The sequence below is a fragment of the Ursus arctos genome, unplaced genomic scaffold (assembly GCF_023065955.2).
Source record: "Ursus arctos isolate Adak ecotype North America unplaced genomic scaffold, UrsArc2.0 scaffold_14, whole genome shotgun sequence".
NCBI lineage: Eukaryota > Metazoa > Chordata > Mammalia > Carnivora > Ursidae > Ursus > Ursus arctos.
In genome coordinates, this window is record NW_026622808.1 from 24,089,752 (window position 1) to 24,209,447 (window position 119,696).

Genomic DNA, 119,696 nt, shown 5'->3' on the forward strand with positions numbered 1-119,696 from the left:
GGATTTATGTGCTTAGAGTCTGGAGTCACAAGGGGGAAATGTGCTAATGAGCAGACACAGGAAGCTGTAAATACCTCCTCGTCCCCAGTCCATCAGCCTGTGCAACCTTGGACGGGAAGAGCCATGCTTCTTGTCTGTTTGTTCCGAGTCCTAATTCTGGCTGGAGGCCAATGCTTCACTCCATCCTGCTGTCTTGGCTGAGGACAGAGCTTTAGTCTGTATCATCTGCTGTCCAGGAAGGAATTCAGACTTCCACAAGGACACCTTCCTGTCACACACCCAGCCAGGTGAGTCCAACACCCCAGTGGAGCATGGATGACAGGGTCAGAGAGAATGGAAGCCAAGAATATTGACCCGTCACCATGTGAGAGCCAATTCAACTTAGCCCAGAGCAAGTGTTCTCTCTGTTGGTTTGCATGATTAAGTATTTAATGAATTTAATCAGTGCTAATGTCAATTTCACAGAGGGACTGCTACTCACACTTCTGAAGGTCTTTCATATTATTTATCATTAAATTGCTATTATTGCAATGCTAGAAAAACTATGTTGAGATTGTTAAATTCAATGTGTGGCTCTAATCGGGTGTGATTTTGTCCCCTGGGCGGGTCACTGATCACACTCTGGAGCCAGCTTCTCCTGCCACAGTGGAGAGGGGTGCCTGGAGGTAATGTCTAAATACCCCACAATGCACAGCACACCCCCCACCCCCAGGCAAGCTCTGGCCAGAATCTCCGCGGTGCAGAGACAGAGAAGCCATGGGATGAAGAACATCAGTATTTGGAGCACAGCTGCCTTCAGCTTCTGCCTTCACCCTTGTAACACTTATTTCCTGCAGCAAATTCATAGTAACCCCTTGGCCACCAGTTTACAAGTTTCCACCACAAACAATGTAACAGCTCTGTAAGGTTTTCCCCAGGCTGCTGGTGAAAGAGACATTTCTTGTTTTCTTTTTTAAAAAAATATTTTATTTTCATTTATTTGAGAGAAAGAGAGAATGAGTGGTGGGGAGGGGTAGAGGGAGAAGGAGAAGCAGACTCCCCACTGGGCAGGGAACCCCATGTGGGACTGGATCCCAGGACCCTGAGATCCTGACTTAAGCTGAAGGCAGATGCTGAACCAACTGAGCAACCCAGACAGCCCTCTTGTTGTTTTCTTAAACTATCCCTCAGTTTCAGCACACATCATATATTTAATGACCATTCTTATCGGCCTTTATTATTATATGCCCATATATTACACCCCTTCTACTGCTTTTTTTTTTTTCTCCAGTTATCAGCATTTCAAATGAGTTCTTCAGATCATTGCTTCTCCGTTGACTTTTGGAACATAATTTGACCCCAAAAAATTAAATTTTCTTTAAATATACCTGTCTTCTTTCTTCTGAGTTTTTTGCTTTATTTAAGTGATGTTGCCCACCTGTAAATTTTATATGTAGTTTTCTTTTTTTTAAGATTTTATTTATTTATTTGACAGAGATAGAGACAGCCAGCGAGAGAGGGAACACAGGCAGGGGAAGTGGGAGAGGAAGAAGCAGGCTCCTAGTGGAGGAGCCTGATGTGGGGCTCGATCCCATAATGCTGGGAACACGCCCTGAGCCGAAGACAGACGCTTAATCGCTGTGCCACCCAGGCGCCCCTATATGTAGTTTTCTTGATGTTCTACTATATTGTATGGTCACACCTACCCTGATGTCATAATACCTCCAAATTTTGTAAAATGTCTGAGGGAGGGAACCGATTTCATATTCTTCCAGAAGGATATCCCATTTGCCACAATTTATTGAGCAATTCAACCTTTTCCAATAAATGGAAATACAACCTTGCCCTGTGATAAACATCCTTATACATTGAGACCTAATTCCTAACTCATTTAACAAATAAAAACTGAATATCTGCCATGGGCCAGAACATTCTAGGAACATTATATGTTATATTATTTCATATCTAGGTCTTCCCCAATTTAATTATTAATCCAGGTTGATATCACTAAACATTGCTATTTTATATCCTATTTCAATTAGTTTTGATTTCTCATACAATTTCGCTTACGACAGTTATTTAGAAACTACTCATTTTAACCTGGTTTTGTGATCCCACCATTCTTTTGATTCTGTAACTTTTCATAGTCTTACACCTTTATGTATGAAACATATTCACATAATTTTGTGGAAAAACAAAAATGAACACAGAAGGTGAATTCCCTGCTCTCTTGGGTGTTGCATTGCCTCAGTGAAGACAGAGCCCAATGAAATAATACATGTGTGTAATCACATAGCATCGTCCAATGAAGCAAGTTATTCAGTATAAAGAGAGAGAATTGTCATGCTATGGGCAGGATTTATAGAGCATGGTCTGGGGAGGCCTTTGCACATGGATGAAATTAAGAATAAGGATTAGAGTTGCCCTTTAGGTTCCTCAAAGGGAGCTCTTTACCCAAAGCCCAAGAGTAACAATGTGAAGATGTCACATAAGACAAGGGAGAAAGGGGCTAACCTCATCCCCTATCAGACCACATAGAAAGGAATCAGTCAAATAATGATGCCGGAGGTACAGGGAAAAATAAGTCTTCTATGCTTGATATAAAAATGCCCAACTTTTGTTGTATTCTGTATACTTCCTTTTGTGAAGTGATGGTATATCCCTTTACTCAAGTGTCTAGGATACATAAAAGAAATATATATATGTTAATATTGACATGTATTTACATTTTTATTGAAAAAATTTTGTGTAAATACACAAGATATCCTTGTCTTTTAAATAAGTTTATTCTGTTCTCTTATCATTTTTGCTGGGCATAGTGGAATGTAATCAGGGGTGGGAAGCTGCCAGAACAAGAGAGATGATCCTTCCACACAGTCTCTCAGGGACCACCTGAGTTTATTAGAGCATTCTTCTCCCTCATTCATTTATCCCCCCTCCCTCTCACTCTCTGTCTCTCTGTTTATTGACTAGACTTTTTTATGTTTGTGTAAATCACAGTAGAACATTGCCATTCCAGTATGGACCCCAAATTTCCTTTGTTCATTTTTTTCCTTCTTTCTTTTTTTTTAATTAAGTTTATTTTTTTAAATTATAATAATATTTTTATTATATTATGTTAGTCACCATACAGTACATCTCTGGTTTTTGATGTAAAGTTCGATGATTCATTAGGTGCATATAACACCCAGTGCACCATGCAGTATGTGCCCTCCTTACTACCCATCACCAGCCTATCCCATTCCCCCACCGCCCTCCCCTCTGAAGCCCTGTTTATTTCATTAACCAACATATAGTACATTATTCATTATTGATGTAATGTTCACTGATTCATTAGTTGCATATAACACCCAGTGCTTGTCAAATCTTGTGCCCTTCTTAATACCCATCACGTGGTTACCCCATCCCTCCATGCTGCTCCTTTCTGTAACCCTCACTTAGTTTCCCACAGTCAGGAGTCTCATATGATTTGTCTCTCTCTCTGATTTCTTCCTATTCAGTTTGCCCTCCCTTCCCCTTTTGGTACTCTGCACTATTCCTTATGTTCCACTTGTGAGTGAAACCATATGATGATTGTTTGATAAACTTATTTCACTTAGCATAATACCCTCCAGGTCCATCCATGTCGATGTAAATGAGAGATGTTCATCCTTTCTGATTGCTGAGTAATATTCCACTGTATATATGAACCACATCTTCTTTCTCCATTCATCCACTGAAGGACATCTCAGCTCCTTCCACAGTTTGGCTATTGTGGACAATGCTGCTATGAACATTGGGGTGCATATGCCCCTTCTTTTCACTACATCTGTATCTTTGGGGTAAATACCCAGTAGTGCAAGTGCTGGGTTGTAATGTAGCTGTATTTTTAAATTCTTGAGGAAACTCCGTATTGTTTTCCAGAGTGGCTTAACCAGCTTGCATTCCCACCAACAGTGTCAGAGGGATCCCCTTTCTCCACATCCTCGCCAACATCTGTTGTTTCCTGTCTTGTTAATTTTTGCCATTCTAACTGGTATAAGGTGGTATTTCACTGTGGTTTTGACTTGTACTTCCCTAACGGCAAGTGATGTGGAGCATGTTTTCATGTGTCTGTGGACCATTTGTATGTCTTCTTTGGAGAAGTGTCTGCTCATGCCCTCATTAGAGGAGAACTTAATGAAATAGAAGCCAGAAGAACAGTAGATCAATGAAGGTAGAAGTTGGTTCTTTGAAAGAATTAATAAGATTGATAAACCTCTGGCCAGTCTTATCCAAAAGAAAAGAGAAAGGACTGAAATTAAAAAAAAAATCATGAATGAAAGGGTGGAGAGATCACAACCCACACCAAGCAAATACAGAAAATTTAAGAACATATTGTGAGCAACTATGTGCCAACAAATCAGGCAATCTGGAAGAAATGGATGCATTCCTGGAAACTAACAAACTACCAAAACTGAAACAGAAAGAGGTAGAAAATCTGAATAGATCCATAATCAGAAAGGCAACTGAAGCAGTAATCAAAAACCTCCCCCCCAAAACAGAATCCAGGGACAGAAGAAGGGGCACATGCACCCCAATTTTCATAACAGCAATGTCCAGAATAGCCAAAGTGTAGAAGGAGCCCAGATGCCCTTCAACAGACGAATGGATAAAGAAGATGTGGTCCATATATACAATGCAATATTACTCAGCCATCAGAAAGGATGATTACCCAAAATTTGCATCTATGTGGATGGAACTGGAGGGGATTATGCTAAGTGAAATAAATCAAGCAGAGAAAGACAATTATCATATGGTTTCACTTACATGTGGAACATAAGGAATTGCAAGGAAGACGTTAGCAGAAGGAAGGAAAACCTGAAGGGGGGGAAATTAGAGGGGGAGATGAACAAAGAGAGACTATGGACTCTGGGAAACAAACTGAGGATTCTGGAAAGGGAGGTGGGTAGATGTGGGGTAACAAGGTGATGGGTATTAAGGAGGGCACAAGATGTGATGAGCACTGAGTGTTACACAACTGATGAATCATTGAGCACTGCATCAAAAACTAATGATGTATTCTACATTGGCTAATTAAATTTAAATAAAATAAAAAACATATAATAAAAAACTAAGTAAATAAATTAAAGTAAAATAAAGAATTCATATTTAAATGTAATGGCACAAGGCACCTGGCTGGCTCAGTCAGTGGAACAAGAACAACTTCATTTTTTTTTTCCATAAAGATTTTATTTTTAAGTGATCTCTACAATGACGTGGGGCTCAAACCCACAATCCTGAGTTCAAGAGTCCCCCGCTCCACCAACGGAGCCAGCCAGGCTGCCAGAGCATGCATTGCTTGAGCCTAGGGTAATGAGTTCAAGCCCTACATTTAGCATAGAGATACATTTAAAAATAAATAAAAGGGGTACTTCAGTGGTTCAGTCAGTTAAGGGTCCGACTCTTGATTTTGGATCCCGGAATGAAATCAGGGCATGGATTCAAGCACCATATCAGCCCCATGCTCAGTGAGGAGTCCTCTTAAGGATTCTCTCTCCCTCTCCCTCTGCCCTTCCCCAGCACTCTCTCTCTCTCTCTTTCCAAAATACATATGTAATTAAGTAAGTAAGTCACATGTGTATTTTAGCAATGGGGAATTCACTTTTTCCATTCCATTCCAGCAATGGAGCAGAAGCTCCAATTTGACTTTATTCTTTCTTTTCTTAAGTTAAGATTGGATTTCAACACAAAATACCCTTACCCAAGAGTAGACAAAGGAATTAATTGAAAACCAAAATTTGCTTTACTCCAAAACAATTTTTTTGGATAAATGTCTGTATTACATTCCTATTTCTGCTATAATAAATTACTAGAGGCTTCAAAGAAACAAATTTATGCTCTTACCGTTTTCAAGGTCAGAAGCAGGGGGCTAAAATCAAGATGTTTGCGGGGACTGGATCCTTCTGGATGCTACAGGAGAGTCTCTTTTCTTTCCTATCACAGTTTCTAATGACAAGCATTCATGGCTCATTGTCCTTTATCCATCTTCAAAGCCAGAGATGTGGAATCTCACATCTCTCTCTGATGCAACTATTCTGCTTCCCTCTCCCACATTCAGAGGAGCATGGTGATTATATTACTTCCGTCTGCATAATCTTGGCCAGTCTTAGTTTAAGGTCACCTCATTAGCAGCCTTAATCCATTTACTACCTAAATCTCTCTCTTCCTATAAAAATAACATATTCAAAATTTCTAGGTACTAGAATGTGGGCCAGTTAAAGCGGCTCTTTTTCTGCATACTAGAAAGTCTTTTCTAAAAGTATTTAATTTGGTGTCACTCAAGGGTAATTATATAAAAGAAATAAACACAGAATTTATCTCAGCCACTAGAATGCCTGGATATACTAGTCATTCAACATTTTATGCAAACATGATGTTTTTTGTAAAGAAGACCTACAACCACCTGCACTTACTCATTAACAGGATGACAGTCCTGCTACTCAAAGAGTGGTCCACAGACCACGACCTGCAGCACTGACATCACTCAAGAGCTTGTTAGAAACGCTGAACTCCTGGGCCCACCAGCACCTGCTAAAGCAGAATCTGCATTTGAGCCAGAATCCTAGGTGATTCACATGCACTTTGAAGTTGGAGAAGTGCTGGTCTAGAGTACATTTTCTCACACTCTCAATATGACCTTTGAGGTGGGGTCATTATCTGTGTTGGGAGCTGTCCTGCCCAGTGGAGGTGTTTAGCAGCGTCCCTCAGACATTGCCAGATGTACCCAGGGGAAGAGAACCACGTCTGGTTGGGACCACTGGCACAGAGATTGAAAACTGGGAGCGTTCTGAGAGAATACAATCAGCAGCCATCCCTTTCTGCAATGATAACTTTGAGAAGCTCACTGAATTCCTCAAGCCCCATTTCTCCATGGGGAATGGGGTTCACACTAGTGCTTCCTCACAGAATGGACTACTATAAAAATTAAACCAGGAGATTCCTATAAGGTGCTAAACACAGATATAGTACACAACTGAGCAAAATATATCTCTTACAATTAGCAAATATTTTATAGTGACATTTTAAGCCATAGCTCTGAACTTGTGATAGAAGTGTGAAATTCCTCATTGTTTTGGCAAAACTGTCATGAATCCAAGGAGTATAGAGTCCAGGGGTTTATATTAAAGGAACAAACTTATCATCTTTGTTGAAAAAGGGAAAAGTAACTTCCTAGAGCTATCAGGGGTTATGTCTCCACCACTAGTCAATGCTGAAGGACCTTAGGGACGTAGTCAGGATCTATTCCTCAGTCTTAAACAAGAGAAAATGTTCCCTCAGGAGTGGGATAAGGGGCTGGGAGTTTAGATCTCTGAAAGGTAGAAGAAGTCACAGAAAAAGAGTAAGAAAAGCTGACTTCATTTGGCTTAACATCCAGTCTCCTGGGTACAGAAATTCAACAGGAAAACTCTCCTTTCTGTCCACACTAGTGTCCTGCAAGGAAATCATGTGCCTACAGGTGGGAGGAACAGAGGGAAATGTGCCTAATGAGCAGACTGAACCAGCTGTAAATACTCCTCTGTTGCAGTCCCGCAGCACAGGCAACCTCGGGCTGGACAAGACCTGGTCGTCTCTTGTGCAGTCCTGAGTCTGGATGGGGCACTGAAGTCTGACCCATTCCTCTCTCTTGTCTGGGGACAGAGCTTCATCCTCCATCAACTACCAACCAGACAGGTATTTTTAAAAATTTTTTATTATGTTATGTTAGTCACCATACAGTACATCATTCGTTTTTGATGTAGTGTATTTTGATTTCCATGTAAGGACCTTCCTCTCAGAGACCCTATCAAGATGAGTTTTACTGCCCAGTAGGGACTGCAGGAGAAGGTCAAGAGAATGAAAGTCAAGAGTGTTTACCTCAGGGCCAGTCCAGCCCAGCCCAGAGCTGAGAGTTTGCTGTGGCTGTTTGCTGGTTTGATTAATAAATTTATTGATTAATTCACTTATGTATTTATGATGCTAAAAATAGAAGTGGATATTGTATTCAGAAATGCAAGGTTCAGCGTTAATAACTATATCATAATAATGGAAACCCTAGTAAAGGGGGCATGGGAAGCCTAAAAGTAGAACCTGAGACCAAGGATCTTGGCAATTAACCAGAGAAGAAAAGTCAAGTATTAGCTTTTGAGAGATATACAGTGAAGTGAGGACATGTCTCTTCATGTTTAAGATGGGACATATTAGACTCCATTTCCATACTGAGCAGAAAATCCAGAGGAAAGAATCCTCGCAAGTACATCTATGCAAGAACAGTTTATGAAGCATACATATCACAGTACCTCCTCTCTCGAATATTCAAATGAAATGTTTTTCATGTATTATATGAAAAGGGTCTGCTAATGAGCTTCCTTTACAATTACCTCATTACCTGTGAGCCTGAATATGGTCTGACTTAGCTCGCCACATATTTTCTCTGTTGAAAATGGTCTGTGGAGTCCTTGCTGTTTGCATAGTGGCATTGGAGTGGTTTTACTCCTGGTTTTTTGTTTGTTTGTTTTTGCGATCTTTCAGCAAAGTATTGCTGTTTATCCCACCAATTTAGCTACTGGCCAAATTGCTTCTTTATGTCTGTGTAGACGTATTTGTGCAGAACGTGTGAGAGTGTATGAATCTTGTGTGGTAAAGTCTGTGAGTTAGTAATAATATATTGCCTCCACTGCTTTTTCTAGGGTTTTTGCTTTGTTTTGTTTTTGTTCAAAGAATTAATCTGTCACCTCAATATTCTTCACTTGTAAATACCTGCTTTCAAAATGAAAGTGCATGTCCTTCTGCATACTTATTGCTCACGAATCATCCTTTATACATATTTCCAACTAGTATTCAAGTTTCTGTATTCCTTATTGTTCCCTTTGTCCTTTTATTATTGTATATCATTCTAAAATAGAAATGCCATCACTTGAACAGAATTCTTCTTTACGTTTGATGGAGAATCACTTTTACCTTCCATAAGCAATCTTGTCCCATATCTCTTTATGTTACATGATACTAAAATTTTAGATACTGTTTTCTCTCCACGTTAAAAGACTTTTTCATGTTCTTTAATTTCCACGTCCATGGCAATCTGTTTTTTATAATAATTTTTTATTATGTTATGTTAGTCACCATACAGTATATCCTTAGTTTCTAATGCAGTGTTCCATGATTCATTATTTAAGTCCATGGCAATCTAATTTAGATTTGTACCATTGTCAATTTCATTTAAGTATAACTCTTTTAAACCTTTTTTTTTTTCAGAAGTTGGTTTTGAGACTTCCTTTTATTTGGTTTCAGACAGTTGTTTTGAGCCATTCTGCTTAATGTAAGTGCATTTCCACTGTTTTCCTGTCTTTCAAAAGTCTTTGCTTTTTAAAACTGTAATGTGCTATGCACACTTACACATTTTCAATTCATATGTATTGAAAGACACCTATGTTTATCGTAAGTACTCTTTATGTTCTGGCAGATGAAGAGATTTATGAGTAAGAGAATAGATTGCCATGGGGTGTGTAGGATCTTACAGAGTCTGGGGAGGCCTTTGCATGTTGGAAAAGAACAGAAGCATTAGATTTAGATGTGCTCCTGGGACTTGTCAAGAAACTGACTGAAACGCAAAGGCTGGAATGACAAATAATCACAAAAAGATGTCACATAGGAAAAGTGATAAAGGAGCTCACTTGATCCACTTTGGACCAAATAAAAACCCACTGGTCAAATAAATATTGGCTAGGCACAGAAAAAGACAGGTCTACTGCTATCTGATAATAAAAACACCTAATTTTGTGAAGTGTTGGTTTATTCTTTTTATTCATTTTTCTTTTGTGATGTTCACTCTGTAAGATGTTTTACACCAGAAAGATGTCACTACCTTTGCTTTTTGGGCAATTTATTTTTGCTCTTTTATTATTTTTGCAGGGTATAAATGGGATGTAACCAGGACTGGATGCCACCAGCACCAAGGAAGCTTTCCTTCCTTACAGTCTCTCAGAACAACTGAGCTCATTAGATCATTTTACTCTTTATGTCCATCTCATTTCTCCCTTCCTCCACCTCCCCGTTTCTCTCTCTCTCTCTCTTTCTGGTTATTGAACACAATTATTTATGTTTCTTTACACACAGGTCAAAAAGTGTCCATTCCAAAATGGAGCCCCAAGATCATTTGACCCTGGGAAGCTATGAATAGGAATTTCTGGGTACTATTTTTACATTCCTTATGGGAAAGGTAATATGATGTGTATGCATTCATATCCTAAACAGTTTTGGGGTGGGGGGGTGAGAAGGACATAGAAAAACACACACCAGGAGGACACGGTGTGCTGTGTTGTGTGTGTGTGTGTGTGTGTGTGTGTGTGTGTGTGCACATGAGTGTATGTACCTAGATGAGTGAGTGCAGTCCTCAGAGCAGGGATACACAGGATCATCTATTTCAAAGTGACCCTTATAATACACAGGCCAAACTCAATCAACAGATGATATTAAGGAGGGATGTACAATGGACAGGACGCTATTCCAACCAGATTGTAAAGTGCAAGAGGTACATAGTGTGGAAGAGGAAGTCGCTGTGTCTTGAAATTTAAGCAGCTATGAGGCCACATGGTTCTAGGAAATTCACTGACATCACCTCTCATCCTCTTCCTCTTGTCCATTCCCCTCAAGACACTGGCTTCCTTCTGAGCCTTGATTTTCTGACAGAAGCACTTCCTCAAGGCCTTTGCACTGGCCGTTCCCTCTGCCAGGAAAACCTCCTATCTTCCACCCTCTCTTCCATGAGGTCTGTGTTCAAATGTCACCTTCTTAGCCAGTCTTGACTGAACACCCAACATAACACCTCATCCACTCTCTCCTTTAAACAGCTTTTGTTTTTTTCATAACATCTGATCCCATCTCATGATTATTCAATTTTTATATGTGCTTCTATCCTATCACCATCATTGAAAGCACCCTCTACTTTATGACTAGAAATTTCTGGAAACATGGTCGACACTCTTGATTTCCTCAAATCCATGAAATAATTTCTTTTTTTTTTTTTTTTAAAGATTTTATTTATTTATTCGACAGAGATAGAGACAGCCAGCGAGAGAAGGAACACAAGCAGGGGGAGTGGGAGAGGAAGAAGCAGGCTCATAGCAGAGGAGCCTGATGTGGGGCTCGATCCCATAACACTAGGATCACGCCCTGAGCCGAAGGCAAACGCTTAACCGCTCTGCCACCCAGGCGCCCCCATGAAATAATTTCTTATTAAAACTGTATAATATCTGAACTGTTGCAGAACATTAGATGCTGTGATGGAAATCCCTAATCAGAGAGGAACTGGGGATCCTCTCAAGGGGTGCAGATCCACTCAACAAAGTATTAAAATTAGTTTCTTGACTGGAAAATGTAAATTCTAACATTTCCACGATGTGAACGATGCCCATTTATGTGAAAATTAATCATATTATTTCCCCTGTGCTGGTAGTCACCTCCACTAATGGACCCAGGAAACAATACAGGAATCTCAAAGTTTCTTCTTCTGGGATTTTCAGAGGAACAAGAACTGCAGCCCCTCATATTTGGGCTTTTCCTCTCCATGTACCTGATCACTGTGTTTGGAAACCTGCTCATCATCCTGGCCGTCAGCTCTGACTCCCACCTCCACACCCCCATGTACTTCTTCCTCGCCAACCTGTCCTTTCTAGACATCTGTTTCACCTCCACCACTGTCCCCAAGATGCTGTGGAACATCCAGACTCAGAGCAAAGTCATAACCTTTGAAGACTGCATCACACAGATGTATTTTTTCATACTCTTTTCAGGATTAGATGTTTTACTCCTGACTGTGATGGCTTATGACCGCTTTGTGGCCATCTGTCACCCCCTGCACTACATGGTCATCATGAACCCCCGGCTGTGTGGACTGCTGGTTCTGGTGTCCTGGATCATAAGTGTCCTGCATTCCTTGTTAGAAAGCTTAATGGTGTCATGGCTGTCCTTCTGTACAAAGGTAGAAATCCCCCACTTTTTCTGTGAACTCAATCAGATGATCCAACTTGCCTGTTCTGATAACTTTCTTAATAACATGGTGATGTATTTTGCAGTTATGTTGCTGGGGGGTGCTCCACTGGCTGGGGTCCTTTATTCTTACTCTAAGATAGTTTCCTCCATCCTTGGGATCTCATCAGCTCAAGGCAAGTATAAAGCATTTTACACCTGTGCATCTCACCTATCCGTTGTCTCCTTATTTTATTTTACGAGCCTAGGAGTGTACCTTAGCTCTGCTGCTCCCCAGAGCTCCCACACAAGTGCAGTAGCCTCGGTGATGTACGCGGTGGTCACACCTATGCTGAACCCCTTCATCTACAGCCTGAGGAACAAAGACATAAAGACGGCTCTTATGAGATTCTCTAGGATGGCAGTTCTAAAAGGGCCAATTGTCTGAGGCCTGAAGAAGTGCCCATGGTCACAGGGCCCAATGCCTTAGGGTCAGAAGTTGTGATTTTTTTATGTATATTGTGGAAGTAGAACTTGCTTCCTTAATTTATTTCCCAGAATTTTTACATTTTCAATTTCAATGTCTTGTACAATATATGTAACTCATTTTATTAAGCTTTGTGATATCTCTGATATCCAAGAAATTTTTCTCTTTGTCATTTTCCTAGGTCTTAATGTCATTCCTAACTTTGGATGTGAACTATTTGGACATTCTCACTTTGTAAAATGACTAAATGAAGCTGTTGAGAATAATTTCTTCTCAGATAAAATATACCATAGTGACTATTTTTTTCTTGTGTTTGACTTAACACTGCTCCTATGGGAAATCTACTCTTGGCCACCGCAGCTATTTATGTAAGTTTATAACAGAGAACAATCTGAGCCCATGTGCTTCACTCTTGTCAACATCATTCCTGTGTATCTCACTACCTTCCCTGCTCTTCCTGGGAATGCAGACTTTGACATACTGAAAGTTATACCTGATCTTGGGGATTTTTCTACACATTAGGATCCTGTCCTGTTACACAGCTTGTGTCCACCATGACTGCCATAGTCACTGGCAAAATATATGATCATAAAATACATGTCTCCAAGTGGAGTCTGCACAGAATGACAAATATGGAAAAAATAGATTGACATAATATGTCCTTAGAGTCAAACCTGGCTTTAAGGATGATGAGGCAAAATATTAAATTATATATTTATTGTTATGCAAAATATTTCTTTCTCAGGGACTTCATCTAGTCATTAAATTATGGAATATCAGGGTCCACTCGTAAGGTGTAATCACTAAGATGAAAGACTGGTGGCATGTTTGGGGTTTTATTAAATTATTTTCTGGTTCTGATTGAATATTTTCAGTGCTTCATACAAATATGATTCCTTTCTGTTCTCTAAATGAAATATCTCCCACCCTTTGAATTTTGGCCATAACTACTAAAGGGGCAGAGAATTAAACATATCAATAACATTCACTATATATGATTCTCATAACCACAGGATGACTCACCAGCGAGCTTGGATTCCTGTCCAGGATGTGATTCAGAGTCACAAGTTGTGGGCACACATATATGTCCTTCCTACTTTTCCATTTTACTTCAAAGGGGCCCCTAAGGAGTCATCTTTTAATATAGTTACATGAAATAAACTCCAAGAACAGTGTAGTCATGAAGGCTACCTTCAATTATCAAAATATTATGTAGAATAAAAAGAATCAGATTATTACAAATGCTGTCAGTTCCTCCTAATTTGATTATTATATCAATTAGCTATTGCTGGGTACAAAGCATCCTAAAATAAAATGGTTTACTATACGGGTGCCTGGGCCACTCAATTGGTTAAGCATCTGCCTTCAGCTCAGGTCATGATTTCAGGGTCCTTAGATAGAGCCCCCCATCAAGCTCCCTGCCCAGTGGGGAGTCTGCTTCTCCCTCTCCTTCTGTCTGCCCCCCAACACTCATACTCTCTCTCTAGCTTACTCTCTCTCTCTTTCTCTCAAGTAAATAAATAAAATCTTAAAAAAATTGCTTAGCATAATGTCCTTATTATGGAAGGGATTGTAGGGTAGGGAGTGGTTATGATCTCTGGAGGGCTCCACATGAGTCTGAAGTCAGGTGGGAAACTCTTTGTGTTCCTAAAGCTCATCCATGAGGTGTGTGGCTGTAGTGCTCTTCTGTCTTGAACCAATTTATGTCATTCCATGCCTTTAATATATGTAGAGAATCTAGTTACAAAATAAGTGAGTTTGTCAAATGTGAATTGTCTTCATTTAATTCCACTTTTTAAATATCCACATGTGAACCTTTGCTTTTCCACAGTTGGAAGAGAGCTCTCCCACCCTGTTTGGTGTGACTCAGCTAACTAGGCTCATTTCTGATTCTGAGTCATGCACTACCAGAATTTTAAAATTCTAATTAATTTATGGAACACTATTACATCCAATAATCTGTACATATTTAAAGTGCACAGCTTTAGGAATTAAAATAGTCATTGAAAACTCATGATTACATACTGCATGTTCCATTTTTTTATTTTGTTATGTTAGGCACCATAAAATACTTCATTAGTTTTTGACATAGTGTTCCATGATTCATTGTTTGCGTATAACACCCAGTGCTCATTGCAATATGTCCCCTCCTTAATACCCATCACTGGGCTAACCCATACCTCCTCCTTCCCTCTGAAACCCTCAGTTTGTTTCCTGGAGTCCATAGTCTCTCAAGGTTCATCTCCACCTATGATTCCCCCCCCCTTCAGTTTTCCCTTCCCTCTCCTAAAGTCCGCCATACTATTCCTTATGTTCCACATATGAGTGAAACCATATAATAGCTGTCTTTCTCTGCTTGAATTATTTCCCTTAGCATAATCCCCTCCAGTTCCATCCATATTGAAGCAAATGGTGGGTATTCATCCTTTCTGATGGCTGAGAAATATTCCATTGTATACATGAACAACATATTCTTTATCTATTCATCTGTTGAAGGGCACCTCAGCTCCTTCCACACTTTGGCTATTGTGGACATTGCTGCTATGAACATTAGGGAGTATGTGCCCCTACTTTTCACTACATCTGTATCTTTGGGGTAAATTCCCGGTAGTGCAATGGCTGGGTCATAGGCTAGCTCTATTTTTAACTTTTTGAGGAACTTCCATACTGTTTTCCAAAGTGACTGTACCGACTTGAATTTCCAGCAATGGGTAAGAGGGTTCCCCTTTCTCCACATCCTCTCCAACACTTGTTGTTTTCTGCCTTATTATTTTTTGTCATTCTAACTGATATAAGGTGGTATCTCAATGTGGTTTTGATTTGGATTTCCCTGACGGCTAATGATGTTGAATATTTTTTCATGTGTCTGTTAGGAATTTGTGTGTCTTCTTTGTAGAAGTGTCTGTTCATGTCTACTGCCCATTTTCTTACTTGATTCTTTGTTTTTTGGGTGTTGAGTTTGAGAAGCTCTTTATTGATCTCTGGTATCAGCCCTTTATCCAAATGTCATTTGCAAATATATTCTCCCATTCTGTGGGATGAATCCTAGTTTTGTTGAATGTTTCCTTTGCTGTACAAAACATTTTTATATCGGTGAAGTCCCAAAAGTTCATTCTTGCTTTTGTTTCCCTTGGCTTTGGAGATATGTCATGAAAGAAGTTACTGTGGCCTATGTCGATGAGGTTACTGCCTATGTTCTCCTCTAGGATTTTGATGGATTCCTGTCTCACATCAAGGTCTTTCATCCATTTTGAGTTTATCTTTGTGTATGGTGTAAGAGAATGGTCGAGTTTCATTCTTCTGTGTATAGCTGTCCAATTTTCCCAGCACCATTTACTGAAGATATTTTTTTTCCATTGGATATTCTTTCCTGCTTTGTTGAAAATTAGTTGACCACCGAGATGAGGGTCCATATCTGGGGTCTCTCTTCTGTTCCATTGATCTATGTATCTATTTTTGTGCCAGTACCATACTGTCTTAGGGATCACAGCTTTGTTATATAGCTTGAAGACAGGCATTGTGATGCCCCCAGCTTTGTTTTTCTTCTTCAACATTTCCTTGGAAAATCAGGGTATTTTCAGATTCCATTAAATTTAGGATTGTTTGTTCTGATTCTTTGAAAAATACCATTGGTATTTTGATAGGGACGGCGTTGAAAGTATAGATTGCTCTGGGCAGCATAAACATTTTAATGATGTTTATTCTTCCAATGAGCATGGAATGTTTTTCCATCTTTTTGTGTCTTCTTCAATTTCTTTCATAAGTGTTCTGTAGTTTCTAGAGTATAGATCCTTTACTTCTTTGGCTTGGTTTATTCCTCTGTATCCTATGGATTTTAGTGCTATTGTAAATGGAATTCATTCCTTAATTTCTCTTTCTATAGTTACAATTTTAGTGTATAGAAAAGCAACTGATTTCTGGGCAATGGTTGTCTATCTTACCACATTACTGAATTGCTGTGTGAGTTCTAGTAATTTGGGTCAAGATTTTGGGTTTTCCACATAATGTATCATGTCATCTATGAAGAGAGAGAGTTTTACTTCTTCTCTGCCAATTTGAATACCTTTTATTTCTTTTTGTTGTCTGATTGCTGATGGTAGGACTTCCAGTACTATGTTGAACAATAGTGGTGAGAGTAGGCATCCTTGTTGTGGTCCCTATCCAAGGGAAAAGCCCTCAGGTTTTCCTCATTGAGAATGATATTCTCTGTGGGCTTTTCATAGATGGTTTTATGAAATTGAGGAGGGTTCCCTCTATCCCTACACTCTGAAGAGTTCTAATCAGGAAAGGATGCTGTATTTTGTCAAATGCTTTTTCCGCATCAATTGAGAAGATCATATGGTTCTTGTCTTTTCTTTTATTAACGTGTTCTATCACATTGATTGATTTGCGAATGTTGAACCACCTTTGTATCCCAGGAATAAATTCCATCTAGTTGTGATGGCTAATCCTTTTTATGTACTGTTGGATCCTATTGGCTAGGATCTTTCTGAGAATTTTGGCATCTATATTCCTCAGGGATATGGGTCTGTAGTTCTCCTTTTTGATGGGGTATTTGCCTGGTTTTGGGATCAAGGTAATGCTGACCTCATAGAATGAGTTTGGAAGTTTTCCTTCTGTTGATATTTTTTGAAACAGCTTCTGGAGAATAGGTACTATTTCTCCTTAAATGCTTGGTAGAATTCCCCTGGAAATCCATCAGGCTCTGGACTCTTGTTTTGGGGGAGGTTTTTGGTCACTGCTTCAATATCATTACTGATTATTGGTCTATCAGATCATCGGTTTCTTCCTGTTTCAGTCTTGGTAGTTTATAAGTTTCCAGGAAGGCATCCATTTCTTCCAAGTTGCTTGATTTGTTGGCATACAGTTGCTGGTAATAACTTCTAATAATTGTTTCTCTTTCCTTGGTGTTAGTCATGATCTCTCCCCTTTCATTCATAATTTTATTAATTTCAGTCCTTTCCCTTTTCTTTTAGGTAAGTCTGGCCAGTGGCTTATCGATCTTATTAATTCTTTCAAGGAACCAGCTTCTACTGCATTTCTGGTTTCTATTTCATTGATCTTTGCTCTAATCTTTATTATTTCTCTTCTTCTTCTTCACTTAGGTTTTATTTATTCTTTCTCCAGTTCCTTAAGGTGTAAAGTTAGTTTGTGTATTCGGGATTTTTCCTTAAATTGAGTGAGGCTTGGTTGGCTATGTATTTCCCCCTTAGGACCTCATTTGCAGTATCCCATAGGTTTTGGACAGATGTGTTTTCATTCTCATTGATTTCCATGAATTGTTTAAGTTCTTTGATTTCCTGGTTGACCCAAACATTCTTAAGTAGGACAGTCCTTAGCTTCCAAGTGTTTGAATTTCTTCCAATTTTTTCTTGTGATTGAGTTCCAGTTTCAATGCATTGTGGTCTGAGAATATGCAGGGAATCATCTCAATCTTTTGGTATCAGTTGAGACCTGCTTTGTGACACAGTATGTGGTCTATTCTGGAGAAAGCTCCATGTGTGTTCGAGATGAATGCGTATTCTGTTGTTTTAGGGTGGAACGTTCTGTATATAGCTATGAGGTCCAGCTGGTACAGGGTGTCATTCAAAACTCTTGTTTCTTTGTTGATTTTCTGCTTGGCTCAGCTGGTTTAATGTCTACCTTCAGCTCAGATTATGACGCCAGGGTCCTGGGATTGAGCCCTGCAGACAGCTCCCTGCTCACTGGGAAAAGTCTACTTCTCCCTTTCCTTTTGCCCCTCCCTCCTCAGTTCTTCCTCTCTTTGTCTCTTTCCCTCTCAAATAAATAAATAAAATCTTTTTTTTAAAAAAACCAAATGTGAGAACACAGCCAGAATTAGAGGAGCACTACCAGCTGACAAACAGTTGATGGCAACCTCATGAGGAGACCAGCAGGGACCAGAAGACTTCCCCAATGTATACCCTCATGTGATTAAAAAAAAAAAGAAAATGAAAAAAGCATTATCTTATATTGTTTCCTTTTGGCATGGCTTGTTATGCAGCAATAGCTGACTGATACAATAATTAATATACACAGAACTGAGAATTTTAAGAATAATCTACCGTTTCTTATTTTTGACAGTTTTTCTGATTTGAAAGGAGTATGCATAATGTCCTGGTGATTCACATTTATTTTAGATAACTGTACTAAAAAGTGACTACCACTGAGATTCCCATCCAGGTAACTGGTAGAGTTTGGAAAGACCTCTATGTTTCTGCAGGAAAACTTATGGACCCCTCAGTCCCAACTTTCCATTCCCAGAACATTACTGGACAGGAATTCAAGCTCTTGCCTGTATCTTCCTTTGATCATAGGATTGAAGAGAGCTTAGAGCATAAAAAAGGCAGAGTTAATGACAGAGTGGATACACTTATTGTTTACTCACATTATAAAGTTTATGACAACTTTTTAAAAGAGGTAGATATTAAGTTTAGGGCAACAAAAGGAGTAATATTTGAAGGCAGCCCTGGAAATTTTCAAATAGAAACAGCCAAATCATCCAATTAAATAACTCAATATCTGTCACTAAATTCTTCACTTGAATAAATAAAACCCTTTACACATGGACACCACACATCCCACACTTTAGTGAGTAGATGCTCATCATCAAAAGCACATATTCCACAATAAAATATTTTATGATTGGAAATTTTACTTTATTATATTTGGTTCTTCTCTGATATGGAGCCCATATTAAGTCATTTGATTTATGCAGATTTGTCTTTCTGTAGATTATGCTTTGAGGGTGTTTTTCATAAGTAATTTCTCCTTATTTTTCTGTGCCAGTGATACTGTGGATGCGGAGCTGCTATGAGAACAGGATCCTAATGAGGATCATAAAACCCCAAGACTAGTTACAAAACAAACTAGTAGGTTAAGTCTATATCACCAGAAAGAGCATTTAAAGCAGTAACACAGAAACGAATGGCAGACACAGAATGTAAACCTGTGATCTAATTTCTTATACAATAAAATCATAAATTTTGGCCTCAGTGGCCAAATGTAGTTTATTTAATAAAATGATTACTGTATGTAATATAGTAATAATCAGTGATAACTATAGTATAATCATTCTATACCATTCATCACTATATGAAGCAAATGGGAATCTCAAAACTGTTTCTGATTCAAGACTGGGACTAACTTTGGAAATTAAAAAAACAAAAGGAGGGACACCTGGGTGACTCAATTGGTTTACCATCTACCTTTGGTCCTGGGATTGAGCCCCGCATCAGGCTCCCTGCTCAGTGGGGAGCCTGCTTCTCATTCTGCCTGCTCTGCCTGCTGCTCCTGTGCTCTGACAATAAAATAAAATAATAAAATAAAATAAAATAAAATAAAATAAAATAAAATAAAATCTTTAAATAAAAGCATAAAGGAAAAATTGTTGGCTATCAGAAGGCACAGAAAGTTCAGCAAAGAGGCTTATTGAAAAGCAATAGCAGTTGAATTTAAGAAAATTGAAACTCCAGGATATAAATAGAGGGATTAAGTTATTTCATGATCCAATCTAAGAATCACAATTTCTGGCTATTAGGCATTAGTCACAGGTAATGTTGAAAAATGGCCCTTTCATGGTTTCCCACTGGAAAAAAAAATTACAACCCGCTTTATGTGCTTGTTCCTCAGGCTGTAGATGAAGGGGTTCAGCATGGGTGTGACCACTGCATACATCAATGAGACCACTGCACTTGTGTGGGAGCTCTGGGTAGCAGCAGAACTAAGGAACACACCAAGCATCATACAATAAAATAAGGAGACAACTGAGAAGTGAGACGCACAGGTGGAAAATGCTTTATACTTTCCCTCAGCTGATGAGATTCTCTGTATGGAGGAAACTATCTCAGAGTAAGAATAAAAGACCCCAGCCAGGGGAGCACCACCTAACTGAGTAGCTGCAAATTACATCACCATGTTAGTATCAGAACAGGCAAGTTGGATCCTCTGATTAATTTCACAAAAAAAGGTGGGGGATTTCCACCTCTGTACAGAAGGACGGCCACAACACCATTAAGGTTTGTAACAAAGAATGCAGCACACTCATAATCTAGGCACCAGAACCAGCAGTCCACAGAGCCAGGGGTTCATGTTGACCATGTAGTGCAGGGGGTGACAGATGGCCACAAAGCAGTCATAAGCCATCACAGTCAGGAGGAAGTTGTCCAAACCTACAAAAAGTAAGAAAAAGTACATCTGTATGATGCAGCTGTCATAAGTCAGAACTTTTCTCTGTGTTAGTATATTCACCAGCATCTTGGGGACACTGGTGGAAGTGATACAGATGTCTACAAAGGACATGTTGGCAAGGAAGAAGTACAAGTATGTACAACACTGACTCAACAATCCCATATTTTGTGTTGAAAGGAAATTTATAAAGAAATGCATCAGGATCAGGTGGGATTTATTCCTGGGATGCAAGGGTGCTTCAACATTTGCAAATAAAAAAACGTGATAGACCACATCAGTAAAGGAAAACACAAAAAACATATTATCCTCTCAATTGATGCAGAAAAAGCATTTGACAAAATGCAGCATCCTTTCCTGATTAAAACTCTTCAAAGTACGGGGATAGAGGGAACATACCTCAATATCTAAATGCCATCTATGAAAAGCCCACAGTGAATATCATTCTCAATGGGGAAAAAAACGAGAGCTTTTCCCTCAATGTCAGGAACACAATGAGGAGGCCCACTATTGCCACTATTGTTCAACATAGTCCTAGAAGTCCTAGCAATTAGAAATCAGACAACAAAAAGAAATATAGGGCATTCAAATTGTCAAAAAAGAAGTTAAACTCTCTCTTTTCACAGATGACATGATACTTTATGTGTAAAACACATAAGACTCCACCCCCAAGTTATTAGAACTCATACAGCAATTCAGCAAAGTGGCAGGATACAAAATCAATGCACAGAAGTCAGTTGTATTTCTATACACTAAAAATGTAACTGAAGAAAGAGAAATTAATGAGTCAATTCCATTTACAATAGCTCCAAAAACCATAAGATACCTAGGAATAAACCTAACCAAAGAGGTAAAGCATCTATACTCTAGAAACTACAGAACACTTAGGAAAAAAATTGAGGAAGACAGAAAGAAATGGAAAAACAGTACATGCTCGTGGATTGGAAGAATAAACATCACTAAAATGCCTATGTTGCCCAGAGCAATTTACACTTTCAATGCAGTCCCTATCAAAATACCATCAACATTTTTCACAGAGCTGGAACAAATAATCTTAAAATTTGTATGGAACCAGAATAGACCCCAAATTGCCAAGGGAATGTTGAAAAAGAAAACCAAAGCTTGGTGGGGGGGCATCACAATGCCTGACTTCAAGCTCTATTACAAAGCCACAGTCATCAAGACAATATGGTATTGGCACAAAAACAGACACATAGATCAATGGAACAGAATAGAGATCTGAGATATGGACCCTCAACTCTATGGTCAACTAATTTTCAACAACACAGGAAAAAACATCCAATGGAAAAAAGACAGTCTCTTCAATAAATGGTGCTGGGAAAATTGGACAGCCACATGCAGAAGAATGGAACTGGACCATTCTCTTACACCAAACACAAAGATAAACTCAAAATGGATAAAAGGCCTTAGTGTGAGACAGGAATCCATCAAAATCCTAGAGGAGAACATAGGTAGTAACCTCATCAACGTAGGCCACAGCAACTTCTTTCAAGACATATCTCTAAAGGCAAGGGAAACAAAAACAAACATGAACTTTTGGGACTTTGAACAGCAAAGGAAACAGTCAACAAAACTAAGAGGCAACCCATGGAATGGGAGAAGATATTTGCAAACGACATTTTGGATAAAGGGCTGATATCCAAAAATCTATAAAGAACTTCTCAACCTCAACACCCAAAAAACAAATAATCCAGTAAAGAAATGGGCAGAAGACATGAAGAGACCCTTCTCCACAGAAGACATACAATTGGCCAAGAGACATGAGGAAATGGTCAGCATCACTAACCACCAGGCAAATACATATCAAAACCACAATGAGACATTATCTTACACCAGTTAGAATGGCAAAAATTAATAAGACAGGAAACGAGTGTTGGCAAGGTTGTGGAGAAAGGGGGAACCCTCTTATACTGTTGGTGGGAAAGCAAGCTGGACAGCACTCTGGAAAACAATATGGAGTTTCCTCAAGGAGTTAAAAACAGAGCTACCCTACAACCCACCAATCGCATTACTAGGTATTTAGCCCACATACAAATGTAGTAAAAGAAGGGGCACATGCACCCCAACATTTATATGAGCAATGTCCACAATAGCTAAACTGTGGGAGGAACCGAGATGCCCTTCAGCAGACGAAGGATAAAGAAGATGTGGTCCATATATACAATATCAGAATATACAATATACAACATCAGAAAGGATGAATACCCACCATTTGCACTGGCACAGGTGGAACTGGAGGGGATTATGCTAAGTGAAATAAGTGAAGCAGAGAAACACAAATATCATATGGTTTCACTCATATGTGGAACATAAGTAATAGAGCAGAGGAACACAGGGAAAGGGAAGGAAAACTGAATAGGAAGAAATCACAGAGGGAGAGAAACCATGAGTGACTCTGGACTCTGCGAAACAAACTGAGGGTTACACAAGTGAGGAGGGTGGGGGATGGGGTGACTGGGTGATGGGTAATAAGGAAGGCACGTGTTGGGATGAGCTGTGGGTGCTATACCCAACTAATGAATTGACCAGTACAAGAAAAACTTATGAGGTACTATATGCTGTCTAACTGAACATAAAAAAATAAATAAATTTTGAGAGAATAGAAATCAAAAGAATGAATGTTTGATAAAGAATCAAATTAAAAGAATATAGATATTTAGATACGAAGATTTAAAGTAGAATGGGCAAACTTAATTTTAGTAATGAATTACTTTTTAAAATCTTAATGCACAAAGGGCTCAAAGTCAGAATTAATTTTTTTTTAAAAAATTTATTTAAATCTGACGTCATGGGGCACATGGCTGTGGAGTCAGTGGAGCAAGCAACTTTTTTTTCTTTTTTTAAAATTTTATTTGTAAGTAATCTCTGCTTCCATCAGGGGGCTCAAACCCACAATCCTGAGATCAAGAGTCATGCTTTCCACCAACTGAGCCAGCCAGGCAGCCTGAGCACGCAACTCTTGATCTCAGGGTTATGAGTTCAAACGCCACATCAGGTGTAGAGATTTCTTAAAACAACAACAACAACAACAACTAACTAACTAAATAACCAGGTCCTTGTTTCGTTGATCTGTTCTACCGTATTTTTTAATTTCTATATCACTGATTTCTGCTCTAAACTTTATTATTTCTCTTCTCAGGCTGGATTTAGTCTTTATTTGCTCTTCTTTTTCCAGCTCTTTTAGTACACCTAAAAGCTTAGATCGTGTCATGGATTGAAAGAAAAACTGGTGTTAAAATGTATATGTTACCCAAAGCAATCTACACATTCAATACAATCCAAATAAATAAATAAATAAAGTAATTCACATTTATATTTTGGAAATATAAATGCATTCCATTCAACAATGGAGCAGAGCTCCAAATTGACTTTAATATTTTTTTACACTTAATATTGGATTTCAACACAAAATGCCCTTACCCAAGAGAAGAGAAATTAATTAATTGAGAGACTAAAATTCACTTTCCTCCAAAACAATTTTATTGGATAAATGTCTATATTATATTCCTATCTCTGTTGTAACAAATTACCACATTAGAGGCTTCGAAGAAACAAATTTATGCTCTTACTGTTTTTGAGGTCAGAAGCCTGAAGTAAGACACAGTGGGCTAAAATCAAGATGTCTGCAGCACCTGGTTCCTTCTGGACGCTCCAGGAGAGACTCTTTTCTTTCCTATTGCTGTTTCTAGTGACAACAAGCATTCTTTGGCTCATTGCAATTTCTCCATGTTCAAATCCATCAACATGGCATCTTCACATCTCTCTCTGATGCAACTATTCTGCTTCCCTCTCCCACATTCAGAGGAGCATGGTGATTATATTACTTCCACCTGCATAATCTTGGTCAATCTTAGTTCAAGGTCAGCTGCTTAGCAGCCTTATTCATTTGCTACCTGAATCTCCCTCTTCCTATAAGAAAATACCATATTCAAAGTTTCCATGAATTAGAATGTGGACCACTTAAAGAGGCTTTTATTCTTCCTACTAGAAAGTCTTTTCCAAAACTAATATATTTGGTGCCACTCAAGGGTCCATATATAAAAGAAACAAACACAGATTTTATCACAGCCCCTAGAATGACTGGATATCATTGTTATTCAAAATTTTATGCATCACGATCATTCGTGTGTGTGTGTGTGTGTGTGTGTGTGTGTGTGTGTGTGATCTACAACCACCTGCACCTTACTCCATCACAGGATGACAGTCCTGCTACTCAAAGAGTGGTCCACAGACCATGACCTGCAGCATCGACATCACTCAGGAGCTTGTTAGAAATGCTGAACTCCTGGGCCCACCAGCACCTGCTAAGGCAGAATCTGCATTTAAGCTGAATCCTAGATTCCTATGCAATGTGAAGTTGGAGAAGTGCTGGTCTGGAGTACATTTTCTCACATTCTCAATTTGACCATTGAGATAGGCTCATTATTTGTGTTGGAAGCTGTTTTGCTCCTTGGAGGTGTTTAGCAGCGTCCCTCAGACATTGCTAGATATACTCAAGCGACAAGAACCACCTCTGGTTGGGACCACTGGCACAGAGATTGAAACCTGGGAGCGTCCTGACAGAATGCAATCAGCACCCATCCTTTTCTGCAATGATAACTTTGAGAAGATCACTAAATTCTTCAAGCCCCGTTTTTTCCATGGGGAATGGAGTTCACACTAGTGCTTCCTCACAGAATGGACTTTTATAAAAATTAAATCAGGCAACTCCTATAGGGTGCTAAACTCAGATTATAGTGCATAAAATACCCCAATATATATCTTACAATTAACAAAATACCCCAATATATATCTTACAATTAACAAACACTTTATAATGATATTTTCATAGCTCTGGACTTGTGATAGAACTGTGAAATTCCTAATTGTTTTGGCAAAATTGTCATTAAGCCAAAGAGTGTAGTGCCCAGGGGTTTATATTAAAAGAACAAACTTAATATCTTTGTTGAAAAAGGGAAAGTAACTTTCTAGATATATCACAGGTATCACACACCCCAAGTCAATGCTTTGAAGGACCCACAGTACCTATTGAGGATTGATTCCTCAGTCTTAAACAGAAGAAAATGTTCACTCAAGATGGGGATAAGGTCCTGAGAATTTAGATCTCTGAAAGGAGAAGAAATCACCGAAAAAGAGTAAGAAAAACTGACTTCACCTGGCTTAACACCCAGTCTCCAGGGAATGGAAATTCAACAGGAAAAGTTTCCTTTCTGCCCACACTAGTGTCCCGCAAGGAAATCATGTGCCTACAGGTGGGAGGAACAGGAGGAAAATTACCCTAATGAGCAGACCGAACCATCTGTAAATACTCCTCTGTTGCAGTCCCGCAGCACAGGCAAACTCGGGCTGGACAAGACCTGATAATTTCTTGTGCAGTCCTGAGTCTGGATGGGGCACTGGAGTCTGACTCTTTCCTGCTCTCTTGTCTGGGGACAGAGCTTCGTCCTCCATCATCTACCAACCAGACAGGTAGTTTGATGTCCATGCAGAGACCTTCCGCTCTGAGACCCTATCAAGATGTGTTTTACTGACCAGTAGGGACCGCAGGGGAAGGTCAAGAGAACGAAAGTCAAGAGCATTTAGCTGAGGTCACCTGAGGGCCAGTCCGGCCCAGCCCAGACCTGAGTGTTTGCTGTGGCTGTTTGCTGCCTTGATTAAGAAATTTATTGGTTGATTCACTTATGTATCTATGATACTAAAAATAGAAGTGAACATGGAACTCAGAAATGCAAGGTTCAATGTTAGCAAGTAATCATAATAAGGGAAACACAATCTGTTTATGTTTTTCAAGCAAATTATTGCTGTTTATTTCACCAATTTAGTTACTTGCCATTTTTCTTTTTTAACTATGTGTAGATATATTTGTGCAGAATGTGGGAGTGTGTATATTTTGGGTGTTAAAGTCTCTGATTTAGTCATAGTATGTTCCCTACACTGATTTTCTACTTTTTTATTTGTGTGTTTGTTTGTTCGTTTTCCTGGAAGAATTGATCTGTCACCTTAATATTCTTCACTGTTCATACTTGTTTTCCAAACTCCGCATACTTATTGCTCACAAGTCACCCTTTATGCATACCTTCCAACTAGTGTTCACGATTTGTATACCTTATTGTTCCTTTTGGCCTTTTATTATTGGATCTATTCCTGAAATAGAAATGCCATCACTTGAAAGGGATTCTTCTTGTTATGTTTGACCGTGAACCACCTTTACCTTCCATAAGCACACCTGTCCCACATCTCTTTATGTGAGATGAATCTGAAACTTTAGATACTGCTTCTCTCCACATTAAAAGAGTCTTTCACATCCTTTTATTCCTGAGTCCTTGGCAGTCTAATTAATATTTGAATAGGCACAGGAAAAACAAGTCTTCTGCTATCCGCTTTCTGGTAATAAAAATGCCCAAATTTTGTGAAATTTTGGTTTATTCTCCTTACTCAGTTTTCTTTTGTGATGTTCAATCTGTAAGGTGTTTCACACCATAAAGATGTCACCACTTTGTGCTGTGGACAAATTTAATTTAGCTCTCATTATTTTTGCTGGGTTCAATGGGATGTAACCAGGACTGGATGCCACTAGCATCAAGGAAGCTTTCCTTCCTCACAGTCAGGACAGCTGAGGTTATTAGATCATTTTACTCTTTATGTCCATCTCATTTCTCCCTCCCTCTGTCTACCTTTCTCTAACTCTTTGTCTATTGAACAGAATTTTTTCTGCTGTTATTTCTGTAATTTCTTATTTTAATTCAATTTAATTAACACATAATGTATTATTAGTTTCAGAGGTAGAAGTTAATTATTCATCAGTTGCATATAACACCCAGGGCTCATTCTGTCAAGTGCCCTCCTTAATGACCATCACCCAATTACCCCATCCCACCACCCACTGTCCTCCAGCAACCCTCAGTTTCTGTCCTATAACCAAGTCTCTTATGGTTTCCCTCCCTTTTCCTTCCTTTCCCCTATATTCATCAGTTTTGTTTCTTAAATTCCACATATAAATGAAATCATATGATATTTGTCTTTCTCTGGCTTATTTTGCTTAGCATAATACACACTAGCTCCCTCCACATCCTTGCAAGTGGCAAGATTTGATCCTTTAATGGCCGAGTAATATTGCACTGTGTATATATACCACATCTTCTTTACCCACTCATCTGTGGATGGACATCTGGGCTCTTTCCATATGTTGCCTATTGTGGACATTGCTGCTATAAACACTGAGGTGCATGTGCCCCTTCAAATCACTAAGTTTGTATCGTTTGGATAAATACCATGCAGTGCAATTGCTGCATGGTACAGTAGCTCTATTTTTAATTTTTTCAGGAACCTCCATACTGTTTTCCAGAGTGTCTGCACCAGTTTGCATTCCCACCAACAGTGTGAGAGTGTTCCCCTCTCTCTGCATCTGGCCTAACATCTGTTGTTAATTTTAGCCATTCAGACCAGTGTGAGGTGGTATCTCATTGTGGTTTTGATTTGTATTTCCTTGATGATGAATGATGTAATCAGGTTTAATGTGTCTCTTAGCTGTTTACAATTGTGCCAAAATCCATAAGATATCTGAGAAGAATCCTAACCAAAGAGGTAGAAGATCTGTACTCTGAAATGTGTAGAGCACTTAGGAAAGAAATTGAGGAAGGCACAAAGAGATGGAAAAACGTTCCATGCTCATGGATTGGAAGAACAAATACTATTAAAATGTCTATGCTTCCTAAAGCAGTCTACACATTCAAAGTAATCCTTATCAAAATACCACAATCATTTTTCACAAAGATGGAACAAATAATCTAAAATGTGTGTGGAACCAGAAAAGAACACAATTTTTTTATGTTTCTTTACACACAGGTCAGAAAGTGTCCATTCTGAAATGGAGCCCCAAGATGATTTCTCCCTGGGAAGCTATGAATAGGAATTTTGGGGTCCTATTTCTACATTCTTGATGGGAAAGGTAATATGATGCATATGCATGCATTCATATGCTAAACACTGTGTTGGAGTTGCTGGGGGGGAGGTGAGGACATAGAAGTAACACACACCAGGAGGACAGAGTGTGCTGGGTTGTGTGTATGTGACACTGTGTGTGTGTTTGTGTGTGTGTGTGTGTGTGTGTGTGTGTGTGTGTGTGCGCATGTATGTGGGCATCTTGATGAGTGAGTGCAGTCCTCAGAGTAGGGATACCCGGGCTCCTCTATTTCAGGGTGACCCTTATAATAAACAGGCCAAACTAATTCGACAGATGATACTAATGAGGGATACTCAATTGACAGGACTCTATTGCAACCATCATAAAGTTCAAGAGGTACATAGTGTGGACAAGGAACTCCCTGTGTCTTGAACTTTAAGCAGTTATGAGGTCACATGATTCTACAAAATTCACTGCCACCACCTCTCATCACTCTTGTCCATTCCCCTCAAGACACTGGCTTCCTTCTGAGCCTTGATTTTCTGAAAGAAGCACTTCCTCAGGGCCATTGCATCAGCCATTCCCTCTGCCAGGAAGACTTCCCTTCTTCCATCCTCTCTTCCATGAGGTCTCCTTTCAAATGTCAACTTCTTAGCCAACCTTGACTGAACACCCAGCATAACACCTGACACATTCCCTCTCTTAATCTGCTTCTGTTCTGTTCATATAATCTGTCCCCATCTCATGATCATTTAACCTTTATGTATGTATGTACCCTATCACTATCACTGAATTGTGGGGACTTTTGCTTTTTCAGCACTCTACTTTACCACTAGAGTTCCAAAACATGGTGAATGATTCCTCAAATGCATGAAATATTTTCTTACTGAAAGTGTAAAGTGCCCAACCTTTTGGGGGAACATTGTTGTGGTTGTGATGTTGTGATGAAAATTCCTAATCAGAGAGGAACTGGGGATCTTCTAAAGGAGCCTGAATCCATTCACAAAATATGACAATTAGTTTCTTAATTGAAAAATAGAAATTGTTGCATTTCCACAACGTGAGCAATGACAATTTGTGTGAAAATTAGTTGTGCTATTTTTCCCGTGTGCTGGTAGTCACGTCCAACACATGCACCCAGGAAACTATATAGGAATTTCAGAGTTCCAGCTTCTGGGATTTTCAGAGAAACCAGAACTGCAGCCCCTGATATTTGGGCTTTTCTTCTCCATGTACCTGATCACCGTGTTTGGAAACCTGCTCATCATCCTGGCCGTCAGCTCTGACTCCCATCTCCACACCCCCATGTACTTCTTCCTGGCCAACCTGTCCTTTGCAGACATCTGTTTCACCTCCACCACTGTCCCCAAGATGCTGTGGAACATCCATACTTAGAGCAAAGTCATAACCTTTGCAGGCTGCATCACACAGATGTATTTTTTCATGCTGTTTACAGGGCTAGACATCTTTCTCCTAACTGTGATGGCCTATGATCGCTTTGTGGCCATCTGTCACCCCCTGCACTATATGGTCATCATGAGCCCCTGGCTTTGTAGACTGCTGGCTCTGGTATGCTGGATCCTGAGTGTCTTGCATTCCTTGTTACACACCTCCATGGTGTTGCAGCTGTCCTTCTGTACAGAGGTGGAAATCCCCCACTTTTTCTGTGAACTCAATCAGATGATAAAACTTGCCTGTTCTGATACCTTTCTTAATAATATGGTGATTTATTTTGCAGCTGTGTTGCTGGCTGTTGGTCCCTTCATTGGGATCCTTTACTCTTATTCTAAGATTGTTTCCTCCATACGTGGAATATCATCAGCTCAAGGTAAGTATAAAGCATTTTCCACCTGTGCATCTCACCTCTCAGTTGTCTCCTTATTTTATTGTACAAGTCTAGGAGTGTACCTTAGTTCTGCTGCTCCCCAGAGCTCCCACTCCAGTGCATTAGCCTCGGTCATGTACACAGTGGTCACCCCCATGCTGAACCCCTTCATCTATAGCCTGAGGAACAGAGACATAAAGGAGGCTCTGATGAAATTCTCTGGGATGCAGCTCTAGAAGGGACAATCGTACTGGAGCTGAAGAAGTGTCCACAGTTGCAGGGTCCAATGCCTGAGCCAAATGTTAAGACATTTTGATCAGATTGTGGAAGTGTAACATACCTCCTCTATTTTTTTCCTGTAATTTCTATTTTTTTTACCTCTCTGCATAAGTTATGAAACTCACTTTTTAAAAACTTTGTGATAACTCTGATATCCAAGAGATTTTCCCTTTGTCATTTTCCCACTCTCTCAATGTCATTTCTAACCTTGGATGTGAAATATTTGGACAGTCTCACTTATACAAAGAACTATATAAATCTGTTAAGAATAATTTCTTCTCAAATAAAACATATCATAGTGACTATTTTTTCTGTTGTTTGACTGAATACTACTCCTACAGAAAATCTACTCTTGGCCACCACAGCTGTTTATGTAAGTTTATAACAGAGAACAATCTGAGACCATGTGCTTCACTCTTGTGAACATGATTCCTTTGTATCTCACTACCTTCACTGCTCTTCCTGAGAATGCAGACTTTGACGTACTAGTGGTTCTAGCTAATCATGGGATTTTTCTAAACATTAGGGTCCTGTCCTCTTACACAGCTTGTCTCTACCATGCCTATCATAGTCAATTGCAAAAAAAAAATGACAATAATATGCACATCTTCCAGTGGAATCTACACAGAAAGACAAATATGAATAGAGTGACATAATATGGTCTTAGAATCAAACTTGTCTTTAAGGATGATAAAGCAAATTATTAAAGCATACATTTATTGCTATGCAAAATATTTCTTTCTCAAGCACTTCATGTATTCATTGAATTACAGTATATCAAAGTTCATTTGTAATGTGTATTCATTAAGTTGAAAGACTGGTGGCATGTTTGGATTTTTATGCAATTATTTTCTGGATTCTGGTTGAAATTTTCCTGTGCTACATACAAATATGATTCCTACCATTTCTCTAAATGAAATATCTCCCACTATTCAAAATATTGCCATAACCTCTAACGGGTCAGTGAATGAACAATATCATTACCATACAGTATATAGCATCCTCATAAACACCAGATGACTCACTAGCAAATTGGATTCCTGTCCATGATGTGATTCAGAGTCACAAGCTTTGTGCACACATGCATGTCCTTCCAACTTTCCATGTCACCTCAAAGGAGCCTCAATGGAGTCATTTTTTTTAATAGTAACATGAGATACAATTGAAGAACAGAGTAATCATGAAAGTGTATTTCAAGTGTCAGGACAAATGCCTAAGATAAAAGAAATCAGATTATTACAAAAGTCATGTGGTCTGCATGATTTGATTATTATATCAGTTAACTATTGCTAGACACAAAGCATCCTAAAATAACATGGCTTAGCATAGGGGTACCTGGGTGGCTCAGTTGGTTAAGCATCTGCCTTCACCTCAGGTCATGATTCCAGGGCCCTGGGATAGAACCCCTCATCAGGCCCCCTGCTCAGCAGGGAGTCTGCTTCTCCCTCTCCTGTCCCCTCTGCACTAGTGCTCTCTCTCTAGCTTGGTCTCTTTCTCTCAAGTAAATAAATATAATCTAAAAAATGGCTTAGTATAATGTCTATCATGGAAGGGAATTGTAGGATAGGGAGTGGTTCTGATCTCTGCAGGGCTCCTTAGGAGTTTTTAGTCAGATGTGACTCTATACATTGTGTTTCTAAGGTCCATTCATGAGGTGTGTGACTGTAGTGCTCTTCTGTCTTGAAACAATTTATGTCACTTTACTCCTTTCATATATGTAGGCAATCTAGTTACCAAATAAATAAGTTTATCAAATGTGAATTGTCTTAATTTGATTCTACTATTATAATATTCACATGTGAACCTTTGCTTTTCCACAGTTGGAAGGGAGCTCTCCCACCCCGATAGGTGTGACTCAGCTACCTGTGCTCCAGATCTGACTCTGAGTCATGCACCACTAGAATTTTTAAATTCTAATGGATTTACTGGAGCATTATTGAATGCAATAAACCGTACATATTTAAAGTATACAACTTTGGGAATTGAAAGAGTCATTGAAAACTCATGGGTATATACTGCATGATTCCACTTCCATAGAGCTCATGAAGGCACACAGTAAGCTCTCACTACTTCATTATGCAATTGTTAGTGTGTAATCCCTCCAGCCTTCATTATCTTCTGAACTCAATGTGGAATCATAAACATAATTTCAAGGGATGTTGTGAGGCAAGATGAAATGTGTGAAAACACTTTGGTGGGTCCAAAGACTATTCAAGACTAAGGGTTGTATGTATGTAAATGGATGCCTATTCATATACATATTTATTTTAAGAAAAGACACTCACATGCATAGATATACAAGGACAAGGCTCATAACCCTCCTTATAACTCATAATACCCTACCTATTTTGTTGAAAGAAAGCTTTAGAGAAAGGTGAAGGGTAAAGAAATGAAAAGAATGAGCACTTACTTTCACGTGGAATGCTGGAAATGTAGAAATTTAGAAAAAAACATTAGAGAACAGGTGGCCTTAATTTTCACAACGGATCCCTTTTCCTACGTAAGTGCCCAGAGGCCTCAAAGACAGAACCTCATTGACATTTATGCAAGGAGCACTCCTCTGTACCAGCTATTAGGGTTGAATATGTCCAAACCAACTTTAGATTTTTCTACTACTTAAGGTAGTGTTTCAAAATGTCCTTACCCATAAAAATCAGTTTTGTGGGTCGCCTGGGTTCCTCAGTTGGTTAAACATCTGCATTTGACTCAGGTTGTGATCCCAGGATTCTAGGATTGAGCCCAGCATCGGGGTCCCTGCTCAGCAGGGAGTCTGCTTCTCCCTCTCCCTGTGCCCCTTTCCTTGCTTGTGTGCTCTCTCTCAAATAAATAAATAAAATCTTGAAAACAAACAAACAAACCAAAAAGAAACAAACAGACAAACAAACAAAAAGACAAAACAAAACAAAATGTTCTTACCCAAAGAAGCTAAATGAATTATTTGAGAAGCTTAAATTCAGTTTCTTCAAAGAAAATTTCACTGGAGAAATGGCTCTGTCACATTCTTATTGGTGCTATCACCATTTACCACACTGAGGCTTAATAGAAACAAATTTATACTCTTCCAGTCCTGGAGGTCAATGCCAAAAATGAGTCTCTTCGGACTAAAATCAGGCAGGACACAGAGAGTGTGAATTCCTGCCTAGTGACATGATTCTGGGTCACAGTTAATTCTCCTTCTGATGAATGTCCTTCTAAACTCTTCTTGGTACCGGAAAAGGATCCTCATTAGAGTCACTCTTTTTCTTTAAGATTTGTTTATGAGAGAGAGAGAGAGAGAGAGAAAGAAAGAGGGACAGGGAAGAAGGAGAGGGAGAGAGAATCTCCAGCAGACTCCTAGCGGAGCATGGAACCCAAAGTTGACCTTCATCCCAGAAGCTGGAGGTCATGACCTAAGCTGAAACCAAGAGTTGGAAGCTCAACCGACTCCACCACTCAGATGCCCTAGTGTCACATTTTAAGTTATCCAAAATAAGCTTGAATAACAGAATAATTATGAATGTTGCTCCATAACAAGCCTTCCTGAAAGCAAATGTGTTGCTATAATGTCTTTAGTATCAAATGGAATTGTATGGTGATAAGTTGTTCTAATCTCTGTTCATTTCCTCAAGAGTCTTGAGTCAGCTGTATGTCAGATGGGGGAGCTCTGCGGATCTCTCCAGGGCATTCTAATATAGTTGTGGCTTGGCTATCTAGTTGTGACTGATCCAGGGTGGCCTTGCCTTGGACAACTGGGCTCTGCTCCACATATCCTCACTTCCTTCACCATGTGGTTAGAGGACTGGAACCTTAGTTTTTACCCCTTGATCTCCTGGAATAGGAGAGAGGCTGGAGATGGAGTCTGATCACCAATGGCTAATGATTTAATCAACTGTGTCTACATCATGAAGCTTTCATGAAACACACACAAAAAATAATCCAGAGAGCTTCCAGGTTGGTGAACACATGGGGACTGTTACAGTGGCATACCTGGAAAAGGCAGGACAGCTCCATTTCCTTTCCCCATACCTTATCTTATGCATCTGTTCCATCTGGCATCATCCCTCCCCTGAGGCAGCAAGGCTCAGAGGGCAATACTCAAGAGGGATGCATAAAACTGAGCATGCACAAGGTCACCTACTGAATCCTCCTTTGAGCACCTAAGGTCAGACCTGAGGTAAGCATGAGGATTCTGGTAGAGAAGGTCTAAAAACAACTCTCCCTGACACAAGCACTGAACCACAGCTTTAGTACTCAAAGATTGGTTCACAGACCAGGATTGTTGGCATCTGCAGCAACAGGGAAACAGTTATAATTACAGGATCTCTGAGTCTCCCCTATGTCCTCCCAAATCAGAATCAGAATTTGAACAGGATTCTTAAGTAAGTGATTCAAACACATGTTAATGTTGGAGAAGTTCTGGTCTAGAAGAGTATTTCACAACCTCTCCACTGTGGACATTTGTGCTGGATAATACATTATGGAGGGGGTCATCCTGTGCGTTATGGGATATGGGGCAGAATTCCTGGGCTCAAGCCAGTAGGTTCCAGCAGCACCACCCTAGTTATGACAGCAAAAGATTTCTCCATATCTTTTCAAGTGCTGTCTGGAGGCAAAATCGCCCTGGTTGAGAATCACTGATCTGGAGCATGAGAACTGGAAATATCATGGTGAAGTTTCAGTCAAAGTTCATCCCTCCCTCAGATCATAACTCTGGGGAGCTCATTTCATACTTCTGAAATCCACTTTTACAAATGTGGATTAAGGTTCATTATAGCACAAACCTTACAGAGTGGACTCTTGTAAAAATGAAATGTGGATTAAGGTTCATTATAGCACAAACCTTACAGAGTGGACTCTTGTAAAAATGAAATAAAATAATCCGTTTAGGATCCTAACTCAGTTTATGATGCATAAAAATGATCCAAATATCTTATAATTAACAAACTTTTTAAAATGGAGCACTAAATGGCAGTTCTGAATTTGTGTCATCAGCATGAATCACATGATTAATTAGTCAAAAGCATCATGAAGACAAGGGCACAATATCCATATGTTTATGGCAAATTAACATACCCTTCTCTCTGTTGAAGAGGGGAATAGCAATTTTCTAGAGATATCCGGAGACCTTCTGTGCCATAAGACAACACTTTGGAAGTCAACAAGACCTGTTTAAGGAGGTTTCTCAGTCTTCAATTCAGAGAAAACATGAACTCAAAATTGAGATAAGAGACAAGGAGGTTAGAGTTCTGGAAGGCAGGCAAGATCGTGGATAAGAAGTAATAAAAACTAGATTCACCTGATTTCTAATCTGTTCTCCTGGGAAAAGAGAATTGGCAGGAAAAAGAATTCCTTCCTGTCCAAACCAGTGGTCCACAGGGAAATAATACACTCAGAGGTCAGAGTAACAGTGGAAACAGCACTTAATGACCAGACACAGGGAGCTATAAATATCTTTTCCATTGCAGTCCCTTACCATGGTGCATCCTTGTGCAGAACAGGACATGGTTGCTGCTTTTGGGTTCCTAAATCTGGCCGGGGACCCATGCTTCACTGCTTCCTGCTGTCCTGCCTGGAAACGGAGCTTCGGTTTCCAGCATCAACCATCCAGGGATGAATTTGGACCTCCATATGGACGCTTTCATCTTACAGACCCCACCCAGGTGAGTCTGAGAGCTCAACAGGTATTTCAGGAAAGTATCAGAGAGAATGGAAACTGAGATCCTTTACCTGAGGTCACCTGAGAGCCCAGACAGGCTATCCCAGAGCCAAGGTCTTACGTGTTTGTTTGCTGGGTTGACTACTAGGATTAAAAATAATTTATTTAACATATTTTATTTTTTGAAGGATTTCTTTAATTGTTTGAGAGAGAGAGAGAGCTTGATGGAGGTGGAGAGGGAGAAGCAGATTACTAACTGAGCAGGGAGCCCAATGCGGGACTCAACCCCAGGACTCTGTGATCATGACCTAAGCTGAAGGCAGGCGCTTAACCGACTGAGCTACCCAAGCGTCCTACTGACTATATTTTAAAAAGAAGTGTTCGTGGGACTCAGCATTACACAGATCATGTTGACAATACATTGTGGAATGGAAATCCAGTTGGATGAGACAGAGGAAGGACTAGGGAGCATAAAGTGCTTCCAGTGAAATTAGAACATAATCAATAAGTTTTTGCTGCTGAGGGAGTAGGAAAACAGAGTATTAGGCTTGGAGGTGTGAGTAGGGAGCAAGAACATTTTTAAAAAAAAATTTTCAGATGGGGTATACTTAGCTTGTTCTATTTCTTAGAAGGATCCAGGCCCAAGGAGGGTAATACTACTTTGTGACAGCTGTTTTTGAGACACAGATTACACAGTATCATGTCTCCCATTTGTATTCACATGGGGAAAAATGTACCTAATATGCATTAAGGGATACGCCAAGGAGGTTCACTTCGCCACTATTTTTTTAAATTTAAATTCAATTAGCCAAGGGATAGTACATCATCAGTTATTTTTTCAATTCTTTTAAAAATTATTATGTTTGATTCATGTTCAATGATTCATTGATTGTTCAATGATTCATTAGTTGCATACAACACCCAGTGCTCATCAACACACGTGCCCTCCTTAATACCCAACAGTGGTTACCCTATCCCTCTATCCGCCTCCCTTCTATAGCCTTCAGTTTGTTTCCCAGAGTCCAGAGTCTGTCATGGTTTGTCTCCGCCTCTGATTTCTTCCATTCAGTTTTCCTTCCCTTCCTGTGTGGTCCTCTGTGCTATTCCTTATGTTCCACATATGAGTGAAACCATACCATACTGGTCTTTATCTGCTTGACTTATTTCACTTAGCATAATCCCCTCCAGGTCCATCCATGTTGATGCAAATGGTGGGTATTCATCCTTTCTGATGGCTGAGTCACATTCCATTGTATATATGGACCACATATTCCTGTTGTTTTTTTTTTCCAATCTTTCAGCAAAGAATTGTTATTTATTTCACCAGTTTTGCTACTTGCCATTTTTCTTTTTTATGTATGTGTAGATGTATTTATGTAGAATGTGTGAGAGTGTGTAAGTTTTGTGTGTCAAAGTCTGTGAGTTAGTCATAAAATATTCCTCCCACTGCTTTTTCTAGGTTTTTTTTCCTGAAAGAATTGATCTCTCACCTTAATATTCTTCAGTTGTGAATACCTGCCTTCCAAAAAACGAAAGTGGATATTCTTTTGCATACTTATTGTTCACAAATCACCCTTTATACATATTTCCAAGTGGTTTTCATGTCTCTATATTCCCTATTATTCCTTGCTGACTTTTATTATTGGATCTATTTCTTTCTTTTTTTAAGATTTTATTTATTTATTAGAGATAGAGACAGCCAGTGAGAGAGGGAACACAAGCAGGGGGAGTGGGAGAGGAAGAAGCAGGCTCCTAGCGGAGGAGCCTGATGCGGGGCTCGATCCCATAACGCCAGGATCACGCCTGAGCCGAAGGCAGACGCTTAATGACTGCATCACCCAGGCGCCCCTATTGGATCTATTTCTAAAATAGAAATGTCATCACTTGGAAGGGATTCTTCTTGTTATGTTTGACCATGAATCACAATTACCTTCCATAAGCACACTTGTCCCATGTCTCCTTATGTGAGATGAAACTAAAACTTTAGATACTGCTTCTCTCCACATTAAAATACATTTTCAAATTCTTTTATTCCTGAGTCCATTATAATGAGACCTAATTCCAGATTCATTCAATATAATGAAAAGAGCATCTACTGTGTGCCAAAAATTTATAAGAACATTATGTGTTATACCCTTTATTTAAGTTCTTGGTAGAATTTTATTATTAATCCATGTTGATTTTGTGGAATTACTGCTCCTACAGTTCGTGTTTCAGTTAGTTCTTTAAACTCCCTTCAATTTTATTGAATATGGTTGTACTGAAACTGCTCTCCTTAACCTTGCTATAGCTCCTCTGTCATTCTTTGTATTTCATAATGTCTCATTTTCTTGAACTTGTTCCGATATAAGTGCATATACAGCCACACCCATAAAGAAAAAGATGAGCAGCTCAGGTGAAGTCCCTGCACCTTTGGTCCTTATGTCAGAGTGACAGACAAGAGCACAATGAGATAAATGTGAGTATGAGATAATGTCCTCAGATATGTCACATGAAGAGTACCCAGAGTTAGAGGATAGATTGCCATGGGGTGTCTAGGATTTTACAGAGTCTGGGGAGGTCTTTGTATGTGGGACAGGGAACAGAACTGTGAGCAGTTGTGCTCCTGGCTCTTGTCAAGAAAGTGACTAAAACTGAAAGCCTAAGAATGACAAATAAACACAAAAAGATGTCACATAAGAAAAGTGATAAATGGACTCCCCTCATTCTCTATTGGACTAAATAAAAACCAGTGGGTCAAATAAATATGGAAAAGGTACAAGAAAAACAAGTCTTCTGCTTTTTGCTATCTGGTAATAAAAACGCCTAAATTTGTGGAGTGTTGATTATTCTCTACTCATTTTTTTTTCTTGTGATGTTCAATCTTTAAGGTGTTTTACCACAAAGATGTCACTCCCGTTTTCTTTTGGTCAATTTACTTTTACTCTTTTAGTAACTTGGCTAGATATAAATGGGATGTAACCAGGACTGGATGCCACCAGCACCAAGGAAGCTTTCCTTCCTTACAGTCTCTCTCAGGACAACTGAGCTCATTAGATCATTTTACTCTTTATGTCCATCTCATTTCTCCCTCCCTCCATCTCTCTCTCTCCCTCTGCTTATTGAACACAATTATTTATGTTTTCTTACACACAGAAAATGTATCCATTTCAAAATGGAGCCTCAAGACAATTTGACCCTGGGAGGCTATGAATAGGAATTTCTGGGTATATTTCTACAGTTCTTATGGGAAAGGCAATATGATGAGTATGCGTTCATATCCTAAACAGTGCATTGGAGCAAGCGTGGGGTGGAAGGTGAGAAGGACATAGAGTAACACATACCAGGAGGAAATAGTGTACTGTGTTGTGTGTATGTGGTATTGTGTGTATGTGTGCATGCGTATGTGTGCTTTCGCACGTGTGCAAGAACACCTTGATGAGTGAGTGCAGTCCTCAGAGCAGGGTTACATGGGTTCCTCTATTCCAAGGTGACCCTTATAATACACAAGCTAAACTCAGTCAAAGATGATACTGGGGGGTTGTCAATGGACAGGACGTTATTGCAACCAGATTCATAAAGTGCAAGACGTACATAGTGTGGATGAGGAAGTCCCTGTGTCTTGACATTTAAGCAGCTATGAGGCCACATGATTCTATGAAATTCACTGCCACAGCCTCTCATCTCTCTCTCTCTTGTCCATTTCCCTCAACACACTGGCTCCCTTCTGACCCTTGATTTTCTGACAGAAGCACTTCCTCAAGACCTTTTTACCAGTTGTTCCCTCTGCCACATAGACCTCCCATCATGTACACTCTCTTCCAGGAGGTCTTTCTTCAAATGTCACCTTCTTAGCCAACCTTGACTGAACACCCAATATAACACCTGACACATTCTCTGCCTTAACCTGCTTCTGATAGGTTCATATCATCTGTCCCCATTTCATGATCATTTAATCTTTATATATGCTTCTATCCTATCACCATCATTGAATTATAGGGACAATTGCTTTTCAGCACTCTCTACTTTATGACTAGGAATTTCTGAAACATGGTTGACATTCTAGATTTCCTCAAATGCATGAAATAATTTCTTATTAAAACTGTTTATATCTGACCTGTTGGGGAACATCTGATGCTGTGATGGAAAATCAGAGAGAAACTGGGGATCCTCTCAAAGGGCCCAGATCCATTCACAAAATATTGAAATTAATTTCCTGACCAGAAGATATACACTGTAGCATTCAGCAATGTGAGCAATGCCCATTTCTGTCAAAATTAATCATGTTATTCCCCCCTGTAGTGGTAGTCACCTCCACCAATGGACCCAGGAAACAATACAGGGATTTCAAAATTTCTTCTTCTGGGATTTTCAGAGGACCCAGAACTGCAGCCCCTCCTATTTGGGCTTTTCCTCTCCATGTACCTGATCACTGTGCTTGGAAACCTACTCATCATCCTGGCTGTCAGCTCTGACTCCCACCTCCACACCCCCATGTACTTCTTCCTGGCCAACCTGTCCTTTGTAGACATCTGTTTCACCTCCACCACCATCCCCAAGATGCTGCTGAACATCCAGACTCAGAGCCAAGACATCACTTACAAAGGCTGCCTCAGCCAGATGTATTTTTTCCTACTTTTTTCAGGATTAGATGTCTTTCTCCTGACTGTGATGGCCTATGACCGGTTTGTGGCCATCTGTCACCCCTTGCACTACATGGTCATCATGAACACCCGGCTGTGTGGACTGCTGGTTCTAGTGACCTGGATCATAAGTCTCCTGCATTCCTTGTTAGAAAGCTTAATGGTGTTGCGGCTGTCCTTCTGTACAGAGGTGCAAATCCCCCACTTTTTCTGCAAACTCAATCAGATGATCCAACTTGCCTGTTCTGATACTTTTCTTAATAACATGGTGATGTATTTTGCAGCTGTGTTGCTGGGTGGTGCTCCCCTGTCTGGGGTCACTTACTCCTACTGTAAGATAGTTTCCTGCATCCTTGGGATCTCATCAGCTCAGGGCAAGTATAAAGCATTTTCCACCTGTGCATCTCACCTCTCGGTTGTCTCCTTATTCTATTGTACGAGCCTAGGAGTGTACTTCAGCTCTGCTGCTACCCAGAGCTCCTACTCAAGTGCAGTGGCCTCGGTGATGTATACAGTTGTCACCCCCATGCTGAACCCCTTCATTTACAGCCTGAGGAACAAAGAAATAAAGAAAGCTCTGATGAGATTCTCTGGGATGACAGTTCCAAAAGGGACAATCCTACTGGAGCTGAAGAAGTCTGCCTTCGGCTCAGCGCGTGATCCCAGCATTCTGGGATCGAACCCTTCATCAGGCTCCTCCACTGGGAGCCTGCTTCTTCCTCTCCCACTTCCCCTGCTGTGTTCCCTCTCTAGCTGGCTGTCTCTCTCTGTGTCAAATAAATAAATAAAATCTTTAAAAAGTAAAATAAATGACATACAAGAAACTCAACAGATATAAAATGTGCAATATTCTGTATTAAAGTAATCATGCAAAAATTAAGAGTACATACTGCATGAGTCCATTTATATATAATCAAAAAAGTGCACAAAAGGTTTAAATATTTGTTATATAATTGTTAAAAAATGTAATCAATCTGAAACTTCTGTCTCCTTATCTCTAATGCTGGTGGATGTTGTTAGAAATAAATACAGTGTTGGAAAAAGTTGGTGAGTCCAAGAAGTCTTTGCAGTACTCCTTAGTATATGAACATGTATGTATGTGTGCATTACTTCCTACAAATAGATTCTTACACATGCATGTACAATGCAGACTCAATAATCCCATCTCTTATGTCGAAAGGAAATCTGAAAGAAATTTGGAGAGGATACAAATAAAAGAATGAATGTTTGAAATAGCACGAAATTAAAAGAATATAGATATTTAGACTCAAAGACTTAAAGTGGGATGGGCAAACTTAATTTTAGTTATGAATTCCCTTTTTAATCTCAAAACAAAGGGCACGAAGTCAGAATTTATATTTTAAAAAAGAGAATTTCGGGGCACCTGGGTGGCTCAGATGGTTAAGCATCTGCCTTTGTTCAGGTCATGATCCCAGGGTCCTGGGATCAAGCCCCATTGGGCTCCCTGCTCAGCGGGGAGTCTGCTCCTCCCTTTCCCTCTGCCTGTTGCTCCCCCTGCTTGTACTCTCTCTGTGTCAAATAAATAAATAAAATCTTTAAAAAAATTAAAAAATAAAGAAAGAGAATTTATATTTAAATCTAAAGTCACAGGTCATCTGGCTGGCTCGGTCAGTGGATCAAGCAACTCTTCTTTTTTTCTTTCAATATTTTATTCTTAAGGGATCTCTACAACAGTGTGGGGCTGAAACCCCCAATCCTGAGATCAAAAGTCACCCACTCCACCAAGGAGCCAGCCAGACAGCCAGACAGCCAGAGCAGGCAACTCTTGATCTTTGGGCCATGAGTTCAAGCCCTTCGTTGGGTGTACACATTACCTTATTTTTTTAATAATAATTTTTTATTGTGTTATGTTAGTCACCAAACAGTATATCTTTAGTTTTTGATGTAGTGTTCCATGATTCATTGTTTGCGTATAACACCCAGTGCACCATGCAATATGTGCCCTCCTTAATACCCATCACCAGCCTATCCCATTCCCCCACATCCCTCCCCTCTGAAGCCCTCAGTTTGTTTCCCAGAGTCCATAGTCTCTCATGGTTCAATTTACTTTAAAAATAAATAAAAGGGGCACTTGGTTAGCTCAGTCAGTTAAGGGTCCGACCCTTGATTTTGTCCTAGCATGAACTCAGGGCATGGATTCAAGCACCATGTCAGCTCCATGCTCAGTGGGGAGTCTGCTTAAGTATTCTCTCTCCCTCTCCCTCTGCCCTTCCCCTGGCTCACCCATGAGTGCACTCTCTTTCTTTCCTAAGTAAATAAATAAACAAACAAACATTTAATTACATAAGTAAATAAGTAAGTAAGTCACATTTACATTTTAGCAATGGAGAATTCACTTTCCCCATTCCATTTCAGCAATTGAGCAGAAGCTTCGAATTGACCTTTTTTTTTTTTCTTTTTTTCCAGTTAAGGAGACATTTCAACACAAAATGCCCTTGCCCAAGAGGAAAGAAATGAATTGAGAAATCAAATTCATTTTCCTCCAAAACAATTATATTGGATAGATGTCTCTATTACACTCCTAATTCTGCATTAACAAATTACCACACGAGAGGCTTGAAAGAAACAAATTTAGGCTCTTACTGTTTAAGAGGTCAGAAGCCTGAAATAAGTCTCAGTGGGCTAAAATCAAGATGTCTACAGCACCTGGTTGCTTCTGGATGCTCCAGGAGAAAATGTTTTCTTTCTTATTGCAGTTTCTAGTGACAACAAGCATTCTTTGGCTCATTGTCCTTTCTCCATCTTGAAAGCCAGAGACTTGGTATCTTCACATCTCTCTGATCCAACTATTCTGCCCTCCTCTCCCACATTCAGAGGATGATGGTGATTATGTTAGTTCCACTTGCATAATCTTGGCCAATCTTAGTTTAACATTAGCTGATTAGCAGCCTTATTCTATTTGCTACCTTAATCTCCCTCTTCCTATAAAAAAATAATGTAGTCAAATTTTCTATGTATTATCATGTGAACGACTTGAAGAGGCTCTTATTCTGCCTACTAGAAAGTCTTTTCCAAAAGCATTTTTTGTGCAACTCAAGGGTCCTTATATAAAAGAAACAGGCACAGAATTTATCACAGCCCTTAGAATGTCTCTATACACTAGTCATTCAAAATGTTACGCAAATGTGACCTTTGTGTGTGTGTGTGAAGAAAACCTAAAACCACCTGTACCTTACTCGATAGCAGAATGACAGTCTTGCTACTCAAAGAGTGGTCCACAGACCACAACCTGCAGCACTGACATCACTCAGGAACTTGTTAGAAATGCTGAACTCCTGGGCCCACCAGCATCTTCAAAAGCAGAATCTGCATTTGAGCTAGAATCCTAGGTGATTCACATGCACTTTGAAGTTGGAGAAGTGCTGGTCTAGAGTACATTTTCTCACACTCTCAATATGACCTTTGAGGCAGGGTCATTATCTGTGTTGGGAGCTGTCCTGCTCAGTGGAGGTGTTTAGCAGCATTACTCAAACATTGGCAGATGTGCCCAGGGGAAAAGAACCACCTCTGGTTCTGAGCACTGGCAGAAAGTTTGAAAACTGGGAGCAACCTGAGAGAATGCAATCAACACCCATCCCCTTCCGCAATGTTAATTTTGAGAAGCTCACTAAATTCTTCAAGTCCCCATTTCTCCATAGGGAATGGAGTTCACAGCAGTGCTTCCTTGCAGAATGGACTTCTTGAAAAATTAAATCAGGCAATTCGTATAAGGTGCTAACCTTCAATCATAGTGCATAAAAACTAATCATATCTCTTACATTTAACAAATATTTTATAGTGACATTTTAGATCATATTCCTGAACTTGTGATAGAAGTGTGAGATTCCTAACTGTTTTGGCAAAACTGTCATGAAGCCAAGGAGTGCAGGGCCCACTGTTTTACATTAAAAGAACGAACTTTTCATTTTTGTTGAAAAAAGGAAAAGTAACTTTCTAGAGATATCAGGGGTATCATCCACAAGTCAATGCTTTGAAGGACCCAAGGGACCTAGTCAAGATTGATTCCTCAGTCTTAAACAGAAAAAAAAACATTCACTCAAGTGTGAGATAAGGGGCTGGGAGGTGAGATCTCTGAAAGGCAGAAGAAGATATAGAAAAGGGGTAAGAAAAATTGACTACTGGGTTATCACTTGTCTTCTGGTAACAGAAATTCAAGAGGGAAAATGTCCTTTCTGTCCACACAAGTGTCCCACAGGGAAATCATGTGCCTACAGGTGGGAGGAACAGAGGGAAATGATCCTAATGAGCAGAATGAACCAGCTGTAAATACTCCTCTGTTGCAGTCCCGCAGCACAGGCAACCTCGGGCTGGACAAAACCGACCTGGTCGTCTTTTGCACAGTCCTCAGTCTGGATGGGGCACTGGAGTCTGACCCATTCCTGCTCTCTTGTCTGGGGACAGAGCTTCATCCTCCATCATCTACCAACCAGACAGGTACTTTGATTTCCAAGTAGAGACCTTCCTTTCAGAGACCCAATCTAGATGAGTTTTACTGCCCAGTAGGGACTGCAGGAGAAGGTCAAGAGAATCAAAGTCAAGAGCATTTACCTGAGGTCACCAGAGGACCAATCCAGCCCAATCCAGAGCTGAGAGTTTGCTGTGGCTGTTTGCTGGCTTCATTAAGAAATTTATGATTTCTCGTTTATGTATTTATGATTCTAAATGTAGAAGTGAATATTGCACTCATAAATGCAAGGTTCAGTGTTAACAACTAAATTGTAACAGTGGAAACCCAATTAAAGGGGACATGGGAAGCATAAAAGTAGAACATGAGACCAAGGATCTTTGCAATTGACCAGAGTAGAAATGTCAAGTATTAGCTTTTGAGGGATATACAGTGAAGTGAGGACCTGTCTTTTTATGTTTAAGATGGGACATATTAGACTACATTTCCATACTGAGGAGTAAAATCCAGACAAAAGAATTCTCCCAGGTGCATCCCTGCAAGAGCAGTACATGAAACCTACATATCACAGTACCTCCTCTCTCTTCAGTATTCAAATGAAATTTTTTACATGCATTATGTGAAAAAAGATATGCTAATGAACTTCCTTTATAATTACCTCAGTACCTGTGAGCCTGAACATGGTCTGGGTTAGCTCGCCACCCACTTTCTCTGTTGAAAATTGTCTGTGGGAGTCCTTGGTGTTTGCATAGTGGGATCAGAGTGGTTTTATTCCTGGTTTTGTTTGTTTGTTTGTTTTTTCTTTTTTTAACAATAATTTTTTATTATGTTATGTTAGTCACCATACAGTACATCATTAGCTTTTGATGTAATGTTCCATGATTAATTGTTTGCGTGTAACACCCAGTGCACCATGCAATTAACACCCATCACCGGCCTATCCCATCCCCCCACCCCCCTTCCCTCTGAAGCCCTCAGTTTGTTTCCCAGAGTCCATAGTCTCTCATAGTTCATTCCCCCTTCTGTTTAACCCCCCTTCATTCTTCCCTTCCTTCTCCTACCCATCTTCCTGCTATTTCTTATCTTCCATAAATGAGTGAAACCATATGATAATTGTCTTTCTCTGCTTGCCTTATTTCACTCAGCATAATCTCCTCCAGTCCCGTCCATGTTGCTGCAAATGTTGGGTAATCATTCTTTCTGATGGCTGAATAATCCATTTTATATATATATATATATATATATATATATATATATATATATATATATATATATATTCTTTGCAATCTTTCAGCAAAGCATTGCTGTTTATTCCTCCAATTTAGCTACTTGCTATTTTGCTTTTTTATGTATATGTAGACATATTTGTATAGAATGTGTGAGAGTTTATAAATTTTGTTTGGAAAAGTCTCTGAAAAAAATGAAAGTCTATGTAGTTTTGCATACTTATTGCTCACAAATCACCTTTCATACATATTTCCAAATAGTGTTCATGTCTCTGTAGTCCTTATCATTCCTTGTGGCCTTTTATTATTGGATCTGTTTCTAAAATAGAAATGCCATCACTTGGAAAGCATTCTTTTTATGTTTGACCAAGAATCACCTTTACCTTCCATAAGCATACCTGTCCCATATCTCTTTATGTGACATGGAACTAAAACTTTAGATACTGCTTCTCCCCACATTAAAAGACATTTTTAAATTATTTTCTTTTTGAGTCCATATATAATGAGACCTAATTCCTGATTCATTCAACACAGCTAAAAAAGCATCTGCTCTGTGCCCAAAATTTCTTTTTTTTTAATAGGAAAACATGTTTATTATATTGAAGATTGCTACAATGAATCCAGTACCTAAGGGTAGACAAATTTATTCTATAAATACATATATAAAGATACATAGACATGAGTGTCTAAGAACTTTATGTGTTATACTCTTGTATATAAGGTCTTGGGGAATTTTTCTTATTCATCCATATTAATATTGTGGAATTACCGCTCCTGTAGATCCCATTTCAGTTAGTTCTCTAAACTGCCTTCAATTTTATTGAATATAGTTGTACTGAAACTTCTCTCTTTAAAACTGTTTTTATCTCCTCTGTCATTCTATGCATTTCATAATGTCTAATTTTCTAGAATTCGTTCCTATATAAGTGCATATACAGCCACACCCATAAAGAAAAAGATGAACAGCACAGGTGAAGTCCTTGCTCCTTTGATCCTTACATCAGAGTGACAGCCAAAAGAGCAGTGAGATAATGTGAGTCCGAGATAATGTCCTCAGATAAGTCACATGAAGAGTATTCAGAGTAAGAGAATAGACAGCCATGGGGTGTCTAGGATTTTACAGAGTCTGGGGAGGCCTTTGCATGGTGGACAAGAAACAGAACTGTGAGCAGTTGTGCTCCTGGCTCTTGTCAAGAAAGTGACTAAAACCCAAAGCCTAAGAATGACAAACAAACACAAAAAGATGTCACATAAGAAAAGTGGTAAAGGGACCCACCTCATTCTCTATTGGACTAAATAAAGACCAGTGGGTCAAATAGATATGGAAAAAGGCACAGGAAAAACAAGTCTTCTGCTTTTTGCAATCTGGTAATAAAAATGCCTAATTTTGTGAAGTGTTGGTTTATTCTCTTTACTCATTTTTCTCTTGTGATGTTCAATCTTTAAGGTGTTTCAAAACAAAGATTTCACTACTGTTGTTTTTTGGACAATTTATGTTTGCTCTTTTATTAATTTTGCTAGATATAAATGGGATATAACCAGGACTGGATGCCACCAGCACCAAGGAAGATTTCCTTCCTTACAGTCTCTCAGGACAACTGAGCTTATTAGATCATTTTACTCTTTATGTCCATCTCATTTCTCCCTCCCTCCATCTCTCTCTTTCTGTTTATTGAACAAAAATATTTATGATTCTTTACACACAGGTCAAAAAGTGTCCATTCCCAAATGGAGCCCGAAGATTATTTGACCCTGAGAGGCTAGAAATAGGAATTTCTGGGTACTATTTCTACATTCCTCATAGGAAATGTAATATAATGTGTAAGCATTCATATCCTAAGCAGTGTATTAGGGCAGGTGGGGGGTGGGGCAAGAAAGACATAGAGTAACACACACTGGGTGGACATGGTGTGCTGTTTTCTGTGTATGTGACAGTGTGCATGTGTGTGTGCACATGTGTGCATGTGTGTGTGGGGACCATGAAGAGTGAGAGCATTCCTCAGAGCAGGGATACCTAGGCTCCTCTATTACAAGTTTACCCTTATAATACACAAGCCGAACTAAGTCAACAGATGGTACTAAGGAGGGATGTTCAATTGACAGATTCATAAAGTGCAAGAGGTACATAGTGTGGACGAGGAAGTCTCTGTGTCTTAAACTTGAAGCAGCTATGAGGCCACATGGTTCTACAAAATTCACTGCCACCACCTGTCGTCACTGTCTTATGACCAATCCGCTCACCACACTGGCTTCCTCCTGAGCCTTGATTTTCTGAACAGAAACAGGTCCTTGGGTCCTTTGCACTGACTATTCACTCTGACAGGAAAACCTCCTGTCTTCCACCCTCTCTTCCATGAGTTCCCTGTTCAAATGTCACCTTCTTAGCCAGTCTTGACTGAACACCCAACATAACACCCCACCCCCCTACTGTCTCCTTTAACCTGCTTCTGTTTTGTTTTTTTTTTTCATGACATCTATCTCCATCTCACGATTATTTAATCTTTACATTTGCTTCTATCCTATCACCATCATTGCATTTTAGGGACTATTGCTTTTCAGCACCTTCTACTTTATGACTAGAAATTTCTGAAACACGGTTGACACTCTAGATTTCCTCAAAGACATGATATAATTTCTTATTAAAACTGTATAATCCTGGACCTGTTGGAGAACATCTTATGTTTGGATGAAAATTCCCAATCAGAAAGGAACTGGGGATCCTCTCAAGAAGCCCAGATCCATTCACAAAATATTGAAATTAATTTCCTGACTGGAAAATATACATTGTAGCATTCCACAATGTGAGCAATGCACATTTCTGTCAAAATTAATCATGTTATTTCCCCTGTAGTGGTAGTCACCTCCACCAATGGAAACAAGAAACAATACAGGAATTTCAAAGTTTCTTCTTCTGGGATTTTCAGAGGACCCAGAACTGCAGGCCCTCATATTTGGGCTTTTCCTCTCCGTGTACCTGATCACTGTGCTTGGAAACCTGCTCCTCATCCTGGCTGTCAGCTCTGACTCCCACCTCCACACCCCCATGTACTTCTTCCTGGCCAACCTGTCCTTTGTAGACATCTGTTTCACCTCCACCACCATCCCCAAGATGCTGGTGAGCATCCAGACACAGAACAAAGTGATCACTTATGAAGGGTGCCTCAGCCAGATGTATTTTTTCCTACTCTTTTCAGGATTAGACATCTTTCTCCTGGCTGTGATGGCCTATGACCGCTTTGTGGCCATCTGTCACCCCCTGCACTACAAAGTCATCATGAATCCCCAGCTCTGTGGACTGCTAGTTCTAGTGACCTGGATCATAAGTCTCCTGCATTCCTTGTTAGAAAGCTTAATGGTGTTGCGGCTATTCTTCTGTACAGAGTTGGAAATCCCCCACTTTTTCTGTGAACTCAATAAGATGATCCAACTTGCCTGTTCTGATACTTTTCTTAATAACATGGTGATGTATTTTGCAGCTGTGTTGTTGGGTGGTGCTTCCCTGTCTGGGATCCTTTACTCTTATGCTAAAATAGTTTCCTCCATCCTTGGGATCTCATCAGCTCAGGGTAAGTATAAAGCATTTTCCACCTGTACCTCACACTTGTCGGTTGTCTCCTTATTTTATTGTACGGGCCTAGGAGTGTACCTTAGCTCTGCTGCTACCCAGAGCTCCCATTCAAGTGCAGTGGCCTCGGTGATGTATACAGTTGTCACACCTATGCTGAACCCCTTCATCTACAGCCTTAGGAACAAAGAAATAAAGAGGGCTCTGATGAGATTCTCTGGGATGGCAGCTCTAAAAGGGTGAATCATCCTGGGGCTGAAGAACTGCCCTTGATTGCATGGTCCAAAACCTTTGAGTCAGAAGTTGAGAATTTTTATGCAGAGTGTGGAAGTAGAACTTGTTTCCTTAATTTATTTCCTGCTATTTCTATGTTTTTTATTTTGATGTCTCATACAAAATATGTAACTCATTTTATTAAGCTCTGTGTTAACTCTGATATCCAAGATATTTTCCCTTTGTCATTTTCTTATGTCTCAATATCATTCCTGACTTTGGATGTGAAATATTTGGACATTTTCACTTATTCAAAGGACTACATGAATTTGATAAGAATAATTTCTTCTCAAATAAAATATGTCATAGTGAGTATTTTTTCTTTTGATTGACTGAATACTACTCCTATGGAAAATCTACTCTTGGGCACCACAGCTGTTTATGTGAGTTTATAACAGAGAAAAATCTGAGACCATGTGCTTCACTCTGGTGAACATCATTCCTTTGTATCTCACTACCTTCCCTGCTCTTCCTGAGAATGCATACTTTGACATCTGGTGGTTTTAGCTGATCATGCAGATTTTTCTACACATTAGGATCTTGTTATTACACAGCTTGTGTCCATCATGCCTCCCACTGGCAAAAAAAAAATGATAATAAAATACATGCCTCCAAGTGGAATCTATACAGAAAGACAAATAAGGGGGAAAAATATTGACATAATATGCCCAAACTTGGCCTAAGGATGATGAAACAAAATATTAAATTGTATATTTATTGCTATGCAAAATATTTCCCTCTCAGGCACTTCATCTATTCATTGAATGATGGAATATCAGGTCCATTTGTAATGTGTATTCATTAAGATGAAAGACTGGTGGCATGTTTAGGGTTTTATTAGATTATGTTCTTTTTTAAATAATAAGTTTTATTATATTATGTTAATCTCCATACAGTACATCCCTAGTTTTTGATGTAAAGTTCCATGATTCATTACTTGCATATAACACCTTATGTTCTGGTGCTATTGTAAATGCAATCAATTCCTTAATTTCTCTTTCGTCAGTCTCATTGTTAGTGTGTAGAAATGCAACTGGTTTTTGTGCATTGATTTTGTATCCTGCCACATTACTGAATTACTGTATGAGTTCTAATAATTTGGGGGTGGAGTCTTTTGGGTTTTCCACATAAATCGGCGAAGAGAGAGTTTCACTTCTTTGCTAATTTAAATACTTCTTATTTCTTTCTGTTGTCTGATTGCTGTTGCTAGGACTTCTAGGACTATGTTGAACAATAGTGGTGAGAGTGGGCATCCTTGTTGTGTTCCTGATAAGGGAAAGGTTCTCAGCTTTTCCCCATTGAGAATGATATTAGCTGTGGGCTTTTCATGAATGGTTTTTATGAAATTGAGGAATGTACCCTCTTACCCTACACTCTGATGGGTTTAAATCAGGAAGGAATGCTGTATTTTGTGAAATGTTTTTTTTCTGCATCATTTGAGAGGACCTTATGATTCTTGTTTCTTCTCTAATTAACGTGTTCTATCATACTGATTGATTTGAGAATGTTGAACCACCCTTGCATTCCAGGGATATATACCACCTGGTCATAATGAATAATCCTTTTAATGTACTATTGGATCTTATTAGCTAGGATCTTGTTGAGAATTTTGGCATCCATATTCACCAGGGTTATTGGTCTGTAATTCTTTTTGATGGCGTCTTTGCCTGGTTTGGGGATCAAGGTAATGCTGGCCTCATAGAAGGAGTTTGGAAGTTTTCCTTCTGTTTCTATTTTTTGAAACAGCTTCGGGAAAATAGGTATTATTACTTCTTTGAATGTTTGGTAGAATTCCCCAGGGAACCCATCAGGCCCTGGACTGTTGTTTTTGGGGAGGTTTTCGATCACGGCTTCAATCTTGTTACTAGATATTGGCCTATTTAGGTTGTCAGTCTCCTCCTGTTTCAGTCTTGGTAGTTTATAGGTTTCCAGGAAGGCATCCATTTCTTCCAGGTTGCTTAATTTATTGGCATATGGTTGTTGATAGTTTTTAATGATTGTTCCTATTTCCTTGGTGTTAGTCATGATCTCTCCCCTCTCATTCATAATTTTATTAATATGGGTCCTTTCCCTTTTCTTTTGGATAAGTCTGGCTAGCGGTTTATCAATCTTATTAATTATTTCAAGGAACCAGCTTCTAGTTTGGTTGATCTGCTCTACTGTATTTCTGGTTTCTAATTCATTGATCTCTGCTCTAATCTTAATTAGTTCACATTTTGTGTGTGGCTTAGGCCTGTCTTCTGCTCCATTTCCAGTTATTTAAAGTGTGAGTATAAGGTCTGTATTTTAGATTTTTCTGTTCTTTTGAGTGAGGCTTGGATGGCTATGTATTTCCCCTTTAAGACTGCATTTGCAGTATCCCATAGGTTTTGGACCAATGTGTTTTCATTCTCATTGGTTTTCATAAATTGCTTAGTTCTTATTTGATTTCCTGGTTTATTCAAACATTCCTAAGCAGGATGGTCTTTAACTTCTGATTTTTCTCCATTTGTTTTTCTTATCATTGAGTTCCAGTTTCAAAGCATTGTGGTTTCAGAATATGCAGAAAATAATCTGTCTTTTGGTATTGGTTGAGATCTGTTTTATGACCCAGAATGTGGTCTGATCTGGAGAAAGTTCCATGTGCATTCAAAAAGAATGAGTATTCTGTTGTTTTAGGGTAGAATGTTCTTTGAGGTCCATCTAGTCCAGTGTGTCCTTCTAAGCTCTTATTTCTTTGTTGATTTTCTGCTTGGATGATCTGTCTATTGGTTTCTGGTTGAACATTTCCAGTGCTACATACAAATATTATTCCTTCCATGTCTCTAAACAAAATATCTCCCACCCTTCAAAATTTTGCCATAACCTCTAAAGGGGCAGCGAATGAACAATATCAGTATCATCCACCATATACGATCCTTATTATAACAGGATGACTCACCAGCAAGCTTGGATTCCTGTCCGGGTTGTTATTCAGGTCACAAGTTTTGGGCACACATACGTGCCATTCCCACCTTTCTATGTTACCTCAAAGGGGCCACAATTGAGTCATTTTTAATACATTTACATGAATTAAACTTAAAGAACAGAGTAATCACAAATGCTACCCTCAATGATCAGAATACATGCCTAGATAAAAAGAATTAGATTATTACAAATGCTGTCAGTTCTGCCTGATTTGATTATTATATCAGTTAGTTATCGCTGCATACAAAACCCCCTAAAATAAAATGGCTTGTACAATGTGTTTATTATGGAAGGGGATTGCAGGGTAGAGAGTTGTTCTGATCTCTGCAGGGCTCCTCAAGAGTCCTTAGTCAGGTGTGAATCCATAAATTGTGTTTCTAAGGCTCATCCATAAGGCGTGTGGTTGTAGTGCTCTTCTGTCTTCAAACAATATATGATATTTAACTCCTTTTACGTATGTAGGTTGATCTTCAAGTTTATGAGAAAAGAAGTTTTATCAAATGTGAATTATCTTAATTTAATTCCATTATTTTAATACCCACATGTGAACCCTCGCTTTTTCACAGTTGGACGAGAGCGCTCCCACCATGATAGATGTGACCCAGCTACCTGAGCTCCAGATCTGACCCTGAGTCATGCACCATAGAATTTTTAAATTCTATTTATTTTATTGGAGCATTATCACATGCAATACTCTACATATTTAAAGTGTACAACATTAGGAATTGAAAGGGTCATTGAAAAATCACTGCATGATTCCATTTCTATAGAATGCCTGAGGTGCACAATAAGTTCTAACTGCTTTGTTATGCAATTGTTAGGGTGTAATCCCTCCAGCCTTCATTTCCTTTTAAACACAATATGGAATCATAAATATAACTTCATGGAATGTTGAAAGGAAAAATGAAAGATGAGGAAATACTCTGTGGGATGAAGAATATTCAAGAGTGAAGGTTTGGGATGTAAGTGTATTTGTATTCATGTACATCTTTGTTTCAAGGAAACACACTCACATGCATGGGTGTACGTGCACAAGGCTCAGAACCATCAGTATAACTCGTTACAATATACCTATTTGGTTGAAAGAAAGCTTGAGAGAAACTTAGAGGGTAAAGAAATGAATAGAATTAACATTTGCATTCACATGGAATCCTAGGAATGTAGACATTTAGACAAAAAAAATTAGAGTAGAACAGATAGGTTTAATGTTCACAATGAATTTATTACCTCTCTTAACCCCAGAGGCCTCAAAGAGAGAACCACATTGACATTTATACAAGGAGAACTTCTCTGTACCAGCTCCTAGGGCTGAATATCTCCAAACTGACTTTAGATTCTTCTTCTTAAGGAAGGGTTTCAACACAAAATGCCCTCACCCAAGGAAGCTAAGTGAATGAATTGAGAGGCTTAAATTAGATTCTTCAAAGAAAATTTTATTGGCAAAATGTCTTTGTCACTTTCTTGTTGCTGCTACGACAAATTACCACACTGAGGGTTTAAAAAAAAAAAAATTATACTCTTCCAGTGCTGGAAGTCAAAGCTGAAAATGGGGCTTATTGGTCTAAAATCAAGATGTCTCTGCAGGACACAGAGAGCATAAATTCCTGCCTAGTTACATGACTCTGGGTCACACTTTAATCTCCACCAAAATTCATGCCTTTCCAAACTCTAGTTGGCACCTGACACAGATACTCATTTGAGTTACTTTTTTTTTTAATTTAAGATTTATTTATTTATTTATTTATTTATTTATTTATTTATTTACCTGAGAGAGAGAGAGAAATAAAGACATACAGAGAGAGAGAGACCAAAGGCAGGTGTGGAGGGGCAGAGGGAGAGAGAGAAAGAGAATCTCAAACAGACTCCCTGTTGAGTGTGGACCCCACCCCCACAAGGTGGGGCTTGATCCAACAACCCTGAGATCATGACCTGAGCTGAATCAAAGAGTTGGATGCTCAACTGACTGAACCACCCAGGCACCCCTAGAGTCACTTTGTTAGAGTTATCCAAAATAAGCCTGAATAACAGAATGATCATGAATGTTGCTGCGTAGCAAGTTATCCTGAAAGCAAATGGTTTGGTATAATGACTTTAGTAGAAAGTGGAATGCATGATAATGAGTTGTTCTAGTATCTGTTGAACTCTTCAACATTTTTGAGTCAGCTGTGGGTCAGCTTGGGGAGCTCTGCTGATCTCAACAGGGCATTCTAATATAATTGGCTTTGGCTCGCAGTTGTGGCCGACCTAGGTGGCCTTGGCTTGGACAAATGGTCTCTGTTCCACATGTCCTCACTTCCTCTGGCAGCCCACCCAGCTTAATTCACTTTTTGCAGACAGAGTTCCAAGACAAAGCAGCAGAAATGCACCAAGGCTCTAAGGTCCACTGTCACTCCCATCATATCCTACTGGCCACAGCACATAAAATACCCTAATCTAGCCCATATCCAAGATAGAAGAATATTCTCCACCATCTGATGGAGGGTGCTGCACGCACTGCCAAAGACATGGCTACAGAGAAAGAGAGGGATGTGGGACCATCACTGCAAACAGTCTACCACTGGTGTAAATTTCAGTTTGAAAGTTTTCATGTCCATGTCTACCTTCACCAGTGGAATGATCTCAGAGAAGACAGTGAGACTGAATTATGTGTATGGGGCAGTTATGGAAATTCTACTCCAGAGAGTTAGGCTTTCCTCCAATGGTAAATATTTCCTCCCCACCCCTTGCCTATAGATCACCATTCTTAGTCTAAGAAAAGATGAAAGAGGATTGTTTAATCAGACTCAGGTGAGTGTGAACAGGTAGCTAGATGGTGAACATATTTTGAGGGGAATTCAATGCCAACATCTGAAGTATTTGCTATGTTGGATTATGAGCAACTTTGGAGTTAGGAGTAGGGGACCCTTTTCAACCGGTCCCCTGAATTTAGCTGGATATCTACAAAACCATTCTTACATCTCATCCTGAGATGTAAGAATATACATCTGGATCTCTATAAGCAGAAAAACACTGCCTGTTGTGAGGTAGGAAGGGTGGAGTTGTTAATCTGCCAGGAGATAACAGAAGATAAACAGAAGGGGGAGGGAGCCTCCATAAGCTGGCTCCTGGAAAGTGATATAACATCAGAGCACAAAAGCGTCCTACGCAGGGGACTGGGCAAAAACTCTCAGAGCAGTAGCAGTGGAGAAAGGGCTTTAGAGTAGCACACAGACAGGATCTAGGTGCTGTGGGTGCGTGAGCCCACAGCCACTTGTGGCTTTAGAACCACAAAGAGCAGGGACATGCCTGGGCACCTGGGACGACCTCTATGAGAGTCCCTGTGGGCACGCACCATGGGAAGCTGCAGTTTTCAGTGGCATATACAGAAATGGAGACTTTTTGTCCAGGAGGGTTTAGTGAAGAGAACAGACTGTGAATTCTCTGCTCTGGTTTGGGTGCAGCCATTTTTGCTCAGACCCACGGAAGAAGTGCTAAAAGCCATCAGAGAACAAAACCTCAAAAAACTGGTTTCCCATGAGGCCATCCCCTGATTGGGGCAGGGTAACTCCGCCCAAACAGGGTTGCCTGAGAAACAGAATGGATGGAGAGATAAAGAGCTTCCAGAATCTGCAGAAACTGAAAGAATATGTGACCACTAAGCCAGCCCTGCAAGAAATATTAAAGGGGATTCTGTAAGCGAAGAGAGACCCCAAGAGTCACATAGACCAGAAATTTACAGAGACAATCTATAGAAACAGGGACTTTACAGGCAATATGATGGCACTAAATGCATATCTTTCAATAGTTACTCTCAAAGTGAATGGCCTAAATGCTCCCATGAAATGGCACAGGGTTGCAGATAGGACACAAAGACATGACTCATTAATATACTGTCTACAAGAGACTAATTTTGAATCTAAAGACACCTACAGGTTGAAAGTGAGGGGATGAAGGACCATTTATCATCCCAACAGACCTCAAAAGAAAGCTGGGATAGCAATTCTCACATCAGACAAATTAGATTTTAAGGCAAAGACTATAGTAAGAGATGTAGAGGGACACTATATCATACTTAAAGGGTCTATCCAACAAGAACATCTAACAATTGTAAATATCTGTGCCCCCAACATGGGAGCAGCCAACTACATAATCCACCTGTTAACCAAAATAAAGAATCATATTGAAAATAATACATTAATAGTAATAGATCTTAACACCCCACTCTCAGCAAAGGACAAATCATCTAAGCAAAAGATCAAGAAACAAGAGCTTAGAATGACACATTGGACCAGATGGACTTTGTAGATATTTACAGAACATTCCAACCTAAAACAACAGAATACTATTTTTTCTCAAGTCCACATGGAACTTCCTCCCGAATAGACCACATACTGAGTCAAAAATCAGGTCTCAACTGATATCAAAAGACTGAAATTATTCCCTGCATGTTATCAGCCCACAATGTTTTGAAACTGGAACTCAACCACAAGAAAAAAAAAATTGTAAGGAATTCAAACACTTGCAGGCTAAAAACCATCCTGCTAAAGAATGATTGGATCAACCAGGAAATTAAAGATGAACTTAAACAATTCATATAAACTAATGAGAATGAAAATACATCTGTCCAAATCCTATGGGATACTGCAAAGGAGGTTCTAAGGGGGAAATACATAGCCATCCAAGCCTCACTCAAAAAAGTAGAAAAATTCCAAATAAATAAGCTAATCTTACACCTAAAGGAGCTGGCGAAAGAAAAGGAAATAAAACCTGAACCAAGCAGGAGAAGAGAAATAATAAAGATTAGAGCAGAGATCAATGAAACAGAAACCAGAAATTAAAAATCAGATCAATGAAATTAAAAATTGGTTCTTTGAAAGAATAAAAAAGATCAATAAACCTCTGGCCAGACTTATCCAAAAGAAAAGAGAAAGGCTTGAAATCAATAAAATCATGAATGAAAGGGAAGAGAAAATGACTAACACAAAGAAGATAGAAACAATTAGAAATTATTACCACTAATATATGCCAACAAATTTAGCAACCTGGAAAAAATGGATGTCTTCCTGGAAACTTATAAACTACCAAGACTGAAGTAGGAAGAAAAAGACAATCTGAATAGACCAATAACCAGCAAGGAAATTGAAGCAGTAATCAAAAACCTCCCAAAAAAAACAAGAGTCCAGGGCCAGATGGCTTCCCAGGGGAATTCTACCAAACGTTTATTTTTTTTAAATTTTTTATTATGTTATGTTAATCACCATACAGTACATCATTAGTTTTTGATGTAGTGTTCCATGAGTCATTGTTTGTGTATAACACCCAGTGCTCCATGCAATATGTGCACTCCTTAATACCCATCACCGATGTATCCCAATCCCCCACCCCTTTCCCCTCTGAAGCCCTCAGTTTGTTTCCCAGAGTCTATGGTCTTTCATGGTTCATCTCCCTTCTGTTTAACCCCCCTTCATTCTACCCTTCCTTCTCCTACCGATCTCCCTGCTATTTCTTATGTTCTATAAATGAGTGAAACCATACGATAATTGTCTTTCTCTGCTTGACTTATTTCACTTAGCATAATCTCCTCCAGTCCCATCCATGTTGCTGCAAATGTTGGGTAATTGTTCTTTCTGATGGCTGAGTAACATTCCATTGTATATACAGACTACATCTTCTTAATCCATTCATCTGTTGAAGGGCATCTCAGCTCCTTCCACAAATTAGCTATTGTGGACAATGCTGCTATGAACATTGGGGTGAATATGGCCCTTCTCTTCACTACGTCTGTATCTTTGGGGTAAATATCCAGTACTGCAATTGCTTCTACCAAACATTTAAAGAAGAAATAATACCTGTTCTACTGAAACTGTTTCAAAAAATAGAAACAGAAGGAAGACTTCCAACCTCGTTCTATGAGGCCAGCATTACTCTGATCCCAAAACCAGATAAAGACTCCATCAAAAAGGAGAATTACAAACTGATATCCCTATGAATACAGATGTCAAAATACTCATGAGGATCCTAGCCAATAGGATCCAACAGTACATTAAAAGGATTATCCATCATGACCAGGTGGGATTTATTCCTGGGATGCAAGGTGGTTCAACATTTACAAATCAATGTAATAGAGCATATTAACAAAAGAAAAGACAAGAACTGTATGATCCTCTCAATTGGTGCAGAAAAAACTTTTGACAAAATACAACATCCTTTCCTGATTAAAACTCTTCAGAGTGTAGGAATAGAGGGAACATACCTCAATATCATAAAAGCTATCTATGAAAAGCTCACAGAGAATATCATTATCAATGGGGGAAAGCTGAGAGTTTTTCTCTTAAGGTCGGAACACAACAGGGATGTCCACTCTCACTATAATTGTTCAACATATTATTAGAAGCTCTGGCCTCAGGAATCAGACAACAAAAGAAATAAAAGCATTCAAATTGGCAAAGAAATATTCAAACGCTCTCTCTCTTCACAGATGACATGATTCTTTATGTGGAAATCCCAAAAGACTCCACCCCCAAATTAGTAGAACTCATAGAGTAATTCAGCAATGTGGCAGGATAAAAAAAAAAAAATCAACGAACAGAAATCAGTTGCTTTTCTATACGTTAGCAATGTAACTGTAGAAAGAGAATTTAAGGAATCAATTCCATTTACAATAGCACCAAAATCCATAAGATACCTAGGAATAAACCTAACCAAAGAAGTAAAGGATCTGTACTTAGAAACTACACAACACTTATGAAAGAATTTGAAGAAGACAAGAAGAGTTGGAAAAATATTTCATGCCCATGGATTAGAAGAATAAACATTGTTAAAATATCAGTGCTGGCCAGAGCATTCTACACTTCCAATGCTATCCTTATAACAGTACCATTGGCATTTTTCCAAGAGTTGGAACAAACAATCCTAAACTTTGTATGGATCCAGAAATGACCCCAAATCACCAAAAGAATGTTAAAAAAGAAAAACAAAGCTAAGGACATCATGTTGCCTCATTTCAAGCTATATTACAAAGCTATAATCAGGAGGACACATGGTTTTGAAACAAAAACAGACACATAGACCCACACAGATCAATCGAACAGAATAGAGAGCCCAGAATGGACCCTCAACTCTATGGCCAACTAATCTTTGACAAAGAAGGAAAAAATATCCAATGGAAAAAAAGACAGTCTTTTCAATAAATGGTGCTGGGAAAATGGACAGCCACAAGCAGAAGAATGAAAGTGGACCATTCTCTAATACCATACACAAAGATAAACTCAAAATGGATGAAAGACCTCATTGTAAGACAAGAATCCATCAAAATCCTAGAGGAGAACACAGGCAGTGACCTCTTTGACCTTGACTGCAGCAACTTCCTGCAAGACACGTATCCAAAGGCAAAAGCAACAGAACTTTTGGAACTTCATCAAGATAAAAAGCGTCTGCACAGCAAAGGAAACAGTCAACAAAACTAAGCAGCAACCCACAGAATGGGAGATTTTTGCAAATGACATTACAGATTAGGGCTGGTATCCAAGAACTATAAAGAACATATCGAATTCAACACCCAAAAAACAAATAATCCAGTCAAAAAATGGACAGAAGACGTGAAAAGACACTTCTCCAAAGAAGACAAATGAAAAAATGATCAATATCACTAGCTATCAGGGAAATTCAAAACAAATCCACAATAAGATACCACCTCATACCAGTTAGAATGGAAAAATTAACAAGGCAGGAATCAACAAATGTTGGGGATAATGTAGAGAAAGGGGAAACTTTGTGCCACACTCTTGGTGGGAATGAAAGCTGGTACAGCCACTTTGAAAAACCATATGGAGTTTCCTCAAAAAGTTAAAAATAGAGCTACCCTATGACCCAGAAATTGCACTATGAGGTATGTATCTCAAAGATACAGATGTGGTGAAAAGAAGAGGCACGTGCACCCCAATGTTCATTCAGCAATGTCCACAGTAGCCAGACTGTGGAAGGAGTCAAGATGCCCTTCAACAGGCAAATGGATAAAAAGATGTAGTGTATATATACAATGGAATATGACTCAGCCATCAGAAAGGATGAATACCTACCATTTGCATCGACATGGATGGAACTAGATGGGATTATGGTGAGTGAAATAAGTCAAGCAGAGAAAGACAATTATCATATGGTTTCACTCATATGTGAAACATAAGGAATAGTGTGGAGGATGACAGGGGAAGGGAGGGAAAACTGAAGGGGGAGAGATCAGAGAGAGAGACAAACCATGAGACACTATGGACTCTAAGAAACAAACCGAGGGCTTTAGAAGGGAGGGATGTGGGGGGATGGGGTAGCCAGGTGATGGGTATTAAGGAAGGCACGTGTGGTGATGAGCGCTGGGTGTTAAGGAACTAATTAATCATTAAACGCTATGTCAAAAACTAATGGTGTAGTATATTGTGGCTAACTGAATGTACTAAAAATGAAAAGAAAAGATCAAAGAAATAAATTTTTTTTTCCAGATGCCTCAGAGACACCAGGGACCTTGTATGTAACTTACTGATTGATGGAGCTAAGAACTGTTGTATCACAGCTGCCGTCTTCATGGCATCCTTAATGTAGATACTGTTTTCCTATTGATTGACTTTCCCAATGACATATTCAAAATAGTTTTCATCCTGGTAGTTTTTTAAAATTTTTATATGGGGAGGGTTCTGCTGGAAGGAGGCATTATTTGAAATGCAAGTAGAAGAAGAGACATAGGAACATTTTCCCTCAGTTTTACAGCTTTATTGAAAGGTAATGATATATAAAATTGTGATTGGTGATTTCATGTGCATATACATTGTGAAGTGATCATCACAATAGTTTAGTGAATACGTCCATCTTTTCACATAGTTACCATTTCTTTCTGTTCTAAGAACATTTACTATGTACTCCGTTAGTAACATTCAATATATAACACAATAGATTTAAGCATAATGACCATGTTGTACATTAAGTTCCCAGAACTCATTTATCATATAACTGAAGGCTAGTATGTTTGTAGGTTTTCACCAGCATCTTCTCATTTCCCCAAACCCCAGCCACCAGGAAATATCAACCTACTCTCTGTTTCTATGAGTTCAGATTTTTGTATTTAACATATAAGTCAGATCATAAAGTATTTGACTTTTTCTGTCTGTCTGTTTCACTTTGCATAACGCCATTGCAGTCCATACATTTTAGCAAAGGAAAAGATGTCCTCATTTTTTAATGCTGAATTCCATTGTATTGTTATGCCATCATCATCAATTCGTCTGTTGATGGATACTGGGCTATTTCCATGTCTTGGCTATTGTGAATAATGCTGCAATGAAAGAAAGGGCACAGATATGTGAGATATTCAAATATGTGGGAATTAAACCATGCCTGCCATGAACGGCTGATGCATGAAAGAACAAACCAAAAAGGAAATTTAAAAATCTTGAGCCAAAAGAAAATGGAAACACAGCCTATCAAAACATATGGGATGTTGCAAAAACAGCTCTAAGAGGGAAGTTTATAACAATGAATGTCAACATTAAGAAAAAATTTAAAAACCTTAAGTAAATAACTTAATTTTATGATTTAAAGACCTAGAAAAACAAGAACAAATTAAGTCCAAAGCAGCAGAAGAAAAGAAATACCAAATATTAGAGCATACAAAATTTATACATAGACCAGAAAGCCAACAGAAAACATTAACAAAGCTAAGAGTCAATAATTTGAAAAGCTTAGCAAAATTGACAAACCTTTAGTTAGACCAAAAAGGGGGGGCACTGCAGAAGATGGAAATAAATAAAATCATCAGCAAAAGATGGTAACTTACAACCAATACAATAGAAATACAAAGAATCATAGAAGACCACTATGAACAATTTCACTCCAACATACTGGACAACCTAGAAGAAATGGATAAAACCTAGAAAGGGGGTGCCTATGTGGCTCAGTGTGCTAACCATCTGCCTTTGCTTCAGATCATGATCCCAGGGTCCTGCGATCAAGCCCCAATTCTCACTCCCTCCTCAGTGGGGAGCCTGGTTTCTTCTCCCTTGTGCCTCTCTCCCTCTGATACTCATGCTGGCGTGCTGTCTCTCTGCACTCTCTCACTCAAATAAATAAATAAAATCTTTAAAAATACACCCGAAATGTGAGAACACAGCCAAGATTAGCATAGTACTTCCAGCTGACCCACAGTTGACAGCAACCTCATGGGAGACCAGCTGAGACAAGAAGAATTCTCCATCATAGACTCCAATGTAATAATAAAAAAAAGCATTCTCTTATATTGTTTCCTTTTGGCATGGCTTGTTATGCAGCAATAGCTGACTGATACAATAATTAATGTAAACAGAACTGAGAATATTAAGAATAATCTCCTGCTTCTTATTTTTGACATTTCTTCTGATATTTGAAAGGAGTATTCATAGTGGTCTGGTTATTCACATTTATTTTAGACAACTGTACTAAAAAGTGACTACCATTGAGATTCCCATCCAGGTAACTGGTGGAGGTTGGAAAAAAATCTATGTTTTTGCAGGAGTAACTTGTGGGACCCTCAGTCACAAGTTTCCATTCTCAGAGCATTACTGTACAGGAATTCCAGCTCCTGTCTGAGTCATCCTTTGATCATAGGATTGAAGAGAGTTTAGAGTATAAGAATAAAGAATAAAGAATTAATGACAGAGTGAATACACTTATTGTTCACTCCTTCACATTATAATATTTTTAAAGGAGGATATTACATTACAGCATTTTTAAAGGAGGATATATTAAGTTTTGGGCAACGGAAGGGGTAATATTTAGGCAGGGCTTGAACTTTTCAAAAAGAAACGCAAAATCATCCAATTAAATAACCCAAAATCTGCCATTAAATTCTCCATTCGAATTAATAAAACCCTTTACACATGGACACCACACATCCCACACTTTAGTGAGTAGATGTACATCATTGAAAACACATATTCCACAATAAAATATTGTATGATTGGAACGTTTACTTCATCATATTTTGATTCTTCTCTGATACTGAGCCCCTATTAAGTCATTTGGTTTATGCAAATTTGTCTTTTTGTAGATTATGCTTGGAGGGTGTTTTTATAAGCAATTTTCTTCTTACTGTTCTGTGCCAGGGATACTGTGGATGCTGAGCTGATGAGAACAGGACCCTAAGGAGGATCATAAAACCCCATGACTAGCTACAAGACAAACTAGTACACTAAAATCTGTATCACCAAGAAGAGGGTTTAAAGTAGTAACATGGAAATGAATAGCAGGCACAGAGTGAAAACCTGTGATCTCAGAATTTCTTATACAATAAAATTATAAATTTTGGCCTCAGTGGCCAAATACAGTTTATTTAATAAAATGATAACTATACATATTATAGGAATAATCAGTTAATAACTATAGGATAATCATTATATACCATTCATCAGTATATGAAGCAAATGTGAATCTCCAAACTGTTTCTGATTCAAGGTTGGGACTAACTTTGAAAATTAAAAAAAAATAAAATAAGAAGGAAAAACTGTTGGCTATCCGGAGCAGAAAGTTTAACAAAGGGACATATTTGAAATCAATGAAGCAGTTGAACTTTAGAAAATTGAAACTCCAGGATATAAATAAAGGGATTAAGTGCTTCTTTCATGATAGAGTCAAAGAATTATAATTTCTTGCTGTTAGGCACTAAGCCTGAAATCACAGTTACTTGTTGAAAAATGGCCCTTTTATGGTTTCCCTCTGAAAAATACATTTACAGTCCCCTTTATGTCCTTGTTCCTCAGGCTTTAGATGAAGGGGTTCAGCATGGGGGTGACCACTGCATACATCACTGAGGCCACTGCACTTGCGTGGGAGCTCTGGGTAGTAGGAGAGCTAAGGTACACTCCTAGGCTCGTACAATAAAATAAGGAGACAACTGAGAGGTGAGATGCACAGGTGGAAAATGCTTTGTACTTCCCCTCTGATGAGATTCTGCATTTGGAGGAAACTATCTTAGAGTAAGAGTAAAGGACCCCAGACAAGGGAGCACCACCCAGAATCAAAGCTGCAAAATATACCACCATGTCATTAAGAAAGGTATCAGAACAGGCAAGCTGGATCATCTGATTAATTTCACAGAAAAAGTGGGGGATTTCCACCTTTGTACAGAAGGACAGCCGCAACACCATTAAGGTTTGTAACAAAGAATGCAAGATGCTCATGAACCAGGATACCAGAACCAGCAGTCCACAGAGCTGGGGGTTCATGATGACTGTGTAGTGCAGGGGGTGACAGATGGCCACAAAGCGGTCATAAGCCATCACAGTCAGGAGGAAGTTGTCCAAACCTATAAAAAGTAAGAAAAAGTAGATCTGTATGATGCAGCTTTCATAAGTTATGACTTTTCTCTGTGTTTGTGTATTCACCAGCATCTTGGGGACGGTGGTGGAGGTGATGCAGATGTCTACAAAGGACAGGTTGGCCAGGAAGAAGTACATGGGAGTGTGGAGGTGGGAGTCTGAGCTGATGGCCAGGATGATGAGCTGGTTCCCAAGTACAGTGACCAGGTACATGGACAGGAACAGCCCAAAGAGGAAGGGTTCCAATTCTGGTTCCTCAGAAAATCCCAGAAGAAGAAATTCTGAAATCTGTGTATCATTCTCTAGTTCCATGTCATCGATGTGACTACCAAAATAAGAGAAAGAGCAGGACACAATCATGCATTACTAACCTGGCAGGTGCATTATTGTTTATATTCTGCACTCAAGGGATTAATGTTTATATTTGTGTGTGGAATATGTGATAAAAACACTGAAAACTAGGAATAGAGGAAAACTATCTCAACATAAAGCCATTTATGAAAAACCCACAGCAAACATGGTGCTCGCTGGGGATACAAGGAACATTTTCCTGTATGATCAGGAACAAGGCAAGGATGCCCGGTTTCCTGACTTCTACTCAACATAACACTGGAAGTTCTACCCGGAGCAATTAAAGAAAGAAAAAGAAATAAAAGGCATCCGAACTGGAAAGGAAGAAATAAATTTATATCTGCAGACAGTGTGATCTTATATGTAGATAATCCTAATGAAACCACAAAAACAGTAATAGAACTAGTAGATTATTCCAGAAAAATCATTGAGTAGGAAGCCAGTCCTCAAAAATCAGTTGCATTTCTGCGTGCAGTGAATGATCTGAGAAGGAAATAAAATAATTCCATTTATGTGACTTCCAAATGAATAAAACTATCACCTCACAACAGTCAGAATGGCTAGTATAAAAAGACAAGAAATGACAAGTGTTGGTCAGGATGTGGAGAGGAGGGAATCCTTGTGCACCTGCTGGTGGGAATGCAAACTGGGGCAGCCTCTGGGATACAGTACAGAGGTTCCTCAAAAATTAAAAAGAGAAATACGACATGATCAAGTAATTCCACTACTGGGTACTTACACAAAGAAGACAAAAACACTGATTAGAAAATTTATACGTACCCCTTATCTATTGCAGCATTGTTTACAATGGCCAAGATACAGAAGCAGGGCAAATTTCCATCGATAGGGGAATGAGTAAAGAAGAGCTGGTATATAGAGATAGATATAGATTTTGATAGAGATATAAATAAAGATATATGCAACAGAATATTACTGTGCTATAAAAAGAATGCGATCTTGCCATCTGCAACAACATGGATGGAACTGGTGGGTATTGTACTAAGCGAAATAAATCAAAGAAAAATACCATATGATCTCACATATATGTGCAATCTAAAATACAACAAATGAACAAACAGACAAATACAGAGAACAAACGGGTAGTTGGCAGAGGGTGGGTGGGGATGGAGTAGATAAATGGGATTAAGGGTACACTTATCATGATGAACACTGAGTAATGCATACAATTGTCAAATCATTATATTGTACACCAGAAGCTGATCTAACACCACATGTCAATTATACAGAAATTAAGGGGCACCTGGGTGGCACAGCAGTTAAGCCTCTGCCTTCGGCTCAGGGCATGATCCCAGTGTTATGGGATCGAGCCCCATATCAGGCTCCTATGTTATGGGCCTGCTTCTTCCTCTCCCACTCCCCCTGCTTGTGTTCCCTCTCTCGCTGGCTGTCTCTATCTCTGTTAAATAAATAAATAAAATCTTTAAAAAAAAAAAAGAAATTAAAAAATAAATTAAAAACAAAAAAACAAAAAAAAACAAAAAATCCCCCAAACTCCTTAAAATTACAAAAAAAAAATCCCCAAAATTAAAAAAAAAAAAAAAACCCACATAAATCTACAAGCAGAACAATCTGAATTAAGGCAAGAAACTGAGAAGGAAGAAGTTCTTCATTAAGTAATAGACTTTAAAACATCTTATGGCCATAGTATCTCCACAGAATTCAATAGAGAAACAATAATCTGTAGGGGTGGCTGCATGGATCAGTTGGTCAAGCATCTGACTCTTTATTTTGGCTCAGGTCATGATCTTGGGGTCATGAGATCAAGCCCCAGTGCTGGGCTTGGAATCTGCTTAAGATTCTCTCTCTCCCTCTTCTTCTGCTCCTCCCTGCTAGAACTCTCTCTCTCTCTCTCAAAAAAAAAAAAAGGAAAATAAAAGAGAGAGAGAGAAACAATAATCTGTAAAAATCATTTGAAATGCTGACAGTTATAGAAAATCAGCATATAATATATGGTATATGATAATAATGGGCAAATCATAATGGTGTCAGAATATATGAATTTTGCTCCAACTCACTAATCATTTACGAAAACAACAAGAAATCTCTTCCACACCCAGCAGCCTGTAGAAATTTTAAAGTGTTGTCACATCGATTAGGATTGGAATTTTTAAACAGATAGTAAAGTGGTACTGTCTAATTTTCATTGCAGAAATGTGACCGGCATCAACATGGATAGAATGGGAGGGTATTATGCTAAGTGAAATAACTCAATCAGAGAGACAATTATCATATGGTGTCACTCATATGTGGAACATAAGGAATAGTGCAGAGGACATTAAGGGTGGGGGGGGGGAAACCCAAATGGGAAGAAATCACAGAGGGAGACAAATAGAGGGTTGTGGAAAGGGAGGTGGGTGGGGGGATGGGGTAACTGGGTGATGGGCATTAAGGAGCGCACGTGATGTGATGAGCACAAGGTGTTATACTGAACTGATTAATCATTGGACATTTTATCAAAAACAATGATATACTATACCTTGGCTAATTGAATTTAAATTTTAAAAAAAAGGAAAAAAAAATAAATGTGACCTGCTATAATGTTTGGAGAAAATAATTGGAAAACAACTATAAGTATTAAAAATATAGATATGCATTATTTCCTCAGGGTTCCTCATCTCAGCACTATTGATATTGTGGCCCAGGTAATTCTCTGAGGTGGGGTTTGTCCTGGGCCTTGTCGGATGTTTAGAGCATCTCTGGTCTCTAGCGACACCTCCCCAGTCTGACAGCCTAAAATGTCTCGACATCGCTCAATGTCCCCTAAAGGACAAAATTGACCCTGGTGGAGAATCAGCATTTTAACTCAGTCTCAAAATATTTTTGTATAATTGATAACATAGCAACTTAGTGAGAAGGAATATGAAAAATCCTCCAAGTATAAATGACACAGCCACATCCTGAAATATTCTGCAATCACTGAAATAATGAATTAGCATTATACCGGTTGATGCAGACAAGATTGTCAGGTGCTATTGAGTAACACAAGCTATTAAAAAAAAAAAAAAGACTGCACCTGAGCATGTTAAAGACCATTTACAATGAGCATAGGATTCTATTCATGAATTTGTATAAAAGTGTGTTAATATTTGTGTGTGCATAATATAGAAATGTAAATTTTAAAAGAAGCTAAGAGCTTATGGAACAAAGGATAGCAGTGAGAGTAGGAATAGGTTAGGCATGGAGCTATCTCAAACAACTGTTTGAAACACAATGACAACTTAAAACTAACTTTATAGAGGTTTAAATGGTATTAAAGTCATGACATCAAGGTGGGTCACTGATTCAAGAATTAAAGTGCTAAAGACTTGGGAACAGGGGAGCTTGGCTGGCTCAGTTGGTAGACTCGATCTTGGGGCTGCGAGCGTGAGTCTCACATTGGGGTAGAGATTACCTTAAAAAAACATAAAAATTGGGGTGCCTGGGTGGCTCTATCAGTTAAGTGTGACTTCAACTCAGGTCACTATCCCAGGGTCCTAGGATTGAGTCCTGCATTGGGCTCCCTGCTCAGCAGGGAGTCTGCTTCTCCCTCGGCCCCTCCCCCCAGGCTTGTGCTCTCTTGCTCTCTGAATCTCTCTCAAAAATAAATAAATAAAATCAATTAAAAAAACACACATACAAATTGGAAATAAAAGAATATAACCAAAAAAGTGGGTAGGAAGCATTATCTAAAGTGATGCTTTCATCTCATATAGAGATATATTAATTCATATTTGTTTAGGAAGAAAAGGTGAACATTAGTCAAATAATAAAGAATGCTTCCACATGATGGCTGCAGATGAGGTGACTTTGAGAAATAGATCTAATCACAAAAGGCCAAAAGGTATAATAAGGAATAACAGAAATGTGAAGACAGCTTGAAAATATGTATAAAAGGTCATTTATCAATTCAAACGATGCAGAAGAACTTTCTACACTTAAGCAAGAAGGGGGAAGATAATATGACTGACAGATAGGTTTGAACACACAATGCATTGACTTTCTTACTCCCCTCTAACTCATCTATACATACATAAAGGAACTGAAGGTCAAACAGCAAAGTTGGTGGAAAAACTCCAATTCTTATGTTTGGAAAAATGGAATCCAAAACAGGAATATAAACACTTCCAACCCACCAGACAAAAGCACAGAACTGGCACAGACAATTTGCAATAAAGAAAGCAAATGTCTAAGAAACCACATCCTTGCCAGTAAGGAAATAATTGCAGCGTAAAGCTTTTTTAGTATATCCCCTTTCACCTATTATTTTTTTTTAATTGATTGGAATGCCCAGCCTGAAAAAGGACACTGTGAAATGTATGTCTCATGATCCATTGGTGTGGATCTTTCTCACCAATATGAGAATATACTCAAATTATCTCTGGCTTAAAAGAATAAAAAGAATGCCCTCACTTGACTGCATATCCCTCATAGCTAAAACCCTGCATCTCTATTCCCCTTAATTGCAAAGATTCTTGGAATTGTGTTCTACTCTTATTGGGACCATTTTATGCTACCCATCACTACTCTTCCATCTGCACTAATTAATCCTCAACAATCTCCCCTGCATGGCTGATTTCAATGTTTACTTTTCTTTTTAGGATCATAAGTAAATTTATTCATTAGTTAAGGAAGCCAACAGCCACAGTGATGTCCCAGGGCTGGGCTAGGCCAGGTTGTCTCTCAGGTGGCTTCAGGTAAATGTTCTCACCCTTCTATGCTCTCTGGCCCTTTCCTGCAGTACCTGCTGGCTTTTCAGACTCACCTGTATGGGGATCTTTACCTGGATGTCTGAATTCCTACCTTGATGGTTGACGATGGAGATTAAAGCTCTGTTCTCAAATGATGCAGCAAGAGTCTCCTAGTCAGACTTAGGACTCCGGAAGAAATACCCGTGTCCCATTCAGCCTAAGGTTACACCTGCTGAGGGACAACAGCAGAAGAGATAATTACAGCTCCCTATCTGCTTCTTAGACATATTCCCCTCCTGTTATTCCAACCACTGGGCATATCATCCCCCATGGGACATTGCACGGATAGGAGTATTTTTCCTGTAGTTCCCTATTTCAAAGAGACCAACTTATGAGTCAGGTGAATCCAGTTATCACTCTTCCCTGAACTCACCTGCCTCCCACAGAGATAGCCTCCTAGCTCCTTATCCCAACCCTGAGTTAAAGATTTCTCCAAATCTAAGAGTGAAGAATTTTTCTTTACTAGGCTCCTTGGGTCTCGCAAAAGTTGACTCATCATGAGACACAGCATTGCTATATCCAGAAGATTGTTATTTCCCCGTTCAGCAAGGTGAATAACTGTATTGCTTTGATATAAAAGCATGAGGACTACAGTCCTTGGCTTCCATGACCCTTTGCTAAAATAGTTAAGAATTCAATGTTTTAGGACAAATTAAGAGCTGTTGTTTTGTCTAAATTTATAACAATGAAGTCATAAATATGTCTTTGTGTGTACACATGTGAGTGAGGTTATTTGAAAGTAAAATGTAATTGGGTGATGGGTATGAAGGAGGGTATGTGATGTGATGAGCACTGGTGTTATAGGCAAGTGATAAATTATTGAACTCTACATCTGAAACTAATGATGTACTATATGTTGGCTAATTGAATTTAAATTAAAAAATGCAGGCACACACACACATATCCAAGACACAACCATTATCCTCAAACGTTTCTTTGAGGTAAAAAAAGGAAGTTCCAACCATTTTATTCATTCCAAACAATGTCCATATGAAGTAATGTATAGTATCCCACATTACCTTTAGAAATAGAGAAAATGATGCTCAGGTTGCTTAAATTTTTAGTAGTTACCTACCAAAGCAGTTAAAACTTATGTGACAGTCTCAAGTTACACACAAATAGAAACTTACACTACATACGCTTCATTTTTGTGGAGGTCCTTTAATTCACCAAAGAGTTATTTCACATAACAATTGAGAAAGTCATAGCAGGCAGCATTGGAAGTTTTCAAGTAGAAACAGGAAGATAATTCAGTGGTAAAACTTAGAAGACAGTAAACAATTCTTCACTGCAAGAAATAAACCCCCTCAGTTGTGGACACCAGTCTTTCATGTTTCCACAAATACATGCACAGCATGAAAAAGAAATATTTTAGATAGTAATAATATGGGTGGTTTGAAATGTTGAATCCTTGTATTTCTAGAAAGCTTTTTTAAATTACTTTAATTTCCATGTAATTATTAGTTTATATATTAGTTATATTAGTTTCAGATGTACAATATAGAGATTCAGCAAGTCTATACATTACTCAGTGCTCCTCATGATAAATGTACTCTTAATCCCCGTCACCTATTTCACCCATCCCCCCACTCACCTCCCCTCTGGCAACCACCACTTTGTTCTCCATATTAAAGAGTGTATTCTTTTATTGGTCTCTTTTATTCTGTTTGTTTTGTTTCTTTGATTTCACATATAAGAAAATCATAGGGTATTTGTCTTTCTCTGATTGACTGATTCACTTAGCATCATAGCCTCTAGATCCAACCGTGTTGTAAATGCTTACACAAAAATAAAAAGCTTTTCCACAGCAAAGGAAGAAATCAACAAAACAAAAAGATGACCTTCTGAATGGGAGAAGATATTTGCAAATGATATATCCAATAAGGGGTTAAAATCCAAAATATATAAAGAACTTATACAATTCAACACCAAAATAATAATAATAATAATAATAATAATAATAATAATAATAATATCAATTCAATTAAAAAATGGCCAGAATTCATGAATAGACATTTCACTAAGGCAGGCATACAGATGACCAACAGACACATGAAAAGATGCTCAACCTTACTCATCATCAGGGAATTGCATTCAAAACCACAAGGAAGAGTAAGTGTTGCTGGGGATGTGGAGTAAGAGAAACCCTTGCACACTGTTGGTGGGAATGCAAACTGGGGTAGCCAAAGTGGAAAACGGAATAGAAGTTCCTCAAAAAACTGAAAATAGAAGTATCATATGGTCCAGTAGTTACACTACTGGGCATTAACCCAAATAAAATGCACCCTCATGTTTATGGTCATCTCTGACACTGAGAACATAAGAGGTCACTCTATTCATTCAAATATTTCTTTCCATGTAGACCCTACTGGGAGATACATATTTGTTAACAGGTTTTGCCAGTGGCTATGGTGGGCATTCTGGACACCTAGGTGAATAATAGAATAAAACAAGACTACTTATAAAACACAGAAGCATGTTTGTAGAGTTAAGAGCCTGACGAAGCTTTTCATTTCTGAGGCATCCATTTCAAGGACAACCATGTCGAATAAACACACTGTCAGGTATGGGACACTATTATCAGATAAGCACTCAGACTGTCCCAAGCCATGATGTATCTCTTCAGAAAGCCCTGGGTCACCTCCATACAGACACATGAGTGACCCTGATTTCCATTTCTGTGTCAAAATTTCACTCTTATGTTTTAAAATTTCAATGAAGAGTGAATCTAGTAACCCTTAGCCACTCTGCCCATGGAACCCAATAAAAGCAGGGCCCCCAGTTGTGGACTTCCTCTTTCTCCCTCTGAATCTCGACACCCTCTCCCCAGACTTTTCTGCCTCTGCCCTCCAAGACCTGGGAGGAATAGACCTGGTTTTGTTAGAGTTCTCTGATGGGTCTTGCTGAGGCCTGTCCTGCAGTCACAATGAGAACCCAAGGGCTGGTGCAGCCACAGCAGAGGCTCTGGTCAGGGAAGCATCTGTGGGAATGTCCACAAACACATGGGTACAGGGGAGTGTCCGGGCTTTCCTAGCCTGAGCATCCCTGTCAGGAGCCTAGGATTTAAAGGGAACAATGTTAGAGTCCACATTATCAGGAAGAGGCGTGAAGGTAGTGATGAAAAAGATTGACAGACTCGAGGTGAAAACCGTAGTTTTATATTTTCCTCTGCAATAAATTTATATGAAGGGCTTAGTGGCCAGGTACCGTCTTCCGTAAGAAGAATATAACTCATGATTATTCTTGAGGGAAATCTAGGGAAAATTTACATGGCATGATATAAATCATTTAAAATGAAATTATTTTTAAGAAATCTGACTTGCCCCATGTAAGATATCGAAATTTCCAGGCATTTGTGCCCAAGCTTGGGGAAAATATTGGGATTGTATGAAAATGGACAATGGGGAAATTGTCCATATATCAGAGCAGAAGATTAGTAAATTGAGTTACTTTAATGTATAAAGAAGTGGAATTGAAAGAAATGGAAACGCCATGGAATAGACAGAAGGAGCCAATACTACTTCCACAGCCTGATCAAAGAATAGCAGTTCCTCGCTCTGGTCCTGGCTCACAGCCCTGCAATCCTGGACACTTCTTCAGCCTCAGGATGATTCACCCTTACATCACTGGAACCCCCATGATTCTTTTCAGAGCCCTCTTTATGTCTCTGTTCCTCAGGCTGTAGATGAAGGGGTTCAGCATGGGGGTGACCACCGTGTACATCACCGAGGCTATTATACTTGTGTGGGAGCTCTGGGGAGCAGCAGAGCTAAGGTACACTCCCAAGACCATACAACAAAATTAGGAGACAACTGAAAGGTGAGACGAACAGGTTGAAAATGCTTTATACTTGCTCTGAGCTGATGATACTCCACATACAAAGGAAACTATCTTAGAGTAAATGTAAAGGATCCCAGCTAGAGATGCATGACCCAACAATCCAGCTGCAAAGTGCATCACCATGTCGTTAAGAAAGGTGTCAGAACAGGCAAGCTGGATCACCTGATTAATTTCACAGAAAAAGTGGGAGATTTCTACCATTTCCATTGTCTTTCTCTCGCTTGAATATCTCACTTAGCATAATATCCTCCAGTTAGATGTGGTTCATATATACAACGGAAAAATTACTCAGCCATCAGAAAAGTATTGCCTTAAAATCATTTGGTGAAATAAGTCAATCAGAGAAAGACTATTATCATATGGTTTCACTCGTATGTGGAATATAAGAAACAGCACAGAGGATCATAGGGAAAGGGAAGGAAAACTGAATGGGAAATCAGAGAGGGAAACAAACCATGAGAGACTCTTAATAGTAAACAAACTGAGGGTTGCTGGAGGGGAAGCAGGTGAGGGGGATGGGGTAACTGGGTGATGGGCATTAAGGAGGGCATGTGATGTGATGAGCATTGGGTATCATTTGCAACTGATGAATTATTGAACCCTACATCTGAAACTAATGATGTACTATATGTTGGCTAATTGAATTTAAATAAAAAAATATTTGGAAAAGTTTTTTTATTATTTCATCTTCAAAAATCACCTTCTATTGTCACACATTGTATATTTTCTGTTGTAAATTGCACGTTTATTTCCTCTGCACATTTTTGTAGAGGGATATTCAATCAGTAAACTGTCTTGACATAAAAATATCACCCCTTTCTTGTTTAGATATACTGCTATTTCCTGCTTTGTTAATTATCCTGGGCAGCAAGGGGATGTGGACTGGGGCTGAAATGCTGCCAGTCTCTCAGGGATCCCCTGAGCTTATTAGATCTCTTTTACCCCTTGTGTCCATTTCTTTCTGTGTTCTTGGAACCTCTTTTTTATGTTTATTTAAATATAGGACACAGTGTGATTACATTAAAATGGAGCCCTGTGTTTCCATGTCCATGGGAGGCTTACTAACTAGAGTTTAATTATTATTTACACAGTCTTCAGGGTAGAGGTAATCTGATGCTGAGTTTGCCTTCTATCATTCTTTTCAACATTATTGTGGATGGGGGCAAGAAAAGCATGATAGTAACGCACTGCCAAGAGGCAAGGCACACTTCGTGCACGTGTGTGTGTGTGTGTGTGTGTGTGTGTGTGTTTTGTGGGACATGAGCAGTCCTCAGGGCAATGGTACTGGAGTTCATGTAGTTCAATATATAACCTTTAAATGCCAGAATGTTCACCAACAGATGGAAATAAGGAAGGGATTTATCTCTATTCACAGAATACCTTGGAACAGAATTAATAAGATGCAAAGAACACCATGTGAAGGAAGGACTCCGGGTCTTGAAGTCCCATCAGTGGCAGGAAAGCCACCTCGGTCCTCAACATTCTCTGCCACCACCTCTCATCTCTCCCTCTTGCTCATTCCCTCACCGCACTGACTGAATGTTGAGATCTGCAGATCTGCAGTAAGTGCCTTCTGCAGGGCTTTTGCTCCGCTTTCCCTGAAGGGCACCCACCTCCCCCAGATATCCTCCTGCCTCCTGCTCAGTCTTTCTGGAACCTCTGTTAAAATGTCACCTTCTTTGCAGGTCTCCCTGAACTCATATTAAAACGTAGCACCTCTGCATCCACTACTTTTTATACTGATTTCTTTTTTCCTTCATAGCACCCATCACTGTCTGACATGGTGTATGATTTCTTTTTTTATTTTAAATTCAATTAGCCAACATATAGTACATCATTAGTTTTTGATATAGTGTTCAATGATTCATTAGTTGCACATAACACCCAGTGCTCATCACATCACATGCCCTCCTTAATACTCATCACCCAGACACCATCCCCCACCTATCTCCCCTCCAGAAACCCACAGTTTGTTTCCTATAGTTAAGAGACTCTCACAGTTTGTCTCCCTCTCTGATTTCTTACCATTCAGTTTTCCCTCCCTTCCCCTGTCGTCCTCCATGCTATTTCTTAGCTTCCACATGTGAGTGAAACCGTATAATTGTCTTTCTCTGATTGATCTATAATAATACCTTCCAGCTCCACCCATGTCGATGTAAATGGTAGATATTCATCCTTTCCCATGGCTGAGTAATGTTCCATTGTATATATGAACCAAATCTTCTTTATCCATTCATCTGTTGGTGGGCACCTTGGCTCCTTCCATAGTTTGGCTATTGTGGACATTGCCGCTATGAACATTCTTTCTTCATCATTGGATTGTATGGACTAATTTTTTTTCTCTAAGTTTCTATTTAAATTTCAGTTATTGCATGTGTGTGTGTGTGTGTGTGTGTGTGTGTGTGTGTGTGTGTAATAGATGAACAGATACGGATATAATGGATAAAGCAGATTATAATTGCATATACAATCTGCTTTATCCATTCATCTATCAGTGGACATCTGGGCTCTTTCTGTACTTTGGCTATTGTGGACATTGCTGCTATAATCATTGGGGTGCAGGTGCCCCTTCAGATCACAACATTTGTATCTTTTGGGTAAATACCTAGCAGTGCAATTGCTGGGTCATAGGGTAGCTGTATTTTTAACTTTTTGAGGATCCTCCATGCTGTTTTCCAGATGGCTTTGCCAACTTGCCTTCCCACTAACACTGTAGGAGTGTTCCCCTTCCTCCACATCCTCGCCAACATCTGTTGTTTCCTGTCTTGTTAATTTGGGCCATTCTAACTCGTGTGAGGTGGTATCTCATTGTGGTTTTGATTTGTATTTCCCTGATGGCAAGTGATGTGGAGCATTTTTTCATGTGTCTGTTTGGCCATTTCTATGTCTTCTTTGGAGAAATGTCTGTTCATGTCTCCTGCCCATTTCTTGACTGAGCATCTTTTTATGGACCTTTTGGCCATCTGTATGTCTTCATTGGAAAAATGTCTATTCAGATCCTCTGCCCATTGTTTAATCAGATTATTTGTTCGTTTGTTTGTTTGTTTGTTTGTTTGTTTGTTTGTTTTTTGTTTGTTGCTATTGAGTTGTATGAGTTCTATATATATTTGGGATATTTACCCCTCATCATATATATGATTTGCAAATATTCCCTTCCATTTCGGAAGTTGCCTTTTATTTCGTTGGTGGCTTCCTTTGCCATGTAGAAGTTTTTAGTTTGAAGGAGACACTGTTTATTTTTTGCTTTTGTTCCCTTGCTTTTGGTGTCAATTCCTAAAAATCGTTGTCAATACCAAGATGTTTTCTTCTAGGAGTTTTATGGCTTCAGGTCTTACATTTAAGTATTTAATCCATTTTGAGTTCATTTTTGCCTATGGTGTAAGATAGTCGTCTGGTTGAATTCTGTTGCATGTGGCTCTCCAGTTTACCAAACACCATTTATTGATGAGACTGTTTTTAACTTAATGTGCATCCTTGCCTCCTTTGTTGTAAACTAATTAAACACATATCTGTGCGTTTATTTCTCGGCTCTCTATTCCATCTCATTGATCTGTGTTTTTTATGCCCATATCATGCTGTTTTGGGTACCACAGCTTTGTGATGTAGTTTGAAATCAGGGAGCATGATGCCCAGGTTTTGCTCTTCTCTCTCAATATTGCTTTGGCTACTTGGGGTCTTTGTGACTCCATACAAATTGTAGGAGTGGTGGCACCTATGTGGCTCAGTTGGCTGAGCATCTGCCTTCAGCTCAGGTCCTGATCCCAGGGTCCTGTGATTGAGCCCCACATCAGGCTCCCTGCTCAGTGGGGATTCGGCTTCTCCCTCTCCCCCCACTCATGCTCTCTCTCTCTCTCTCCTCAAATAAATAAAATATTTTTAATTGTGGAAGTGTTTGTTCCATTTCTATAAAATACGTCATTGGTATTTTGACAGGGATTACACTGAATCCACAGATTGCTTTAGATAGTATGGAAATTTTAACAGTATTAATTCTTCCAATCAATGAACACGGAATATCTTTTCATTCTTTGTGTCATCTTCAATTTCTTTAGGCAATGTCTTATAGTTTTCAATGCACAGGTGTTTCACCTCCTTGTTTAAATTTATTCTTAGGTATTTTGTTCTTGCCAATGCAGTTGTAAATAGGATTGTTTTCTTAATTTCTATTTCTGAGAATTTCTTATTAGTGCACAGAGTGGTGACCAATATTTGTATATTAACTTTATATCCTGCTGAGTTCATTGATTAGTTAAAACAGATATTTTTCTTTTAAACAATTGATTGAAATACAAAGACATACAATAAAGTAAACAAATTTAAAATGCAAAATTTTCTGAAGTAAAGTAATCATACAAAAATTAAGAGTACATATTGCATGAGTTGATTTATATATAATTTAAGAAAGTGCACGAAAGCTTTAAAGATTTGTTATATAATTGTAAAACATGTAACCAACCTGAAACGTCCATTTACTTATATTGAATTCAGGTGGATGTTGTTAGGAATAAATACAGTGTTTGGAAATAGTTGGTGAATCCAAGAAGTCTTTTATGTGTAAGGAGCTCAAATATGTATGTGTGGATTTGTACATTACTTCATACGAATACACTCTTACACAAGTATGTACAACACAAACTCAATAATCCCATCTTTTGTGTTGAACGGAAATTTGAAAAAAATTAGGAGAGGATAAAAATCAAAACAGTGAATGTTTGAAAAAGTATGAAATTAAAAGAATATAGACAGTTAGACACAAAGATTTAAAAAAGAATGGGCAAACAATTTTAGTAATGAATACTTTTTAAAATTTAATGCACAAAGGGCTCAAAGTCACAATTTATATATAAAAAAAGAATTTATATTTACATCTTAAATCACGGGGAACCTGACTGTCACAGTCAGTGGACCAAGCAACTCCTTTTTTTTTTTAATTTTATTTTTAAGTAATCTCTACATCCAATGGGGGGCTCAAACCCACAGTCCTGATATCAAGAGACGTGAATTCCACCAACTGAGCCAACCAGGCAGCTTGGGCAAGCAACTCTTGATCTCAGGATCATGACTTCAAGCCCCACATTGGGCGTAGAGATTTCTTTAAAAATAAATAAATATTTCTTCCTGTTTCACTCTTGGTAGTTTATAAGTTTCCAGGAAGGCATCCATTTCTTCCAGGTTGCTTGATTTGTTGGCATATAGTTGCTGGTAAGATTGCTAATAACTATTTCTATTTCCTTGGTGTTAGTCGTGGTCTCTCCCTGTTCATTCGTGATTTTATTAATTTGGGTCCTTTTACTTTTCTTGGATAAGTCTAGCCAGAGGTTTATCAATCCTATTAATTCTTTCAAAGAACCAGCTTCTAGTTTTGTAGATCCATTCTACTGTTTTTCTGGTTTCTATTTCAATGATCTCTGCTCTAATCTTTATCATTTCTCTTGTCCTGCTTAGTTTTGTTTTTATGTGCTGTTTTTTCTCCAGGTCTAAGGTTAGCTTGCATATTTGGGATTTTTCTAATTTTTTGAGAGAGGCTTGGGTGGTTATGCATTTCCCCCTTAGGACCAACTTTACAGTATCCCATAGGTTTTGGACCAATATGTTTTCATTCTCATTGGTTTCATGAATTGTTTAGTTCTTCTTTAATATCCTTGTTGACCCAATGACTCTTTAGCATGATGCTCTTTAACTTCCAAGTGTTTGAATTCCTTGCAAATGTTTTCTTGTAGTTGAGTTTCAGTTTCAAAGCATTGTGGTCTGATAACATGCAAGGAATAATCTCAATCTTTTGGTATCGATTGAGACCTGATTTGTGACCCAGTATGTTGTCTATTCTAGGGAAAGTTCCATGTGCACTCAAGAAGAATGAGTATTCTGTAGTTTTAAGGTGGAATGCTCTGTATATATCTATGAAGTTCATCTGGTCAGGTGTGTACTTCAAAGCTCTTGTTTCTTTGTTGATCTTCCACTTACATGATCTGTCCATTGCTGAGAGTGGAGTGTTGAGGGCTCCTATTATTAATGTGTTATTATCAATATGATTCTTAATTTTGGTGAACAGTTGGCTTATGTAGTTGACTGCTCCCATGTTGGGACCTAGATATTTACAATTGTTAGATGTTCTTGTTGGATAGACCCTTTAAGTATGATATATTATGATATATCTCTTATTACAGTCTTTGCCTTAAAATCTAATTTTTCTGACATGAGAATTGCTACCAGCTTTCTTTTGAGATCTGTTGGCATGGTAAATGGTCCTTCACCCCTCACTTTCAATCTGGATGTCTCTTTAGATTCAAAATGAATCTCTTGTAGACTTGTCTTGCCAACCATTTCTGGCTTGCCAGGTCTCTGTGGACAGGTCTGACTTTATTCTGATGTTCCTGTCTTCATACTTAAGAAATCTCTTCCCTCTAGCTTCTCTCATGATAACTTCCTTGGCCCTAAGTTTAGAAAGTTTTACTATTATATGTTGGGGTGTTGATCCATTTTTATTGACTTTGTGAGGGGGCATCTCTGCCTCTTGGACACACACAGAAGAATGAAACTAGATAATTCTTACACCAAACAAAAAGATACTCAAAATGGTTGAAAGACCTCAATGTGAGACAGGAATCCATCAAAATCCTAAAGGAGAACATAGGCAGCAACCTCTCCGACATCGGCTGCGCTAACTTCTTTCAAGACATGTCTCCAAAGGTGAGGGAAAGAAAAGCAAACATGAACTTTTGGGACTTCAGCAAGATAAAAAGCTTCTTCACAGCAAAGGAAATACTCAACAAAACTGAGAGGCAGCCCACGGAATGGGAGAAGATTTTTGCAAATGACATTACAGATAAAGGGCTGATATCCAAAATCTATAAAGAACTTCTCAAACTCAACACCAAAAAACAAATAACCCAGTCCAAATATGGGAAGAAGACATGAAAAGACACTTATACAAAGATGACATACAAATGGATAGCACACATATGAAAAAAATATTCAACATCACTAGTCATCAGGGAAATACAAATCAAAACCACAATGAGATACCACCATACACCAGTTAGAATGGAAACAATTAAAAAAAAACAGAAAACAAATCTTGACAAGGATATGGAGAAAGGGGAATCCTCTGACTCTGTTGGTGGGAATGCAACCTGCACAGCCATTCTGGAAAACAGTCTGTAGATTCCTCAAGTTGTTAAAAATAGAGCTACACTATGACCCAGCAATTGCACTACTGGGTATTTACCCCAAAGATGCAGATCTAGGGGAAAAAAAGGGACACATTCACCCTCATATTCATAGCAGCAATGTTCACAATAGACAAACTGTGAAGGAGTCAAGATGCCCTTCAACAGATGAATGGATAAAGAAGGTGTGGTTCATATATACAATGGTGAATATTACTCAGCCATAAGAAAGGATGAATACCCACCATTTGCATCCACATGGGTGGAACTGGAGTGGGTTATGTTAAGTGAAATAAGGCAAGCAGAGAAAGACAATTATCATATGGTTTCACTCATATGTGCAACATAAGTAATAGCAGGGTGGGCCACAGGGAAAGGGAAGGAAAACTGAAGGGGAAAAATCAGAAAGGAGATAAACCATGAGAGACTATGGACTCTGGGAAAGAAACTGAGGGTTTCAAAGGGGTGGAGGCTGGTGGGTTGAGGTAGCCAGGTGATGGATATTAAGGGGAGATGGGGTTGTGATGAGCACTGGGTGTTGCACGCAACTAATGAATCATTGAACACTACATCAAAAACTAATGATGTACTATACAGTGGCCAATTGAACATAATAAAAAAAAGAATAAATAAATAAAATAAATAAATAACCAGCTCCTTGTTTCATTGATCTGTTCTACTTTTTAAATTTTATTTCTATATCCTTTATTTCTGCTCTAATCTTTATTATTTCTCTTCTCCTGGTGGATTTAAGCTTTTTTGCTGTTCTTTTTCAAGCTTTTTTAGGATTAAGGTTAGACTGTGTCATGGATTGGGAGAACAAATAGTGTTAAAATATCTATGCTACCTAAAGCAATCTACACATCCAATGCAACCCGTACGAAAGAAAGAAAGAAAGAAAAGAAAGAAAGAAAGAAAGAAAGAAGAAAGAAAGAAAGAAAGAAAGAAAGAAAGAAAGAAAGAAAGAAAAAGAAAGAAAGAAAGAAAGAAAGAAAAAGAGAGGAACATTTTTATTTTAGAAAAGAATTCACTTTTTGCATTCCATTTCAACAATGGGGCAGAAGCTCCAGAGAGATTATAATATTACTATTATTATTACACTTAATATTGTATTTCAACATGAAATACCTTAACCCAAGAGAAGAGAAATTGAGAGATTAAAATTCACTTTCCCAAAAACAATTTTATTGGATAAATGTCTATATTACATTCCTATCTCTGTTATAACAAATTACTACACCAGGGGCTTCAAAGAAACAAATTTATGCTCTTACTGTTTTCGAGGTCAGAAGCCTGAAGTAAGACTCAGGGGGCTAAAATCAAGATGTCTCAGGCCCTGGATCCTTCTGGATGCTCCAGTAGAGTCTCTTTTCTTTTCTAGCACAGTTTCTAATGACAAGCATTCATGGCTCATTGGCCTTTCTCCATCTTCAAAGCTAGTGACATGGCATCTTCACATCTCTCCCTGATCCAACTATTCTGCCTTCCTGAGCCACATTCAGAGGACAAGGGTGATTATGTTAGTTCCACTTGAATGATTTTGGCCTGTCTTAGTTTAAGGTCAGCTGATTAGCAGCCTTATTTCTTTTGCCATCTTAAACTCCCTCTTACTATACAAAATAACATATCCCAAGTGTCCATGAATTGCAACTTGGACCAGTTAAAGAGGTTCTTATTCTGCCTACTAGAAAGTCTTTTCTAAAAGTATTTTATTTGGGGGCGCCTGGGTGGCTCAGTCGTTAAGCATCTGCCTTCACCTCAGGGCCTGATCTCAGGGTCCTGGGATTGAGCCCCGCATCGGGCTCCCTGCTCTGCTGGGAGCCTGCTTCTTCCTCTCCCACTCCCCCTGCTTGTGTTCCCTCTCTCTCTGGCTGTCTCTCTCTATCTCTCTCTGCTGTCTCTCTCTGTCAAATAAATAAATAAAATCTTTTAAAAAATAAAAATAATAAAAGTATTTTATTTGGTTCCCATCAAGGGTCCATATATAAAAGAAATAAACACAGAATTTGTCACAGCCCCTAGAATGACTGGATACATTTGTTACTCAACGTTTTATGCAAACATTTTTTTTAATGAAGAAGACCTAACACCACCTGTCCCTTACTCTATCACAGGATGACAGCCTTGCTATTCAAAGACTGGTCCACAGACCACGACCTATAGCATCAACATCACTCAGAAGCTTGTTAGAAATGCTCAACTCCTGGGCCCACCAGCACCCGCTAAAGCTGAATCTGCATTTCAGCTAGAATCCTAGGTGATTCTTATGCAATTTAGTTGGAAAAGTGCTGGTCTAGATTGTGTTTTCTCACATTCTCAATCTGACCTTTGAGGCAGGGTCATTATCTGTGTTGGGAGCTGTCCTGCTCAGTGGAGGTGTTTAGCAGTGTCCCTCAGACATTGCCAGATGTGCCCAGGGGAAAAGAACCACCTCTGGTTGGGACCACTGGCACAGAGATTGAAAACTGGGAGCAACCTGACAAATGTAATCAGCACCCATCTCTTTCTGCAATGATAACTTTTTGAAGATCACTAAATTCTTCAAACCCCATTTCTCCATGGGGCATGGAGTTCACACTAGTGTTTTACCACAGAATGGACTTTTATAAAAACTAAATCAGGCAATTCCTATATGGTGCTAAACTTGGATTATAGTGTGTAAAATATCTCAATATATGTGTTATAATTAGCAAACATTTTATAATGACATTTTAACCGCTCTGAATTTGTGATAGAATTGTGAAATTCCTAATTGTTTTGGCAAAATTATCATGAAGCCAAGGAGTGTAGTGCCCAAGAATTTATATTAAAGGAACAAACTTTTCATCCTTGTTGAAAAAGGGAAAAGTAACATTCTAGATATATTAGGTGTTGTGTCTCCACCACAATTAAGTCAGTGCATTGAAGGACCCAGTGGACCTAGTCAGGATCTATTCCTCCGTCTTAAACAGGAGAAAATGTTCACTCAGGAGTGGGATAAGGCACTGGCACTTTAGATCTCTGAAAGGCAGAAAAAGTTATAGAAAAAGAGTAAATTACACAAGTAATGAATCATGGAACTTGACATAAAAAACTAGGGATGTACTGTATGGTGACTAACATAATATAATAAAAAAAATATTATTAAAAAATTCCAAATAAAATAAAATTTGACATAGTACTTAAAAAAGAGAAAAGAAAAAGAGTAAAAAAAAAAAAATGACTGCATCTGGCTTATCACTGGTCTCCTGGGAACAGAACTTCAACAGGAATAATGTCTTTTCTGTCCACACTAGTGTCCTGCAGGAAATCATGTGCCTACAGGTGGGAGGAACAGGAGGGAAATTATCCTAATGAGCAGACCGAACCAGCTGTAAATACCTCCTCTGTTGCAGTCCCGCAGCTCAGGCAACCTCGGACTGGACAGGACCTGGTCGTCTCTTGTGCAGTCCTGATTCTGGGTGGGGCACTGAAGTTCAGTCTCTTGCCTGGAGACAGAGTTTCATTCTCCATTATCTACCAACCATACAGGTATTTTGATTTCCATGTAGAGACCTTCCTCCCAGAGACCCCATCTAGATGAGTTTTACTGCCCAGTAGGTACTGCAGTTGGTCTGAGAATTAAAGTCAACTGCATTTACCTGAGGTCACTTGAGGGCCATTCCCACCTAGCCCAGAGCTAAGAGTTTGCTGTGGCTGTTCACTGGCTTGATTAAGAAATTTATGATTGATTCATTTATGTATTTATGATCCTAAAAATAGAAGTGGACATGGAACTCAGAAATTCAAGATTCAGCATTAGCTAGTAAATCATAATCAGGGAAACCCAATCTTTTGAGGGATGGGAAGGGTAAAAGTAGAACATGAGACCAAGGATCTTTGCAATTAACCAGAGCAGAGAAGTCAAGTATTAGCTTTTGAGGGATATACAGTGAAAGTGAAATGAGGACATGTCTTTTCTTGTTTAAGATGGGACATATTAGACTACATTTCTCTACTGTGAAGAAAATCAGGACGAAAAAATTCTCCCAGGTACATCTATGCAAGAGCGGTCCATGAAACAAACATATCACAGTACCTCCTCTTTCTTCAGTATTCAAATGAAAATTTGTATATGGATTATGTGGAAAAGAGTATGCTAATGAGCTTCCTTTACAATTACCTCATTACCTGTGAGCCTGAACATGGTCTGGCTTAGCTCGCCACCCACTTTCTCCTTTGAAAATTGTCTGTGGGAGTCCTTGGTGTTTGCATAGTGGGGTCAGAGTGGTTTTATTCCTGTTTTTTATTGCATTCTTTCAAGCAAAGTATTGCTGGTTTTTTTTCACCAACAGCTACTTGCCATTTTGCTTTATTCTGTATGTGTAGATGTACTTGTGCAGCATGTGTGAGTGTCTGAATTTTGTGTGGTAAAGTCTATGAGTTACTCAATATATTCTCTCCACTGATTTTCTTTTTTTAATTTTTTTTTAATTTTAATATTTTTTTATTATATTATGTTAGTCACCATACAGTACATCCCTGGTTTCTGATGTAAAGTTCCATGATTCATTAGTTGCGTATAACACCCAGTGCACCATGCCATACATGCCCTCCTTACTACCCATCACCGGCCTATCCCATTCCCCCACCCCCCTCCCTTCTGAGGTCCTCAGTTTGTTTCTCAGAGTCCATAGTCTCTCATGGTTCGTTCCCCCTTCTGATTTCCACCCCCCTTTCTTTATCCACTGATTTTCTAATTGTTTGTTTGTTTTTCTGGACAAATTGATCTGTCACCTTAATATTCTTCACTTGTTGAAAACTTTTTTTCCAAACACTGAAAGTGCATGTCCTTCTGCACAGTTATTACTCACATATCACCCTTCATACATATATTCCAAGTAGTGTTCACATCTCTGTATACCTTACTGTTCCTTTTGACCTTTTATTATTGGATCTATTTCTAAAATAGAACTGCTGTCATTTAAAAGGGATTCTTCTTTATGTTTGCCCAAGAATCACCTTTACCTTCCATAAGCACACTTGTCCCATATCTCCTTATGTGAGATGAAACTAAAACTTTAGATACTGCTTCTTTCCACAATAAAAGGCTTTTTCAAATTCATTTATGCCTCAGTCCTTGGCAATCTAATTAAATTTGGACCCATGTCAATTTCATTACTGTATTACTCTTTTAAATCTTTTTCTTCGAAGTTGGTTTGGGGTCTTCCGTCAATTTCATTTCAGACAGTTGTTTTGAGCCACTCTGCTTAAAATAAGTACATTTTTACTGTTCTTTCTTTCAAAAGTCTTCATTTCTTTTAAAACATTCTGTGTTGTGCACACATACACATTCACACCCTTTCAGTTTGAATGTATGAAAAGGCACCTATGCATATCATAAGTACTCTTTATGTTCTGGCACACCCTTTTTTCCTAGCTTTTCTGCCCTAGTCCTTTTGACTCAGGAGTACCTTATACAAGACCCTCTAGTCATCCAGTGTAATCCTGAGTCATTATTTTAGTGCCTGCATAATAATTCACGGTGTGGCTGTGCCATTTACACTTTTGATGATCTTTTGCCTTTTTCCTCATTAAATTGTCATTTAACAAGAAATATTATTAAATATATGTGCCACAAAAATACTTTTTAAGTAGTTAAAACTATTTTTCTCAACCAAAGGTGATTTTGTGCCCAGGGCACATTGAACAATATTCAAAGTCATTTTGGGCTGTCACACTGGGAAGGGGTGTTTGGTGACCAGGGACCCTCTAAACAGCCTACAGTACACAGGACACAAACCCCACCACAGAGAAGAAACTACCCCAAATGCACATAGTGCACAGATCGAGAAACCCTGAGTTGGAAGCATATCTGTATGTTTTTAATATTAATTTTTAAAGTAATCTCTACACCCAACATGGGGCTTGAACTTACAACCCCAAGCTCAAGAGTCCCATGCTCTATTGAATGACCCAGCCAGCCACTCCAAAGAACATCTGATTTTTAATATTTGTGACTGTCTTCAGAGCTTCTCCAAGACATTGTAACACTTCACAATTGTGACAGCAAAGTTAGACAATAGGAATTTGCTACTCAATTTAAAATACCAACCCCAGCCAGTGTGACAGCTCTTTGAATGTTTTCTCAGGTTTCTGGGTGTGTAAGTGATTTCTGTTGATTTTTTAAGCTATTAGGGAGCCCCAGCAAAGATTCATGTATTTGATCACCATGTTCATGTATCTGTTATCATTATATGTCCACATATTATATGCCTATTAATAATTATCAACATTTCAAATAATTGTTGTAAATCACAGTTTCTCTATTGACTTTTAATCAGATATTGTTGGCCATAAAATAGTTTTAAATTTTATGTACTCAAATGTATTTATCTTCTTACTTCTGAGACTTTTGCCTTAATTATGATGCTTTGTCCATCTGTGGATTTTATTGGTATTTTCTAGATGTGCATCTAAAATGGAACGGTTACTGTTCCACTGAGGGTTTACTCCTTCTGATTATTGTGAGATGTGTGAGATGTGGAACCACTGACATTCCTTCTATGTAGGAAGCTGTCTGAGCCAACTTCCGTTCAACACTCCAATCTTTTCCAACTACATCCAAGTGCAGCTTTGTCATGTATTAAATGTCCATATATAAAGAGACCGAATTTCTGATTCATTCAACATATACTAAAAGAACATATGCTATGTTCCAAAAATTTCCAAGAACTTTGTATGTAATATGCTTTTATTTCAAGGTTGTGGGGAATTTTAATTTTTCTCCATGTTGATTTTATACAGTTACTGCTCGTGTAGATCCTGTTTCATTTGGTTCTCAAAAGTCCCTTCAATGTTGTTTAATACAATTGTACATAAAATGCCACCGGGTGTGTAGGATTTCACAGAGTCTGGGGAGGGCATTGCATGTTGGACTATGAACAGAACCTTGGGCAGTTCTTCTCATCGGATTTGTCAAGAAAGTGACTAAAACCCAAAGGCTAAGAAGGGGGCAAATAAAAACAAAAAGATGTCAAATAAAAGTGATAAAGGGGCTCACCTCATCCTCTATTGAACCAAAAAAAAAACCAATGGGCCAAACAAATATGGAATAAGCAGGGGGAAAAAAAGTCTTCTCCTGTCTGCTCTCTGGCAATGAAAATGCCCAAATTCTGTGAAATGTTGATTTTTTTCTCTTGTGATGTTCATCTGCAATGTGATTCACACCATAAAGCTGTCACCACTTTGTGTTGTGAACAAATTTGATTTTGCTCTTATTATCTTTGCTGGGTATAAATGGTGTGTAACCAAGACTGGATGCCACTAGCCCCAAGGAAGCTTTCCTTTCTCACAGTCTATCGGAACAGCTGAGCTTATTAGATCATTTTAGTCTTTTTGTCCATCTCATTTCTCCTTCCTTCTGTCTCTTTGTATTGCTCTGTTTATTGAACCCATTTTTTTGCTGCTGTTTTTTATTTTTTTTAATTTAAATTCAATTTAATTAACATATAGTGTATTGTTAGTTCCAGAGGTAGAATTTAATGATTTGTCAGTTGCATATAACACCCAGGGCTCATCCCATCAAGTGCCCTCCTTAATGATCATCACCCAATTACCCCATTCCCCCACCCAATCCCCTGCAACAACCCTCACTCTCTGTCCTATAAGCAAGGCTCTTATGGTTTCCTCCCTCTCTGTTTTTATCTTATTTATTTTTCCTTCCCTTCCCCTATGTTAATAACTTTGTTTCTTAAATTCCAATTAAGAATGAAATCATATAGTACTTGTCTTTCTCTAACTTATTTTGTTTAGCATAATACATGCTAGCTCCCTACAGATCATTGCAAATGGCAAGATTTGATTCTTTTATGGCAGAGTAATATTGCACTGTGTATACATACCACATCTTCTTTATCCCCTCACCTGTGGATGGACATCTGGGCTCCTTCCATATGTTGCCTATTGTGGACATTGCTGCTATAAACATTGAGGTGCATGTGCCCCTTCGAATCACTGCATTGTATCCTTTGGATAAATACCAACCAGTGCAATCTCTGTGTGGTACAGTAGCTCTGTTTAAAAATTTTTTAAACTCCATACTGCTTTCCAGAGTGTCTGCATCAGTTTGCATTTCCACCAACAGTGTGAGAGGGTTCCCGTCTCTCTGCATCTGGCCTAACATCTGTTGTTTCCTAACTTGTTAATTTTAGCCATTCTGACTGCTGTGAGGTGGTATCTCATTGTGGTTTTGATTTGTTTTTGCCTGATGATGAATGATGTAACCAGTTTTTAATGTGTCTCTTAGCTGTTTACAATTGTGCCAAAACCTATAAGGTATCTAGGAAAAAAACTAACCAAAGAGGTAAAAGATCCATACTCTGAAATGTGTAGAACACTTATGAAAGAAACTGAGGAAGGCACAAAGAGATGGAAAAACATTCCATGTTCATGGATTGGAAGAACAAATATTATTAAAATGTCTATGCTTCCCAAAGCAATCTACACATTCAAATTAGTCCTTATCAAAATACCACCAGCACTTCACACAGAGCTGGAACAAATAATCTAATATGTGTATGGAACCAGAAATGACCCCAAATGTTGAACACAATTTTTTATGTTTCTTTACACACAGGTCAGAAAGTGGCCATTCCAAAATGGAGCCCCAAGATGATTTGTCCCTGAGAAGCTGTGAATAGGAATTTCTGTGTACTATTTCTACATTTTTTATGGGAAAGGTAATATGATGTGTATGCATCCAAATCCTAAACACTGTGTTGGAGGGGGTTGGACAGAGGTGGGAGGCACATAGAGTTAACACACACCAGGAGGACATGGTGTGCTGTGTTGTGTATATGTGACACTGTGTATGTGTGTGTGTGTGTGTGTGTGTGTGTGTGTGTGTGTGTGTGTGTTCGTGTGGGTGAACTTCTTTATGAGTGAGAGCAGTCTTTAGGGCAGGGATATACAGGGTCCTCTATTTCAAGATGACCATTATAATACACAGGCCAAACTCAATCAACAGAAGATACTAAGGAGTGATGTTTAATGGACAATATGCTGATTGCAACCAGATAACAAAATGCAAGAAGTACACAGTGTGGAAAAGGAACTCCCTGTGTCTTGGACTTTAATCAGTTATGAGGTCACATGCTTCTACAAAATTCACTGCCATCACCTCTCTCTCATCACTCTTGTCCATTTCCCTCAACACACAGGCTTCCTTCTGAGCTTTCATTTTTCTGATCAAATCACTTGTTCAGGGCCTTTGCACCAGCCGTTCCCTCTACCAGGAAGACCTCCCTTCTTCCACCCACTCTTCCATGAGGTCTCCTTTCAAATGACACTTTCCTAGCCAACCTTGACTGAAAACCCAACATAACACCTGACACATTCTCTCTTAAGCTGCTTCTGTTCTGTTCATATCATCTGTTCCCATCTCATGATTATTTAATCTTTATATATGCATCTACCCTATCACCATCATTGAATTGTAGGGACATCTGCCTTTCGGCACTCTATGACCAGGGTTTCCAAAACATGGTTGGATCTCTACATATTCCTCACATGCATGAAATATTTTCTTACTAAAACTGTAAAACACCTGACCTTTTGGGGAACATCTGATGTTTCAATGAAAATTCCTAATCAGGGAGGAACTGGAGATCCTCTCAAGGAGCCTGAATCTATTCACAGAAATATTGTAATTCGTTTCTTGACTGGAAAATAAAAATTGTGGCATTTCCACAATGTGAGCAATGACAATTTGTTTGAAAATTAGTTGTGCTATTTCTCCCGGTGCTGCTAGTCACCTCCAACACATGGACCCAGGGAACTATACAGGAATCTCAGAGTTTCAGCTTCTGGGATTTTCAGAGAAACCAGAACTGCAGCCCCTCCTATTTGGGCTTTTCCTCTCCATGTACCTGATTACTGTGTTTGGAAACCTGCTCATCATCCTGGCCGTCAGCTCAGACTCCCACCTCCACACCCCCATGTACTTCTTCCTGGCCAACCTGTCCTTTGTAGATATCTGTTTCACCTCCACCATCATCCCCAAGATGCTGTGGAACATCCAGACTCAGAGCAAAGTCATAACCTTTGCAGGCTGCATCACGCAGATGTATTTTTTCATACTGTTTACAGGATTAGACATGTTCCTCCTGACTGTGATGGCCTATGACCGCTTTGTAGCCATCTGTCAGCCCCTGCACTACATGGTCATCATGAATCCATGGCTCTGTGGACTGCTGGTTCTGGTATGCTGGATCCTGAGTGCCTTGGATTCCTTGTTACACACTTCCATGGTGTTGCGGCTGTCCTTCTGCACAGAAGTGGAAATTCCCCACATTTTCTGTGAACTCATTCAGGTGATAAAACTTGCATGTTCTGACACCTTTCTCAATAATATGATGATGTATTTTGCAGGTATGTTGCTGGCTGTTGGTGCCTTCATTGGGATCCTTTACTCTTACTCTAAGATAGTTTCCTCCATCCTTGGGATCTCATCAGCTCAGGGCAAGTATAAAGCATTTTCCACCTGTACATCTCACCTCTCAGTTGTCTCCTTATTTTATTGTACGAGCCTAGGAGTTTATTTTAGCTCTGCTGCTACCCAGAGCTCCCACGCAAGTGCAGTGGCCTCGGTGATGTACACGGTGGTCACCCCCATGGTGAACCCCTTCATCTACAGCCTGAGGAACAGAGACATAAAGGAGGCTCTGACGAGATTCTCTGGGAGGGCAGCTCTAAAAGGGACAATCCCCCGAAGCTGAAGAAGTGCCCACGATTCCTGGGCCCAAAGCCTGATCCAAAAGTTGAGATGCTTTGATCATTGTGGAAGTGGACATACCTCTTTTATTTTTTCCCAGGAATTTCTATTTTTTCCCCTCTCAGCACAATTTACATAACTCACTTGATGAACCTTTGTGATAACTCTGACATCCAAGAGATTTTCCCTTTGTCATTTTCCTACTCTCTCAGTGTCATTCCTAATCTCAGATGTGAACTATTTGGACAGTCTCACTTATCCAAAGGATTATATGACTCTATTAACAATAATTTCTTCTCAAAGAAAATATTTCATACGGACTATTTTTTTTCTTCTGTGTGACTAAATAACACACCTACTATTTTTTTCTTTTGTGTGACTAAATAACACACCTACTCTTGGCCACCACAGCTATTTATGTAAGTTTATAACAGAGAACAATCTGAGACCATGTGCTTCATTTTGTGAACATCATTCCTTCATATCTCACTACCTTCCCTGCTCCTGCAGAGGATGCAGACTGACGTACTGATGGTCAGAACTAATCATGGGGAATTTTCTACATGTAGGATCTTGTCTTGTTATGCAGCTTGTGTCCAACATGCCTACCATAGTCACTGGCAAAAAATAAATAATAATAATAACAATAATAATAATAATAAAATAGATGTCTCCAAGTGCAATCTACCCAGAAAGACAAATATGAATAAAATAGAGTAACAATATATGGCCTTAGAATCAACCTTTGCTTTAAGTACGATAAGGCAAATATTAACACACACATTTATTGCTATGTAAAATATTTCTTTCTCAGGCACTTCGTGTATTCATTGACTTATGGTATATCAAAGTCCATTTGTAAAGTGTATTCATTAAGATGAAAAACTTTTCATGTTTGGGTGTTTTATTAAATTACTTTCTGGATTCTGGTTGAAATTTTCCTGTGCTACATACAAATATGATTTCTTCCATTTCTCTAAATGAAGTATCTCAAACTATTCAAAAATTTGCCATAACGTTTACAGGGTCATTGAATGAACGTTGTCAGTATCATCCATTATATATGATCCTAATAAACCCAGGATGATTCACCAGCAAGCTTGTATGCTGTCCAGGATGTGATTCAGAGTCACAGGTTCTGTGCACACATGCATGTCCTTCCAACCTTTCCATGTTACCTCAAAGGGGCTTTAATGGAGTCATTTTTATAATACAGTTACATGTGATAAACTTGAAGAACAGAGTCATCTTGAAAGCTAATTTCAAGTGTCAGAACAAATGCCTAATAAAAAGAATGAGATTATTACAAATGTCATGTGCTCTGCCTGATTCGATTACTGTATCACTTAGCTATTGCTGCATACAAAGCATCCTAAAATAAAATGCCTTAGGATTGGGGTGCCTGGGTGTTTTAGTTGGTTAAGCATCTGCCCTTGGCTCAGATCATGATTCAGATGTCCAGGAATCTAGCCTCTTATCAAAATCCTTGCTCAATGGTGACTCTGCTTCTCCCTCTCCTTCTGTCCCCATCCCTGCCACTCATGCTTTCTGTCTCAGTTGCTCTCTCTCTTTCATTCATGTAAATAAATAAAATCTTTAAAAATGGCTAGTATACTGTATTATCAAAGGGGATTGTAGGGTAGGCAGCTGTTCTGATCTCTGCAGGGCTCCTCATGAGTCTGAAGTCAGTTGTGACTCTCTACCTTGTGTTTTAAGGCTGATCCATGAGGTGTGTGTCTGTAGTGCTCTTCTGTTTTGATCCAATTTACGTCCTTTTACTCCTTTCATATATGTAGGACTGTTGTGATTATCTTTGTCAACCAGGACACTCATGGCTAATCTCTTTATCGTAATGACAGTTGATTACCAACCCTGTACAATCTGCTACCTTAACTCGTCTTTGCTATAACAAGTAACACATTAAAGGCCCTGGATATTAGGACCCAGTAATATTTGTGAGGGCCATATCCTGCATACTACAAAGTCTTTTTCATATGTGTATTATTTTAGTCACTTATAAGAGCAATAAACACAGACTTTACACAGCTTGAAGAATGAGTGAATACAGGTTTCCATCATAATTGCATGCAATGGCCATGTCTGGTTCAAAAGACATAAAACTCCCCACACCTATCTCTAACCCAGGCTCACAGCTGTGCTGATAAAGAGTGATCCGCATACCAAGATCCGCACATCAACATCTCCCAGGAAATTGTTGGAAGTACAGATGGTCTGGGCCACCCTGGACCTATGATAAGATCCTGCATTTATAGTGGGATCTGTGTGGATTCACAGGCACACCAAAGTTGGAGAGATACTGGTCAAGATGGGTTTGGCAAGTTTTATGGTTGATACTTGTGGTAGGATAATAATAATGATAATATTTTGGGGGTGCTTTCCTTTGGATTGGAAGTGTTCAGCAGCTTCCCTTCAGACATCACCAGACATCTCCAGGGGCCTGGTTGAGAAGCAATAGCCCAGAGCTTGAGAGCTGGAAGTGTCCTGATAGAATGACACTTAAGGCCCACAACATGTGCATATATTCAATGTGGACAGATCACTACACACCACCAAGCACCATTTCTACAATGAAGATTGGATTTCATAAATGTACTTCACTTACTTGTGGACAAGATTTTTATAAAAATTAAATCAAACTATCCCTGTGAGATACAAGCTCACATTCTAGTACATAAAATGACCTAAACACGTCTGTTAAAATTACAACCATATTATGACAAAGGGCTAAGTGACAGCTCTTTGCTTGTATAAAGTTAGAAATTCCTAACTGTAATGGCAAATGTATCTTGAAGCTGATCTGTGTAGTGGCCAAGATTTATTATCAGAAGACCTCACTCCTCTGCCTTATTGAAAAGAAGAATAGACCTTGTCTAGAGACAGCCGGGCAGGGTCCCCACCACATGTCAATGCTTTGAAGATAAAGAGACTTAATCCTGGTGGCTACAGGGTCATAGACTTGCAGAAAATTATAACTTGGAGCTGAGGTAAGATGCTAGGAGGTTCACATGTCAGGAAGGGGACAAGTTCAGGGGAAAGGACATTAAAAAAAAGAAAAGAAAAGAAAGAAAAGAAAGAAAAAAAGAAAGAAAAGAAAAGAAAAGAAAAAAGAAAAGAAAAGAAAAGAAAAGAAAAGAAAAGAAAAGAAAAGAAAAGAAAAGAAAAGAAAAGAAAAAAGAAAACCTGATTTCACCTGACCTCTAACCTAGTCTTTTGGGAGCTAAGATTCATTAGGAAAATATCCTTTCTGTCCAGAGGACTTCACTTGGGAATCATGTGAATAGAAGCTGGAGTCACAAGAGGGAAATGTGCTAATGAGCAGATACAGGGAGCTGTAAATACTGCCTTGTCACCACTCCATCAGCCTGTGCAACCTTGGATGGGAAGGGCCGTGCATTTTGTCTGTTTTTTCCAAGTCCTGATTTTGGCTCGGGGCTGATGCTTCACTCCATCCTGCTGTCTCGGTTGAGGTCAGAGCTTTAGTCTCTATCATCTGCTGTCCAGGGAGGAATTCAGACTTCCACAGACACCTTCCTGTCACACATCCAGCCAGGTGAGTCCAACACCCCAGTGGACCATGGATGACAGGGTGAGAGAGAATGGAAGCCAAGAACATATACCCATCACCACCTGAGAGCCAATTCAACTTAGCCCAGAGCAAGTGTTCCCTCTGTTTGTTGGTTTGCTTGATTAAATAATTAATGTAATATTAGCACTAATGTCAATTTCACCGAGTGACTGCTACTCACAGTTTTGATGGTCTTTCATATTCTTTATTATTAAACTGCTTTATAGTGATGCTAGAAAAAGTATGTTGAGCTTGTTACACTCATTGTGTGGTTCTGACTGGGTGTGATTTTGTCCCCTGGGGGTTATTGATCACTGTCTGGAGCCAGCTTTGCCTGTCATATTGGAGAGGGGTGCATGGAGAGAGGGATGTCTAAACATCCTACAATGCACAGGACATCCCCTTCCCCAGGGCAGGCTCTGGCCAGAATGTCCGTGGCACAGAGACAGAGAAGCCCTGGGGTGAAGATCATCAGTATTTGGAACACAGCTGCCTTCAGCTTCTGCCTTCACCCTTGTAACACTTACTTCCTGCAGCAAATTCACAGTAACCCCTTGGCTACTTGTTTAAAAGTTTGAACCACAGTGGTACCTGGGTGGCAAAGGTGGTTAAGGATCTGCCTTCAGCTCAGGTCATGATCTCTAGGTGCTGGGATCAAGCCCCACGGAGGGCTTTCAGCTCAGCAGGGAGTCTGTTTCTCCCTTTCCTTCTGCCTCTCTGCCTGCCTGTGCGCTCTCTCTCTCTCTCTCAAGTGAATAAATGAGATCTTGAAAATAAAATAAGTTTCAACCACAAACAATATAACAGCTCTGTAAGGTTACCCCCCCAGGCAGCTGGTGATGGAGATGTTTCTTGTTTTCTTAAAGTGTCCTTGTGGTTCACCAACCTCATATATTTGGTGGCCATAATGATTGGCCTTTATCATTTTATGACTATATGTTATTTTCTCTCTCTCTCTTTTATTTTTAAAACATTATCAGTATTTCAAATGATTTCCTTAGATCATTGTTTTTCAAATGACATTTGAAACATATTTAGACCATATAAACTTTACATTTTATGTAAATGTATCTACCTTCTTTCTTCTGAGTTTCTTGCTTTCTTCAGTGGTTTTGTCCACCTGTAATTTTTATATGTAGTTTTATTGATGTTCTACTGTATTGTCTGGTTACTCTTACCCTGAGGTCATAAGCCCTCTGGATTCTTTGTAAGGTCTGAGGGAGGGGACAGGTTTCATATTCTTGCAGACAGATATCCCTTTATGCCAGCATTTATTGAGAAATTCTACCTTTTCCAAAAAAACTGAAATACAACCTTCCCATGTGTCCTTATACATTGAAACCTATTTTCTAACTCATTTAACAAATAAATACTGAGCATGTGAGGAACATTATATATTATATTTTTTGTGTCTAGGACTTTGACAGTTGAATTATTGATCCATGCTGATATCATTAATGATTGCTATTTTATATCCAATTTTGTTCATTTTGGTTTTTCATGCAATTTTGCCTGTAAAAGGTGTTTTGTTTTGTTTTTTTAAGATTTTATTTATTTATTTGACAGAGAGAGACAGCCAGCAAGAGAGGGAACACAAGCTGGGGGAGTAGGAGAGGAAGAAGCAGGCTCCTAGCAGAGGAGCGTGATGTGGGGCTCGATCCCATAACACCGGGATCACGACCTGAGCCGAAGGCAGATGCTTAACGACTGAGCTACCCAGGCGCCCCTGTAACAGGTGTTTTGAAACCGCTCAATTTACATTCTCACCTGGTTTTGTAACCCCCTCATTCTGTTCAACCTATACCTATCCATATTCTTAGGGCTTTTTTTTATTAAAAACATATATTCACAAAACTGGGTGAAAAAAACAAAAAAGAACACAGGAAGTGAAGTCCCTGCACTTTTAAATCATGAATCATAACAGTGAGGACAGAGCATAATGAAATAAATATGTGAACAAAACAATATCCACAGACAGAATGATACGAACTAATTATTGAGTACAAAAAGATAGAATTGTCATGGTGCAGGCAGGATTATAGAGCATGGCCTGTGGACCCCTTTGCACATTGGGTGAAATCCAGAATGAGGATTAGAGTGTGCCCACTGGGTTTGTAAAAGAGAGATCAATACCCAAAGCTCAAGAATATCAATAAAAGATGCCACATAGAGAAGGGAGAAAGGAACTAACCTCATCCCCTATCAGACCACATAGAATGAATTGGCAAAAAATGACACGGGAGGTACAGAGCAAAATGTCTTCCATGCTTGATATAAAAATGCCCAACTTTTGTTGTTTGTGGACACCTCCTTTTGTGAAGTGTTTCTTTAACCCATTGGTCAATTTTTGGGATATCTATATCTATACCTATATCTATATCCAAATATTTAAATATATTATTTGCCCATGGGAGGCTTAAGAATTGCCAATTCTGCATTTTGCAGAGGAAAGGTCACTGATCTGACCTACATGTGTTGGATCCATTCCTGGTATAATCAAGATGTAGGGGAGAGAAAGACAGGGGAATAACAACCCAGGAGAGGATGGTGTCTTGCATGTGGGTGACTGTGGAGTGTAAGCAGTCCCCACAACAGGGTGCCAGGACTCATAAATCCCAAGGTGACACAACACAGGGAGCAGAACTTGATCAAGAGAGGCCACTAAGAAGGAGATATGGTTCAATTCATGGGATGCCTTTGTAACACAATGAATACAGAGGGAGAGGAAGTGTGGACAAGGAAGTCCCTGTGCCTTGAGGGTTCAGAGGTAGCAGAGAGGCCACTTCCCTCCTCAGCATGTCTGACAGTGTCTCTCCTCAGTCTCCCTCCTGCTCATTCCCCTCAGCACTGACTTTGTTTTTTTGAATTGAACCTTGGAAACAGGTACCTTCCTCGGGGCCTTTGCACTTTTCATTCCCTCTGTGGGGCATGCATTTCCCCCATAATCCTTGATCTGTTTCCATCTCTTACTTGTGATTTCTGTTCCAATGGCACCTTGTTCACAGAATTGGTCTAAATACCCATGAAAATAGCATGTCGTATTCACTCTCTGCTTTATCCCTATTTTCCTTTTCTTCATACCACCTGCCACGATCTGAAATGCTATTGATTTTCTTATTTGTTAATGTATTCTGTCTCCATTATTGAATGTTAGGGACTTTTTTTCTCTACCATCCTATATTCTCCTTGCCTAGATGATGGCAGGACTTGAGCAGGACTTAATTTGTATTTCTGGACTTTGATATAATTTTTAATTAAAGTGTGGAATACATGGCCTTTTGCAAAAAAAAAAGTTATTACAATAAAAATATCATAACGATGTTGGTGCATGCGATCCCCTGAAATGGACCATATCCATGCACAAAATAGTACAATGAAAGGACTACAACATTGAAAAGGTAGTATTGTAAATCTGTGAGTAAAACAAGTGCGTGAAAATTAATCATGCTATTTGCCTCTGCCTTTAAGTCACTCTACCACATGGAACCAGGCAATGATACACGAATTTCAGAATTTCTTCTTCTGGGACTATCAGAGGACCCAGAACTGCAGCCCCTCATATTTGGGCTTTTCCTCTCCATGTACCTGATCACTCTGTTTGGAAACCTGCTCATCATCCTGGCCGTCGGCTCAGATTCCCACCTCCACACCCCCATGTACTTCTTCCTCTCCAATCTTTCCCTTGTAGACATTTGTTCCACCTCCACCACCGTCCCCAAGATGCTGATGAACATACAGACAGAGAGCAAAGTCATAACCTATGCTGGGTGCATTACTCAGATTTATTTTTTCATAGTCTTTGCCGTGTTGGACGTCTTTCTCCTGGCTGTGATGGCTTATGACCGATTTGTGGCCATCTGTCACCCCCTGCACTACACGGTCATTATGAACCCTCGGCTCTGTGGACTGCTGGTTCTGGTGTCCTGGGTCATCTGTATCCTGCATTCCTTGTTACAAAGTTTAATGGTGCTGCGGCTGTCCTTCTGTACAGAGGTGGAACTCCCCCACTTTTTCTGTGAACTCAACCAGATGATCCAACTTGCCTGTTCTGATACCTTTCTTAATAACATGGTGATGTATTTCGCATCTGTGCTTCTGGGTGGTGGGGCTTTTGCTGGGATTCTTTACTCTTATTCTAAGATTGTTTCCTCCATACGTGGAATATCGTCAGCTCAGGGCAAGTATAAAGCATTTTCCACCTGTACATCTCACCTCTCAGTTGTTTCCTTATTTTATTGTACGATGCTTGGTGTGTACCTGAGCTCTGCTGCTACCCAGAGCTCCCACGCAAGTGCAGTGGCCTCGGTGATGTACACGGTGGTCACGCCCATGCTGAACCCCTTCATCTACAGCCTGAGGAACAGAGACATAAAAAGGGCTCTGAAAGCATTCTTTGTGAAGGAGACGCAACGTGGCCAATTGTCATAGGACAGAACAAGTTCCGAACATTGCTTAATCTCAGTTTCCTGAGCAAAATTTTATTGGATAAATGTTTCTATTCAACTTTTAATGCTAATGTAGGATGACTGCATTAGTGCTTAAAACACATTTATGCTCTGAAATGTCACAGTGTCAAAAGTCTGAAATGGTTCTCATTGGGCTAAAAAGACGTCTGCAAGACTTGGTTCATTCTGGAAGCTATAGGGAAGAATTTATTTACTTTTTTATTCCAAGGTAATAAAAAAGTGCAAAAAAAAATTCTAAATGTATTTCTTACTATTAACAAATGCATCACAATAAGGGACCAAATGACGGTTCTTAATTTATAAGTATGAAATTCCTAATCATTTGGCAAGTCTGTCATAAAGCTGAGGAATGTCCTGCTCAAGTTTTTTGTTTGCTTGTTTTTTAAGATTTTATTTATTTGTCAGAGAAAGTGAGAGAACACTCACAAGTAGGGGGAGCGGCAGGAAAGGGAGAAGCAAACTCCACCCTGAGCAAGGATCCTGATGTGGGACTCGATCCCAGAATCCTGGGAGCATGACTTGAGCTGAAGGCCAACCGACCGAGGCACCCAGGCATCCCTTGCTCAAGGATTATATCAAAACACTTAGTTCTCCTTGTTGAAAAGGAAAACAGTGATATTCTGTAGACAGCGGAGCTGTGTGTCCACTGCAAGCCAACATTTTGGAGATCCAAGGGATCTAATCCAGACAGATTGCTCAGTCCTAGACTTTGGGAAAAAGTTGAAGTCAGGGTTGGATAAGGTGCTGGAAGGTCCGACCTCTGGTAGCAGCAGAGCTCCTGAAGAAGGGGTAATTGACTCTGGATTCACTTGGTTATAAGCTAGTCTGTTGGGAACATGGACTCTCCAGGAAACATTTCCTTTGTTCACACCAGTGTCCCATGGGGAAATCATGCGCTTAGGGGTTGGGGGAGCAGGAGGGAAATATGCCTCATGAACAGACAGAGGAAGCTCTATATATCTCCTGTGTGGCAATCCCACTGCCTGTGCCACCTTGGCCTGGATGGGACCTGGGTGTTGCTTCTGGAGTCCTAAGCTTGGCCGGGAGACTGACGGTAGCCTCCTTCCTGCAGTCTTGTGTGGGGACGGAGTTTAGTCACCAACATCCCCACCCAGGAGGAATTCAGACTGCCACACGGAGACCCCTCCTTCAGAGTTCCCATGAAAGTGAGTCCAAAAGCCTGGCAAGTCCTGCAGGAAAGGGTCAGACACAATCTAAGCCAGGAGCATTGACCTGAGGTCACCTGACAGCCAACAACCTAGCCCAGAACCCAGAGATCTCTATGGTCATTTGCTTGCCCGATGAGCTCATTAATGGAGTCATTGATGATGTTAAAGAACGAAGTGAACTTTGAGGTCAGCAGTACATGGGTGTTTGCTGACAATGAAGTGAAGGGATGGGAGGCATAAAGTATTTCCAGTAAAAGTAGAACAAACCGGTGAGTTTTGGAATTAAACAGAGTAGGAATATTAGGGCTGGAGGGATGTCCAGTGAAGTCAGGGCATTTCTTTTCTGTCTTTAAAATGGGGCATATTGGACTCTGTTTCCATCCTGATGAGAAAGACCTAAACTGATTTATTGCTTGGAGATAGGACCTTACAGCAGTAATTCATGAGACATACATTTTTCACAGGGTTCCATGTACTCTGGGTATTCACATGAAAACAATGATCTGAGAATGAAAACTGTATGAAGGAGCTTTTCTTTGCAATGATTTCATTACCCAGGGAGCTGAATATATTTGTGGAGTAGTTATTCATTGGCTTTCTGTATTGTACACTGTCTCTACCAGGTCTTTCCATTTGTACAGTGGAGTCGGGGGGGGGGTATTCCTGTTGTGGATTGCATTCTTTGAAACAAGGAATTCGAGGAGGGTTTTGTGCTTGTTTTACCAACGTAGCTGTTTGCATTGAGTTCCAGTGTGTATGTATAGACGTGTATGTGGGGAATTGTGCTCATTAGTAGTGTGGGCTCAAATCTGTCCCTCGGTTGTATGGTGTTCTCTATATTGCTTTTTTATTTTATCCATCCGGAAACATTGAGCTGTCTCTAATATTCTTCACTTGCCAGTCCTTGCAATAAACAAAAATGAAAATAAATGTCATTTTGTACATTGAGTGCTAAGAAATCACCTCGATACGTATTTCCTGCTTGTTTCTGCATCTCTGTCATTCCCCAGGGGTCCTTTTGTCTCTGTGTGATGAGATCCATTTCTAACAGTTGCATCATCTTTGACCATCATCTCTTCTTTCCATTTGACTCAAGATTGCCTTTACCTTCATAAGCATATTTGATTCCATATAGCTTTATGTAAGACGAAATTATCACTTAAAGAGTGCCTGCTCCCCGGTTGTAAAGATCATTCTCTCATATGTCTTTTATGCCAAGTCTTTGGTCATTTAATCTGGAATTAGTGACCCATCTTGATAGCACTGAATTATTATTTTATGTCTTCATATACATTAGTTTTAGATTCTCATATAATTTTGTTTCACACAGTTGTTTTGGAACACTATACCCGGTGAAGTGTAGTAAGGAGGGCACATATTGCATGAAGCACTGGGTGTTATAAGCAAACAATGAATCATGGAACACTACATCAAAAACTAAGGATGTACTGTATGATGACTAACATAACTTAATAAAAAATTTAAAAATATTCAGAGATCATTATATTAAAAATCTGGCTCTCCACTGGAGGAAATATTGTTCCCCAGGGTGGTACTGAGGATTTTGGAGTCACATAGGAGGTGTCAGGAGAGGCCAGGGATGCTCTAAACATCCTACAAAGCCCAGGACACAGGCCACCACAGAGAACAGTCTGGACCAGAATGTCAATAGGGTCAATGTTGAGAATTTCTGAGCTGAAGAAAAAATATTTTTTTAAGATTTAATTTATTTATCTATTTGACAGAGAGAGAGACAGCGAGAGAGGTAATACAAGCAGGGGGAGTGGGAGAGAGGAAGAAGCAGGCTCCTAGCAGAGGAGCCCGATGTGGGGCTCGATCCCAGGACCCTGGGATCACGCCCTGAGCCAAAGGCAGACGCTTAACAACTGAGCCACTCAGGCGCCCCAGAATGTGTGTATTTTCATATTAATAGCTGTCTTTACGTTGTTTTCCCAACATTGTAACAGTTCACGTTTCTGCCAGCAAAATTAGAGGAACTTCCTTTTGCTATCTTTTCAAAAATTCTAACCAAATCAACACTGGAGATTTTTACATTGTCTCATAGGCTGATGAGTGTGCAATAGATTTCTTGTTGTTTTCTTAAAGCAAGCAAATATTTATGTACATGATCCCCAGGTTCATTGTTAGCTGCCTATTATTATTATATGTCCATAAACTCTATGCCTATTCTTCAGCTAGTGCTATTTCAATGCAGTTGACAGAATATTGTTTATTGACTTTTGGTTGGATATATTGTCCATAAAAAGTTTTAAATTTTATATAGATAAATATGTCTGTCCATGGGAAGCTTGCTGATTGGAATATCAGGTAGCATTTTATATTGTTTAGGGGAATGATCAGAGATCTGGACAGCCTGAGTTACTGCCACTCTAGGTTCATCCTCCAGGGGAGTTATGGTAAGAATACAGCCCAGGGAGCAATGATGTGCGGTGTGTCTAAGTGTGTGTGTGTGTGTCTGTCTGTCTGTCTGTGTGTCTGTGTATATATATATGTCTGTGTGTGTGTGCCCTGTGGAGTGAGAACAGTCTTCAGAGCAAGGGCACATAGTGTAATATATTCCTAGGTGACTCGTATAATACAGAGGCCAGAACTCCATCACCAGACGGTACTCAGGAGGGGCTCTATTTCCATTTACAGGATACCTTCACAAGTAGATTATAAAATACAAGAAGTATATAGTGTGGGTGAGTGACTCCTTTCTTCTTGAAGTTGAATCAGCAGAGAGGCCACTACTTCTTTGAAATTGCCTGACACTATCTCTCATCACTCTCCTGCTTATTCCCCTTCCCACGCTTGCTTCCTTTTCTGGACTCAACAGCTCAAAGTAGTCTAATCCTCAGGGCCTCTACAGATGCCATTCCCTCTGCCAGCACACACTTCCCCAGACATGACTGCAGATCTTGCCCTCACTTCCCTGGGGCCTCTGTTCAAATGCCACCTTGTTTCCTGGTCTTGTCTGAAAAACAATTACAAAATAACACTCATATCGGCTCTCTCCTTGATATATACTCTTGTTTTCTTCATAGCACTTGTCAACTGCTAATGTATTATTATTTTATTTGTTTCTGCTCTCTCTCCACTATTGGATTACAGTGGGTTTTGGTTTTCAGGATCCTGTACTCATTGCCTAGACTTTGCCTGGACATGTTTGACACTCAGTACATATTCCTCAAATGCACAAACGATATTCTTAATAAAACAGTAGAATGCAGGACCTGTGTGGGGGAAGGCAGGGAATGAGACCCAATGCCTAATCAGAGATGGGATGGGAGGGAATCTCTTCAAGGGGGACAATCCCTACACAAAATACTGAAATTAATTTCTTGACTATAAAATATAAATTGTGGCATTTGTACCAATTGAGAAATGCTCCTCATGAAAAATTAATGATATCTTTTTCCTCTTTGCTGATAGTTGTACAACCATGTGCAATTAGGCAATGATACAAGGATGTCAGAATTCCTTCTTCTGGAATTTCTGAGGGACCAGAACTGCAGCCCCTCAGATTTGTTCTTTTCCTCTCCGTGTACCTGATCACTGTGTTTGAAAACCTGCTCCTCATCCTGGCCGTCAGCTCTGACTCCCACCTCCACACCCCCATGTACTTCTTCCTGGCCAACCTATCCTTTGTAGACATCTGTTTCACCTCCACCACCATCCCCAAGATGCTGTGGAACATCCAGACTCAGAGACAAGTCATAACCTTTGCAGACAGCATCACCCAGATGTACATTTTCATAATATTTTCAGGACTGGACAACTTTCTCCTGGATGTGATGGCTTATGACAGTTTTGTGGCCATCTGTCACCCCCAGCACCACACGGTCATCATGAACCTCTGACTCTGTGAACTGTTGGTTCTGATGTCCTGGATCATAAGTCTCCTGCATTCCTTCTTATAAACCTTAATGGTGTTGCGGCTGTCCTTCTGTACAGAGGTGGAAAGCCCCCACTTTTTCTGTGAACTCAATCAGATGATCCAACTTGCCTGCTCTGATACCTTTCTTAATAACATGATGATGTATTTTGCAGCTATGCTGCTGGGTGGCAGTCCCCTCCCTGGGGACTTTACTCTTATTTTAGGATAGTTTCCTCCATACCTGGGATCTCATCAGCTCAGGGCAAGTATAAGCATTTTCCACCTGTGCATCTCACCTCTCAGTTGTCTCCTTATTTTATTGTACGAGCCTAGGAGTGTACCTGAGCTCCGCTGCTACCCAGAGCTCCCACGCAAGTGCAGTGGCCTTGGTGATGTACACGGTGGTCACCCCCATGCTGAACCCCTTCATTTACAGCCTGAGGAACAGAGACATAAAGGGGGCTCTGAAAGGAATCATTGGGGTTCCAGTTATTTAAGGCTAATGGTCCTGGGGCTGAAGAAGCGCCCATGATTGCGGGACTCGGAGCCTCAGAGCCAGGAACTGGCATTCTTTGATCAGGCTATGGAAGTAGAATCGGCTCCTTCTACTCATTTCCTGGAACTTCCATTTGTTTCAATTCGATTTCTCTATACATTTAAGTAACATACTTTATTAAGCTTTTGCTCTGTCTGATAAACTTCAGTAGTGCAGTAATCATGAATTCAGTCCTCAATTATCAGTAAAAATGCTTAGAATGCGAAGAAGCAGATTTTTATGATTTCTCTCAGTTCTGGTTGCTTTTATAATTGTATCTCTTCTCTAGGACTGTGTAACTAGCCATTCTGAAAATGAGTCTTCATTTAACGCCTCTATAGTGGAATGAAATTGTGTGATGGGGAGCTGTTCCGACCTATTCTGCACTAATTATCAGTGTCTACATTGCGTTTCTAAAAGTCATCCACTATGTTGTATGGAGCTATAGTTCCTTTCTTGCTTCATCTAATACATGATATTTATTTCATTTATATATGTTGGTTAATTGTACAGTTTATGAAAAAATAATTTACCAAATGTAAATTACCTTATTGAATTTGGCTATTTCTATATCCATATGTGAGACTTTGCCTTCTTCCCAGGTATAAGACATTTCTCCCACCCTTGTTAGGTATGACTCAGCTACATATGCCCTTGATTTGACATAACTCACACACCATTAGAATTTAAATTCTAACTAATTTATTGGAGTATAATTACATGCAGTAAGCTGCACATATGTTAAATGTACAATTTTTTTTTGCATTAAACGAATCATGCTTGAATTAGGCATGCATCCTTTTGTAAGAACCTGAGAAGATGCTCAGGATGTTTTATCTGCCTTTTTATGGTCTTGTTAAAAATGTAATTCACCTGAACATCGTTTCCTTATTTCTGTGTGTGTGTGTGTGTGTGTGTGTGTGTGTGTGTGTCTGTTCAGTTAGCCAACATAGAGTAGTACCTAATTAGTTTTTGATGAAGTGCTCAACGATTCATTAGTTGTGTATTATACGCAGTGCTCATCACAACACATGCCCTCCTTAACTCCCATCAGCCAGCGATCTCAACTCCCACCCCCCACCCTTCTGTAACCCCCAGTTTATTTCCCGAAGTCCAGAGGCTTTCATGGTTTGTCTCCCTCTCTGATTTCTTCCCAATCAGGTTTCCTTCCCTTCCCCTACGGTCCATTTCCTTATTTCTGAAGGGAATGCAGAACTTGAAATGAATGTTGTGAGGGAAAAAAATTTGGATACACTTTGTTGAGTCCAAGGACAATATTTGAGAATGAGGAGCATGTGTATGTATGTGAGTGTGTGTGCTTGTGCACATCTTTCATTCAAATAAACATGTTCATACACATATGTGTGCACTCATACACACTTGTTCATATTCCCTTCCATTATGTTGAAAGAAAATTTAAAACCTGCATAATATTGCAATGAAAAGAAATATTTGCATGAATGTGAAATAGAATGAATGTAGACATTTTGACACAAAGATTAAAAGTAAAGTGAGATCAGTAGAAGGAAGGGAAGAATGAAAGGGGTGTAAACATAAGGGGAATGAACCACGAGAGAATATGGACTCTGGGAAACAAACTGAGGGTTTCAGAGGGGAGGGAGGTGGGGGATTGGGATAGGTCGGTGATGGGTGTTAAGGGGGACACATATAGCATGGAGCACTGGGTGTATACACAACTAATGAATCATGGAACATCACATCAAGAACTAAGGATGTACTGTATGGTGACTAACATAACATAATAAATATTATTAAAAAAAAGAAGTTCAACAGAAAAATAAAATAAAAAATAAAAGTAGAGTGAGCGACTTAATGTAAAAGAAATTTTAGGTTAAGGCATCTAAATGGTGCAGTCAGTCAAGCACCAGACTTCTGGTTTCTGCTCAGGTTAAGATCTCAGGGTATTGGGATCTAGCCCCACATCAGTCTCCACGCTCAGTGAGGAGTCCACTTGTGTGCTCCTCTCTCTCCCTCTCTCTCTCTCTCTCACCTTCTATCTACCCCTCTCAATCTCTCTCAATTATATAAATAAATAAATCTTCAAAAAAATTTTAAGGGTGATTTAATTTAAAACATGAATTACTTTTATCTGAATGCCTCAAAGGCCTCAAAATCAGAACCATATTCACACCTATGTAGTGGGAAATTCTCTGTACCATTGAATGCGGCCAAATTTCTCCAAATTAACTCCAACTTCTCTATTTAATGTGTGATTTCAACACAAAATGCCTTGGACCAAGGGAACGAGTTGAGAGGCTCAAACTCAATTCCTATGAACAATATCTTATTGCCTAAATATGGGATAGATTCCTTCCACTGTTGTAACAAATATCCACACCAGTGTCTCAAAACAAATAATTCTCTGAAAGTTCTGGGATCAGAAGCATGAAAGGGGTTTCAGAAAATAATGATGTCTGTGAACCTTGAACCTTCTGAATGCTCTGAGGAGAACATCCCCTTTCCTGCTCCAGTGTCCAGTGGCCCCCACATTCCTTGGCTCATGGCCTTTCCTCCACCTGTGAAACCAGCAAAATAGTTGTTTCAAATGTCTCTCTGACTCCATTCTTCTTCCTCACTCTTCTTAGTACTAGCCCAACATGGATAATCCAGGCTTATCTTCTTACTGTAGGATAATGACTAGTAGCTTTAGTCCATCTGCTATCTTAATTACCCTACTGAGTAAGCTAACATTTTCAAACGTTCTCCAGGATGACATCTTTTGGAGACCCTTCCTGTGCCTACCATAAAATCTCCTCAGTATGTATTATTTGATATCCGCCAAGAGCCCTTCTACTTAAAAAATTGAGCACAGATTTTTTCCCCACCCAAAGAGTGAGTGAAAAACATTTCTTTCAAAATATATGCAAGGAGGATTCCTGGTGGAGAAGACCTAAAACTACTTACACGTGACTCTAACATAGGACCACAGCATTGCTCTCAAACTGTGCTCCAATCCAGGACCTGAAGAATCAACACCACCTGGGAGCTGATTAAAAATGCAGAGTCTCTAGTGGTGCCTGGGGGTGTGGTTCTCACTCAGATAAGTGTCCTCTCGTGGATTTGGCTCAGGTCCTGATCTTAGAATCATGAGATTGAGCCTCATGTCAGGCTCCATGCTCAGCTCAGAGTCTGCTTGACATTCTCTCTTTCCCTCTTCCTCTGCCCCTTCCCCACTTCTCAATAGATAGATATATAGATGATAGGTCAATAGATATAAATAAATAAATAAATAAATAAATAAATAAATAAATAAATAAATAAAATCAATCTTGTAAAAAATGCAAAGTCTCTGGGCCCACTGGAGACCTGATGAGCCAGATTTCACATTTTAACTGCAAACTTTGGTGATTTTTATGCACCTTGAAGGTAGAGAAGACCTGATCTAGAATCCCGTTTCTTACATTCGCACTGTTGGCACTAGAGCTGGATAATTCCTTTTGCTAGGTGCTAGCCTGTGGGTTACAGGTGTTTGGCACCAGCCCTTTAGACATGGCCAAATATCCGCAGTTCAGAACCACCATACCAATGGATGTTTTTTCCTACTTTGTCAAAGATTAGTTTACCTTAGAGCTGAGGATCCATTTCTGGGGCCTCTATTCTGTTCCATTGATCTATGTGTCTGTTTCTGTGCTAGTACCTTGCTGTCTTGATGATCATAGCTTTGTAATATGGCTTAAACTCAGGCATTGTGATGCCCCACACTTTGGTTTTCTTTTTCAACATCCCCCTGGCAATTTGGGATCTTTTCTGGTTCTATACAAATTTTAAGATTGTTTCTTCCAGCTCTGTGAAAAATTTCCATGGTATTTTGATAGGGATTGTATTGCAAGTGTAAATAGCTCCAGGCATCATAGACATTTTAACAATGTTAATTCTTGCAATCCATGAGCATGGAATGTGTTTTCATCCCTTTGAGTCTTCCTCCATTTCATTCATAAGTGTTCTGTAGTTTCTAGAGTAGAGATCCTTTACCTCTTTGGTTAGGTTTATTCCTAGGTATCTTACGGTTTTTGGTGCTATTATAAATGAGATTGATTCCTTAATTTCTCTTTCTTCAGTCACATTGTTAGCGTAAAGGAGAGCAACTTATTTCTGTGCATTGATTTTGTATCCTACCACGTTGCTGAATTGCTGTATGAGATCTAATAATGTGGGAGTTGAGTCTTTTGGGTTTTCCACATAAAGTATCATGGCATCTGCAGACAGAGAGAGTTTGACTTCTTCTTTGACAGTCTGAGTGCCTTTTACTTCCTTTTGTTGTCTGATTACTGAGGCTAGGATTTCTAGTACTAAGTTGAACAATAAACGTGAGCGTGAGCATCCCTGTCATGTTTCTGACGTTACGGGAAAAGCTCTCAGTTTTTCCCCATTGAGAATAATATTTGCTGTGGGCTTTTATTAGATGTTTTTTTATGATATTGAGGTAGGTTCCCTCTATGCCTACACTTTGAAGTGTTTTAATCAGGAAAGGATGATGTATTTTGTCAAATGCTGCATCTGCATCGATTGAAAAAAGACAGTCTCTTCAATAAATGGTGCTGGGGAAACTGGACAACCACATGCAGAAGAATGAGACTCGACCATTCTCTTACACCATACACAAAGATAAACGCTAAATGCATGAAAGAACTCATTGTGAGACAGGAATCCATCAGAATCCTAGAGAACATAGGCAGTAACCTCTTTGACAATGGCCACAGCAACTTCTTTCAAAAACCATCTCTGAAGGCAAGGGGAGCAAAAGCAAAAATGAACTATTGAGACTTCATCAAGATAAAAATCTTTAGTATGGCAAAGGAAACGTTCAACTAAACTAACTGACAATCCACAGGATGGGAGCAGATATTTGCAAATGACATTTCAGATAAAGGGCTGATATCCAACATCTATAATGAGCTTATAAAACTCAACACCCAAAAAACCCCCAAAGAATCCAGTCAATAAATGGGCAAAAGACATGAACAGACACTTCTCCACAGAAGACATACAAATGGCTAGCAGGCACATGAAAAAATGTACAACATCACAAGCCATTAGGGAAATACAAATCAAAACCACAATGCAATACTACCTTACACCAGTTAGAATGGCAAAAGTTAACAAGACAGGAAACAACAAGTGTTGGCAAGGATGTGGAGAATGAGGAACACTCTGACTGTGTTGTACAGAATGCAACTGGTACAGCCACTCTAGAAAACAGTATGGAGGTTCCTCAAGATGGTAAAAGTAGAGCTACCCTATAACCCAGAAATTGCACTGCTAGGTATTTACCCCAAAGATACAGATGTAGTGAAAAGAAGGGGCACATGCACCCAAGTGTTCATAGCAGCAATGTCCACAATAGCTAAATTGTGGAAGGAGCCAAGAAGTCCTTCAACAGATGAATGGAAAAAGAAGATGTGGCTCATATATACCATGGAATATTACTCAGATATCAGAAAGGATGAATACCCACCATTTGCATCGACATGGATGGAAATGGAGGGTATTATGCTAAGTGAAATAAGTCAATCAGAGAAAAACAATTAACATTTGTTTTCACTCATGTGTGAAACATAAGGAATAGAGAGGAAGACCACAGGGGAAGGGATGGAAAACTGAAGGGGGGAAATCAAAACGGGAAGTGAAGCAGGAGTGACTATGGACTGTGGGAAACAAACTGAGGGTTTCGGAGATGTGAGAGTCTTGGGATGGGGTAGCCAAGTGATGGGCATTAAGGAGGACAGGGGTTGTGATGAGCACTGGGTGTACAACTAATGAATCATTGAACACTACATCAAAAACTAATGATATAATATACAGTGGCAATTGAACATAATAAAAAAATAAAAAAATAAATACATATATACAAATAAATAAATAAACACCTCCTTGTTTCATTGATCTGTTCTACTGTTTTATTTTTAAATTTCTATATCATTGATTTCTGCTCTAGTCTTTTTTATTTCTCTTCTCCTGGTGGATTTAAGCTTTTCTGCTGTTCTTTACCTACTCTTTTACATGTGAGGTTAGATTGTGTCATGAATTGGAAGAACAAATAGTGTTAAAATACCTATGCTACCCAAAGCAATCTACACAGTCAATGAAATCCCTATAACAGAAAAAAGAAAAAGAAAGAAAGAAAAAAGAAAGAAAGAAAGAAAGAAAGAAAGAAAGAAGAAAGAAAGAAAGAAAGAAAGAAAGAAAGATTCATTTTAGAAAATGATTCACTTTTTGCATTCCATTTCAACAATGGATCAGAAGCTCTAGAGAGACTTTAATATTATTTTTACACTTATTATTATATTTCAACACAAAATGCCTTAACCCATGAGAAGAGAAATCAGTTAATTGAGAGATTAAAATTCACTCTCCCCAAAATAATTTTATTGGATAAATGTCTATAATTCATTCCTATTTCTGCTGTAATGAATTACTACACTAGAGGCATCAAAGAAACAGATTTATGCTCTTACTGTTTTTGAGGTCAGAAGCTTGAAGTAAGACTCAGGGGGCTAAAATCAAGATGTCTGCGGGGCCAGGATCCTTCTGGATGCTCCAGGAAAGACTCTTTCCTTTCTTATTGTAGTTTCTAATGACAAGCATTCTTTGGCTCACTGCCTTTCTCCATCTTCAAAGTCAGCAATGTGGTATCTTCACATCTCTCCCTGATCCAACTATTCTGCCCTCCTGAGCCACATTCAGAGGACAAGGGTGATTATGTTAGTTCCACGTGCATGATCTTGGCCTGTCTTGGTTTAAGGTCAGCTGATTAGCAGCCTTATTTCATTTGCAACCTGAATCTCCCTCTTAATATACAAAATAACATATCCCAAGTTTCCATGAATTACAACTTGGACCAGTTAAAGAGGTTCTTATTCTGCCTACTAGAAAGTCTTTTCTAAAAGTATTTTATGTGGTTCCCATCAAGGGTCCATATATAAAAGAAATAAACACAGAATTTATCACAGCCCCTAGAATGACTGGAAACACTTGTTATTCAAAATTTTATGCAGATATGATGTTTTTTGTGAAGAAGACCTACAACCTTACTCTTTACCCTTTCATAGAACGACAGCCTTGCAACTCAAAGAGTGGTCCACAGACCAGGACGTGCAGCACCAACATCACTCAGGAACTTCTTAGAGATGCTGAACTCCTGGGCCCACCAGCACCTGCTAAAGCAGAATCTGCATTTAAGCTAGAATCCTAGGTGATTCCTATGTAATGTGAAGTTGGAAAAGTGCTGATCTAGATTGTTTTCTCACACTCTTAATTTGACCTTTGAGGCAGGGTCATTATTTGTGTTGGGAGCTGTCCTGCTCATTGGAAGTGTTTAGCAGCGTCCCTCGGACATTGTCAGATTTGCCCAGGGGAAAAGAACCACCTCTGGTTGGGACCACTGGCACAGAGGTTGAAAACTGGGAGCAATCTGACGGAATGCAATCAGCACCCATCTCTTTCTACAATGATAACTTTGAGAAGCTCACTAAATTCTTCAAGCCCCATTTCTCCATGGGGAAACAAGTTCACATTAGTGTTTCCTCACAGAATTGACTTGTATGAAAATTAAATCAGGCAATTCCTATTAGGTGCTAAACTCAGATTATACTGCCTAAAATACCTCAACATATATCTTACAATTAACAATAGTTTTATAATTACATTTTCATACCTCTTAACTTGTGATAGAATTGTGAAATTCCTAATTGTTTTGGCAAAATTGTCATGAAGCCAAAGAGTGTAGTGCCCAGGGGTTTATATTTTTGTTTGTGTGTTTCTTTTTTAAAATTTTTCATTATGTTATGTTATTCACCATACAGTACATCATAGTTTTTGATGTAGTGTTCCATGATTCATTGTTTGCGTATAACACCCAGTGCTCCATGCAATATGTGCCCTCCCTAATAGCCATCACTGGCCTAGCCCAATCCCTCCCTCCCTGAACCCCTCAGTTTGTTTCCCAGAGTCAATAGTCTTTCATGGTTCATTCTCCCTTCTGTTTAGTCCCCCTTTATTCTTTCTTTCCTTCTCCTACTGATCTCCCTGCTATTCCTTATGTTCCACAAATGAGTGAAACCATATGATAATTGTCTTTCTCTGCTTGACTTATTTCACTTAGCGTAATCTCCTCCAGACCCATCCATGTTGCTGCAAATGTTGGGTAATCGTTTTTTTTCTGATGGCTGAGTAATATTCCATTGTATATATGGACCACATCTTCTTTATCCATTCCTCTGTTGAAGGGCATCTCGGCTCCTTCCACAGTTTAGCTATTGTGGACAATGCTGCTATGAACATTTGGGGTGCATATGGCCCTTCACTATGTCTATATCTTTAGGGTAAATACCCAGCAGTGCAATTGCTAGGTCATAGGGTAGCTCTATTTTTAACTTTTTGAAGGATCTCTACACTGTTTTCCATAGTAGCTGTAACAACTTGCATTCCCACTAACAGTATAAGATGGTTCTCGTTTCTCCACATCCTCGCCAACATTTGTTCTTTCTTGCCTTGTAAATTTTTGCTGTTCTAACTGGTGTAAGGTGGAATCTCAATGTGGTTTATTTGATTATTTGTTTCTTGTGTATTGAGTTTGAGAAGTTCTTTACAGGTCTTGGATACCAGCCTTTTATCTATAGTTTCATTGTAAATATCTTCTCCCATTCTGTTCAAAATACCAATGACATTTTTCAAAGAAGTGGAACAAACAATCCTAAAATTTGCATGGACCCAGAAAAGACACTGAATCGCCAAGGAATTGTTGAAAAAAAAAAAAAAAAAGCTGGGGTCATCACGTTGCCTGATTTCAAGCTATACTACAAAGCCGTGATCACCAAGACAGCATGGTACTGGCACAAAAACAGACACATAAACCGATGGAACAGAATAGAGACTCCAGAAATGGACCCTCGACTTATGGTCAACTAATCTTTGACAAAGCAAGAAAAAACATCCAGTGGAAAAAAGGCAGTCTCTTCAATAAATGGTGCTGGGAAAATTGGACACTTATGTGCAAAAGAATGAAACTGACCATTTTCTCACACCATACACAAAGATAAACTCCAAATGGATGAAAGACCTCGATGTGAGGCAGAAATCCATCAAAATCGTAGAGGAGAACATAGGCTGTAACCTCATCGACATCAGCCACAGCAACTTCTTTCTTGACACGTCTCCAAAGGCGAGGGAAACAAAAGAAAGAAAATGAACATTTGGGACTTCACCAAGATAAAAAGTTTCTGCACATCAAAGGAAACAGTCATCAAAACAAAGAGGCAACCCAGGGGTTTATATTAAAAGACAAACTTATCTTCCTTGTTGAAAAGGAGAAAAGTAATTCTAGAGATTACAGGGGTCCTGTCTCCACCACAAGTAAGTCACTGTTTTGAAGAACCTAAGGGATGTAGTCAGGATCGATTCCTCAGTCTTAAACAGAAGAAAATGGTCACTCAAGAGTGGGTTAAGGTGCTGGTAATTTAAATCTCTGAAAGGCAGAAGTCACAGAAATAGAGTAAAAACACAAAACAAAACCAAGAATATGCAACAACAACAACAACAAAAAAAACTGACTACACCTGGCTTCTCACCAGTCTCCTAGGAACAGAAATTCAACAGGATAAATGTCCTTTCTGTCCACACTAGTGCCCCGCAGGGAAATCATGTGCCTACAGGTGGGAGGAACAGAGGGAAATGATGCTAATGAGCAGACCGAACCAGCTGTAAATACTCCTCTGTTGCAGTCCCGCAGCACAGGCAACCTCAGGCTGGACAAGACCTGGTCATCTCTTGTGCAGTCCTGAGTCTGGATGGGGCACTAGAGTCTGACCCATTCCTGCTCTCTTGTCTGGGGACAGAGCTCCATCCTCCATCATCTAACAACCAGACAGGTACTTTGATTTCCCTGTAGAGACCTTCCTCCCAGAGACCCCATCTAGATGAGTTTTACTGCCCAGTAGGGACTGCAGTGGGTCTGAGAATGAAAGTCAACTGCATTTACCTGAGGTCACTGGAGGTCCAATCCAGTCTAACCCAGAGCTGAGAGTTTGCTGTGGTTGTTTGCTGTCTTGATTAAGAGATTTATTCATTGATTCATTTATATATTTATGACGCTAAAAATAGAAGTGCACATGGAACTCCAAAATGCAAGGTTCAGTATTAGCTAGTAAATCATAATCGGAGAAACCCAATCTCATGAGGGGTGGGATTGTAAAAGTAGAACATGAGACCAAGGATCTTTACAATCAGCCAGAGTAGGAAAGTCAAGTATTAGCTGCTAAGGATATAAAATGAAGTGAGGACACAACTTTTCACGTTTCAGATGGGACATGTTAGACTACACTTCTGTACTAAGGAGAAAATCCAGACAAAGAATTCTTGCAGGTGCATCTATGCAAGAGCCGTCCATGAATCCTACATATCACATACCTCCTCTTTCTCCAGTTTACAAATGAAAAATTTTTACATGGATTAAGTGACAAAGAGTATGCTAATGAGCTTCCCTTACAATTACCTCATTACCTGTGAACCTGAACATGGGCTGGCAGAGCTCGCCACCCACTTTCTCCACTGAAAATGTCTGTGGGACTCTTAGTGCATGGTTGAGTCGGAAGGGTTTTATTCCTGTTTTTTATTGCATTCTGTCGAGCAAATTATTGCTGTTTATTTCAACAATTTAGCTACTCGCCATTTTGCTTTTTTATGTATGTGTAGATGTATTTGTGCAGCATGTGTGAGAGTGTATAAATTTTGTGTGGTAAAATCTGCACGCTACTCGTAATATATTCCCTCCATTGACTTTCTAAATGTTTGTTTGTCTGCTTGCTTGTTTTTGTTTGTTTTCCTGGTCAAATTGATCTGTCACCGTAATATTCTTCACTTGTTGAAACCTTTTTTCCAAACACTGAAAGTGAATGTCCTGCTGCACACTTATGACTCACAAATCACCCTTTATACATACATTCCAAGTATCGTTCACATCTCTGTATGTGCTACTGTTCCTTTTGGCCATTTATTAATGAATCGATTTCTAAAACGAAATGCCATCACTTAAAAGGCATTCTTCTTTATGTTTGACCAAGAATCACCTTTACTTTCCATAAGCATATTGTCCCCTATCTCTTCATGTGAGATGAAACTAAAACTTTAGATACTGCTTCTCTCCACATTAAAAAAGATTTTTTCAAATTCTTTTATACTCGAGTCCTTGGTAATCTATTTAGATTTGGACCCATGGCAATTTCATTATATTATTACTCTTTTAAGTCTTTGTACTCAGAAGTTGAATTTGGGTCTTCCTTCAATTTCATTTCAGACAATTCTTTTGAGCCACTCTGCTTAAAATAGTACATTTTTACTGTTCTTTCTTTCAAAAGTTTTCATTTCTTCTAAAACTAATCTGTGCTGTGCTCACATACACATTCACACCCTTTCAGTTTGAATATATGAAAAGACACCTACGTATATTTTAAGTACCCTTACGTTTTGGCACAGTCTTTTTTTCTAGCTTTGGTCCCTTATCCTTCTGACTCAGGATTAGCTTATACACAACCCTCTAGTCACCAGTGTAATCCTGAGTCATTATTTCAATGCCTGCATGACATTTCGTGGTGTGGCTGTGCCACTTACACTTTGGATGATCTTTTGTCTTTTTTTCCCATTAAATTATTATTTAATGAGAAATATTATTGAATATATATGCCACAAAATACTTTTTAAGTAATGAAAACCATCTTTCTCAAATAAAGGTGATTTTGTGTCCAGGGTGCATTGAAAAATATTCAAAGTCATTTTGGGCTGTCACACTGGGAAGGGGTGTTTGGTGGCCAGGGACCCTCTAAACAGCCTACAGTGCAGAGGATACAGCCCACCACAGAGAAGAAACTAACCCCAAATGCACATAGTGCACAGACTGAGAAACCTTAGGTTAAAACATGTCTGTATTTCTTAAAAATATTTAATTTTTTTAAGTAATCTCTACACCCAACATGGGACTTGAACTTACAACCCCAAGATCAAGAGTCCCATGCTCTACTGAATGACCCAGACAGCCACCCCAAAGAACATCTGATTTTTAATATTTGTAATGTCTTTAGAGCTTCTCGAAGACATTGTAACACTTCACAACTGTGACAGCAAAGTTAGGCAATAGGAATTTGCTACTCGATTAAAAATACCAACCCCAACCAGTGTGACAGCTCTTTGAGTGTTTTCTCAGGGTTCTGGGTGTGAAAGAGATTTCTGTTGATTTTTTAAGCTATTAGGGAGCCCCAGCAAAGATTCATGCGCTTGATCACCATGTTCATTTATCTATTATTATTATATGTCCACATATGATATGCCTATTTATAATTATCAGTATTTCAAATAATTGCTGTAAATCACAGTTTCTCTGTTGACTTTTAATTAGATATCATTGGTCATAAAATAGTTTTAAATTTTATGTACTCAGATATATTTCTCTTCTTACTTCTGAGACTTTTGCCTTAATTATGATGTTTTGCCCACCTGTGGATTTTATATGTATTTCCTAGATGTGCATCTAAAATGAAATGGTTACTGTCACACTGAGGGCTTACTCCTTCTGATTTTTGTGAGATGTGTGAAATATGGAACGACTGAAATTCCTTCCATGTAGAAAGCTATTTCTGCCGACTTATGTTTAACATCCAATCTTTTCCAACTAAATTATATGTAATGATAATTATTATCATTAATATTTCTATTTCTGCCAACTTATGTTCAACATCCAATCTTTTCAGCTATTTCTGCCAACTTATGTTCAACATCCAATCTTTTCCAACTAAATTATATATTTATTTTATAAATATATAAATATATAATGAGACCAAATTCCTGATTCATTTAACATATACTAAAACAACATACACTATGTTCCAAAAATGTCTAAGAACTTTATATGCAATACATTTTTATTTGAAGTCGTGGGGAATTTTAATATTTATCAATGTCGATTTTGTGGAATTACTGCTCGTGTACATCCTGTTTCAGTTCTCAGAAGTCCCTTCAATGTTATTGAATACACTTGTACTTAAATGCCACTGGGTGTGTAGCATTTCACAGAGCCTCAGGAGGCCTTTGGTGTTGGACAAGCAACAGAACCTTGAGCAGTTGTGCTCATCGGACTTGTCAAGATAGTGACTAAAACCCAGAGGATCAGAGTGGCAAATAAAAACAAAAAGATGTCAAATAAGAAAAGTGATGAAGGGGCTCACCTCATCCCCTATTGACCCAACAAAAACCAATGGGTCAAATAACGATGGAATAGGCAAGGGGAAAATAGTCTTCTGCTGTCTGCTATCTGGTAATAAAAGCGCCCGGATTTTGTGAAATGTTGATTTTTTTCCTCTTGTGATGTTCATCTGTAATGTGATTCACACCATAAAGATGTCACCACTTTGTGTTGTGAACAAATGTGATTTTGCTCTTATGTTTGCTGGGTATAAATGGTGTGTAACCAAGGCTGGATGCCACTAGCACCCAGGAAGCTTTCCTTCCTCACAGTCTATCGGAACAACTGAGCTTATTAGATCATTTTAGTCTTTATGTCC

At 39.1% G+C, this 119,696-nt stretch overlaps 4 protein-coding genes and 1 pseudogene across 4 annotated transcripts; 4 read left to right on the forward strand and 1 right to left on the reverse strand.

Moving 5' to 3' along the window:
* Nucleotides 1–11,443: 11,443 nt before the first annotated feature.
* LOC125280928 (olfactory receptor-like protein OLF4) lies at nt 11,444–12,391 on the forward strand. Its single transcript, XM_048211678.1, has one exon. The coding sequence runs from the start codon at nt 11,444–11,446 to the stop codon at nt 12,389–12,391; it is 948 nt and encodes a 315-aa protein (XP_048067635.1).
* Nucleotides 12,392–29,672: 17,281 nt separating this feature from the next.
* LOC125280927 (olfactory receptor-like protein OLF4) lies at nt 29,673–45,377 on the forward strand (annotated as a pseudogene).
* Nucleotides 45,378–49,423: 4,046 nt separating this feature from the next.
* On the forward strand, nt 49,424–92,496 carry LOC113249135 (olfactory receptor-like protein OLF4). Its single transcript, XM_026490682.4, has 2 exons — nt 49,424–49,935; nt 91,530–92,496. The coding sequence occupies exons 1-2, from the start codon at nt 49,424–49,426 to the stop codon at nt 92,494–92,496; spliced, it is 1,479 nt and encodes a 492-aa protein (XP_026346467.3).
* LOC125280920 (olfactory receptor-like protein OLF4) lies at nt 65,098–65,964 on the reverse strand. Its single transcript, XM_048211659.1, has one exon. It carries the CDS (start codon nt 65,962–65,964, stop codon nt 65,098–65,100), a length of 867 nt encoding a protein of 288 aa, XP_048067616.1.
* A 7,029-nt stretch (nt 92,497–99,525) lies between the features above and the next one.
* Nucleotides 99,526–100,506, forward strand: LOC125283763 (olfactory receptor 7A17-like). Its single transcript, XM_048226871.1, has one exon. It carries the CDS (start codon nt 99,559–99,561, stop codon nt 100,504–100,506), a length of 948 nt encoding a protein of 315 aa, XP_048082828.1. The 5' UTR covers nt 99,526–99,558.
* Nucleotides 100,507–119,696: the final 19,190 nt, after the last annotated feature.

What these genes read in the sequence shown, in the direction of transcription:
- LOC125280928 (XM_048211678.1), top strand. Translation starts at nt 11,444, where the DNA reads ATGGACCCAGGAAACAATACAGGAATCTCAAAGTTTCTTCTTCTGGGA.
- LOC125283763 (XM_048226871.1), top strand. Translation starts at nt 99,559, where the DNA reads ATGGAACCAGGCAATGATACACGAATTTCAGAATTTCTTCTTCTGGGA.
- LOC125280920 (XM_048211659.1), bottom strand. Translation starts at nt 65,964, where the DNA reads ATGGAACTAGAGAATGATACACAGATTTCAGAATTTCTTCTTCTGGGA.
- LOC113249135 (XM_026490682.4), top strand. Translation starts at nt 49,424, where the DNA reads ATGGAAACAAGAAACAATACAGGAATTTCAAAGTTTCTTCTTCTGGGA. An exon ending in CGGCTATTCTTCTGTACAGA is followed by an intron (nt 49,936 to 91,529) that starts GTTGGAAATCCC and finishes CGGTGCTGCTAG; the next exon opens with TCACCTCCAACACATGGACC.